This window comes from Nasonia vitripennis, chromosome 1 (assembly GCF_009193385.2).
Source record: "Nasonia vitripennis strain AsymCx chromosome 1, Nvit_psr_1.1, whole genome shotgun sequence".
NCBI lineage: Eukaryota > Metazoa > Arthropoda > Insecta > Hymenoptera > Pteromalidae > Nasonia > Nasonia vitripennis.
In genome coordinates this window covers 36600437-36731034 of record NC_045757.1, presented here as the reverse complement: position 1 = coordinate 36731034, position 130598 = coordinate 36600437, and the positions used below count along the sequence as shown (strand labels likewise).

Below are 130598 nucleotides of genomic sequence, written 5' to 3'. Positions count from 1 at the left end.
GAGTATATCTATATCGAGTGTGGGGAGACTTTAACGTTGAAACGTAGATGTCTACTTTATCTGTGATATGTTAATGCCAGTTTCTGCTTTATCGATCTTAGGCAATAAGCCAAGATGTTTTTAAATTGTAAATGTTAAATAACTTGCATTATATAATAATGACAAAGTTTATGTCTAAATCTTTAATACTAACACCTAGTTCAAAGTTAAAATAGTATAGAGAAGTTCTGACAATCACTGTATATGTACCATCTACTGCTCGATACATTTGTCATAAGAGCAGTTCCCGCACTCTCTTTCAGGTAGCAGCACCATGTAGTACCGGCAGCCAAAAATGTAATGTTCCTTTCGCTTGCAATCAATGTGTCTAATACGTTTCAAACGATGAAAATATCTAGTAGTTGTGCATTTATAAAGTTAAATAATGTACATAATAATGAAAACCAAATTCCAAAATGCAGAAGTAGTATCGTGAGAAATTCGTATAATCTGCTTGCTATCATAATATACTTTTTGCCTTTAAGACATCACTGTGCATGTGCCGAGCATCTCGAAATCTTGCATGTGTTTAAATGTCATTTTCATAATTTCACGTTTGTCTATAGATATATTTTATTCATCTTTTCTAAGCCTAACGCAATTTCGCTATCATCCATGTCGTGAGGCTTCCCTAGTGAGAATCTAAAGAGGAAAGTATTTAACTTTCACACCTTGCTATAATAAGCTACATACACTCCTACACGTTTCGAAGCTGTCACATGTCAATCGGGTACACGAAATCGTCTGTACGTAATTCTACCTCGTATCGTCACCCTCAGCACGAGCTGAGAACAAGAGAGTCCATATGTGTGTTGTTTCTCACAAGGACCTTGCAAGAGTGAACCTCGTAAGCAACTCTTCCTGTGAACACATATATATGTAGGTTTTTACAGCGTGCCTTGAATCTAATTTCTGCTGTGTCAAAGGTCGCCAAAGAGTTTGCGTGTGAAATCGCTGTAGCCGCGATGCTCGATAAAGTGTAACGTATGTGCCCGTATCCGTATCGTGCATTACACAATTTAAGCAGTCATAATACACTTGGTTTTGAAGTGATCGGACAATGATGTCATTTTTTTCTAGGCGTACTCTGAATGATATAATATCAAATCGATGAATCTACGTGTATAGTGATTAATTAATCGTCCGATTGTCTAGATATTTTACGTAAGCTTTTTTTTGTGTTGCAGTATACTTTTTATTGAAATCAGATATGGATGTATGAGACTATTGACGCGTTTTCATTTTTTAAATTTGCAGTTTGTTTTATTATAATGTTTGCATTATGAATTTATTAGAGATTCAACACCAACTATAGCGCTTGATAACAGAGATATATGTACTTCTACGACCGGAATGGATACGAAATCAACTCGCCTCGCTTTTTCAGTACAAAAAGAAATGACAACATTATGTCGCAGCTGTGACATGCTTGTTATTCAGCTCTTGAGTACTTTTTCGTGCGGAGCGCGAGCAAGAAAAATCCAAGTGTGGCTCTGGAATCCAGAAATCGAGAAAAGCGTTTGACTGCTTACGGGAGAGCTAGTGCAGTAAAAGAATATACACAGCAGGCAAACGCGTTTTTCTTTTCCTGTGATGACGAAAAACTCCAAGAAAATCTCAGCGAGAAATATGCAGCTCGATACAGTATAAAGTTCTAGTCTTAAGCAGAATTTTTTTTAAAATATTTTCAAATGAATTTTAATGATAATGCTTTATGTTTATCAATCGACAGAAAAATAAAATAGTTTATTATCTTAACAAACTGTTGATTAAATATTTGCATATCGCTGGTATACTCTCTTGATAAAAATAATTTTTCTTTGTTTTCAAAAATTTATTTTTACTAAAAGCATTTTCAACTGTTGAAATAAGTGCAAAAATTGAAACTAAACATACCCATGTTATCTTTTGTCGAAAAGCCCGAGAAATTAATTGCATCTCTGGCATTGTCTGTCCGCAAAAATACTATAATGAAACGGCTAGTTGATAACAATAATGAAGTCAACGGATTGGCGTGAACCGCCTTGATATTTTCATCTGCGACAGTTGCATGCATGCTTCTATCTTTTTGTAATACAAGATTAGCGCAGTGAGCACTTATGTACACGCGTATGAAATCATGAATTATTTATAAGAGCTGCGACTGGATAGCTGCCGTTGCTGAAGTAAGGCGGAATTCGACATGAGAGAGCAAAAGATCGAAATTTAAATAGGTTAATGATATTAATACTATAAGTGGGATATCAAAATATTTCGCGAAAATAGAAGTACTACAACAATAAAAATAGAAAACTAATCCGACTCGCGAATTTCCTTATTCGCTCCCGCGCTACACTCCATCAAGCCGTAAATCTCCTCAGATGATGATTCGCTACGAGAAAATATGTCGCTTGGCGGCTCGGCTCAGACGTGACATTCCAGCCTCCGCAACTGAATCTAACAACCAGGAAATTGAAGTATACCCCAGTGCAGTGAAAAAGATCCGCGAGACGATACTCCAGAATTAGATTGTGCAATTTGTAGGTGTGCACGTAACGGAGTAATTCACCGCGGGTAGTGCTCTCGGGTCGCGTATACTCTATCGAGGGGGGGTTTCACTTTCAAAGCGCTTATTGTTGTTATCTCGGGATATCGTATCGAGGAGCTGAGCTGCATTGAATATTACTCCAGAGAGGATGGTGGAGATGGCTTCGGGATGATACTGCGGAGAGGCAGTTTTCACGTGCTTTTATGAACTTTCCTAGATCGATACGTTACGGTTGATTAAAGAGAGGAGCTGGGGTTTCGTAGAATCTCAGTTGGCTTGGTTATTCAGGATTAATAAAAGTCTTATAGGCATTACAAAATGCGCATTGTGAGCACAGAATTTGAAACGTTCTCAAATAGTATTTGATCTTATAGCCTTTAACGTAATTATTATAGAGCCTGTAATACTTTGAATAATTCGTTACACATAACTTACTGATAAATCAATGTGATAAAATTTAACGATCGCAACGCGCGTATCCTCCCAAAGTAAAAATCACTTATAGAGCGACATTCCAACAGTTTGAAATTATTGAATTCTTGCGATGAATCTTCCATGAAACGAGCCTCAATAAAATACAATATAACGCCTTAATGATCCTTCGAAAAGAGTATAACTCCATCAGATGATCTCCAGCCTTATCATTTTCCACTTTTTCGCCAACTGGTAGCTTTTCTTTGCGACTTATCGCCAACAGCAAAAACCGTACCGCCCCAGAGGGGTAACGATCGACAACCGCTTCTCGTCCGATCATTACCCGAGACCGATCAGATCGTTATACGCGTATTATGTCGTTAATTTGACGGGCGGTGTTGTCCCCACCTCTCGAGCAACGACTCACTCGTCGAGTTTTCAGATTTCCGCCATATCGTATACAGTTCTTTTTGTGTGCGATATTCCCGTGAGGGATTGCTCACTTATTAATCAATCGCGGTTTTGTTTCTTTCTGACGGGTCTTTTTGCGCTTTGTCGACTGGACGATAGAGCGTTTAGTTTTTTCGTTGGCGGCTTACGTAAGGAGAATGTTCGTCATGAAGGAAATGATCCGAGGAATAATTAAGTGTAATCGAATGTATCGATAAATGAATTTGTCGGTTATGCTCATACGTACACCTACTCCTCTAACGCGATTATCTGCGTCACTCCGAATTCACATCGAAGCTCGCAGTTAATAAATTCGTTGATTATTGGCGTTAGAAAACCATAACAAATAAAACATCGACTCTATCGATCGCACAGCCATTAATCGCCTCGTTCAAAAGCCACTTTTCAGCCTCATCATTCCCATACACAAAGCGCACCCATTCGAGTGCGCCTTTTCCCTCACGTTTCATCCCATATTCCATCGTATATTACAATCGCACATGCAAGAAAATACCGCCGGTGACGTACGACGTACTGAACTTCAAAAACCGAGAGAATGCATCGCTGGAATTTCGCAATTATGCAAGCATAGCGCGGGTGACTGTACTGCGAGAAGGCCGTAAACAAAGATCGGCGTCTTTCTCAGGATACACACACTCGCGAACACGCTGATAACTGTACGGCCTCCTTTTTTAGGTACAAGATGAGATCTTGGCAACTCAACTATCGTCAAGAATGGTACATTAAGCGAACGTCTCGCGACTCGCGGTTATAATATTTCCATACACTCCACACGTGCTGCAGTGTGTACTAACGAAGTCGTTCCGTCACCGCGCGCGAGATGAGATTTTCTCTCGACTTGCGGCGTTTAAATATAGCAGCAGAACAATGTTTCACTTGAAAATCGGGTGCCTCGTAAATTTAGCGCTCCGATGTTAGCAGGATTTTGCAATTAGCGAGAGCTCGATCGTAAGTTTTTTTCCTCCTGCGAAATACTGCATCTGGTATATTATCAAGATCCAAGAGGCATACGTATACACGCGAAATGAAGATATTAATTTAGAAATAACATACCGGAGGCTCTGAGAAACTCTCTGGCGAACAATCGCGTGCCTCGGAATCCTCTTCAGAATTTCGCTCAATTAATTTCGATCAGACCAGTGCCTTGGTATATATTATTAAAATTGCGCAATGACACGCGTTACTTTTTATCCTCTTTGACAGAGACGACCCCCTTCTCATTAATCACTCCGCGGAGAGAAGCTCGCAAAGTAACCGTTAATTGCCGGAGAAACGTAAAAGCGCATAAACAAACGACAGCCGTTTAAATAATTGGAAATCCTCGTTGGAATAAAGCTCTTCGCTATAAAGAGTAGAGGCTCGTCGTTGTATACTGTATCGGCGACGTTTAGGATGCGGCAATCGGAGAGTAGAATGCAAGGTCTTACTCGCGCCTCGCGTGTACCTAGAATCGTACGTGTACTTTCTCGCGGTATAACTCTTCTCTCTTTCTTTCGGACGTTCACCATGGGTACTTCGGTTTTCGACATCTTTTGTTCGACGAGAGAGACGACAGTGCGTCGAAGGTTGTGGGAGGAAGTCGAGTGGACATCGATGATTGCTGCATGGATTATGTTTGTTTATTTTTTTGACGGATTGAGACGTACACAACGTGACATGTTGTGTATCAGCGATTGTTCTACTGTACAGCTCAAGGAGGTCGAGGATCGTCTAATGTATAGTACGCGACAAGGTCGGGATTCGGTTTCATAATCGTATCATGACCCTTCACAGCTTGGACCGACACGGAACAATTCCAATTTTTTTTATGAATAGCGATGTTTCGAACAATGCAGTGTTTGCTGCTTCAGTGTACACATCAAAACTACCGATCCATCTAAACACGTCCAGCATCGTTAATCATCTATCAAGCATTTAAGCGCAAACGATCGCAGTAAAAAACTAACTAACATGATTGACATGCAGTCTCAAGCCAAACAACAATAACCGAAGCCCACAAAGCCGACGGAGTCTCTCAACATTGCGCAATAGCTCTTCGTACACAGCAGAAGAGTCCATTGCCTCCGAAGCACGCGCTGGTAGTATGGCACAGCGGCAACCATAATTATTCCCATCCGTGGGTCGCGACCCGCGAAGAAAGGCTCATGCGCGTGTGTAGAAGCTCGCGTGCGGTAGCCAAACGCACGTGAGCCCGTGTACTTATTGTCTCTCTGGTGGAAATGGAGATGCGAGGAGGCAGGTATACGAGTATCAATTATGCGTCGCGTCGGTTGCGGCAATATTTTCTCTCGTTTGCATGGGGTTTGATGTGTCATTGGCTTTTGCTTGTGAAGAAATGCACTTCGTTGGGAAAGCCTTGTGTTGTTGTTGAGCCTGTGTGAAATGTGCGTATCCTATTTTAGATTTCGATTATTTACGAAACTATATTACGAATAGATGCACCATTTCCCACCCATTTTACCTCTATAAAGTAAGAGGAACGGTCATTGGTGTATTTTACCAGATCCTGGTTCGGTTCTCCGAGATCGGTTGGAAAATATATTTAGAAAAATGGAACAGTGAAACTGCCTATGAGTTAAGAAAAATTTGTTGCATTAACAAGGTGGTTTGTGTAGTACAAATCAGCGACGTAACAAAGCATCAAGTTTATCATTTTTGTGTAAAAAGTGGCTATTCCAACTTTAGTGCCTATTTACTTTGCGCTATGGTGCGTAAAAATCAATCGAATTATCCTGCTAATTACATATTCGTTTATGACTCGACTAATTTCACCGACTTTAAATTACAATATTTAATAGTTCCTCCTAAATAAAAATACACTCTCGCGAATTTACTTCCCTCCAGCCCAATTACTTCGATCAGCAAAAATATCGGATCGCAACCTAAACAACGCTTTTCGCCACCATTAATAACATAATCACTCACATCATTTCTCCCAGTCGCCTAGTTTACGTTTGTAATTTATTTTCAATTACATCTCGAATTATGATCGGATCGGAAAAAGTGCATAACTGCCGATCAATGACATAACGCATTGACAAAAAATTAATAATAGGTATTATGTCACCAGACGTAGGTAGGGGCGTTGCGCTGCCGCCGCCGCGAGAAAGTGATAATCCGTGCCGTTAATTGAAAGGTCCGCCTCGCGACTTGTCATTGGTGCACAGCAGCGGCCGTTTATATACTGGTATCGATATACCGGAGCATCGATCCGTCGCATTACGTGATAGCATAAGAAATTAATTTCTTGATTAATCAGATCTCTGGTATGTTTCAGAGAAGCCGTAAAATTCGTGGCCTGTCGTGTATCATGGGATGACAATATTTCACGAGGTTTGCGTCAACAGTTGCACGAAAGCGTTTTCACGGCTTCTGAGTTCGCTGATTGTTGCGCCGATGTATATGCGTTGTAAGAAAAAGGGAAATTACCGTTGTGAGGATAATTATAAAGATAACAGCTTTTCTTCTTGCCACGTATAATTCTTTTATTTTTCTAAAAGTGCATCAAAAAGAAACATCAGGAGCTGAGCATGCGTGGAAACGCAAATTTTATTAATTGCGAACCTATCGTAAATTTATCAGCGCTAGATAACACGCGCTTACCTCGATCGTATAATTAATGAAACTCCAATGCGCGCTGCATACATCAAAGCGAGGCCTGGTAGCAAAACTCTACATTCACACTCTTTCCAAGCCTATCTTGCAGGTAACCAACAATGTATACAAGTTGTAAGTCACACGCGCACACTCGAAATGCTTAGGCTTAACGTATAATCTCGACGAGCCGCGAGTTTGGATCTCACGGCTCAAAAAAGAGAATGATATCCAGGTGTTTGCTCGATGTTATTGCGCAAGCTCCCGCGGCAATGTTTCTTTCGACTGGTTCACGCGAGCCATACATCAGCGCGTCTGATTCATCCCGATTTCCCTCGCAGCAGGAGTGACAATGCAGGTATGCAGAATTTACGCGATTGTAACCCGATTGAGTTGTTGCTTTATGTTTAATCGATCGATTCGAGTTTATGAGATTATATGCTCGCATAACCACTGACGTAGCTTTTGAGAGCCAATTATGCTAAACGCTTTCTTTTTTTACTGCAGAAAAACGAGCGCTTGGAAACCAGATCGCCCGGCGTCCTTTAATGAGCGCGATATTTAAAAAAGGCAAATGAAAGTTCGTTTCCTCCTCCTTTTCCCCGCCGAGTATGGAGAAAATCTGCCGACGACGGAAAACCTGTATACGCGTAGCTTCCTTGTATTACAAATCTACATTCGAGTAAATCAATTTAAATGCTTAAACGTAGGATCTAATTCAAAAGCTTTCTCCGTGCGACTATTGTGTGCAAATAAGCTTCTGACTAATAACCGCAACTAAACTTCGCAAAATTATTCTATTGCCGCAGTGAAATATAATTATACATTTTCTGGTACGTGCACAATCCACACGACTGCCCCCAAACTGTCCGCCGTAAATAATTCGGACAAAGTGGGGCCGTTATGATTTCAAATAATATACCGTTTAGTAATGCACTTCTCATAACAAAAAAGCTCCATGACATAATATAGTAGACTGATCGTTCTTATTTCACGTCAAATCTGGCTTATCGCGACGATAATTTATTCGCCATGTGTAACAATGTAAGAGACAAAATTTATCAGTCCAGCAGCGTCCAACAAGTCACGTAAGCTCAGTGCATCGATTCGTGCTGGTTGTCAACATCCATAGTTCATATTCTTTCTTTCAATGCGATCGTAAAGGCCGGCTTCTCCGATGCTGTCTTTGTCAACACTGGTTTGAATCTATTCGAAATGTTCACGAAAAGTTACGGGATGCACCTCTTTTCGAAAGTACGCGAGACAGCCCGTCATAACTTTGCATACAATAGGCATTCATTCTCCTAACACGGCAAACTAATTCAACCGACATAAAACCTACATGTTGGAAAAATCAGAAGTGTGAATAACTTAACACTCGACTTTTTCCACTGAACCAAGCGTTATTGCGAAAAAAAAATTCAAAAGCAATTCCCACAGTAATTAAACTATGATATTTACATATCTCAAATAATACCGCATCTTTGTTTCAGCAGGGAAAGATGATAACTCGCAGGAGAAGCGCCTACAGGGATCTCTGGCTGGGATCTTCGCACGTCGCGATGCACAGGCGAGTCGCTAGGCTTCTATACCGTTGAGCAAGAGCTTGAATGGGGCGATTACTGCGATTATGCGGTGCCACCGTTGTTGCCAGATCGTCTAGCTCACGCCGCGATCGCATGACTGTATCCAAAGGATTCCGGGCTAGAAAATCCAATCCAACGTGATTTTATTGAAGCACTAACTCGTCGCGTAAATAACGTGCAAATTAATTACCCTCTACGTTCGATATTTCCTACTGAGAATTAATCGAACCATAAAGCTCTAAGGTAATCGAATATGCCAATAACTACTAGCCTCGGGCTCGCAGACAAAAAAGAAACGTGAAGTATCAACACACGAACCAAAAAAAGTCGTCCACAGTCGATGATTTAATTAAGATACACATTTTTTCGCTGCACCCGCCTAGTCTTTTTCCTCCTACCAGCTTAACGACTCATCGTAAAATTCCCTCACAACGCGCAAAACTTTACGAGCGCTTCATTAATATGCGCGCTATTCAAAAGTTACGGCGCGCAGTCGGCTTTTATGTCAACAAGCCGTTGCTATAGCGCATGCTTAGATCATATTTTCACCGCATGCTCGCTGTACCTTTTTTCCGACTTTCTCTTTGTGTCGGTTATAAGCGCTCGCGAGAACGTTAACTCTAGCGCTCACTGTACTTACGCGTTATTGTAGCAAGTGATGACGCCCTTTGTGGCGCTCGATGGGACTCGAGGTTGAGCGGAATTTTACAGCTGATGATTAGACGAGAAAAACTCCTTTCCGTATGTGAACGTCAAGCCCTTTTAGGAGTAATAGATAGTGGGACTGTCGGTAATTGTATGAAAGGATTGTTTTTAGAGTTTATAACCTAGTTTTATGGGTAAACGCATAAGATACACCGCTGCAACGTCCAACCACGGTGTCGATTTCCATTGGACTGGCATTTTATTTCTTATAGTGTGTAGGTGGAGCGGCGGCCGCGACTCAAGGTTAAAATATGCTGCGCGGTCAGCCGCTTGACGACGCAGTTCTATATTACTCCGTTTTGCTTTTACTCTCTAGACTCTAAAGAGTAATAGTTGAAATTTAAGAGACGATAAGCTCACACACGGATAGGATTGTAAACTGAAACTTCGCACTTCTTCAAAAAAATTATTTCAGTTTTTCGAATGACTTTTATTAGCTACTTCGTTATTTATATTCAGGAAATTAGGAAGGACATTTTATTGATAATCTTTCATAACAGATAGTAATTTTTTGTAAACGACATTTTTTGCATTCATACCCCATACAAAGTCGAAATGACTAAAATTGGGATCTGGCACTTTGTATGCTAATATTTTATACGGCATCAATTTATAAAAATCTCTTGCATCCTAAAAATATAAATCCTATATAATTAAAGAACACGATTTTTATTGCTCCAAACCTATAATTTATATTAAATTTAACCTCCGGAGTTGCGAGAAAATCATTATCAGAGTAAAATATTCCAATAGGAACTTTTATTTTGGTCACCTCATATTCTGGTACTGCAGAACTGTTATACATTATCCGATTGCCTTTTTTACCATAATCAAAATATCTGAATTTCTTCGATAATGCATTTTGAGCAAAATGGACAAACGTTTTACCTGAGCTTCCTGATGAAAAATGATTCAGATAAAGCGGTATTTGAGTCTGAAAAAAACTTCTAATTTATTTGTGAAACATGGCGGAGAATACACTAGCAAGTAGCAACTTTCAAGACAATTGCTATTCCTCGATTTAATGAGCTTTTCGAGAATTCATTACTTATTGCATATACTTATAAACCGAAATTAATTGATACAAACGAGCTAAGGTGTAGCAATTAATAAAACAAGGTAAAAAAAAGTATAAAAGAAGTACATGCTGCACGAAAAGAATGATGAAATCTTTTGCTTATAATATACCAAAATCACCCAATAAGTCAAGTCCAAAATTACGCGATTTACAAGGTTATAACGAGCCGACACTTCGATCCTTAGCATCGAAGATCTAGTTCACGTACTTTACCGTGATTTTTTGTCCACTTTCAGCCTGTATAGGCTAGATTTACGAGAAAACGTGTCAAGGCACCGACATCGCCCAATAAGTGAACCCAAGAAATATGCGATTTTCAGGGTTGGGTACGAAGCGATTGTTCGGCCCTTAGCAGTAACTGGCGGTAGTAGAGACCTACCTAGATTTGCGTATTTTTTTGTCCTCTCTAAGCCTACGCTCTCTAACTCCAGAAATACGCGATTTTCGAGGTCGGATCCGAGGCGGTACTTCGTCCCTTAACAGTAACTGCCCAAATTTCTAGCCTACCTATTTTTACGTATTTTTCCGTCTTCTTCAAGCCTACATAGGTTAGAATAACGAGAAAACGTGTCAAGGCACCGACATCGCCCAATAAGTGAACCCAAGAAATATGCGATTTTCAGGGTTGGGTACGAAGCGATTGTTCGGCCCTTAGCAGTAACTGGCGGTAGTAGAGACCTACCTAGATTTGCGTATAGGTTACAATAACGAAAAAACGTGCAAAAATACCGAGAACGCCCAATAAGTGATTTCCAGAAAATCACGATTTCCGAGATTGTTTACGAGACCGTACTTCGACCCATATTCTTTTAGCAGAAAGCAACATATTGTCATAAATAGTAGAAAAGTTCAAAGGAATGCTTACATAATTTAGTTGAGGAGCGTTGAATCCACCAATAATAAATATTATATCAGCACAAATCTCTTTTATAAAAGAAAATGTGCAAACCCATTGAATTAATAAGTGTTGAATCGAGGTTGGAGAAAATACTGCACCTGAGGTGAATGTTTGAGATAAAATCTTTAAAGAAATCAAACGAGTTAGAATATGATCACGTGAAAAACATATTCAAGACTCTGTATCATCAAAGTATATTAGCATTTTTTTGCAATATATTCATACTTACATTAAAAAAGGAGGCCAATGGAACTAAGATCGCTGTAACACCTTTGATATGATTAACAAATGCTACTGGGGCAAGACCAAACATAGCTTTGATTTTTGATGCAATATCTGGTCTTTCAATGGCCATGACATAAAACGTTGTTGTTCCCATGGAATGACCTACATATACTATATCATCATTTTTCATGTCTGTGATGTATTTTATCTGGGCTGGCAAATCGTATATCCCCATCTCGTGAAAACTATATAATAACACAAATGTATAAATTGCAGCTGTAATTTAGTATTTGAAAAATCTTTGAAACTACCTAAAATTCCAAAAACGATTATCTGTTGTCAGATATTTAATATGACATCTTGAGTAAATATTTCCTCGAAGATTTCCCATCCAAACGTCGTAACCTTTGTCAGCCAGGAAAAATGCTTAAGAAATAATGATTATTGTGAAAAAAACGTTACATTTTATTCTTGGTTTTTATTTATTCTTAGATTTAATCGGATAATATACCAAGTGCTTCATCTTTTCCATTAGCAGTGTAATCAAAAGAGCTTAACAATAAGCCATGCTCTAAGAGAACTATAGGAGAACCAGTAGAACCTGGTATACGGTGCAAGGTCAGTAAGTATCCGTCTTCTGTTAGTATCAGATGCTCCTCTGCGATATAGCCTTGCTTTCTTATCATTTCTGTCTTTAAAAATGCTTTTAAATACCTGTTTATTAATAATATTATAAAAACAAAAATGCTTACTGTTGTAATTTCAAATTCAGAATTTGATATTTTTGGACCGTTAATGCATTCTGAAACTGTTTTATTTCCCGCAATGGTTCCATTGTACGAAACGGAGTTCGCAGCTTTGAAATACAATAAAATTGATAAAATAATAGTTCGACATGATACTACCATTCTATATATTTCAAGCCTAACAGATTAAATGTGCTTTCTTCATACGATGATTTGTAAAAAATATTTAATACAGAATAGTTTTGAGAAATAAAAGATAAAGCATTTTATTACAATATTTTTTAAGAACGTTCAATAATAAACTACTTAGCTGTTAAAATATTTATAGAGTGTGTGTTTTTTCTCACAAGGCTCGCGGTCTCATTGATTGCGAAGATCTGGCTAGCAGTCTCTTTGCGTCGTTTTCGCGACTTGGAGGAGGAGGGCAGCAAGACGAACACATGGTTTCTTTAGCGCTCTCAATCGTCTAAAACGTCAGTGGAATACCCTTTGACAGCTAGTTCGCTATAAGACATTATTATTGACTTTCAAATCCTCTAGCACTCTCTTTAGCATATTACTATGTCAATTTAACACTGCATTGTAATATATTGCGTCCTATGTAATTTTGATCTCATTGGTATAGTTTTAGTTTGACTTTCTCTTTTTATATTTTTAAATAGAGTAAGCTATCGTAAGTACACATTATCTTAAGAATATAAATTAATGTATTTTATAAAAAGGTAGAATACGTATTATTTTTGCAAGTGCTGAAGCTTCTTATCGCTTGCTTATCACTTATAATATAAAAAACTTAATGAATTCAAACATATAAAAAAATAACTTATTGCAGACGAGTTTTAGAAGGAACAAATGCTCAAATCTTTGAAGTCTATAATACAAGTCAATATATCAACATTGGCTGAGTAAGGTATTATAAAGCGTGCGCACCTCGGGTAATCTACCTACAGGCGTACGCTAAGATATCGATGCTATTTTATTCTGAAGTAAAATATTTATTTTACCATTCCATTAATAGTTACAGTAATATTAAAATAACAAAATGCGATTATTACTAAATATGCATTTCTAAACTAGCATCTTTTTTTTTTCATCGAACATCGAACACAACTAGACTAACGACCTCGCCGTTACCCGTTTCCATGCCTCGAGGTCTCGCTCAGCGTTTAGCTCGTGATTTCGCGAAGGGATTCAAATGCCAGAACAGAGGCGCAGTGTAATTGGCCTGCAGCCAGGTCGCAATTACACTCGTGATGTGATGTCTCGCGGTTAGAGGTTATGCGCTCGACTACCACTGCTGCATTGTACCCGAGAAGATACTTTGCGTAATATCAGTCTCGGAATTTATCTCGCGCATCTCGTGGCTCGTTTGCACCCGCAGAGCTGGAGACACACCTCTGTGCGCAGGTCTGTAGATAGTTCTACACTGAAAGTCGAGAGCAAAAGGCTGATGCGGCACTTTTTCCAAGTATTATTATTATATGCATGTCGGATTCTCGAGTCGAAGCATTGTTTCGGGAGAATGTTAGAAGCAGCGAGTGCAGGGATGGGCTTGGAGCGATTGTAATTTTTCAAGAGAGGCGTTTCTATTGAATTTATTCGTATAGTTTATATAATTTAGAAAGCTCATTATTTGCATAATATCAGAGTGTTTAAAATTATAATGCCAGCTTGACTTTCCATCCTCAAATCTTCAAGCAACAAGATAACGGCATTTCTTTCGAGAAAGTGAACTTATTTCTTTTTTGTTTTTAAGTAGACTTTATACCCGTATCTCTCTAAATCTCAGGAGAAAAACTAAAACCAGATCGAACAACCATTGCACGAGATTTCGCCTTTAAGACATCGTTCGCCGCTTCACAGTTACTTCTCGTATGCACACAGCGCATGCCGCTCACGACAAAGTGTGGCTATACCTATAGATTCCCGGTGCGCCGTGAAAGGATGAATCCGCTGCTGCTCTCCTGGATTAAACGTGCGCTACTCGTGCACTGCATTGAGTGCGAGGAGTGATTGGGATTTTTCTCAGTGGGTGTGCACGTGAGTGTACGTGTGTGTTGATACAAAATCGTGATCTCATGACTAAACGAGGCTTCGTATGGGAAGGAGTCGTGTGTACAGCTGCGGGAGTTATGGTGTGCGGACAAATAGAGAAAGAAAGGGAGATTCATTGTGGTTGTGGGATTTGGTAAAAAGGTGAGATGGGACTCGGGGAGAAGGGAGCTGAAGCGTTTAGAATGGATTTTCAAGGTTACGGGGGTATTCTAAAAATCTCTGTACTAAGGTATAACATTAGATTTGTATTAACAATAGATATATGTTTTTTCAAAGGGAGAAGGAATCGTGTTACGGGTGAATTTTTATGTTCGATACTCAGAGTAATACGATAACTACAAGACTTTAAACAATAGCATGTACGTGAGTTTCTAGCCGATAAACAAATGGCTTTACGGTTCTTTTCATTTTCAGACGTCAAAACTGAACTCTTAAAGATACAAATGTTTAACTTCTTTTAGAGCGTACATTCTTTGTCCTGAAAACGTGTCAGTAGTAACAGCCGATCATGACCGCACAACCGCGTGTGTTAGCTAGATTTCCATTGAACTTTATAAATCCCAAGCTCACGCTCTTGTAACACAACGGAAATAAAGAAACTTGTATATTTTTATGCTTCACAGATACTTGAATTATAACAGAGTGTTTTACTACTGTATAAGCTCACCGGAAGATAATAATATTTTCAGCGCGGCTTTACGCACAATTCAGACTGTGTTATAGCAGGGACGATCGAGTCCTCGGTACACAATCCGCCGAGCAGAGCTTCCTCGTAACGCCTTTCGCGGTAGCGTTTAATATCGGCAATTTTATATTTTCAAGACTATAAGAGTTATGGCTGCCCGTCGCTTCCTCGTCCGCACTTTCTACGCTATTTTCTGCGCCGTGGAAAAAACAATTATTCTATAGGAAGTTTGAGGAGATCGAGTCGCCGCATATAATAACGTATAACAATTAATCGACGAATTTCATCGTTGACATTTGTCGCGTTACATAAATTCGCGATTATGCGGCACTTCTTGCCTTTCGAGGCTCAAAGACACCATCATTCTTACTTAGGAGACCAAACAATGACGCGGACGAACAATCTTTCACTTTTACCGTATCTTCTTTCTTCCCCGATACGCGCATCGTCTCAGGCCAAAAAGGGAAAGCGGCGATACTTCTAACGCTGTGCATAAATAACGAAAACGTACATTTATGCGAATCGCGCACTTTCGCACGGTACAAAAAAGCACGCAGTCCTTTTCCCGAAGAATCGCACTTCGAGTTGCGGAAACCACACTCCTTTGTGTTCCGCATACGCAGGAATAACGTATGGACTTTTTCACTCGCTCACACTCGCTTCGAGACACCTTCGATAATGGATGATTAATGGGTGAAGGGTAATGATCGATCATGCTAGGATAAATCCAGGGAATGCATTATGCACTACCGGTCGCCTTTGAAATAACGACGAGGATAATACGCGAAGATGTGGGTACAATGCATAAGCCGTGCATACGTGTCTATATCGGAGATCGATAACGAGGGATAAGCCGCGAACGAGATATCGCGTCCCCGTTGCACACATAATATGAGTGGGTGCCAGAAGGTGTCCCAGTGCTTGCTAGAGCTTTATCGAACGAAGGATACAACAGTAGTAGGTAGTACTAGTGGTAGCGACGGGTGCGAAGATCTGTAACAGGATATCAGAAGGCATGGGATCATAAATGCCGGTGTACATTGCTTTTCGCACGTTTGTTTTTCTCGATTCTATTCTATTGTCTTTTTTTTCACGAGACTTACGAGGTGTTGGTAATTATCGATACAATTTTATGGTAATGAAATAATTATTTCTTACGTTCAACTGTGTATTATGGTAGTGGAGCGTGACTCATCCGCAGAAGAATAAGTCTACATTTTTACGTCAAATTGAGGTGTGAATCAATTAAGAAATTGTCTCATTAGTCCCGTGTCTCTGCTACACAACGACAAATACGTCGGTAGTTCCTATCACCAATTATTTAATTGAGGTCAAGAACGATTTGCCAATTTCTCGATTGACACCAACTTCACATTTACTTCGAGAGACTCGTACGACCAAAATGAATAAATCGTAATAAAAATACTCGCGACAAATTTACAGCAATTTAAAAATCTGCGTTCTTCGCTCTTGCATACCTATATATGGTTGGAGTGTGTATACAAACACCACTCGATAATACTAGTAATTACCACAACGCTAATTTTTCATATCCCCACAGCTTGCTCCACATACTGCACAAAGATCAATGCCTCGAAGCCGCAGGAGCTTTGAGCGGCACCGCTGCGACACTCACCTCTATTTATTCTCTTATTAAATTTCACGCTCGTTGACTATGCGCCGTGTAAGATCACCTCTGGGTGGACGTCCAAGGCGGCTTTGGATTTAAAAAGAGGATATCGTTGCCTCTCGCTTTTTTCTCTGTAATACGGGCAGCTGATTGATGTACGAGCACGAGAGGTAAGAGCAATTACTCATTGATATAGTTTCTGCATTCAATTATGAGTGTGTTGTGCGATCTGTATCGATTTATTTATTCTGCGCTGATAGTATGGTGTAATAAATTGGCAGGGCGTTTTTCCACATATAGTGCGGTTGACATTCTAGCTCTGCTAATTGGTCTTTGTGAGAGGTGCGGATTTTTAAACGAACAGAGCATTGTATATTGCGAAAAATTAATAAGACTGATAACAGTAAAATTATGGCGTTGGTAATTGTGATCGGTTAATCACGCTGTATTTATAAACGTTTATAAGGAATTGTTCATACGATTGCATTACACGCTGTAAATAGATTGCCGTCATAAGTTACTGTAAAGCAGAACGAAACGATTCGATTATTCCACAATAACCGTAACTTTTCACTTGTTAGCTGGAAGTGCTCGAAAAAAATACAAGACATTTATACGCCGAGGAGGGAAGAAAAAAGCCATCAGCTATAACAGAAACGATCGGGGCAAAAAAAAATGATAGGTACAATATACTCATACGCATAATTACACCAGCCGCGCACTACTCGCGTCAGTCAGAGTCACGCTGTTGTACTTACCTCAGAATCCTCGATTCCAGGAGATTTTCCTTTCGGAATATCGCGAGCGAGGACGTCCGTCTTTCCGATTATGAAATCAATACGAGCTCGCACGATTCGCCGTAATAACGCTCGCTCTATACATACACTCGCATGAGAAAGCTAAACGAGGGCCGCGCTCAAATGGAAGATTTTCCAGCGAACGCGCGTTGCACACGCGGTTAATTGGCGCGAGTGAACTCACTCGCGCTTTATGTGTGTTCGACAATCTCTTATGATAATGCAAGGGCACAATCGGGAGCAAAAGACTCGAAGCTGCTCTACGTGAGAATCGACGATTCGGTGGCTCGCCTTTGAAATCCTTATTTGATGAACGTTTGAGAAATTCATCGGTGATATATGGACTCGAATGAAAATGCGTTCGGTGCGAGCGAGCGAGAGCACTGCTGCTGCTGCGAGTGCGGTTGATGATCGTCGGTATATAGGTTGTAACGAGGTATGCAAAGCGAGTAGCATTGGGAAAAGACGGCTGATCTCGATGATGTGGAATATAATGACGCGCGATGAATGAGCTTTATACAGCCGGAGTTGTAGGTCAGCGCGTTATTCAATCTCGTAATTTTTCTCGATTCATGTTAATTTCGTAACGCGCAACGATTAGCAAAGGCTATCAAACCTTAGAATAGAAAAATTCAAACATGCGCGTCCGATCCAATAACTCAGAGCACCATACCGCAACCGGTTCATAATCACAACCTCCCGCAGCAGTAGTTAACAGCTACTTAATCCCGACCCCCATTCCAGCGAAGCATCGTCCAGATAGTATACGAGCGCGAATCCTCCTCGAGGCGGAATAATTGATTCGCTCGTCTAGCCGTGTGTGTATATTACGGCCATGTCATCGGGCTTTTACAACGCAAGACGAATGTTCCTCCTTAATTGCTCTCGAGGCGCATCGGAGCCGTACACTGCGCACACACGTGCTGAACTGCAACCAGGACGAGAGAACGGAGGTATCGTCATCCTTGAATGCGTGGAGAAGCCAAGCGGAGGCTTCGATCTATCCGGTCGGATATGTATCGCGAGACGAGTCGCTGTTGCGAGATGTATGGCTTTCGCTTTTCCATGTGGGTTTTAGTTGAGCAGCTTCTTCGTCCGCTGATGAATTTTGCAGTATACGCGACATGTTTCCACGGGACGTCAATTTCATTCAATTTGTTGAAAAATAACGCGGTGTGGTAACTCGAACGAGCCTGGGACCTAGTACAAATTTAAAATCCCCGCGAATAAAATACCGATAGCTGATATATACACTGCTCGATCGCCGTGTCGTAATTTCCAAGTCTATTCAAACTCGCGCGCCAACCATTTTGGCGATCGCCTCTCGTGTTTTGCAACGACGTTCACTTGAACTTCTTGGATGTTAAACTCAAAGTGTATGCGCAAACAAGAAGCACTACAGCGATTTCCCAACGAAATTAAGCCATAACCCACTAAAAACGCTGCGCGCACGAGCCTAATTAAAATACAATGACGCGCTCTTTAGGGCTCTTCTCTCTCCGATCGCTCCACCGATGCGCCGGATTATAAAGTACACATGCGTCTGGAGTATTTGGACTGGTATGTTTGCTCTTATTTCATCTTCCGCTCTCTTTGCTCGCAGCGCGGTTGGGATTGCTTGCGCAATTCTGATAAATGCCGCTCTTGCGGATAAGTGATTATTTAATTGATCGCTCTCAGCGTTTTATGCTGTACTTTGAGAAGAATTAAAATAGTTCTGCGGCACTGTTGCTCAGCGTGTGATTGCCGAGTTTAATGGCTTTTTGATTTGATATTTTCTGGATTGTATCATTTCTTATCGTAAGTGGATCTTTTCACCTCTTATTGACTGCACGCTCTGAAACAATTAATCTATAGTATTGCCTATTAATGATATAGATCCTATTCGTTTATGATTTTGTATCGGTAGATTCAATAGTCGAATAATATTAGTCAACATTTATCATTGCTTTAATAATTTTCCAAGTGTAGAGTGTAATTGACTGCGATTCTTATAAAACGCTCTCTCGCACCAGCGTTCTTCCTCTTGATTGCTCGTTACAAAGTCTTATAATCACGAGCCACATTGTTCGCCCTTTGCGTCGTGTCACTGACTATACCACCTTAAGCTTCGGATTTATTCTCTCCCTGAATACTGACTACTATATAGGCACTGAAATTGTAGGTTGATAAATTAATAAGGTGATCAATCCGCGACGTGTGAGCTGATTTTTCATGAATGGCGTAGTTTTCCGCTCGAGATCGCGTATTAGAATTTTTCAGGATACGATATGTGGGTCATGGACGATTTTGTGCAAAGCAGCTGTGTGGAAAATGTAGTAGCGAGTTTCCTTCGGATAACCGTATGTACATATGTGGATTTGATTTAGTGGTCACGTGATTGTACGATCTGCAATATGGTGAATGCATTTTACTTGCGTGATTAGCTTTAAGTTCTATGTATACACATTTCAGTATTTTTAGCCCTAGTCGTTGTACGAGGGTCTCAGATAGTTATAGCATGAGCAGCCGATAAGCGGACCTGCAAAAGATATTTTCGGCTCGAGTGACAAACCCCTTCATATGCACTGAGATCGAAGATAGCGATGTGGAAAATTGAAAACCGCCTATGCGCCACCTACATTCGTTGACCGTAGACTGGCAGATTTTAGGCGGTGGTCTGATTCCAAACTGCTTTGTTTCGATGTAAATATGAATTTTTAAATTTAAATTATTATTCAAACATCCAATCACGTGGGCTCGGAATGCCCCATTAATTCCCTCGTAACGACAAATCATTCCTCCCAAGGAGTACCTACATGTCTGGCTTGTCTGAAAAACCCCGGGACCGCGATAAATATCGCCCAAAATCAATCGAACCGGTCAGTTTTAATTTTAACAACCTAAACATGCAAATCGCTCTTCCGCTCATCTCCATACGCTCGCCGATCGCTTCCAAACACGGAGAAAAGAGGAGCCATTTCACGAGTCATTAACCGGCCGCAATAATAATTGTCCGCGACAAAAGAAAGAGAAAAAATAGGAACGCGAATTTACATAATGGCCAGCGGGAGACGAGGAATGCGGCGACGCACACCTACACCCGCTGGAATTTCGCGGCGTCTCGACTGCTTTATAAGAGTCGTTGTTTAGGCGCCGAGTGCGAGTCGTGGTCGAGCTCCTTAATTGAGCATTTTTGTGGATAAACGGGTGAGGTATACAGTTGCATCTGACGTCGCGATGATGGCAGTGAATAGCTAAGAAATGATCGTATGCTGCTGATTCAGACGATACTTTTGTTTTAAATTTTTTCATACAGATATTATTTGAAATAGTTTCACATTCTCGACGCTCATTGAACTAATCGATCTGCAGAAAATATCGAAGCGCATGTTATTAATGAATCAGTTCTGCTCAACTGTCGCACTCAGTCCTACAGCTGACAACTACTCGCAAACACGAAATTCATCAAAAACTCGTTTCCCTCAAGTCTCAACTTGTGAAACAGCTTCTAATTCGTGTACCTCCTCGCATTATACAATCTCGGATCAACTGCACCTTCAGCAGCTCATTTTAAACTCAAAGTTCGATTCTGCTACTGCTGCTTATTAGCATCGCGCATGATGCCGTCCGCCTATCGTTTTCAGCGATCAGGAGGAATCCGCACGTGGGTTTTAGAAAAACGCCGCGACGACGCTGTGAGAATATACGTCTCTCGCGTGTACTTATCGATTCGCGGCGGACGTAAGCGCGGCGCGAAAAGATCTACGTCGTGTAGCAGCAGCGCCGGACGAAAATTGTGCAAACTTGGAGAGATGTATGGCGCAGACTCGTGCGATCGAACGTTATTAAAATTGACGATGCTACTCGCGCTGCAGTGTATCTTATGCAGGTTTTTGAAATATACCAAGGAAGTCTAAGGCTTCTGTGAAATAATAGCGTTTCTTGTAAGCTGAGAAAGTAGTGATAAAATTAAAGCTTGATATTGAAGGAAGATTACTTTCTTTATGGTACTTGCACGACAAAAGGTACGAATTACGCAAAGGAGCATGAGAATCATTTATTTTACAAGCTCCTATTACCTCTCCTCATCTCAGAGATGGAAAAAATAGACAACGAGGTCAGCCGATGATACGCCTACATTAATTTTTATCGCTACGTCGCTCTCGGCTGATGTCACGAGATTCGCGCTTCGAGTTATACAAACGGATCGACTATCGAACAATGTCACCTGTCGTCTTGCATAAATCTTAATTAGCGGTAGGGGTAACTACGTATGTAGCGATACGACGTTGCGTCAACGTCGATTGATGAAAATTCCGAGCGAGCACTCGAGACGCTTCGACAATGCTCACTGGTCAGTGAGAGCATTTGTCCACAGCTGGTCGGTGTCGATCAAGCGATCGATCGAACGAAGAAATGTGTTTTTTTTCCATAGGGCTGTGTTTAGCTGTCGGTGAATAATTTATTAGTTCTGAGTACGTCGATCTATGTACATAATATAATTAATTCGAATGGGTTTCCAGCCCGATTATATATTTGAAATAACATTATGAATGCGAAAATTAGAGATTCGAATTTCGGACCACCCACGCGCAGGAGTTCCAATACTCTGCCACTACCCACGAAAATCGAGTCCCAGAAAAACACGTCGATGCGTTAATTATTGGCCGGGTGAAAATCCTTATACAGCTTTTACGCGAGCAAAGTATGTTGAATTATTAATAAGACAATGCTGTATCGTTGAGAATATCTGCAAAATCTCGACGTCAAAATTCAAAGCTAATCTTGTACACGTGTTATCTATAATGGTTTGACAAATCGATTTAAATCTATGCAGAGATCGTTAACGCTGCTTTATAAACTTTGATCGGACTATCTCGTTATTTATTCTTCGCGATAAAATTAACTTTTAGTACGACTACTTTTTTCACACGAATATTCATACAAAAAAGTTCAAGAAACCGATCAATTGCGAGTTACCTACTAAATATTTTTGTAACTCTTGATTACATTTTTCATGGTGAAACTCGTGTACAACGGTTATAAACACGTATGTTTGATTACACAAGTTATTTCTCTGGATTGTCATTTACCGTCGATTTAGTTTATCGAGACCGACTGTATAAATTTCACATCTTGTTAAATTACATTTTTAATAATACATGCAAACACGAAAAATAAATTATAATTCAGTCCGGCAATAATGAGAACAACAATTCTCTTACATACGACAGCGTAGAGGCGTAAGCAGTAGACAAGGATCTAGAGCTGCCTCGCTTTTCAGCCACCCGCTGTGAGCAGATGCTTTTGTTAATGCGACTTTTGTTATTTATAACTCGACTGCTTTTACGTAAGTCCCACAAACTCGACTACAATGCATCCTGTTGTGAAACGTAATTTGTACGATATACAATAAAACGCCATGATTTTGTTTATTTTCTATTAAAATTGTCCGTGGTATAAGAGTATCAAATAAACTCGAAACGTCATTTTTAGCCTACGGATAAATAAGTTCAGGGTTAAGTGTGCCTCGAGAGCCGAAGCCGCGGTTGCAAAATATCCTCGTTAATGATCTTACGGCTCAAGACTAACGTAAAAGTACGAAATAAATATGGGAGCTAGTTCAAATATCGAAGTCCACAGATTTCGACACTTCCGCTGGAGCCGTGGAGCAATTATTATTAATAATTATTTGTCAAGATCATTGGAGTGACTTTTATTAGATCAACTAAATTTCTATGTTTATTCAAATGTACTTTTGAAAAAAACATTGTTGTAATGACAACGTGGATAATAATCACATCGGAAAGCCTTATTTAGGGTTGTGCTAATGCCACGTAGCCAGGGATAATAGAGACCTTGAGATGTATGTTGAAAAGCTTCCAAGAACGCGTATCGATTGAAAATTCAGTTATTTAGAGATAACTGGCTGGAGAATAATGAACTACATATTTCATGAGTTGTAGTTGAATAATATTTTCTAAAATATATCGGGGTTTTATAATGAATACATACAATAAAGTGCTCACATCGTCATGGCCGTTATACCGTCGTCAAACTGTTCCTATGAATTACCATCCACGTGCGGCTGGTTTATGAGACGAGTTTGGACTTCCTTGCTGCCTCTCGCGTTTTTTCCAAAACCAAAAAAAAAAGGTTTCACAAATTTCATGAAAAAATTCGCGTCGTACTATCTTTTTCACGAGACAACACAAAGAGCCCGTTGCGATTCAGCTCACGATCCGTTCAGAGACCGCAAGACCGCAAAAATCCAGCAAATTTGCCCAATCTCTCGCTCGATTTCCGTCATCACACCGAGGCGCATAAAGGACCATTCACTACGCCGATCCATCCGTCCGTTTGCCCAACTGTATTCTCCGCGGCTCTAAGTACTCTCTCCCTCTGCTTTGCGCGATGCATATTATAAATGAACCAATTACACGCGACGGCAATTATACGGTTCGCACGCGCCAACAAAATTACACAACGATTGCGCGCGGCTGCTCCTGTTTACTCGCGTGTGCAAGGAAAATCAAAATTCCAGGACATTCGTCATGAGGATCGTTTGTTGGAGGGCCAATGCGGCTTTACGGAGCACTAATTGATCTAATACCAGAGGACTTTCATAGGTCATTGATTTGATTATGGCTTCGTGCTGTTTTAGATATTTTTCTCATTGGGTATGACCTTTGCGGTGTTAATATTAATAGTGGAAATCAATTTCGACTGATTGAGTTTTAATTGAGAGGATTGAATGTGATACAATTTATTCTAAGATAAGGCTCTTAATGAAATAAAAGATTGGATTATCGCTTGCTTATTCGGTCTTGATCCGTATTTTATTGTTGCTAGAAGACATTGTGGACACTGCTGTGTTCACTCGACGTGACATGTCCACTCGCGAAACAATGGAAAAACCCTGTGTGTAGCCCATAAATAATATCTAGCTCTGCTTAGAAAAAAAACCGTCGCGACACGACGAAGAATTCGTCGGAAGAATTTTTGCGCTCGCGATTCATGGGGGCACTTGTAAGTCGTTAAACGCCTCAGCTACGGGCCATTAATACGCGAGCGCGCTGTCATTAGCTCGACACGAGGTGTTTTCCACTGCTGACTCTCTGCTGACCTATATATCGCTATACTTTTCTTTCGGAGATATCTGTTAAAAAATACGTGTAACTAGCGCAATAAGCTGTTCTTTTTTAGCTCGGATGTAGGATGTACATAATATTGGAGATTTATGGTGACGATTTGACGAGAGATTACTTGGCGCGTAGTAATAAAAGCAATACGATGTTTTGAAAATTAATTGCGGAATTTTCCTCGCCGTGTATACGAGCGGCTTGGCGATTTCTTGAATTCGCAATGGGCTGGATGTGAAAAATTGATGGTTTTTGAGCAATAACGCGCGCGATCGACTTTTTTCTTGGGATCTTGGAGCGAAATGCGTGAGGTAAATTACCAAAAAAGTGTGACGATAATTATATATATCTATAGAGCTGTTTTATGTAAGGTATTTAACATTTTCAAATAAAAAAAAGGAAAGAAATGGATCGAAATCGTTATGACAATCGTTTCATCTCTCCGTCGTCACTGGATCAATCGGAATTCAAAGAACCCATTCGTTACCAAACGTGGCCGTATCAATGACATATTATCTCACCATTACATAAAGCAGTTCAGCCTTATTGGATAGGCCTCTCAGCGTATTAATGGAGCGTCAAAAGTCCGTCATTAATGCGCCTGATGCGCCTTGTATCATCCCGTTTGATTCGATGCTCCGCGCAACCAATCTCTTTTCGACTTTAATGCGCGCATGATGAGCGCATTGCCTCAGCGATTATCAGCGCTACGGCGAGAAAATAACGTAGCCCACCGAGACATTAAGTATCGATATTCCACGTAGAAAAATATCGCACGCTTATAACATAGAAAACACAAAATCCTTTTGATTCGATCTCGAAACAGCCAGAATGAATTTAAAGCACAATATGTATACAGCGTTCGTATATATAAACCCAGAGTTGGGCAACGCCATCAGCTGCACAAAAGGCGCCACAATACACAGCCATGCCTTTCGAAAGCCCAGCAGGAGGAATCGGAGCGATGATCGCGGCGCGCGATTATGCGCTGCGCACAGTACATCATGAATATTTCCATGCAATTAACCGAAAGTTCGCTCGGAAGCGATTTGATTGAGCGATTTTCGAATACAATGCAGCAGGAACGCGGAAGATCGCAAGCCGCAAGGCGTTACCGCCGGCCGCCTGCTACAATGATTAGTGCTTTCAAAAGCGAAGTATATACTTTTTTATTCTCTCATCACTGCAGTTTCGACACACGAGGAGCGAGTATAATAATGTTTCGAGCTAGCTCTTCTATTGTCGACTTTCGCGATACGGAATTTTGAAATTCCGATAAGCATTTTATTTTCCAGCGACACGCGAACTGGTGAAAGCGCATAACACTGGCCCCCGTGACAATTTTTCGTGGCCGCCGCGTGCGAGCTCGCCATAATTCACGGCTAATCCGGGACTCGGATCGACTGGCTGCACTAGAGCGATGATGTCGTTCTGCACGAAATCGAGAGAGTCGGTAAAAATTCGGCTTGGTTTTCTTTTTGGATCGGCCCTGGTTATGCAAGCCGGTGGGATAATAGTAAATTTTTCGTTAATGGGACTGTGCAACGCAAGGAAGTGTGAAAATAACGTTCTCGTTTCTATCACTCGAGGAGCACGCTATTAATCATTCGATTTGAAAGACGATGACGGACAGCTCCGGCTGATAAATTTATGCGACACGTACTGAAAAGACACATCGAGTTTTATAAAGAAAAGAAGAAACCGGACAACCGACGTTTCTCTGATTCACGACTACTCGTTCCTCCAAATCACGTACGCGAGTGAGCTCCGTGTTTTCAGCGCGGAATCACCATACACACGCTTATAAGCATAAAATTGCAACAGAAGCTACCACACGTGTATACGTACACACAGCGCGCGACAAGGCACACGGGGACCAGTCCTTTTTCACATCGCAGCCGATCTTACCCAAGAAGAAAATCTGTCAAGTGCGCGCGTGGCCGCGCGAACAATGCGGTTTTCGCCATAAACAGAGAGCCGTCGTTTCCTGACCAGCCTGCAGCGCGCACTCGCACGTCGTACGTCATATTCTCGGCCGTCGAAGACGTACTCGCTCGACGCGATAAATCAGCCGCGATCAACGCATAGTATCGAGGAATGCCGTTTCGTTCGTATGGCACGAGCGCGATTTTGGGATTTAGCGAATGCGAGGAAAATTTGATCGCTATTCGATTAATCCAGAGGCCACTCGTAGATTAACTCGTTGATGCTTATTGGCTTTTTTTTGTTCGTCGATTTAATCACTGAGCATTGACATAAAACTCGGCGCTAATAAATAACCGTCTCATTATCATTTCGAGAAACGATAACAAAGCATAACTCAGTTGTTCGTTCATTAATAAACATCAATGCTGGGAAAAAATCGCATAATTCACGGTTTGACAGTTATTTAGAAAGCATATTTTCCCATTTAGCATACATCGTACTTTCAGAAATCGCTTTCAGTACGACTTACTCATGAAGCCATGCAAATTACGGACGAAAGCGCAGGGAAAAAACAGAAACGAAGTATCGTTCGTTAAAACGTACAAAAACTCGGAATCGGGTCATATACAAGCCCGTAGCACCGAATTCCAGACGCCTCATCCTCCACCCACAATCTCTCCTCCACCGGCTGATCAGCAGGAGACCCTTCATACGCTCCTTATACCAGCGGCTCTCCCCACCTGTAGCTGCTCTGCGGCAGAGGCGCTGCACGCGGTATAAAACCAGTGAAAGTGCCTGCCGGCCCTCCAGACTGGCGCAGCACAGTCTGTCAGCGACAGCAGCCTCGACTACACGCGCTAGCTCGCTACTCCGTTCTCTCTCTCCGCATCTCTATCCCTTCTCCGCACATATACCTTGCCGGTGTTTTACGTTCGTGTGCGCACCAAGTGATCGTGTTTTTTATTTTTTGTTGCGTGAGGACAGTGAGAAAGTTGAGGATATTTTTTGGTTTGGTTCTTCTGCGGTGGTAGACGTACACACACACACGCGCACGCATAGTGATCATGAAGATGATGGTGGTGCAGTTGATGGCGGTGGCGCTGGTTCTGGCGGTGCAAGTGGCCGGTTATCCGCAGGATCGACTCATGCCAGGTGAGTCTCTACGAGTTGTTGTTGTTTTTGTTTGTGTTTGTTTGGATGATCGCGGAGTGTGTGGTTTGTGGGTTGAGGTGAGTTTTTTTATTTCTTAATGAAAGTTTGTTATGACTTTGTTAACTGTCTGAGGTATTGATTTATTTAACGTTGGGTGGATGAACGATAAATTTACAAATGTGGAACGCTACGATTAAAAAGTTAACTGTGTATTTTACGGCTTGATTCATTTTTATAATAAAAAGCGTTCTCGTTATTTGCTACCACGTTGCAAATTGAAAAGTAGAAGGATAGAGTTGATAATTTCGATTCAATCGCAAAATCATTAACCTAATTTCATTGATGAGTTACCTCATCAAAATTATTTTATAAGGATTTTATGGATTATAATTGCAGACGCGATGCTCAGAAAAAAAGGAAAAACTCATTATCGACGGACAAAGTTCTGATCTCTATAGTTATAATTAAATTTTTCCAGCGCAGCTAACGCTATTAAAAATCCTAATACGGACAATTTTCTACAAATAAGCTTAATAAAAACCCGTGGTGAACTCCACTAACACACATTAGATTCACAGCGCTTTAATGAATTATTCTAAGTTAACCTTCAAAAATTGTTTGAAGAAAAAGGTTATTGATTAAAAAAATATTCAAATACGTAGCGTAATAAATAAAATAATCTGATTAACGATCGCGCATTACTCCTATCTCACAAACGTTATCGAACTCATTCCAATCGATACAATTATTAATGCCTTCATTTTAACCTCTGCTTCATCACTTGAATAACGACACCGAGTATTCACCCCCGCCACCACGGTCCAATCATTATAAAACAATAACCCATAACCAAATTACGATCCAAACCCAATGCTTCCCGATGCCAATCACACGATTAACATCGATCAAGAATTAATTTCATCCCGACAAAAGAAATTTCCGTTGCGTAAAAAAATGTTAGCCCAACGGAGACTGAGAAAATTCAGTTTGCTGCTCGGCGATGACTTACAAAGTTCACGGCTCCGCGGCTTGCACAACGCGCGCGGCGCTTATCCTAGATCGAACGCGGAATAATAAGATGCAGCGGCACGGAAAAAAGGCCGAGCCCTTCGCGCATGAGTTTCCTGTGCTCTCGGCCGTTACGTAAACAATGAGACTACTCGCGTGCACGTCAATTTTCAATTATTATACATGGTACGATTCTGGGCGTGGGTGGGTTGCTTATAGCTATCGGCGAAATATTTTGATTGGTTTAATGATAGTGATTTCAGATTGAAAAAAATGTTGTGTTGAAATGCTCCTAGTTTAGAGAGTCGGATTGATAAATTAAGCAAATTGGGCGACGTTAGCGCAAAATATCTCTGCTAATTTAAGATAAATACTTGTAATTTATCAAGAGGGTTCTCGGCGGCAACGGTTTACTGAGATTTCTAATTTAATGCCACATTCACGATCAACCGTAATCGTCGGTAAAACAATTTGTGCCTAAAAATCGTCGCACTCCCGATAAATTACGAGCTATAAAGACACATCGAGCAAAAACTCAAGAGATCGACCCTCCCGAAAGAAAAAAATCGCGATTAGAAAACTAGATCGATCGCACCGGCCGATACGCTGCGTTTCTTTCGAGCGATTATACACGTGTCGCGCGCACGGTCGTCGCATTCACGCGGAAACACCTTCATTCGCCGCGAAAGTGGTACACTTTCTTTCGCGCAGATGCTGAGGCTGATAAAGCTCTCTTGCTCTTTTCACGGTGAGAGTGAAACATCTCCGCGACCACCTATCCCCATACGGTCTCGTAGAGTAGGTGCAACTTTATGGATTTTTGAGGGACGACACGAAGCATCGTAACACCGGGTAATTTGGCCGTAAGCTCGCTCGGCTAATTAAGTTCGCGATTTATCACGAGGGAATCGTGCGAATGTGCGGCTGCTTGAAGAAAGTTGTATATCGCCGGTTATAGCCTGTGGAAGCGATATATCTTCTGCTGGTAATGATGGTTTTTTCGCGCTCCGATGGGTTTCTAGAAAAGCGCGCGAAATTTTGTATTCGACATAGAAACTTTCTGCTTAATTGCTTAATACGTTTAGTTCGTAATAAAAATTTGCGCTGATGGTGTGCACTTTTTGGTTTGAAAATCTAGATTTAAACTTCTGAAATGGATGCTCGTAATGGTATAATACTTGAAGCTGCAGGCTCGAGTCGCTTTATTAACACGGAATTATAGCCGCTTTCGAGTTTATGCTTAGCATCTTTATGCGGCCTCTAAATTAGACCGTTAGCCAGAAAATTTCGGTCCAATTTACGCAATTAAGAATATATTCCATAAACAGTTATAACTTTACGAGACTATCACCTCTATACAGGCTTTACTTCTAACGGCCAACCCTTCACTTCGAAGACAAGAGTCTCGTAACCCAGTTGCTGCGATCGTCGCACACATCTGAATCACACGCGACAGCATCGTGTCGCAAAACTCATATGCCTCTCCCTAGCGCAATCATTTTTCCAGCGCTGAAAAAAAGTGCTCGGCTCGACACGAAACGGTGCCAATTCCTCATTAAGACTTCCACAGCTCGCAAGAGCTTAACGAGACTGTCTCGCGCCGTCTAATTGCTCCAGCGAGAGAAGCGATTGACGAACGTCGAAGGTTAATCGCCGGATCGAGAGCGCCGATGATCGCGCGATGCCGACGGCTTCTTTCTGTGAGAGGAGAGAGACATACCTTTAGGCGGTTTTATAGCCGCAGTTATTAACGCGCTCGGCCATTATCACAGTTGGGAGATGGCTTCTGGAGAATCGGTATTTAATTGTTGCTATTGTGGAATAGCGAATGTCAAAGCTCCAATTGCTACCGTGCATATTTACCTAAGGTTGCGTCCGTTTACATGCGTGTCTGAAAATATTGGTTGCTAATAGCCGGTTTAACTAATAAATAACAGAAATTACACCGAGACTGCGCCGGGTATTGCCAGTGCCGCTGCAAGACTGTATTTCTGCATTAACGACTCGATCGACAGCGGCAATAACATGCGTTTCCTCGGCTAATTGCAAGTGTTGGAAACGTCATGTTTACTAATCAAAAAAATATCCCCAGATATAAGAAAAAAACCTCTCGGCGTCGATCGACAAGCAATAACCACACCACATTTTTTCGTGGTTTCTTCATCGGCACAGAGGGAAAAAAACTAGCCGCGGCCCTTTTATTGAGCTATCACAGCCCGACTAATCGTCAGCGACTCTCGTTATACGTCGTGCGAATTTCTTCGCCGGATAATTGCGCGCCGGTCTCTACATACGTATACCCAGTGGAAAAGGGAAGGCATCGATAACTGGAACTTTATTTTATCTCCGCGCTAACTAATCAATCGTGGCGCTGTGCTTTCATTAATTTCAGAGAGTGTCGTGGGATCCTTTATGTAAGTCGCTCGATTGTTCGTATGTAAGGCGCGGAAATTGATTCTGAGCCAAATAGCATAATGTATGTGTCTATGTCTATGTCGCTTTTTTAACTTTGGAACCATCGCTGTACATTCCGCGAGACTTCTGAATATATATCCGAGCTATAGATGGTGTAATAACGAACGGCTTTCAATATCGAGCGCTGCAATCGTTATAGTCGATCTTTATGAGCAAGAGCGAGCTGTTATCGCGGGCGTACACGAAAAAAAAACGCTAATGTAGATCGCGGCTGAGATATCGTTTAGCAGAACGATTGAATGACAGTTCGGCGAATTTGGCAGTAGGGTTTTCAAGGCATTTTTAGGGACTTGGTGTGTATATAATGCAAGTAATACCGATTTTTTGAAGTCTGGGTATAGATATGTCGTGATTTATAGTGGGATATCATTGTTAGGATTTCCTGTTGGCTATTGGTCATTAATCGTCTTATCGCAACGATTATACAAGTTTCGGATCGGTTTAACGGTTATGATCCCATTTTCTAATATCGTTAGTACTATTAATTTCCTTTTTAACTTACTGAGTATCCAAAAATGCATCGAATTCCGACGATCAAAATCATTATGGAGCTCGTGCGAGTGACGAAACCTACTATACCTTGCGAAATATAATTCAGCGAGAAATTGTCTGCGCCCGCGAGAAATAGGCATATCTGAGCACGAGTATCAATACAAATCATGGATACGTGCACTCCACACATGAAATCGGCAAATCGTTACAAACGCGCACACATGTCTGCGTATCTGATCCGTGGAAACATCCAATTAGTCCTTTATTATAGAAGACAATAAATATTTTCACGAAGCAGACCTACACACCCTTACTTCTACGATGTGAATCGACAATAAAGAAGAAAATCTTTCAGATATTCATAGTATAGCTAGAGGCTTTTAATCAGGATAAAAGTCGAGGTAATTTTCGACTCGTAAATAACTCGATCGATCTCAAATATACCTACTCATACCGAGTTCGAATTCCACTCGTTCTCCAGATCGCAAAAGAAATTGGAAGTTTTCCGAGGAGATCGTCGATATCTTGAGCACATACGTATACGCGCGAGATGAATTTCGAAATCGCAAGCACGTCTCGCGCATTTATGTTCGCCTGCAAGCGTACCATTATACTACTGGTCAGTACGGGATTGAGATAGGATTTACCGAAAAGCTGCGCGGCTAATCTGATTAGGGACTTGGTTTTGTTTCTGCCGCAGTGTTTCGAAACGTCTTTGACAATGTATCGAAGATTTATGCGAAATATTAAGACCGTTAGATTACCTGACAGATATGCATCATGTTCAAACATAAACATTGCGAAATCCAGAAACATAAAGGCACAAATATTTACACCGTGCGTCAACGCCTACGAGATGAAACTGAAAGGCGAGAGTCTTCCATCATCGCTCGACGCATCGCTTAGCCGCGCGTCGAGCTCACCTCTTGATGCAGAAGCCGGTTCGGCGACGCGTCGGCTTGTCAATTAGTCGCGACTCGCCGCTCATCTCTCGTGCCTTGTTGTCGCCGCGTATAGCTGCTGTAATCATCGACATTGACATTCGTTAAGCTTTTAGCTTTTTGTTGGGTTTCCCGATGGAGTTTACAACTTTCTTGTTCGAGCGCTGCGCAGCGTGAAATGAATTATTATTACGGTATGTGTTCGTGGGATTTTTATTATGGATTTTTGTAAACAAATGATTTATCATCAATTTAAACAATTCGCATGGTTTTCAGAATATTGGGCTGTCTAAACACAGTCGTAATTTTGGACTGGCCTTTCTTTACCGCTTAAACAGGCTCTTTAGTACATGTGGTAAGGATAGGTGGCGCATAGCAACTCTATAGAGAGCATATTTTTATGTTGCTCCATTTAAAAATCCTATTGTGAAAACATGCGTGTTGGATGCCATTGACATTGATTGGTCGTACTCTCTGAGATCGAGCGAACTTTGCGTTCGAGCCTCTTAATACACGTCAATTAACTTTTTCCGCGTATCTCTCTCCCACTACAGTAATTGCGCCAGTCTCTACTCGAGCGTGAGAATTTGAGCGCGTATATGTCGCGCTCGGCGCAGTTTTGATTATTAAGTTCGCATTTTGAAATCGCCGGCTGTCTAATGTGGCTCGCTTTTTCGTTTGGGAAGCGTATTTTTCGACTTACGTGAATTTTATTTCATCGCGTAAATTTGGAAACCAGAGGTATCTGCCGTAACGGAGAAGAATTAAGCAACTAAAACGTTATTATGATCGATAGCGATCGCGTGTGTAGGGAAAGTTGAGTGTGTGTGTGTGTGGGTAATGAATTACCAATTTAACCAATTTGTAGGAGGATTTTTCATGCATCAGAAAAATGATAATCTCAAAGAGCGAATTTTTAATCCGGAGCTTTTGAAATTCACCAGTAATTAATGGCGCTCAGATAACAAGGAAAATCTGTTAGTAAAGCGAAGCATAAGAAAGTACGTTTTTTGCGATGGTTACTTTGATTTTTTCCAAACGGCCAAGATCCGAACTTTTTCAGTGCAAAAATACACGCAATAATCAAAAAAAGGCAATCCCAAAAAAAGACTCCGACTTTCACGTTATAAAACTGTACCCATACGTCCTATAGCAGTTTCCTAATCGCATCAAACAACCCACTCACTCAGAATCAGCAAAAGTCTGCTCACATACGAGCTAAAATAGAGTGAGAGAGAGAGGCATCGTTGAGCAAAAGCACATCTGGCGTCATTGACACTGATACGCTTCCCTCACGACGGGCGAATCAATAATCGTCTCGATTGCAATGCGCGCACGCTTTTAACCCTGATACAGCCCGAGGCTTTTGATCAGTCGCATTGTGCGCCGAGGAATTCGCTGCAACTGCTGTCGCAATAAACATAATGAGATTTTGTGCGCTACGTACGTGTAAGCGCGTGCGCGAGCTCGAACAAAAGTGTGAAAAGAGAGGCTCGACTTGACTTTTCGTGAGAAAATCGCGCGAGCATTGCGATGATGTATTATTTTGAAAGTGAGAGAGGCTTCGGGATTGTGTTTTTAAAAGATGCTCGTCGTGTCGTTAGTGAATAATTAATTGGCTATATAAGATTCGAGAGATCATTTGTTGTGGGGTTTGAATTTGAATATAATGAGCTGTGTATAAATTAGCTTGGGTTATTGGGAGCGTTAGCAATACTGATACGTAAAAAGTGTGGTGTATTATTGTCGGTGATTTTTTAGTACACAACAAATATTTAACAATAATCGAGCTACCTTTATTTAATTTAAATACCGAAGGCTTTCGTTCATTCATCAACAAAAAACTCGATAATACCTGATTCCGACTAATCTCTACAATCAGTTTATAGATATAATGGTAGAAATATCACGGCACTGTAGTCAGTCCCAAATTTAATTTCACGCGTAAACAGATACTTAATTATCGAAGAGAGGAAAATACAGATCGTATTCTCTTATTGCAGTTCCGTGAAGGCGTATACAAATTGATAAAAAATCTGTAATTAATAATAGCTCACTATTCATGTTTACATTTGCAAATTGACATATCACTGTTTAACATTTTTTTAATTCTTGCTTTTATTAACATCGAGTGTAATAGAAACCGCTCTTATCACTGCAGATAAGAGAAACTTTTTACATTTGCTTGTTTTTACCACAGTATACAACACTAATGCTTCATAGGTATGCAGGACTTTTTAAATTCCGAGAGAAAAATAGTAATAGACCTCGTGCAGCTTAATGATTAATGACATAACCGCATAATAAATATGACAATGATATTATCATTACACGGTTTAACAAGCCTCTTTTATGCTATAAATGCAGCACATGCAGATAACGAAAACCATTGTCAAAGGGAAAAACAGAGAATAAAAAAACTCTTTCAGCCGCTACTTTTCCGTAAAAAAACGAATCTCCTCTTCGAACCCACAACCTTGCAGGTCAAAGGCTACACGTACAACCAGCGCCGTTCTCTAGTCTCAATCCCGCTCTCCTCTTACTCGTGACGCTGTGTACAGAAACGCGATCGCGGTTTGGTTTCCATTTCACGTGCCTCAGCGCGAATTCGATTAACGACTCGTACATGCCCATAAAGCTGCGCGGAAAGCCTCTTTCTCCCGGGAGTAGTCGCGATGCGGCACGCGTGTGCTTACGCGCGAGAGTAGGTACTTATGCAAGTCTTGGCAACAGGTACACGGGACTACCAGGCGCATGTCATTAGCTGCGGCGCTTTGTGCAGGAGAGGCTTTGCCGGTAGCGCGACTTTTTTATCAAGTCAACCCCCGGAGAGGCTGTGAGGTGTGTATGTTGTGTAGACAGTGAAAGTGTAATAATGCGAGTCATTGTAGTAGTGGGTCGATGCTTTGTGGGTTAGAGGTGAGGCGGGTGTGTGCAGTGTGTATTATATATTGAGAGATTCAGGCCGGAGATTGGGTATTGAAAGCTAGCTTTGAGTGACGGCTGTAAAAGTTGCGCCGGGTGATAATTGTTTGATTGGCTTTTCGGATCTTTCTTCGAGGCGTCGGGATGTGAATTTAATTTATGGCAATACAGACATACCGACCTGACAGACAATGACGCTTGATACGCTTGTGTCCATTATTGTACATTACTCATAACCTACTACCTTAAAGTTTGGATCGTAAAATTATTAACATAGAATAATTTGCGAAAAGAATATGTGAATGCGTGCAATGCCCCAATCATTAACCAAATAGCCAGCTTAAACGACGTCAGCGTTTCCTTTTTTTCTCTTCCAAAGTGTCTTTCATCGTTAAAATCCGTACCGTCGTAAATCCATCACACTCCGATCTTATGACTACTTTGTTCTGAAAACTTTTAAATTCCCGCGTCCAAATTAGACCCAATTAAGAGAACAGCAAGCATAAAAATCCGTTCAGCCTAATAATTCATAGCTGAAAACAAAATTCAATAATGATCCAGAGAGCGGGAGGAGGTGATAAAAGTTTCTAACAACGCGCGCACAGCCCCGTCTATCCATATACACACGTATTATGTATTATGCACAAATCATTATCGAAACGGCCGACTAAACGACTACCGGCTTTTTTCGCGCGCTCCCGCGCCTAATATATACGCGGCCGCGGCTAAATCATAAATCCATCATATCGCGATGTCATAACGAGAGCCGGGAGTTTTTTGGTCTGCGCGGCGCGTGTCCACGTGATTTTACAAGTAGCCAGGCTAAACTGGATATAACAAATTAACAATAATGAGCGAGCGCTGAACCGTGTTTGGTGTGATTTTTTTCTTTGTTTATTTGGATTAGGGTTGTTTGCTTTGTGTCTGCGGGAGAAATTGGATGTGTTAATTAATATAGTACTCGACGGCTTACATGATTTTATTCGCTGTGTACGGAAATTGAATAAAACACAGATTATAAAATACTTTTCTGCATGATTTTCTGTCAGTGAAAAGACTCTTTTACGCGATCGATTAAAACTCAAGTGTAATACTCTACCAAATCGTAAATGGATTATAAATCGCGTCTGGGTGACAAGCTCAAGCTGCGCGAGATCCATATTTATAAAGCCACAAGGCGATTGTATTTCCTCATGTATGTAGCACCTATACGATTTTGAGAACAATTCATGTCAAGTAGCTGGCGAATTTCTAAAAATTATAAATATATAGTTTGATAATAAAACTACCAGTTGCAAGATAAAATATCGTACAACAAACACTAGCTTTCCCGCGGAGTGCTTACGTCCACTACGAGTTTTCACCAATGAAAGCAGCGTGAGTCAACGGGAGCTTCTCCCTAGGTGGTAGCTACTCTCTCGATCGACTTATTCTGTCATCTTTATGTGATTTCCAGCACTGTGTTTAGGTTAGAGTGCTTATGGAAAAAGCTGCGGGACTAAGTTTGGCTAACGGGAATTAAATTGCCTAGAATTATTCCATGCTCTTTTTGGAATTTTAATTAATAAATTAAAACATTATTTCGTTAATCAATAATCTGTCGTTATACGCACGCTTATCTTAAGCGAAAACAAGCACTTTTCCAGAAAACACTCGTCTGAACACGCTCGTCTGTTTCCACTGTTTTATATCCAACTCATTTAAATATCCAATATTCAACGAGCTAATAGATTCGCACGATTTTCACTTACAACCACATCGGCACAGCAGCAACGTAACCCGTGGAATGTTTTCATTAAAAGCGTCAATCGCCTTTTCCCAAACGTCCCCCCGTTGAAAACCGCCAACATATTAACTCTCTCGATCGCAGTTTCGGGCTTTCAGAGAGCTGACCGGCCCGTGCGCAAGATTTTCAGCGCAATCAACATTGTCGAGTACACACACCGACATGATTTATCGTGCCTTTTAGGGCACTTCTCACCGGTTCCTATGTACACGCGTTTCTTTCGTCGCCCGACATTCTTTGGCGGCAGACCCAATTATTCGTCTATCCTCGGGCTATTTTTCTCTATATTCTTTCCGTGTGTTTGGCAATGCGTCTCGTGCATTTTTTTCGGGAGGCTCGAGTTTGGTATTATTGCTTACTTATAGCTCGTTTCCGCGTTTTGGAGGAATTAATTGGCCTAGGGATATGAAGTTCATTAAGGGGTGAACCAGTCAAGAGGTTATACATGGAAATATACGGCGAGTTTTTTTCTCTCGCCAAAGATGGCGAAGGGTTTGCACAATCCGAAAAACTACGAAGCAGTGTAATTGAGAGAGAGCGAAATTGCGGTGCGTTTAGGCGCGGGCAATTTCGTACTGAAATTTTACGGCGTAATTTATGAACTACTAAAGTGCTTCGGTTTTACGCGGGCCGCACAAAGGCTTTTAAGAATAATTTACGAGTTCGGGTAATTATATTCGCAAAATTTCAGCAATATGAGACGCAAATTTCAGATGTCTTATATCTCCCCGCGTGGTTTCGCTCTATGTTGCTGTTGTTGCCGCGATCGTATCCGTCGGCTTTGTTCGCGCGAACAACATGTACGTAATTTTTTAACACAACGGCGTAAGAATGTCTGTAAATTTGCATCACAAATGAGCCGTATTGCGGTACTGACACATTTTCCAATAAATCAGGAAGATAAAGATAAGTGTCGATCAAAGTAAGTCGTCCAGTTCGATAAACAACGTTCCGATACGTTTTCAATAAAGGCTGCGATTCCTAAAGTGTAAATGATTCGGATTTTCAATAAAACCTACGTTGTTTTAGACGTTTGCATATGTATACCACGTGAACCGTTAATCGAGATAAGATTTTTCCTTGCTTTTCCACACGTGCGTGTACCGATACCTCGTTTCCGCATTTCTACAATAATTAACTGCGATAGCTCGATTGTAGAATGAATTCATTAAGGCTAAACGGCCTGTATAACTATACTATCGCGCGAAGAAAATATTCCACGAGTTTGCCACTAGATTTATAACTGGATGTCTCTTTATAACTTTTTTCGACTGGCCACATTTGCGCAATAAAAAAATCGCGATAATTGTATTTTCTTTTGTAACTATTAGAAGTATCTGAAGTTTACCTTGAAATTCCAAAAAAATTCTTTTTTTTTCAGTGGCGCCATCGCCCATTATCAACGCTCATTAACGCCGACGACGACCTCGTTACGCCTGTTGTTTACTCCCCATCAGAATAGAACAGACGCCAGCCCTTACTTTTTGTCATACCCGTAACGAAGCAGTCAATTAACTTGTCGTCACCGACCAGACGCCATATCATAACGGCGGGCGGTTATTTACAGCCTAATGTCGCGCGTAAATTACGCTATATCACGAGCATTTAGATTCGGTACGATCCTATCCAAGACACGATCATAGGCTCGATTATGAGTATAGGTGATGTTTACGGGGGTCCATACGTGGGTGCATTTGCATCTCTGGCGCTACCGTATAGGGACACTTATTTTTCCTCTAATTGTGCGGAGGATTGCGCAATTTTCCTGTGAAATGTCGTCATGGTCCCGATAAACTTGTAGCCTGTCCACGCGATTATTTATATGCCGATTTTTCAATGTCCACTGAACCTGTCGATGTTCACCCTGTCGATCGGCGTACCGATCATTTGTACAATTTTGTCGCCGACTTGGTTCTACATCGACTACAACATATGCAAAACCTCTATGGGCAAGTGCTTATAGACCGATGCGGAGATACTTTCTTGCGCACCGGCACTCCTTTGGTGAAGGTAGCACGTGACCGCCATGCAGACACACACGCTTTTGATCGATTTCAAAACGCCGCCTGCTACACTTTAGCCAGGGGTATAATAAGAGAGTATGAGGGGGGGGGGGGGGTTTAGATGTGAGAATTTATCTCCGTGTGTAGCGAGGCTTGATTAAAGTCTGGGTGTAAATGCGGGGATGTGAGGGTTTGCAACACTGCGAGATAATTATTGGGATGTATGATTAGGAACTAATATTCGATATCTGTGATTGCAGTAACAGTAACGAGCATTTTATTTTCTCTCTGTTCCAGGTAAGCTACTGAGGATCGTTAGATCAGTCGAGCAGTTTCTGCGAGAGTAAGCGTGAATTGAGCAATTTTGGCTGTACTCTTCAGAAGCGCCGTAATTAATGAATTTTTAACACTACGGTGATTGATGCTGCGTTCCGCCGATCTTGACCAATTTCATTACACGGCTTAATTAATTCGGCGCTAAAACTTTTACGCGAGTATTTAATATTAAAGGAAGAAACTAATTTGCGCCTACTGATGGATTGCGAATATCAATTAAAGTGATTAATAGCGCGCATTTATTCCGGCCGTTATAACCTTGCATCACCACTTAACAGCTCTGTAAAAAGCTCGGCGCAATTTCATCGGGTCAGCGTCGTGGATTAAAACCGTGTGTACTGCCTAAAAATCGGTGATTAAAATTCCACCCATGCGCTGATTTGTACACCCTAAAACAATCGGAAAACTGTCCCCCGGATACACACACACACACTTACAAATACACATAGCATCCGCTTCGAAACCACTGGCTACCATTATCCCTATTATCCGACTAATTAGGAATCGGACTCATACATACGCCTCGAAATTGCAGCTACTGTTACCCCCGGTTTTTTTCGCCGCCGCCGGGGCCACTACACTTTTTAACGAACCCGCAACAATTCGCGCTTTTATTTCAGAACTGCGCGCATGGCCGCGAGTTTTACTTTTACTCGGCGAGCGCCGATGCGGTCCTTTAATTTAGCTCTGAGCGAGGTGAACTCGTGGAGGTTTGGACTTTGAAAATTATACGTATCGCTATGCGCAGACTGGCCCAAGGATCTTTGTGCTAAGTGCGCGTTGCGCCGAGGGTGTTTTGAAACGGAAAAGTGGAAAGGATATTTTTAAAGGAACGAGTTTTTTTCGTTCAGCGTTTAGTTGCAGCCTAATCCGCGCATTGTGCTAATGCAATTATGGTATTTTAATTTTGAATAATTAAGTCGATTCGATGAAAGGCACAGGCTACTTATAGGTATCGTATGTTAATGCTTGTGCAGGTCTGTATCTGTGTCGATGCGATAACGTCATTCTCATTTTATCGAGCGACGTCCGCAGCGGCTTGCCACTGAAACTCGACACCTCGTCAACCGTGATGCATTCAAATTTCTGCTCTTAGTTGACTCAATTATGGCAATGATTTGTATAGAAGTGTTATTCAAAAGTGATATTTTTGTTCCAATCAAGTCGATCTTGCCAAATCGGCGCAACGTAAGAGAGTGTACAAACTCCGAGCTGACTACAACAATCAATTTTTCGTTCCAGCTACAGAGGAAATAGATCTAATGGACATTTCTCATGAAAACGAAAATTATTGCATACCTGTGCACGATTCGATTGGCCTTGTAGGGCTCCGTAACGATTTCGCTCGTATGCGTAGGAACAAATCGCCTCGACGCTATGCGATAGACTTTGATCTAACGATTTACGGGCAGATAATAATGACAAAAGTTTATGTGCATGACTCTAGTTTTCATTTTGCAGAGGCTGAGGTAAAAATTCAAGTTCTCCGTTAAGAAACATTCTCTGCTAATGCCGTGAGCTTAAGTGTCGAGTCATTAACGCTTGCGTGCAGAGTTTATAAATTGTATCCTAATGAGAGAATTTCAATTGGCAAGTGCTTTTCTACGGATTGGGGAATAAATTTCAATTCTAACATTGTTTATCATAATAAAGTTGCGTTTATTTACTAACATTCCTAAACATCTCTAGAACTGAAACTCTCGCAAAAATATTCCTCATACGCTTACGATAGCCAAATCGATTTCTCTCAATTTGTCATCACAATACATTCTACGCACCAGCGTACTGTCAATCCTCGACCTAAAAACTCCGGCTAAAAGATCCGGTGATAAGGATCAAACTATCAGTCGCTCAAACCTAAAAATTCCTCCGTATCTCTCTCCCGCAATCTCCGCCGCGTTTCACAATAGCTCTCAAACGCGACAGCGTCAAACAAAACACACCCTTATCCATCAACAGACTCACACACGCATATAGCATACACACACACACACACAGAGTTTCATCATCGCGCGAGATGAGAGAAAGAAACGTGGCGGTCGATAAATAATTTTGACATGGAAAAAACTTTTCCCTCAGCGCACGCCAATATACAACGCAATTAGCCGCGACCCATAAACAATGCGCCACTGCATGCATACGTGTGCACAGACTGCGTACACGTGCACACGTGCTCACATGAACTTGCGCCCGCGCGCGTGTGCGAAAGGCGAGACGTATGAGGTGGGGGGCTTTTATATCGCGTGCTGAGATTGAATTTTCCGCGGTTTGTTGCGACGACGCTTTTGGGGGCTCGTATTGTAATCGTTTAGCGGTTGTTGGTTAATTTCGAAGGTGTTGATCCGATTGAGACAATGGATATGGGCATTCCTGAGTTTCTGAAAGGATTTCGTGTTGTATGTGGATTACCTTCGCTAGGGAAATGCTTTGGAGGAAATTTTAAGTATGCAGCAAACCATATAGGAGGCTAGAAATTCTTAAGCCGCTGTAAAAATTCATTATTAAGTTATTATAAGGTAAGGTGTTTTAAAATTCTTTTACGACACATCGAGAACTTCGGAGTCTATTAAACATTGTTTCATATATAAGTCATTATGTATTGCATAGTTATGTCGAGCGGACTGCATTATAAAAATTCCTCTTTTCACCACGAGTTACTATACGCACTCGTGCTCTCCAATATGGCATTTTCACCATAAATATTGCAAAACCTCTCGAACGCTCTTACATAATTATTATTATACGACCAACTAAATCCTGCGAGGAGTGAACGAAAATTTTACGCTGAAAAGAATCGAGGAAGCCTTATTTTTTCAATAATTATCATATCGTACTCGCGGAGTTCACTGACACGCTCCAGCCTCGCAGTCGAGAACGTTGTAAACAATGTGTGTTTGCGCTCTCGGCGCACAGCAGCGCAGCACGTGAACGAAAAGAAAGGCAGACGGAGGGAGAAGGAGTCGCTCTCGATATTACAATTCACGTGCTCGCAAGCGTGTGCAGGACTCGGCCGGTTGTCCTGCACGTGACGCGGCTCACGTGTATCCGGGGCCTCCGGTTTGTAGGTAAAACGCACGAGACGAGAGCGACTGTATTTAGAGCAAAGGTGTGCGTGGGTATAAGCGATCGCACAGCTGGATTCTAACGAGATCTGTCGCTTTGGGATCGACCGCTGTGATCAGGTGTGGGAAGGACATTTTCGGATTTGAGATGTTGCTTTGAATAGGGGTAACTATGAATTGATTTGTTTCGATTTATACTGTGCATAGCTATATGTTGAACGTCCTTGTATCTCTTCATGAGCTCGTTTCGAAAACAAAGTATAATGGCGCATTCATTTCAATTCAATCCACACTTTTGGTGTAGCAAATTAAGTTTTTTCAGTGCAAAAATTTTCCATCCAAATGCGTGCGCACCTTTCACATGATTCATGCTGCGATTTCGCACGCGTATCAGTTACCCTTTCTGCTTTATTATATTATATTTCCTTTTGCTCGTTACGAATTTTGCACGGTCCTTGCGAAACGCATCGGATGTGTGGTTCACGTATGTTTTAGTAATCTAGTTATTTTGAAACCTTTCATTTTGAAACCAGATTAGAAAAAAAGGTTAGCGGAGAAACACAATGTGCCAGTTATCACAGTGAGAATAAAAATTTGGAAATCGTGCCAACATTTATTAATCGCGTCTTACCACATTCACCTCTTTATACTTACAACTAATATTCTTTCTTTAACTGTCTATCCATCTAACTGGTTTTCTTTAACGTTTTAACCAGAATTGAAAATGTATGCCTTCCCATTGTCCTACAATAACATCACCCCATAGAAAACCATCGTATATCCCCATAAATCCGCGCAAAGCACCGCGAGGTGTAAAGCAGATACCGAAAACCGCTGCCGTCACGTGCCGCAGACTCAAAGTTATCTGGGTCGCATAAACATTTCACTCTCTTTCACTCGGCCGCTGCACCGACGCGACAAGATACAAGCCGCAGTTGCCTTCGCGGTACATCGGCTTGTGTAGAGATTTTTAGCAGCCCACCGTCTGACATTGAGGCGAGGCTGAACTTTTCACGAGATGTCTTAGAGAAGGTTGTAGGTTGCGAGGGGTTTCATACAATGGCTTGTTTGATGTCATCGTATTTTTGAAATAACACTGGAAATTAGAATCGTAGTATTTGAATACAAGAACGTGTACATAATTATGGAAGCTGTTGTTTTCCTTGAGATATTTCGGTTATTAACATACAATGGCTGCTTTGATTTCTGATCAAACGTGATTAACCAGCATGAGTAAATCATTTTGTTACGTTTGCGGTATTATTAGCCTGCACGCATGTCTCGATGATGGCAATGAAACATCCGAAGCAGCTACTGTTTTGAATTCTTAACTTCTAGTTAACGAGACGAGCTTTTATTGATATGAATCATTCACATGCTCGTTAAGTGTATGCATATGTATTTTCCTATATTCGCACAAAAGTACGGTGACTATTCGCTATGCTTCGAAGCTTTCATCGACTGCGTTTCAATAATTAATTTAATCTCATTACTTATCTGTCAGCTGGCAAATCACTTAAACTCGCCGAGTCGTACCGCCCGCAGATCTCTCACTCGAAAACCAGATTCGTCTAATCGTTGTATTTTTCAACGTCAGCCGTGGAATGAATTCCCGCGTAGGCACACCTGTTGCTAATGTTTATTTATCCGTATTTAGAATCGCGTTTGTCGCCGCGCGAAAATCACCATAGCCGGCCTAATCAATCTCACGCATTCCGTCCAATTATTCCTACCTGGCTTATCGGGCCAACTTTGATAAGACCCCATTTCGCGCCTGGAAAGTGCGAGCTTGTAAACACGGGAGAGATAAGGAGCGACTTCCGCGCTGATGTCCGCTCGGCCCTGCAAAGTTGCTTATCTCTTTCGCTGTGCTGTTTTATCGAGAAAAAAGCGAGTGGGTGATTTACCTGGAGGGTTAACGGAAAAAAACGGGATCGAGATCGACTTTCCTATAGAGAAAGTGAGCTCGGGGTGCTTTATGCTCACGATAGTACACAGTGAAACGTGTATCGCTGATTGTTTTTGTTGTCCGAATTTTCGGATATTTTTAAGAAACAAACAACATGTTAGATAACTACTTTTCAATTTCATCTTCACTGCCACTGTCAAATCGTTTCACGGCCTATCGAATAATCGCTGGCGCGTGCCTCGATATTGTCCACGGCTTTAGATAGCGAAACCGCGAGTTGGCTACTGTGATAATCGATGAGTGAAATCGTAAAACAATCGGGCGGGCCTAAATCGATTTTAATTGCAAATAAATCGAATTTCACTTTTAAGAAAGTGCGTGCAACCTATAAACACTGCACCTGCTTCGCTTCGACTCTCATTAGATTGTCTGCTTGAACGAGCGCCCAGTCTCAAGAATACAGTATCACACAGGTGGTATAGTTTAGGCAAGTCGTTATTTTTGCGGGAGGACGGGAGCCAATTAAAATATTCGCTCGGCTATTTTCCCCGTATAATATGAGGAATTTAAAATCAAGGTATAGCTCATTGTTCGCGAGTCTGTACATACAACCAGCTCGGGTACTTTCGCCCAATGCAAACTTATTTACGCTCTGCTCGATAAATATTTATCTCTACTCTAAAATCCAACGTTTCGAAAAAACGGCCGCGCACTGCTTCATAAACCGCATCGTTATTCACACCCAGTAGGAGAGCTCGCTCTCTGTAGCCTCAAGAAAATAATAGATTCATTGCAAGCAGCAGCAGCGGGTAGCAGCACAGCATAACGTTCTCCGGCGTGAATTTGGCGTTTACAGCCTCTCGGCCGACAATGTTATTACACTATACACCGCGCATAGAGTCGATAAATAATTTCGCCGTATCAACTGTAAAGCCAGCACTCCAATGTCGCAAGCTTGTTTTAATGCCGGCTTTATACACTCGCGGTTAATGAGCGCACGCATCGCGGATTTTCGAGAGAACAGCTCGATGCGGTGAGTAAGAAGGGGTTATTTCTCACGCTTGAGTTGAGCGGTTGCCGTAACAATGGGGCCGGTATGCGACAACAATATCGTAACGCGATGTGGCGCTGATTTAGAGCGCGGGTAATTGGGACGGTTTGTAATTTAAATGTCGAGCGCGAGGATTTTCGTAATGGAATGTTTAGTAGAGTTCGACATCTTGCTCGCAACGTCGGGGGGAATTTTGAGTGATTTTCATGGAGCCGTTTATCCCTAATCGAGCGTCATTACCGCGTTAATCCGTTAGGGCCTCTCGACGTTTTCGCAAACAATCTATCGATCAAAGTCTTGGAAGCACACCCATTAGGATCGAAGCCGCGTCTCACGAAACACAACCCGCTCACTCTCTGGATGTTGCGCAACGGTGAAATATCTAGATGACTCCGCGCGAGCACGAAAGAGCCGCACACGCAGAAGACACAAATCATCATCCTTCGAAAAATGGATATTTTGCAAGCCTATACTCCACACGGCAGATCGTGTATCGCTCGTCTCGCCTATGCGATACGCCGCACGGCACACTGGGTCATGCAGCAGCATCTCGAGAACAAAAGACAATAGCGGCATCCAACGAATTCGCACCTTCTCTCCCGCTCTCGTCGACTGCAGCATCGCTAATGCGATAAAAGCCTGAGCGGACTAGGACTTTCCATTGTTTCGTCGTGTCGAGTTAGTGCGCGGGGGAGCTATTGCAAAATTTTGTTGTTGGAACCAATAATGATAAAACTGGTTGCTCGACTTTATCTTTGTTTATCGGCTCTTTAAAGAATAATCCTCTTAGGGCATCATTGAATTTCTTATCATTAGAAGCAGAGCCAAAGGAAGTGGAGTGAGAAAATCGGCAGCAGCCAATCGCAGGATCAATATACAATGGAAATATGAGCTTATGAAAAACCAGTAATTCAAGTACCCTACACGGCGCAATAATGGGCCGCTACGGCAATCAGATCCGAACTTTGCCAAACGTCGCCGTGGCGAAAAACAGGTTTTCCACGGCGCGATAGCGCTACAATCCGATTTTCACGAAATCCATCGTTGGCCGAAGCAAAAACCCGATCGGTATATCGTTGACTCCACACGCGGAAACAAGTTCGCCATGCGCGGCGAATTTCCAAGTGGAAGTTAACCCTGATTGGGCTGAAATTGATTGGCGCTCTTTTCGCGAGCTCCAGAAAAGCCAAAGAGATAAATGATGCTTATCAAAGCCGTGTAACAGTCCAATTTTATTTAGTAAGTGGCGCGTTTCCGTTCGTCTCGACGCTGAGAGAAGTTGCTGCTGGCTTTCTCGTCGTTCAATAATGCATGATTTCCCCGATGGGAAAAAAGTAATTCTATTAGTTGGAAATTTCATGAATTAATAAAATCTGCACTTTTATTGCTTAGCTTTGATGGTTGTTGTATAAATATTTTATAATTTTAGACTTTCGAAGAGAACGCAGATGAAAAAAAAAAACACATGTGAGAATGCGCAAAGCGGTTGGCAAATCCCTTGCACGAATGCAACTATATTAATAGCCCACGACAAAAAGCATGGGAACTCGACACCTCTCGGCAATTTGTAAAGTCATTTCCTATCGGACTTTAATTAACGAAAACTATTCAAAATAATGGCTCAGACCTTCGCCATTCGCTAAAAGCGTGGAAAATTGCTCAATTCGACACTTGGCTCTCGCGAAAAAACGCGAATTCCCATATTCCGTACTCTAATCCCTTGCAGCATCCAAAGCGAAAGGCTCGCGGACGAAATGAAAAAAAGCGCCGATTATTCTGGCACTTGACAAAAAACTCATCTGCGCATTCCGGCGTCGAAAAAACCGTCCCGAGCCGTCGAAGCTCTTAATAAACGAGTAATTAGTCATTAGACGCTGTGTGTCGGGTGCGCCGCGCGCTTTTTCAAGAATGCGCACCATAAACCTCGCGCCGGCGCGACTTTAATGGGCCTCGATTTTTTCCGGACTCCAATTTGGCCGTTGTACTGCTGCTGCTATACATTCACGGGGTCATGCTGTGAGCGAACGAGCTAGTGTTAAGAAGTGTATGCGCTAAGGAGAGAGATTTACGAAGGTGCTCGCAACGAGGCGTTGTAGGTGTTATGCAGCGTCGTTTTGAAAGAATTAACGGCAATTAAGTTTGAATTACGATTTCTTTTGCTTATCCTTTGCTTTATATCGCTCCGGTATGAGCATAGCTTTGTTGTGGTGGATCAAGAGTGTTTCGACATGCGCCGTTGTCATTCACAAAAATACAGAAAATACGTACACTTTCTTCAGTTTTTGCCGACTATTTCTTCCCGCCGATTTCCCAAGCTACGTGCTTACACCGAAAACTATGCCATGAATGAGGAAAACGTCAAGGCGTCGAATGACAGGTGATGACGAGAAAAGTCGCTTTTCACCGAGTCAGGGAGCGTATCTAAACAATACACACGATAATGCACTCCCACCTTCGAGGCCGTGCTTTTTTGTCCGGTCGAATGACTGTCAGGCTACAATCGAGTTTACACGCTTTTCACTTTTCTTCAAAGGTCGACAAATACGATGCTTGAGAGTCATCGTGCGGGTAAAAAGCCTCGCGTTATTTATACCTACTGGAGGTGTAAATAAATAACAAAAATAAAACTTCAGCGAATTTTGTTGAATTTCTTCAACTACTATAGCTATAGTGTACAGTTGCAGGCGGAATTTCTGCATTTGGAGAAATATCGAATTGACCAACTTCCTACTCGCACTAATTGCAAAACATTTACAAGGATCCACAACAGCCCACTCATCTCTCCCTCTCGAAAAGACGGAAACTTGCGCACTTCACTCTAGACTAACTTTTCCCCTGGACTATATAGCTCACTTTCGATTTTTAAATAGTGTAGCTCTACGCACGCGGTCGGGCGCTAAAAATTGCGCCATCGATTCGAGTTCGCGCGCGCGCGCATTCACCGAGCATATGACAGGTCATTGTTTCCATTTCACGCGCCGTTGTTTCAAGAAAGCGGCGAGTACAGAGCCGATCTTTATTCACGTTGCTCAGGCGCGCGCGCTCTCTCAGCTCGCCGGTAACTAGCCCTTGCGTAGAGCGGCTATACGATGAAATTCATTTTATATACATGCATATTTTTTTGCTTATACTAAATTTTAGCTAGTGCTTCATCGACTGTTTTGGCGTGTACAAAACGTGTACAAAATTAGCTCAGAAGGTTCTTATTCGCTCTTGAAGTCTTACGATGATGGACAAGGCGCTTTCGGAACTGTGCTGTTTCCCATCTGTCAGTGAACACGCGCACGTATTTTTTAAGAATTTAATGTTTGTTTCGACTCGCGGGATATTTTATACACGAAGCTAGAGCCGAATTCTTCGTATCAAATGTACCTTTAAGATCTGTGCCGACTTCTCAGTTGTAAAATGAATTCGATATTCGGTCGAGATCATTCTTTAGAAGTCGACTAAATAACAATCATCGATAACTCTCTGTTATAGCAACTTTTAACTTCCTAAGAATTATCTACCGCAAAGCTAAACATCCCCGTAGATAACGTATGGATACTTAAGGATCCCCATACAATGGAGGGGCCCAGTCACTCTGTAGCTCTGATCGAGAGCACGTCATTCTTCCAACTTTAAAACGCCAATAAAGATACATTTTTAAACCACATTTCATATACTCATTTTTTACATATAACGTAATATTTTACATCGGATTAGTTTTCGTTGTAAAGCACCTTTAAGTCGGTGCAGTCAGTTATAGCATGAGCATCCAAGCAGGCTCAGCGAAAAGCAATTCAGGCATAGGTGACATACCACTATATATGAATCTGGTACAAAGATCAAGATTGAGGAAAATAGAAAAGTGCCTGTGCGCCACCTATCTTCATCGGTTGGACCAATGAAATTCATTTGCATAAATCATCACACAGCGTCAAATCTTGGAACTAAAACTAATCACCATCCATCACAACATAGCCGTCTCGCTCTTGTGCTTCCAAAAATTTCTCACCACTACCGTAATACACCCGAACCACAGCACAACTCGCGCACACCGAGACAATTCGGTCTTTTCGGTCGCTATCCCAGTAGCACCGTTTCAAAACCTCCCAATTAAATTAGCATAATCGCGGCCTAGCCCGGCCTTGCACAATGCGGCCACCATATACCTTTCGAATGCCGGCGTCGTGTCTTTTTTATCTCGCCCCTGGCGACGGCAATTACGATTTTTACATGCGGCCTTTTTTTTTGCCCGAGCCGTACCTACGAATTTGTCGCCGTAGTATTTGCACTGCTCGCGCTCATCTGGACTGCTGCGCATACGCTGCTTTTTTCACACTGGGGGCAAGGCGTATAATTGAGCTGTGCATGTGGAAAAGAATTCGGAATTTTTAGGGTCGGTCTGCTGTAGTGTAGCGTGTGGTTATAGTTCGTTGCTCCGCTACTGTTTTTTGTCTTTTTGCACAGACCGCGGCCGATTCGTGTGTATATGTATGAGGGCATTGCACGAGTTTTATTGTCTTGAGTAACTCGCGCTGCCATAGCGTTTCACTGGGATTTGAAAACCCCGGCTTGTATATTGGGGCCGGTATTGCGAAATTGTTTTATTACGCAGCGTTTGTGCGCGCAGAGTTTGTGCAATTTCGGGACAATTGGTGTATGAGCCACTCGAAATTTTATTGCCGTTTTAATCGTTAGCCGCTCTGCGCGTAATGCGATATATTCGCACGAAAAATCGGTCTCCCCATCGTAGAGAAAATCTCCCATCTCTCATCGTAAAACATAATGGGATAGACATCAATTAACGTAGTCGTCCGCGCGAAATCTCATTACCCAATGACTCGCACCTAAGCGCGCCCATTCCAATTGGACTTCTAATTGCAGTTGCCGACTCGATAAGACCGATCGAGATAAAGTCTTTCCGTATCATCGCGCATCCGGTGCCTCTGCGCGAGAGTTTCTTTTGATGAAATTTCTCCCGCGCGTGGCGCAATGGCGACGACTCGCGCTTTTATTGCTCTATGCGCACTGCCGACTGAATTAAAACAGAAAATATTGTTCCACAATGCGGTTGATGCGGTAATTTTCATTTTTTACACTCTGCCAGCTTCGACGCCGTGGTAATTAACTCTATCAAAAGCCCATCGAAAACAATTGCACCGTTTTGAAAGCGTCGCTCGAAAAATCGAGAAATATCCCGCTAAAACCCGCAATTTCTCGTCATCTCGCCGAAACGATCTTCTAAATCATCGCTATCACGCAATCATAATTAAGCCCCTGCGACTACTCCTTATTCGCGAGCAGAGAGAATGCGAAATTATCTCGTTCGGAGGACAAAAAGCGCGCATAAGCGAGCACACGTATACACGGCTTTTAATGAAAACGCAACAACCAGATTCCCTTGATCTTGCTGATTACGAGCGGCACCTAATCCCTCTCGTGCGTACACGTGCGCGACTCGCGTGCTCGCGCATTATGCACCTGACCGCTACTCTGCAATCAGCCGTGTATAGCAATCCGGTCGGCCGATATAGCTCGACACACGCTGTGCGCGGATAATTTCAGTCACCCACTCGTTTTATTATTATTATATGGACCTGGCGTAGGATTTCGGTGCGTGTGTGTTTGTTGTTCCGCTCGTTCTTTCGGTCGCGAGGAATTCGATATTGGTGAGCGATAATTCTTTCGGACAGATGTCCGTTTGTAATTTGTTATCTGGACGAACGTTGCGTCATTGTTTTGAGAATTGCGGTGGAGAAAAATTGTAAAAGTAGGTAAAAATGTTTTATGCATGCACCTGCAGCGCCTATTATATTTTACCCGTGTAGATCTGCAGGTAATTGCGGATTTTTTGTGCCGGTTTATCTGCTAATGTTCGTTTGTTATGAAATTACCACCGACGCACGTGTCGGCGAATTTTTCCGCTGGGCAAGGATTTCAGGACAGTTTTCGTAATTGCTTAATTCGAAAATTGGCTAGATCGACAGATATCCTGACTGCCTGAATAACAGGAAGTATTTAAGCATCGAAGTGCGGCCGAGGCTAATTTATGGGTTAATTGGTATATTGAGTATCAAGAAAAAAATGATCCCCAAGACGCGAAACTGGTATATAATCGAACTAGACGTCGTTATTATTCGCTTAAAAACCTCGTAAAATGTTAAAGCGAAAATTGATTCTGCGCTTATAAATCTCGGCTATCAAATTATGATTAACGCCGATCTAACGATAAATCCGCCAAGGTGTTCGAAAAAAGGAAATACACGCTTTGCACCCCTGATTACATAAACGTAAAATGTAGGTCAGCCAGTTAGCAGATCATCGCAAGCAGTCGCAACATTTACGACTAATAACGCTGTTCGAGACACCTGCGCATGCTCAGTTGCTGAAGACGGTAAAAAAATGCCCATGCAAATGTCAATATATCGTCAGTCTATGTTGACGTGAAAAAATGATCACGTGCCGTTTCGCCTTCGCGTACACATAATTACCAGCGCTACCTACTAAATCACCTCGCGGACAACACCGACCGAAATCCATACGCGCGTGTAAGGTTCATTCAGTCGCCATAGGAATGGTATACGCGGATGGATTTTTATGGTAGTCGGAGTGCACTGGTTGAGTTAATTTATCGGCAATATTGTCCCTTGGTCCGTTCGATCAAGCGATCACTTGTGATATATATCGAGCGTGGCTATGTGGTCAGAAGTATACGTGGGAGACTCATTCTAATTGGGCGGCTGTGTGTATATTTTCTGTCGCATGTCACATTCTTGCGGTCATTGTTTACAAACGAAACTTGCTTAAAATATAACACGATTTAAAATAAAATCAATTATTTGTCACGCAAACCGTCGGTCAAGAGGTCAAAAATTCGATCGATCCGCCCGCGGCCAATCGGCTAATTAGTTCTTACCCCGGATCGCATTCCTCCCGATAAACCTCTCCTGAAATCGTCGTAGCGGCAGTTGGAACAGCCAAGAAACAAGTATCGTTACACCCGTTCGAATGCGCACACGTGGGCAGCAATTAGTTCACCGCTTTGTCCCTACCTACACGCTATATCCCTTTACCGATTTTTCAGCGCGGCTCCCGCGGCGGTAATTAAACGCAGCGGCTAACGAGTATTGGCGCGATTAAACGCGGCTTTATTAAGTCGAAGGTTCTTATAACGAAGTTAGCTCCGAACCGAAAAAAGGGGACCGTTGAAATTCGCAGTAGTTAAGCGGTACCGAGAAGTTGAAGCTATGCGCGTGAGATCAGTAAAGTTCGTAAAAGTTCTCGTCAGTCAAAGATGCAGGTTTTTTCGTCGCGCAGCTGACCAGTGCACTTGATCGTAAATTATATCAGCGGATAGCGATCGCGGGCAGGAAGGATTCCAAGACAAATAGTGAAAATCCAATATAAAGTGATTTATCCTTCATCGAACACTTCAGTAGGTCACGGCTCTGCGAGGCGTTATTAAAACCCGTAAAGCCCGTAATTATACAGCCGATTTTTTACCATCGTTCCGCGAAAAAATCAAATGAAGCCATAGCTGCGATTCCGTAAATCACACACTCGCTGACTAATCCCCGGAAAATTTGTCTTTCTCATTACTCTCAACCAGGATACGACGATAACCCTTCGATACACAATTGGCTTCTCCCCCCACTTCGGGATATATAAACACAAGTCCGATCGCAATCCGCGCGAGAGCGTTTCTCAATGGTATAATAACGGAACACGCGCCAAGCTGACCTTGCCGTAGTTTCGCATTACAGAGCCATTGTGAGACTTTTGCCCCGATTCGCGCACTTCTTTTTCAATTACAGCTCCGCCGGCTTTGTGTCCGGCCGTTAACGTTTACGAAATTTAAAATTGCGCAACGAAATTCGCACTGTAGGTCGTGTTCATTAAACAAAACGACTATTTGCGCCGGACAATGCAAATCTCGAAAAGGTGACGGCGTTGCTAAACTTCAAGATTCGGTGCGAAAAAATCGTCTCACTTCGCACCAGGCGATTTAACGACTCGTTAATGGCTCCAGGGAATCTCGTAAATCTCGCCTCGAGAACGATAATTTTTGTATGCGCGGAAATTACTTCCGACCGGTGTACAGTGGATTTCATCGGATTAAGAAATTTTGTGGAGTGAGGGTGCAATCGGAGTAATGACTCCAGATTCTTTCGAAGATATTTTCATTCTAGCAATTCACTAAGTCAACTTTCCGCAGCACAAATTTTATTTCAGTAGTTCAGCACCTTATCTATTCAACACGCATTCACAAACGATTACCGTTATATCGACTCCACCTAACGCGCCTCGACGCACAATTGATCGGTACTATCAGTTATTGATAAATTAATCTAAGATCCCGAAGTGCCGCTGACACGTTCGCGACCTCGCCCAGCGCGTGTAATAAACTCTTACACGGTAGAACTGTCCAGCCGCGTTCAGTCAAACAACCGAATAAATTGATCACCGCAGCACTTTTATCTCGTTCAAAATCCAACTCCGCAGTAGCGGCTATCGATAATTTTCCTCCGGCGCGGGCGCACTCAGATAACGCGAAAATTTCACCTTACTCACAGACGCAAACTCAGCGCTTTATATCGGTCGTACGCACTATATGTATACATCGCACACGACAACGGTGGCGGCGAGATTCCGGAGACACAAAAAGACACGGCGAGTCGCGCGCAGCATTTCACACCCGTTGCACAATATAATCTCCTTTTCCGCCGTTTCCCAATGCGCGCCGAGCTCGCGAGTGTAAAATTTACTTTCTACGCGCGCGCGCACGCTTTTTCGTGAATTATCGCACGCCGCCGTCATCGTGTAATAATAATACGATAAATCCGCGCTTTTCCGAAATCGGCACGGAGCATATCGCGAGGATGGATCGCCGGCTTTGGTGCCGGTCTCTGCGAGTCCCCCTCTCTCGGGCGCGAAAATTTATAAGTACTGCTGCTGTATAAAGCGGCGGCTGCAAGAGGTGACGCGAAAGAGAGAAAGAGACGCTGTATAAGTATACGCCGCGAGGTGAGGCTGTGAGAAAATTTCGAAGCAGCATTAAATTACAGCTGAGCGCGTAACGCGTGCTTGTAAGGCTCAGCGCGATGATGTTTAAATTATCCGGAGACGACGTTAAAGAGTGCTTAATACACGTATCATTCGAATTCAAGCGCGCATCGATCTCGCGCTGATTTAAAATTATCGGCTTTCGCAATGTACGCGCGTGTGTGTAAGGAAAAGTGTTGACCAACGCTCGAGGATATCTCGCAGCGAAAGCACTCGATCATTCGTTCCACACCGAAGAGGCATCAGCTTCTGCTTAGCATACAAAGCCGCGCGCACCATCTCTTCCCGAAAAACTTGAAGCGCGTCGAATCGTGAAATTCCCTCGAAACGTTAACGGCTCCTCAAACCTTGAGAGTCGAGCCTCTGGAATGCACGCGCGCCTCTTTCTCTCTTTCTTTCTACATTGTACTCGTGACTCGCGCGCGGGAGTATGTATGTACAGCAACGCGAGAGTCGAGTCGAAAATCTCAAGAGGATTTATGTTATAGGTTGGTGAGTATGGTATATAACGTCGCGGGGTTTGAGTAACGAGCTTGGGTTACTTTGCGCAAACGACGATCGGGTATAGTTTTTTCAAGAAGATTCCTAGTGCTTAGGCGATTCGCGAAACCCTTTGAACCCCTTTACTTGATTTTTCAATCATTGTTTTGTAATAATTTTCTTTTTTTCTGTTGCAGGTATGCACTTAAACATTTTAAGGAGGAAGCTATATTCACAGGGGTGAGGTATACTAAATTTCGCAGACTTTCATTAGCATTCAGTACCAATCGTTTCTGTTAATTTACCCTAACACGTAATGCTGACACAACTCATCAGAATCCACCTCAAAAACGTCTCGTAATTGATTACCCTCAGATTGCACTTCCATACTAATCCAACAACCCATCCATATTAGCAAAAAAAAAACCGAACCCACACAACGTTGCACATCACTCCACATTGATTACCTCAATTAGAGCTTAATAAAGAAGAATAATGAGCTGGAGATACCGTGCGCGAGAATCCTGCCGGCATTAATTGAAATTTATTCATGCGCGTCACGCACGCGTCGACGTAATACCGTGCAGAAATCAAAGTGATCGAGGTATAGACACGTCGTGGGAGAACGTGGATCTGCCGTTGTAATTCATGCCGGAGCCTAAAATTCCCCTGAATTTACGTGACAAATACTGAAGACCTTTCTAATGTGCCGCGAGAGACAATAGATCAAGCGCGAGATGAATAATGCGCCGCTCGAGTGAATTCAGATCGTGTGCGTGATTCAACCGAAGTGTTGTTGTCTGAATTTATTGGATCTCGCCATTTTTGAAGAGGGCGAACGGGTTGCGAACACTAGAAAAATGATTTTCTTTTCTAAGTTCACTTTCTACGTACCTACGATTAATTTTGCGGTAATTAGAACGGGATATTCTACGTGTCACTTTCTGCAATTATTCAGAAGGATGGCAGTCAAATTTGCGGTGCGAGGATCTTATCTGCTGTTTCATTTGTAAGTGAAAGCATGCGGTAACATGCAAAAATGAAAACTGGTACGGGTAATCAGAATTTCTTTGACTTATGGAGTGAGCTTCTATCTTAAGCTCGAAATAAGATGATTTCGTTTTGAGGTTTTATTCTAATGCGACGAGAAGCTAATAATGATAATGGACGCAAAAATAATTGGTGCGTGTAATTCAGTATTTTTGTCACCCAACAAAACTACATAAATTCAGTGAGAGTATTTTTCAGGAAAGCTAATCTAAATTATCTGTTACACAGATTTATACTTGACCAGTATCTAAGTGGAGCGAAAAATCAGATAGCACGCGACTTTCTACGCGGTTCATTTACAAAGTAGTAGCTGATAAATGTTATACTTATAAAATACAGCTGAAACTCTCATAGACCCATTGAATTCACCCATTTGAGCGAATGCTTACTTTAATGAATGCAAATATATCGTCTCGCGTTTATATCACAACATTGCCACCGAAATGTGCCCCAATTCGATTATATTTCCTACTCTAAATTGTAATGACGAATTGCACAATAACTCTCGATAAATTGCCCTAAACCAAGTGGTCACGCCTCTGATGCAATTAGACAAACAGATTTCGCGACCGGGTTGTTCGCACACGAGCCGAATGTTATTCCTAATAAAATCCTATTAAAATTATTTAACGCCACCGCGCATGTAATACTCAGCCCGTTTCATTAAAATGGCGCGAAAAGAAAGCAGCACGTTTAGCTGCATTGACAAAGTGTTAATAGGCAAAACATTTGAGCGAGAAATATAAAAGAACGACGCTGATTATGCTGGTCGTCTGGCTCTGCTTACGAAATTTTATTGCTCTATGGGTGATTTTAAATTTGGAATCGATTATATTGCCACAATTTTTTATTACTATTGAATTATTTTATCATAGATCTTTTCTAAACATTTCATTGTAATCCTAATCACCGCTACAATAGCCGCATTATCCACATCCAACCAAAAACCGCGTATTGCAATATCCGCCAGCAAAACCAATCTCCAGCTCTCACAAAAAGAAAGGGTCGCATACCTCCGTCACGTTCGGCTTTTCTCTCACCAGACCAGCTACATATCAACTCGAGCCATTAATAGGCAAATCGTTAAAAAGACACCTCAAAACCCCCGAGAAAACAGGTGGACCTCTTGCGGCATACAGGTGCAGACCGGCGAAATAATCGCACTATTCCGTCCGCTTCCATAAATTCCGCCAGCGGCACCTCGTGCGCGGCACTCTTTTTTTTCTCTCTCTCTCTCTCTCCGCATTGCCAGCGGTGCCGACGTTTTTTCGCGAGGCGGCGCGAACGTTTCTGAAACACGAGACCGCAGGCGCTTGAGAAAACTTCGTAGACCGGAATTTCCTTAAGCGTGAATCATACTGTGTGTGTGTGTGTTTCAGCGGGGAAACGATGCATTAGAGAGGAAAGTGATTGACCGTGACCGTTAATATCCTTTACGGGCAGATGAGGTTTTTTTCATATTCAAATGTATAGGAAAGACGAATGAAGTAATGGGAATCTCTCTCGCCGCGACCTATTTCTGCTCTAAAGCATGGTCAATGTTTACGGAAACTTCGAGCTAATTGAAACATCGGACTCAGGCCTATAAGCACGCATTATCGATTAATCTCATCGCGAGGTAGACCACGAGGTATGCACTCTTGAGAGATGTAAAAATAACGGGGAGAAAAATTCAAACGCGCGCGCCTACCCAATCAGCATTCTTAATTGCTATCCTACATATTTCAATCAAGCGATTGTCAATAACCCACTACTGAAACCAACCACACCAAACCCGCAACAATGCCTTCGCATTCAGCCAACCTGCCATTCCGATAACTCTGTCTGCCCAGCTCTCGAAACGAAAAAAATGTCGCCGCGGCGACGCATTCCGAATTAAGTCGTCATCGATAACCACGCACTGCACAAGACACACATAATGTAGGTACCTGGTATAATATAATAATAAAGCGGCAGCCGCGAGACCGCGGAATCGTCGACCCACGTGGCGTTGAGTATAGCACGTGTGACACGTGAAGCGTATGTGTATGGCTGGTGGAGGGTCCCTGTATAGTGTCCGTGTGTTGTGTTGTGGCGCGTTGCATGAATGTACTTATGCAGATGTGGGTTATAGCCGAGCACGGTGCATTGTACTTATGCACGTGCTTAGCGGGTGCGGCTGTCTTTCACCTCGCGCAGTCGTGGGCACTGAACACGCGAGAAGAGAAGAAAGGATTTGCGCGAGTTTTTTTCCCTCTCGATATTGGTGATTGAATTATTTATTTACGCGGATAATAGAACGCGTAAAAATTCAGCGAAACGAAAGTGTAGCACATGCAAAAATCGAGGTCACGCGAGGTGCATTGGATTCAAGGTTGTATACACGCAAAAACGTTGCGCGCACGTCTCTTCCTTCGCTCTCGTTCTTTCATTTTCGTCTTTACGCGGGCACGGCATATTTCAATGCAGCGCACCTGTCGATCGGGCTGCCCAGGCTAGCGTGTAATCGTCGTGGAAAATCGCGTGCGTGAATTGCATATCGTAATGAGAGCCAGTAGGACGAGAAATACCAGTTTTGGCTCTTTGATTCGCAGGCCAATAATGGCCGATAAAGGAAGATTTACACAGAACAAATGAATGCTTTTATGGTTCTACAATCGGCTGAAATGACATAGGAAACGTTTGCCTTAACGAGAATCGTAAAAAGTCAAATGATATGTCCCGCACACACTTTTCAATCAAAACGTGACTCTGGATTCAAAGAAAAACTTAAGCTTCTACAGCTGTAAACATATCGCAAAATCAATCAAAACGTCTCCGGCTCCGAGGATAATTACATCTCAATCACACGCAAACACCCGGAAGAAAGTGTGCACACCATCAGCGCTAACATCACTCTAATCCCTCTTTCTCAAGATTCGCGCGCTTTCGCGTCGTCTCCGGATCCGAAGCCACATTCATTTCCACGTGAGAGCGAGAACGTCTTTGAATTATGTTGGCCGTGACTGGGTTTTCGCTTTCGCTTGACCCGTATCAAGAAGTCGACGAACCGATGTATCGACTTGCGCAACTCTACGGACGGCTCTTCCTTTGGATTTTCCGAGTAAAAACAAAATGAAGACGCGGTGTGGTATTTATGACGTCCGGTGAAATGGGAGGCATTTGCATATTCGAGGCGAGGAAAGTTCGCTGGATCGACTTGTTTTTATTTATCGATGCTGTTGCTGCGCTTGCGTTGCACAAATTTGAGGAAGCTCATTGTTACAGATACAGCTCGCTTCTTGCGTTACTTCACGAGGTACCAGTGAGAATTTAAAAAGTAATAAATCTTTATCACAACCATCCAGCATTTAGTAGATACCTACATTGTAACGAAAAGCGTTGCACTCGTTAATGAATTCATGCTTCGTTCAAGACACAATGAGGCATAAACCGAGCAGCCAATAAAAAAAGTCATCTTTACGATCCATTTTCTCACCTCTGCAATTTTTTGCCTCTCCGAAATTCTATCTCCAGCACGCATCGAACACGGAAAGACTCATATTCTCGCGCGAATGAAGGAACCGTGCGTAAGTACGCAACACGTTGCGCAACTCCGTTTTGTTCCTTCCTTGAGATGACGACGATTAGAGAAAAAGCTCTTTCTCTCAAGACGACGCCGTTGTATTGTTGCATCGCCGAAGAAACGTTACGAGATCTTAAGTGTCCAGATTTGGCGGTAAGAAGTGGGTATTTTTGGAATTAAATGCTTCGTTCGGCTTTTAATAGAGTGGTTTGGTCATTAGGATCTATGAGCCGAGAGTGAGGGTTACGAGGACAAAGAGGAAATTCTGCGGTGGTTCAGCGCGGAGTTTTACGGTGGGAATAAAGTTTTTTACGATTACGGAAGTTGATGCCTTTGGGATGTATTTCGTAATCAAAACAAAGACTTAACGGATTCCTGCGGGTTACGCAATTGCGTTCAATGCTTTTGAATTTAAGGACTGCCGCGGTTGTGTTTACGATTACAAGCAGTGCTCGACAACCTTTGCTTTGATAGTGCGCACTTATCTCGTATTATCACCGCATGCCTTATTACGTACAGCACACAATGTACCGGGCTCGTTCACATAAGTCCGGTTTAAAGGTCAAGCGATAACCGTGAATATGCACGGCATTAACTTCCTTCCGAAAAACGATAACCGGAGCGGAGAGATAAGTCGGGTCGCTTTGTCTCGAAGCCATAATGGAGCTTTCTTTAGATACCGTATCTAGGTATACACGTGAAAAATACGTGTAGCTTCATTTTTCACGTTTTAATGTCGACCGATAAGAGCGAAAGCGATGATAACCCTGCATAACGAACTTGACTTTCCCATCCGATTGTCTCACTGCGGAATCGAGCGTAACATTGTTCCACAGCATGTTATAAAAAACGCTTATCTAACCATACAAAAGCTCTTTGCCTTCGACATTTTACTACAGCTCCAAACGCGTAGACATAACCACGAGCAAACGCAACTAATTACCTCCCGTTTAGCTAAAAAGCCATCCAGGCTCGAAACCGGAAAACCCTCCTTCCTTCCGCAAACTTCTGCACCTGCTTCAGGCCACCAAAAGCGGGACTTACGCCTCTTAAGCTGACTAAAGATCGGTTACTCCTTAGCCTAAACGGCGGCATTATGACACCGCTGTTCATTAGATAACGCGTGTCGGTGTCCGAAGGGGTCATTAGCCATAACAGCGCCCGAGCGGTTCTTTTTTGTTGCGGCCGCAACTCTTCCCGATCACCTTTACGACTTTATCGGTCGAGGGACTCGAGCTGCACTTCCACGAATCCCGTCGAGGCAGATGTGAACATTGCAGGCGTATGTGTAGAAATCGAGAGTGTAATTGCTGGCACGTTTTATTGGGCTTTCTCGTTCGGCTCACAATGGCTGAAAATGGTTTTCGCACGGCTTTGGTAATACCGGATAGTTTCTTGCTAAACAAATTACGTCTGTGTGCTTTTTGCGAATGAAAAGCGATACACTTGTAAGATTGATTTCTAATGGACATTGATGGGTGCACGAACGCTTTGGGATGATACTAAAATGCATGCAGCACGGAGATTTACAACGCAATGAATACCTCGAAGAAAGTTATTGCTATTTGGCCGGGTAAAAAACGATAAATCACGTCAGAGACACGCGCGCATCATGCACTTTCACGCGGCGCGAATTTTAATATATTCGAAAGCGCGAGCATCAAAGACATCGTGTTTCATTTCGCCCGATTCATCTTCATCAGCGTCCGTATACAACACCTTGACGTTTCGCGCGCGCGCACAAAGTCAGCGACTTCCGTCAAGGCACGACGCGCGAAAAATGCAGCATCACGACGAGCGAAATCTCATCCCGTCGCTCTTGTGTGTACACGGAGAGTAACACTTCCCGTTCTCGCGGGTACGATGCAATTAAAGATCTATTTGTCAGGCGCGAGACGTGTGCGAGCCACGCGCGGAATATTGCTGGTATTTTTTCCGTGGATCTGGAACTCCAAAGAGAGACGTTGAGTCGTAACTCGCGTAATTGCTTCAATTGCACTTTGGAGGAAAGAACTAGTAGTGAGCACGAGTCAGCCGAGGGACGGTTCACTCGAAATTCTCCGCTGATACAGCAGCCGTTTATGATGAAGCCGTTAGGTGATAGAAAGTCGCTTAATTTGGATAATTTCGAAAGTCGAGGCGTCAACTGTGTAGATTTGATTCGCGAGTGTTATACACTGGTGCTGTTTCGCTTATCTTTATAGATGAACGTTATCCAGTGCGGATGTTGAACTGTGACTTTATGACGTCCGGAATGCTGCTTTAGCGAAGTTGTATTTTAAATTCGCGACTCCGAGACACGTACAAACGTAATACACGATCGCTCCGCGAGATTCAAATCGGTACGGCGCGATAATTGGCTATATTCGCGCGCACACGCTATATGTGCTAGGATTGTTTTAAAATCGCGCTTTGGTTTACGGAGTAACGAGATTTTTCAGGAAGGGTAAGGTGTCGCTTTGAGAAATTTTGTCGCTTGTACTAATCTGCATGCACGAAATGGAAATCGCACGTTTAATTCACTGGTAAATTCACGTGAGCATGAACGATATTATTCAAAGATTTAAAATAGAAACCAAGTGAATAGATACGCAATGCTCACGATGTAGGTGATAGCTGTTATTACGAACAGATCTAACGTTTACAAAACCTTTTTAATCCAGATACAACGAGACAGCTTTATTTACAGCTCGTAGCGTAACATTGTACTAACGTAAATTAATCTTTTATAATAACAAGTTTCCAGCAGTTGCTTTTTTGCCGAGATTCAGTTAGAAAACAAAGAAAAATTGAAAAGAAGTTCAAGCATAAATTTAAGTTATCTAACCAAAAGTACGTTTTCATATCGTGCAATTATAACTATGGACATAAAACAGCTCCGCCAATCAGATGCAAAATTATATTCTAACGTAAACACAACATCACCTTTTTACGAGGGGGAGCATATACTATTATTAAATGCTGTGACTCGGGAGAATCATTGATTGTGATTGAATAACATCTCGATTATTGTTTTCGGGGAATTTAACGAGTAAAAGTGCGACTATTTTTTGTCGGCAGAAAAAGAATTTCGTTAAAAGCTGCCCGGAAATTGTCCGTCAAAACAAGCGAGAGTTCATTATGTATCCCACACGAATCTTTGGGGCAACAAACTTGATTTAACGTTTAACTCTGTATTAATGTGCATTTTTAGATACGCATATAACGTAAGAGACGTAATAAGAAACGCATAGTTCGGGCGGCGTTATGGCGTTCTTTCCAATTATGTTTTTACCTCCTTAAATAGTTCAGCATTATTCCGTGAATTTCAGAGCGTAAATCCAGCAATAATATTAAAGTTTGTTGTGCTATGGAGACAGTACAACGTTTATCACCCTTGATAAACAGTTTAATGGCGCTCATACGTATGCAAAAGTTATGCCTTGAAAAGAGAACAGCTTAGAACAGGAGAATTTCACAAGTTTGTTTACGATTTTATCACAACAATGTCTGGTGCAATGTTGAAACTGCCGTTAGAAAACCAAACATCTCGGGCAAATATTCCGAGCTTCTATGAAAGATCGTGTTTTTGATAATTAACTTTCTAGCGTAGTATTAATTCAGCAATGAAACGGAATCCGGTTTCTTTTCACAATAAAGTTCTGACAAAAAAAGGGCAAAAATAAAATAGTCATAAACAGGATAATGTTATCTCTACAACGCATACATAGTCCCAGTCATATCAACTAGTTCGTTATCTGTCTTCAATAAACCAATAAAATGAAATTAACATTCATAATGATCCTGTAAATCCTTGAAGATAAGCCTTTCCTGCTGCATCGACGAATAGCAAGTTTATTCGGTCAAACTTCTTAATGCTTGTCTTACTTTATTACACTGCAAAAAGCTGCATTTTCCTTTGCCTTCTTTAACTTTCTATACCGGGTCGATTCGCGATTCGAGCACACGGTTATAAATTTCTTTTGTCCGCGCATACACTGATTACAAAGTTTAGAAAAAGTCATTTAAGTTTTCAATTATAAAAGTTCCTATCGCATAGAACTCGCACTAAATCACATTAGTGAACCCTGCCATTATTCATTCACGCTCAGGCAAATATTTCAAACATTTCAACAAACAGCTACAAGAAGCCAAACGGCGGGAATTCCTCAAAACTGACAGTCTCGTTATAAAGCACTTTCCTTTCAACGCGTCAAGAACCACCTCTCTGTGCTTCGAAGCAAAAGGCCTGATTAGAATTCGCCGGTGCGCGCAGGTATCCAGCTGCGCGCGTCGCGCCCAAAGCGCCCCGACGAAAGCACCGTCCCATATTCGGGCCGATTGAGACACGCGCGCCTTTTAATTCAATTTGCGAGTGTGCGGTGTGCATAGCTCGTTTGATTTCCATTTCCATTTATTAGTTCATACAGAGCGTTTTTGTTTTGGGCTTTTCGGTTACGGGTGTGTTTTGCAAGACCGCCGATTAGACTAGGCTCGCGGTGATTGATTTTTGCATTGAATCGCCGGGGGGTTGAATCGGTATTGCGAATTTTTAAAGTGTTCTCTTTTATATGCAGCTTTCGTCGAGCAATTAAAAATAATCAATTATGCACGCCCGAATTCTCGATACGGGAACGTAATCTTACGAAGTACAGATCCGTGGGGTATACGTAGGTATACATAAAGGAGAGCAAATGAAGAAAGGCTGCTTTTGCAACCGAGCACGCTATTAAAATTCGATTTATCGGGGGGAGGCCATAGTAGACGTCATCCGCGCGCGACGACGCTTGAATGGCTTTTTCGCAACGATAATTCGCCGTTAAGCGAGCAGCCGCGGCAGACAACTAAAATTAAGATGAAATTCGGTTACATGATATTTATGTACTCTATCGAGGAGTTATGCTTTTTGCTAAAGCTCGTATAGTTCGATTTCGTCGAACCGATCTTTCCTATTATCGCGCAGTTTCATTATATCACGGCATTATAAAATTACGTTTACGTAATGTTAATTCTATTGCGATAGTTTTTCGGGGCATTCTTGTACAATGTGTGTGCTTTTAGTTTTCAGTACACTGGTGAAAAATATTTATACACTTTTTAGCATTCTTCGTGCCGTATGAACTTGAAGGATATTGCGAAAGCATTAATCATGAATGCGTTGCATGAAATGTTAATAGGCAGCGAAGAATTAATTATAGTAATCAAGCTGCATTGCGAGTTGATAATATTTATTGTAATTCCAAATCATTACTATGATTGATGAAATTGTTTAATTTTTAAGAACATTTAACTTAGATAAAATTCACGAACATTTTTGCCAAGCTGTATATTAGTAGCCTTCACATTCACAGAAATGTTTCTAAAATCATTCACCTTCTCCGAAAGGTCATCAATCACTTACCCCATATTACTCACATTGTTAACCTCACTCTCAAATTGCTCGTTTCAATCATCTCGTTTTTTCTACAACCATGAAATTTTATATCAGTCCTTTGACTTTTCCCTGCACTTGGCGGCGAATAGCCGTTCTCTTTTGATATTGAAAAGGAACACAATTACTTTCGCGCTGGGGATTTTTAAATTTTCAAGTATACCGTGCGAATAACGAGTTCGTTAGTCGGTGCGATTCATTAACAAAGGCTTAATCTCAGCCGCATCGATATATCGATACACATACTGCAACTAACTTCTACACCATCAAGAAAATTCAGCGATCGCGCCTTTCGTCTCTTCCACACCATACAGGCCGATCCAATCACGCGGCAGGATCGCATGCATAAACCGCAGTTCGCCGCGCGATCGATCTTGAAGCATCCGCCACGATCAGCTGATCGTCTCCTCTTCCGCGATGCGCTCGCGAGAGAGTTAGTTTCTGGAAAGTGCGCAAAGTCGAAACTTTCTCCCCGTGCAAAGAAGAAGATGACGCCGATAGCGTCGTTGTTTTCTTTCCCCCCCGGTTGTGTTGTTGTGCCGCCGCCGCTGTATATTCGTGGACTTTTCACGGGTGTCAGTAGCCGCGGGTGTTACGTCGCGGCTGACGTAAGCGGTAGCGCGGGCGTTTTTCTGTCTCTCTCTCTCTCTCTCTTGAGCGAGCGAGAGAGAGAGTATTTTTCTTTTTTTCTGGAGGGATTGCGATCGCACGGGTTTCTCGCATTGCGAGAAGGTGCGCGAGAGTTGTGGGTATGTAGATCGGGTTGACTGGAATTTGGTGATTTACAGGATTAAGACTGGAGGATCGTATTGATTTTCGGGCGGTTGCGTAAGACGGTGAGTGAGATTTTTTTTTTTACGTAAATGGATTTGTTCTTAATACGATTTTTACCGTTTGCTTATACTGCTCGTTGGATTTTACTTATCGTATATATCATTAGTCGAAAGCTACACGGGAATTTATCAGATTTATGATTTATAGCCATATGGTCGAGGTTCACTCGTAATTACACGTACGAATACACAATAATTCGTCACACTGATGCTGTCCGCACATCGCACGTGCTACGTGAAAGTGGAATAGACGCATATATTGAATGAAATTTTAGAAATCAAGCGCGTGTTATTTCCCATAATCGATGTAATAATTTAGTATTCGATATCTTCATTCGCCGCCAAAACAGCTTATACATATTATTGACTTCAAAAGCTATAATTAATTAGTTTTTTACGACTTGATGATCACAACCAAATTGAATCGTTGTCTCTTCAAAGAGCGTTTTCCAATCAATTATTCATAGTCTAAATAGAGCAAATCGCAAGAATAGCACGAATTCCCAGAAAAATTCCCGCTCGGTGTAAAATGCTAACACCCGCGAATTCTCTCTCGCAGTAATGAAAAAATCACCGTCACCTCATACATTTTTTCGCAACACCGCGGGCATCGACAACAACGACACTCGTCTCCATCTCGATGAATTCTGCGCGAGGAAAAAAGTCTCCAATCTTCCACTATCCGCAAGCCGACGCGAGAGTACATCAATAATCGGTCCTCGTCTCGCGTCGCGGGGGGAAAAGAGAGTCTCGCTGACTGCAGGCATCAGAGCGTCAACGACCGGCACACGACTATTCGGTGCGCGCGCCGTGAGATTAAGGAGCGATTGCACGTAATAATTCAGTGAGTCTGCGGCTGAGCTGCAGCTTTCGTCAGACGCGCCGGTCGCCTGTCATTCCGTTGTGAAATTTTTCGTCGCCGCGGAGTCTCTGACGAATGACCAAGCTGGATTAATTTTGCGGTAGTTTTTTGTTCTCCCGGGGAAGGAACTTGTTTCGGTCGATTTTTCTTTTTTTTGGATTGGTAATTTTTTATTGTCGATTTTGGTGAACGCTGTGACATTTGGGGACTGCCATATAAAAACATTTGTCAAATTATTCTATCGAAAAATCTTGGGAGTTATTATGAACGTTATTGAGATAGGCCAAATCTTCATCCAAAGAGATGGAAAGCTGGACGATTTTCAAATATTCGTCGAATGGACAGAATTCGTTGCAATTTCCTATTCTTATGGTCATGAAGTTTTCGCTAAGTCCGTCCCAAGCAAGCATCTAAAATTGACACTAATATTTAATCGTGTCTTTCAAAAGCTATGATTGTCAAGAATTAGTACAACTGAAACATTTACTAACCCTCACATATTCTGACTTATCAGAGTCTTTGTACTTCTCCATTATCAGAGCGCTGCTGCTCGGAGGTAAATGAAATGCGTCGAAATATTGAGCTTTCGAAAATCCATAAAGATTCACATCATGAGCGCAGTACAGGTAAATTTTTTTTGGCAAAGCAGCTTCGCGATTTTCGTTTATATTTTCAATGAATCTTCTGACCAATATTCCGCCTGACAGCCTTTTTAGTTTTGGTGTCCAAGACATGCCATTCCAGGCTAGTATCAATATTTCGTCCAAAGTTGCGTAGATCGAGTCATCGGTGTACCATTTTGGAAGTGGTAGATTCATTTCCTTCTGCAAATATCGAATTGCCATGTGTACTATTTCTACGATTGCATTCATAAAAGTATTACCCATTAGAGAACATTCAATTTTTATTGAAAACTAAAAAGACAATGATACTTGCGTGGTATTTTATTGCATTATATGTCCATGCCACATGGTGTAAATAGCGTTTTCTGAAGGGGAATTCTGTCTTATTCTCCATTCTTTCAAGAAACTCCGTATATTTTGCTAACTTACTTTGGAATTCGCTCGAATTTGCCATAGTTTCGTAGTATAAATTAATATATCTTGAATATTCGTACATGAAAAAATCATTTGATCATCACGTTAATTACATTTTTGCGCGTTTTTAATTATCAATACATACTTTTTACCTGCAAAGGGCACCAAAATAATATCCGACGCTGCTGAGTTTCGTTGAAAAGGCAAAGGTCTCCAATGTATTTTATCGTTCCACGAATCTTTTGGCGAAGGAGGAAAAAGACCAGCAAGAGCCATTTGCAAAGACATAACTGTGCGGCTAGCGCCAGTAGTCATAGCCTGATATTTTCTCGGATCGTATTCTCCTAAAAATTCGTCATATCTTTTACGCAGCAAAGTGCCTAATTTATAAGCTTGTCTTTTTCCTTCCTGAGTTCAAGTCATGTACAACGAATAGATAAATTATTCTACATAATTATGCAGTCGTATATTAAAAGTGAACATTTCACCTACTTTTGTTAGTTGATAGTAACCTTCCGGCTTATAAGCCGCTGAATCTGTGAAATTAAGGTGAAGAGCTTCGTTCAGACTTGGTCTACGAGCTCCATGTCTAAATAACTTGGTTAAACAATACAATTACAGTATAATCCATAAATATATATTTTTGCACTGTTTTCTCTCACTTACAACTTGAATGAGGTCTAATTTTAAATCGCAAATCGTTGCACTGCATAGGTGAAAGCTTAAAAAACAAAAAGTAATACACCTCAACAATATTATCTGTTGCATTTTGATGAAACTCTGCGACTGAATAATTGGAGCACTCGCGATCGACTCGTTAGCAACGATAGCCGGGCAATGAATGCCTATGGTTATTTCGGTCGACAGATGCAATGAAACATCGATCATACATCAAAATCATCAATCTCATACAGATACTTTTCCAAAGCATAGTATAAGTATGATAAGCTAGACGGCGTCAGTTAAGATAAGCCTATTACACACAAACATCTGGCGTTACTCACTTTTTTACGCAAATTATCATCTCCTGCAAGGTCACATTTTCATATTTTTTACAAAATCTATCTCCGAAACCAAATAGTTTTTAGCAGCGCATTATAGGTTTACAGATCGCGTCTGGCTCGTCCGAGCACTACGATTTCTAAGCGACCATTTCCTAGTGTGACGACATCCGCGGCTTTTTTCTCGTTCTCTGAAAACCCGTGGCGTGCATGTTCAAGCCGCTCACGTTTCGAGAGCAACGAAAGCGCGCAGTGAATTAGACTGCTCTATCGAGAGTGCACAGCTGCTCGCTTTTAATTGTGTCGAGCAACCGAACTTTTTCCTCTTCCTCGTGAACTCACGCGATGATCAAGCAACTCATCCGCTGAGCTCGTGATTAACGAGCATAATTACCACTGCCGCGGATGATTTAGTAGTTCGTGACGATTCGGATGTGGGGAAGTTTTTCAAGATGTTTTATTTATTAATTTAATAGCGTAGAAGGACTTTGAAAGCGCAATCGATTTTTTTCTAACTCGAAAAAGCAAAGATTGAGGTGTTTCCTGCCAAGATCGTAATTCCACGTTGATCAAAAAGGCTACAATTTTTTGGATAATAAAAAGCTACTGAACTTAATTCCGTATATTTTGAAATGATAATTGATCACGCCTCCTAAAGTACCGCGAAAAAACTACCTAATTGAAAGGTGCTTTTTCCCGCCGCAGTTTAATAAGTGCGTTTTATTATTTGGAATGACATTTATTAGATAAACGCCGCGTGCAGTTATTTTAATGGTCTCTCGCCCGTGCGTATTCATTGAAACGTTCTTATTTCTGAAATTGCTCTAATTTGCATTAGCGCCACTGTATACCACACAGTGGTCGCAGCGAACTTTTCTCACGATATGTCACGCAGCCGTCAATATCGAATTTCACGTGCCATAAACACGCGTAATTGTCGTCGTAGCTCTACTCGCATAAAACACAATGATTTATTCTCCCGCACTTATGCAGTTTCTTATCTCTGCACATTTGCTTCAATAAGGTCATCTCGCTGCGCAGCGACGCATCGAAAACAATGTCAATGTTACAAGGCGTAAGGCAATCAGAACGATTTGAATTTTTTTTCGTGCGATAACCGTGCAATAATTCATTTTGCTGCTGTATAATTAATGAGTCGCTGCTGGGTTGGCTCGCGTTAGACGAACTGCGCGCAAGTGCATACCACAGTGGATCAGGTATGCGCGAATGGTAACCTTACACTTTCGCGATATTAATGACGCGACGTTAAAAGGTGAGTCTCATAATTAGTTAAGACTCGCAATCTTAAGAGGATGATTTAGCGATAAACAAGGCGGGAGCGTACACCGGTGTCTCGAGTATCCATAATAACGCAACTCGCGCATTCCTGCATGAAAGCGCATGAAAAGACATTAGCTTCGTCGTAGTGATAAGGCTTTAATGGTACCACACGAGACTGTAAAATAAGAAAATTCTTCTCCTACGGGTATCAATGCATATCTCGCTGTACAGCGCAAAGCGATCAAAGTGCACATAGGAATATACTCACGTTTTCCCGCTCGCGCCTACGTAACGTACCGGTGTAATTAGACACGGCAATTAGAAAAATGGGGAATCTCGTATGCGCGATGATTTTAAACGAAGCGCCGACGTTTTCTCACTAAGGAACTCCTCAATTAGAAACTTACACGTGTTTGGATGCTACGGCGTGTTTATGTGCGTGTACACGCAAAATCCAGTCCCATTTACTTTCTAGCGTGCTATTTGCGATAATAATGTTTTCATTCTTGGAGAGTCTTTTCTTCGTTCCATTGTTACGTCGTTGAGACGTGGTGTTTTTTGTGTGGATTGTTGTCAGGTTGAAAATACGTTCAAGTCTTCGTTTTCCTCCGTAAACTTGACTTTCACTTTGAACCATTTAATCTAAATTAAGTTAGATAGCGGATTATATGGACGTTGATAATGTATTCACGAACGATTAAATAATCTCGACGATTCGATACGAATCATAAGTCAAATTAATCTGAATAATTTCGCGGATAACAATTTGTACTTTTCTTACACTATAGTATACAACTCGAGAAACCTCTTCAGCGAGAATTTTGCATAATCTATCAGCGCCGTGAAGTGTAGAAACTTCAAGTTCAAGCAAACATCGTAAATTTTCAAACTCGCGTACGCGTCAATTATGAATGGCTTCGCGATTATTGATTACTAGAAAAGCACTCGCTCGAATTTCTTGCGAAACCTCGATCCGCCAGAGTGCGGGAGAAGAAGTAAAACACTCGCAAAAATACGTCCTGTTTGTTTAGGGATAAGCGAGTAGCTCTGAAAGTATCACTCGAGAACGACCGAAAGTAAAAGTAAGTGGGTTAGATATGCGGATTAATATTTTTGGCCATGAGTGTCGGTTCTAGCTCTTATTTCCGCAGTCTTATCCAAATCTGGTGAGAAAAGGCTCGCTCGAGATCGGTATCTGCAGATATTTGTAATAATTTAGAATCATGCCGCTAATAACACCACGCTTCTACGTTGTAAATATTTACTGTGCTCGACTTCATAATCCTCGTGAAATTAATGAGTTTTGACAAGTGTGTACGCAGTCATAGCCAAGTGTCCCGGGATGCTGATTTACCCCACAGGCAGATTGTCGCAATTTTCACTCTCATTAAAGTGAAATCAGATTCTCGAGAGTGTACGTAGAAAGTATACGTGCATTTTCCATCGTTAAAAATCCGATAACTTTCCAAAGTCACCGCGGATGAAATTTGCATCTTGCACTGGGAATCGATTAGCTTTTGCGCATCGGAATCCCATAGACATACCTTTGCTAGTATTTTTTCTCAAACCCATAAAAACCCACAACTATTCTATACTTGGACTTTCGATTACCACCGAAACATTCTCAGATCCTCAACGCCATTATCGAGAAGAGAAAAAAACGCGAACGTAATTACTCGACACGACAAACTTCTCACCACTTTACATACCCGTCGAGTCTTGGCATCCCATAACCGCGACAACTGCACCGGCATTAACTCGACACACGCTCGACTTACATCACTCGGCGGTTCACAGAGCGAGAATCACGTATTCAGAAGAAGACCGAGCGTCGATCAGCGGTGTTCAGTGGTCCCCTCGTTTTGTTTGCGCAGCCCCTGCTATTAGCGGTTACGATGCAGAAACCGAAAGGACTAAGCGCGCGGCTTAAGTAATGCTTCTGGGTAGTAGGTTCAAGTGAAGAGAGGCTTAAGTAACCGGAATCGCGGTGCGTATGTGCGACGACGACGGTCGAGAGAGTCGTTGGTATTCCAAGCGGTGGCTGTTACTGCAGTGTTCCTTTTTTCTTGGCATTTGCATGTGAGTTTTCTGGAGTAACTACGAAGAGGGTTATATAACGAATAGATGCTACTTTGGATACTGGCTTGGTATAGTAATATCGTTTAAACAATTTGCTACGGTAATAAGCGAGTTTTTAAGTTTCCAATTATTCTGACGGAAAGACAAGCGTGGTTGAAAATAATTAAAAACTCGAAGATTGTGGGAATGAATAAGTAGCGTCGACTCTCTTCCAATTATAAATAAAGACCAAAACGAAAAATGATGATTTGTGTCGGTAAAAACGTTCCTGCTCTACACTGAACCTGCGAACTCTATTTCACTCCTCAACACCCCATCGCACAACAACATTACATCAGTTACATAACTTGTATCAACACTTTCTGCATACAAAAATTATATGTAGCTAACGACAATAGGTGGCGCTCGGTACATTTGTCACTCCCCTTATCAATATCTGCACGCAGAATGTATTTGTAGCGATCGCGATTCAATTTCACTTATACACTTTCCCATCCCAATACTGTCTTGTTTGACCTGCTGCTTGGACCATTCATGCTATAACTGCGTGTGTATTTTTCTGAAGAGTAGTATTTCCAGTTGGTTTGAATTTTCAATAGCTCAAACCATTTTTCGTAAAACCGACTATCTGTTCACAGCAGCAATATCTGCGTGTCCCTTCGATAAATATCTCGGTAACTCGAGTAAAAGGTTGTGGATGAATCATGTCGGGGCGTTCGAGAGGCCGTAAAGCGCGTAGGTGAGAGATTTCCTCACGCGAGAGCGCAAATAACGCTCCTGTTTCAGGCTTTTAATAATATCGCTCACATACGCGCGAGAGTTTTCCACTCAGACGATTTAATTATACGAGCTGCAAGTGTACCGAGAGACACTTGCGAAACTCTCGTGTGTTTCGGTCCGTCGAGTTACGTATCGTACACGCGCGTGCTCATAGGGGTGGCGACGAGTCAAGTTCGACACGTAATTTAGATGTAACTCTTAATGGGAAACAGGAGCCGCTGTGCAATAATACACACTGCTACCATTATACTTTTTTCCTGCTGTTCTCTCGAGGTGTGTATGTGTGTTGTTGCTGCACACCTTCTAATGCATGAGCCGCCGTACTGACAGTTGTTACATAAATAACGGCGCGTTAGCTCATTTGTTTGTCGCGGAAAAAAATGGGTTAATGGATCTGACGTGTGTCAGTGCTGGCTTTGATGTTGTGAACTTCTTTTAATTGCTTATATAGTTGTAACATGAGAACGTACGTCGCGTTCGATGCGATCGTTGAGATATTTTTTTTCTCTCCGGAGTCTAGGGTAATCAGATTTTGCTATCTTCATCCTTGATGGAGAACAAGTTGTGATTCACACTGCTGGAATGCGCGTTACAAAATACAAAGTGATTTCACTTTTATTATTTACAAGCCATTGAACCTCGTGTTTTTCACTATAAAATTTTATAGTTGTATTACAGAGAGGTATCAAACCCTCATCATTAGATGCGTAATTTCCGATAACCACCTTTATTTGCAGCGTTCGTTACTCCAATAAAATGTAATGCATAATAACTGAATAATTACGCTTTTATGGCATGTGTAAAAATCGACACGAATCGATGAATGTCTTACCGATCGTCAACGAAAATCCGAATTGAAATTCATAGCATTACTCATTCATTCCTCTCATCACCATCGTCATCATCGCCAGTCTACCGAGTCTGGATATACGCATGTTTGTTTTGAAAACATTACGAAAATTAATAGCCACTTTAGCGTTCGACTCTAATTCGAACTACCCGCCGATCACATTCAAACGGTCGGTGCATAGAATCGTACATGCAAATCGGTTCGATCGATCTCCCGCTCGATCCGCGTTTACGAGCTTCATCCAGTTTTTCCGTCCTCCCTTTTTTCCGCATAAAATTTGGTTTTATACTCGCCGATAAAGTTTTGTTTTAACGAGTCTTTATAATCGTCAAAGTGTATCGCTCGAGTTTTACGCTCGCGCGAGCGAGGATAGCGTTTCGCAATGCACTTACGCACCAGACACTCGCGCGGGCTTACAAAAGTTTATTACCTAATACAAATATTATAAGAAAGGCCTTTTTATACTTTGGTGGTTTATTTTCACTCATTTACTTTTTCTTCCCTCCTCTGTTGCAGGTAAGAAATTTCTCAGGGGAGTAGCTATAAAGGCACACACAATTGTACAAAATCGTTCTCTATAAATCCAGTGAGTGCGCGCGCTGTGGCGCAAGTAAGTGAGTAAGAAAGATAATAAATTATTCTCTGCTTATGTCGTTATTAAGATGTGCGAAAAAGTGCGACGAGATAGTAACAATTTCATTCTAAACGCAAAGCGATACGCGTGCGAGTAATTGCCCGTCTCGTGGTGAGAATTTTTTTCCAACAAACGAGCCGAGATCTCGCTTGAAAATTCAATAGATAGAACCGAATTAATGTCTTGTCACATAACCGCGTACAGTAGGTGCGATAGTTCAGCAGCGGCGCGTGAAAGAAAAACTTCGAGAATCGCATGACAAAATGCCCAACTGCAGCCGCGGCATACATCCTCCCATAGATGCACAATGCAATAATACAACTCTGTAACCGATGTGCAACGAGCGATTAATAACTGACATTTTCCCAAACGGCAATCCCCTCATCACTCACCAGCGACAATAGAGAGACAGCAGCAGGAGTTATTTGGCAACGAATAAATGCCTATAATAATATCAATCCCCTGCACAGCTTTCTCACGTTTCCCTCGCGTCTCACTTCCTACTATGTCGCCATCCCGCGCTCAGCTCAAAAATAGATCCATCAGGAGTGAGTCTGTGCACCTTACGCGGGGGAAAATTCGCCACACGCGTGCAGAGTCCATTTCGCAATGAGAGACGAGCTACTCGCGATGATTGCGCGAAAAGGCACACGCGCTGATGCATGAATTATGCATGAACTGCACCGGAATTCGATTTCAATTAGTTCCACGCGGGAATTACGCGGGCACTGCACGTATGATCATCGCCGGAGAGAGAAAGAGGCTTATCGCGCGGAGAGTTTCGAGTTTACGTGAATCGCGGAAAAGCTGCGCTTATAGCCGAGTGCAGTGCTACGATGTTTATATCGGGGAGTAATATCGCGTTATGGGGTGATTGCTGGAGAGAGATTGGAAAATGCGTGGCTCTGGAACGTGAGAAGCGTGAGGCGGTCTGTTATGAAATAAGCTTGACGATACGGAAGCTTATTACCGCTGTCTTTATTGGTTTGGAAGATTTTTTTAGACCTCGACTGTTGGTACTTCCTTTTGAGGATTGATGCTTCTCGGCTGGCGCTGATAAGCTAAGTTGGAAGATTGATCGTCTGCAGATTTCATATCGATTACCTCAAGAGCTGCGATGAGTGCTGACTAATTAGAAAATGAATCTATAACGATAAATTCGGTTTCCTTCTCATGCGCGATAAACCGACTCAGCGGCAGTCGAAAAAACGATCCACCTCAACCCATCCTTAACTTTCGTGCATCAATAACACTTTCTTCCACGACGCGATAGAGAAAGTGCATCGTATACCTCGGCTCATCAATCTTATCAAACTTGTTTGTACATCCAGTGGCGGTACAGTGCATGAGTGTCTTCCACGTGTAATAGCCAGTCTCGTTCGCTGATCTGAAACGGAATCGACAAGAGGCAATCGAAGAATGACGTGGTTAATCAAGCTGCCCGTCAGTGAAAATCGCTTTCTTGAAAATTTCGATTATGCAAAATCATTTAGAAGTAAGATCTAATCGTTTGTTTGCTCAACTAACACACTTAAAACTTGCATGTAACGCGCTCAATACACCAGCTCACAAATGACGCAGCTTTGCGCCGATTCAAAAGTAAGTTAAACGTGAACAGGCAAGGTGACGGCAGAGGTGTGACTCGGACGCAATAAACGACGTATTGTTTTGAAAAAGAATCGGTGATTTTTGTAGGGAAGTGATTTCTCCCAGCTTTCGAACGGCCGGGTGTAATCGATATTGAAATGGATCGCTTCGAGGTTATCAGAGTGAGACGTCGTGCGCTGTTTAAGCTTCAATTTCACTAATGGCATGGAGTTTGACATTTTCTGGTTGGGAGCTCGGCGCATGAATGTACCGTGACGCCTGTAGTGGGTGATTGCTTATGACGGGAGCTGGACTAATTTGAGCAGTGCGCACAAAGACAAACGTTTATTTTGTCCTGTTCTACTTACCGTTTTGCATGTAACTCTCGTTACGGGCTTTTAAGACGATAAATACCATCATAGCCAAGGGCTGAAACTGCATGTTTTATCGTTTAGAAAGTAGCCGTTTTAAAAATGGCCAAAATCGCATGGTAATAATGCACATTAATGCGCATTAACTCCGCGAAACCTTCGTAACTCGCTTCGTACACAGTCACCTGTAAAGGACGTGTAAAAAACTAATTTCTCCGAAGCGTGCATTGTTCCATACATCCGCGTTTTATAGTGCATTCATTCATCGCCCGTTAACTCTGAGCACACACCTTAATTTAGGCATCTGTTCTCGCATAAACGAGCTTTCCAATTCATCCGAAATAGGGAAGGGAATTCATAATACGCCACGAATTCACTCTCGCTTACGTTACAAGATAAAATGTACAATTAAACGCACTGAAAATAATCCTTCCTCCTCCTCCTGGTCAGTAGTCCGCCGCGATAATCGCCAGCGGAGCCTGTTGGGAGCGGAAGCATCGAAGCGTGGCAGACGCTCGCATAGAAAGTGCATCCGTCTCTCTTTCTCTCGCATTCAAACGAAGCATCGAGCTCTATATTTTCCGTTCCAGATCAGGAGTCAGAGACGCGTGCCGGGCATATTCCCTAACGAGAGTCGCTGCTGCATCAGCGCAGGTATCGTCGTAAAACAACGAGTCGAAGACAGGGGAATCCCCTGGGCTTGATTTATTGCCGCGGCCATGCTAATGCCGATGATTTATAGGCGCTAGAAGAGGAAGGTTGAGAACGGGAGTATATCTTGCACGGCTCTCGGTGTAATTGACGTTTCTGTAATTGCCGCTTGAGTTGCAGAGGATATCCTGCGCGAATGTGAAACGATCTCCGTATCGAGTTAAATACTTGATAAGACTACGTTTTTTGTTTCTGTTTATGCCGATTACATTCGAAGATTGTTGTACATGCGTTGCGAACGCATGGTGATGAAACGATAGAAAATAGTTTACACCAGCGAGTTTCTAATTGTTGAACCGAAAAAGTAACCGTATAGTTGGGATTACTACGAAACGCGGAGTTGCGTGATGATGTTATACTTTTTCCATTAATAAAATTTTTTTCCCTCCTCGATTATATAATTTTCTCGCCATCCTGTATATCGCATTACGAACTTTCATCAAGGATAATTACGTTGTGCACGGCGCACATTGTGGCAATACTCTAATTCTTCGAAGCTTTGCTAATGTATTTTATAAGCGATGAAAAAACTTCTCGCATGACTTACAAATCAAAAGAGTCGCGGCTAACTAACTGAAAAAATTAATAGCCGCTTCCTGCTTCCACTTTTTCTAGGCTCACATAATAATCATTAAGCACACGAAAATTTTAATATGCTCCATATCTTTCACTATATGCTCCGCGAGGCTATGAAAAGAAAGTCCACGTAACAGCCGCCGACAATAAAATATCGCTCTAATTTTTTAATGAAATGAATGATAACACAATATGATGCTTAGCTCGAGGAAAAAGTAGACGATATTTTTTTCACAGAATCGCCCGGTTTCACGTGTTGCACCGCGAACCTTCTCTTTCGGCGCTAAGAACGTTTTTACCCGCACTTTCCCCCAATTAATTAGTCCGAGAAAAAAGGAAGCCAATGGAAAACGGATGGTTACATGTGCAACGCTCTTGAATAACCAATTTCCAACCCATTTCTAACGGAATACAAGCGTCGCTGTGGACTTTATGCCCCCGACATAATTGAGACATTCTCCCATACCGATGAATTACTTTTTGCATGCTTAAATGCGAATTTGAATATTGATGGCGTTACCGTTACGCTGCATAGTAGGAATAACAATCGCTTCCGCCAAACGAAATGTTTTATGCATTATCAAAATAATTATATTATCCCAGCGGAGATAATGTTTTATTTATTGCAGTAGACGCTTACATAATTCCTGGCAACTCATTTTAATCACCGCACAGTCCGTACAATAATAAAGTATACCCCAAAATATCCATCCTGCGATCCCAACCATCATGACTACCTACGCACAGCAATCACAACTCGCTTAGAAAAACACGGTGTTTAGATCGGATTCACCTTGGCACGATTGCTTATCCGGGCGTTTTTCGCGATCGTCGTTTAACGACGTTTTTTGCGCAAGATATCCCCCGCCTAGCATCGCAACGACGCAGTCTCGCATTATCCTTATCGACTTACGAGATGCCGTTGCAGTCGTGGATGATTTACTCGCGCAGCTTGTAATTGAACGTCACGTGACATTCGCAGGATGCGAGCGATAAATATTCAGCGCGAGAAATCGCTGGCGTAAAAATCGATGCTAAGGAGAACGAGGCTATGCGTTAGAAAATTGTGAGACGTACGACGCGTCGACGATGCGCGTTGTTGCTACACTGTTTGTGGTGTTTTTAATGATGGGTATAAATCTCGCGAGGTTTTTTTAACGCGAATATTACTTTAATGTATTGGATGGATTGGTGTAGCGTGAGTCATTATCGAGGTACTTCTCCAAGGCGTCTGATTGGCGAAATTTTTTTTCTAAGCGAGATTATGATGGTTATCAATTTTCTGGATTACTACAAGAGAGTCGTAAGTGGAATGAGTCGGTTATGACAAGACACGTGTTTTTGTTAGGATTGCGCCGTATGGCTGATCTTCTTTAGGAAGATGATGCAATCATTTATTTATTGTAAATAGGTGTATGAAAATGACTTTTATAGCGATAATCAAACAATGTGATGCAACAGTCGTAAATATTAAGCGCATTCCGTTGCGATGATTAACTTTAATGAATTTCATAAACGAAAACTAGTACGTTCAAAGTTGATTTTGCGACGAAAACGCGACACAGGTAGATGTACAACTTTAGTCGCATCAATGCAATTCAATCGATATAACAATTCCATCATCTCGCATACCATGACACTTTTCGAGCTCGAGTCAACGTTATAAAATAATCGTTACAAGCCTCAGTGACACTCGCCCCTTATCAGATCGGACTATTTTATCGCTCGTATAACTCAACTTGCCACTATCTGGTCCCTCGGAAAAATCATAGTCGACGTAAATGTATTTACGGCGAGTCGATTCTATTCCCAATATACCGTGTAATCTTCGCTTGCCGATCGTCCCCGCGCTTATCGAGAACTCGTATTTCTAGTTTATACGCGTGCTGCAGTGCCTTGACAGAGAAACGCTTTTCACAGGTACGTCTTAAAGATCGGTAATCAGCGTGGAGAGATCGACGCTGGAACGACGTGTTGACGATCAAAGATGTACACTGACGCGTGAAACAGTCGCGTTTAATAAGAGAACAGGTTTTATTGTGAGAACGCATGAGTAGATTATGTCTCAATCTTAGCACCTATGAGTAGCAATTATTTATTTCCTACAACCGATTTATACGGACCACAAGACGTGCGTTCATCATCATCATAACCGTAAAAGGCTATACGGGCGGAATTGACTTCGCAGCTGACTCTCCTGTTTCACGGACTGAGTTAAATCCCTGAACTTGAAATTCTCTCAAGCCTCGGGCAACTAATAAGGCGCCAGACTCTCGTTATAACATCCAAAACCGGCAACGATGGCGCCTTTCGGATCTATGAAAGTTGGTGCCGACGTTTCGCGAGTGTGATTTCTCGCTTGATTATGCGAGCTTCCTCGATAGGCATATCTGACCTTTTGCAGGAAAAATCATTTACTAGGAGAAATTTCTCGCAAGTTTTATTATTGATGGGGGACATTAGTTCAGAATTTTATTGTGGACAAGAAATCAAATGAAAATCCAATCTGCGAAACGTCGCATCTGCTTACAAAGGAACATTCCACGAAAATTGGACGCAGACTTTCTAGCAATATTGGCGTGTCAAATAAATTGTTTGGTTAAAATTATTGTAATAGGTGATACGTGGACTCTTACGTAAATTTCAGACGTAAACAACGACCGTAAAATCCGAAAAGGCTGCTCAAGTTTTCCGCAATTTTCACAAGTCGAGCATAATAAATCAATGAGAACAATAAGCAAACGAAAACATTTACACTTTTTCCTCTTGGTTTTAAAACCTTCTGCGTTGTTCCCTTTCTTTTTCTCGTCGAGCGCAGTCTATCTCTCGACGCATATAAATCGTCATGAAGTAGCGGGTGTATCACCCGTAAGAAAAAGCTCCAGCACATTCGTATCACGTCTACAGACACTTGTGGATTTTGCAAAGTGTTCGGGAATTTTACAACTGGTCTTTGTGGTGAAGTAAAATTGTGAACAATAATTGATTAAACGAAACTATGGACAATCAATCGAGTGTGAAGGTGTTTTTTTTGGACCATTGAATCCTCCTGCTTTTTATCGACGATTTTATGGTTTGTGGAAATAAACATATTTCCCATTTACGAAAGCCACAGATTTACGACGAGTGAGTCGATGATTTCCTTCACGGGATTTTTGCAAAATCATTACATCGTATTTTATTATTCACAAATTATTGCTTGGGAACACTCCCAATTAGAATGTGCATTCTTTTCTGCCATAAGTGAATCATATCCCGAGATAAAATTACACAATGCCTACCTCTCCGAGAATGAAACTTTATCCTGTAAAATTTCTTGCTCCTGCAGCGACGAACAATGATTGATCATTCAAAAATATTGGAGATCGCGTTACACACACGCAACGATCACCTAGATGATGTATAGGCCCCAACTGCAGTGCGAACGAAACTGAAAAAAATTCAAATTCTTTTGCTCTGACTGTTTTGATTAACAGCAGTGCACTATTACGATGACGTTGAGTGTGATGTAGACGTAATAATGTGGAGCAGGTATGTCGAGGTGGGCGTATTCGCTCTGCTTGTCGGATCAAAGTCAGCAATATCACTTAGAGAAATAATTCAAAACAAATAACGCACCGTGATTAACCGAGAGAGCTGCATGTACGCAGATCAGTGCCACTGTGTTATCCTTTAGCCTACGCGGTTGGCGATTTTTCGTGTTGCAACGAGTATGACTGTACTAGGTTTGATTTAGCTCACTTTATTAAATCCTGCGTGGAAAAGTGCTATTAGCTGGATTTTATAATAAATTTTGATCGATTTTTACTACTTCCCTTTGCTGTGCATTCACAGAAGGAAATTCATTAAACCGATTTCTCTTCTGCTTACACTGATTTATGCACCTTTTTAGAAGCGTAAATTTTAATTAAACGATTAAAACAAAATTAAATAAAATCCGATCGTAAATAATTATCTCAAACGAGTTTGCATCCGTCGAATCACACTTGATGATAGATTCTATCACCACATTTTGTCCGCCGCAAAGTTAATTATTTCAGTCAATTTTAAAACTCTCTAAACTTCCAGATAATATCACTCGGCGAAAAAGTGTGAAAGTACTATTATTGCTCCTCGTTATAATCTTTTTAACTGCTTCGTTATATTTTTCTAAGAAGAAGCCGCTTTTGTTGTTTTTATGATTGTTTAAGAGTGGTGAACATACATTGAGTTCTAGATGTATACAGTGGATATTCGTAATCTAAATTTTAATATTCTCAAAAATCTTAACCAGTTTATCCAGGGAAACGTGCTTTCATCTCGTTAAACTGGGGAACCTCCGAAAAGAAAAGCTTTCACCTTTGCTCCAGAAGCGCAATTACGTTGTCAGTCGCAACAACCTCCTTTGGCTTTCGGCTCACGCGCGTCTGGCTATTCGCGAGCCATCCTATATAATCTCCATCGCAATCGCGTTAAAATTCTTGGGTAAATTAGATTGGGCGAAGCCGAGTTCTTTAATAGAGCAAAAGTCGAAGATTGGACCGGTGGCTGGTTTTCAGCAGGCTATATATCTGATTAAGAAATGAAGTTACACTTGGCGGTGAGATAATTTTTCGATCGACGCGCAGGAAGAATTCGCCTTAAGAGACCGGCAATTAACGGACTGAGTTTATTAGCTTAGCTTTCCTTGGTCGGAATGCGCGACGTTTTGGCGCTGCTGGTATGGATATTGCGCGAGGCAGTGGGCTCTACGGATACGTGGAGAAAAAGTGGAAGATAGTGTTGGATTAAATTGTTATTGGAGTAGGCGAAACCTGTTGGTCTAACACGCATTTGTAGATTTTAACGAGGCTTCGGCAATTAATTCCGAGTCGAAGTACGAAATAAGAGCACCACTAACAATTACATTTTATATCTCATCTATCGAGTTTCATCTGTAACATCATCAAATGAATTCGGCATTATACTTTCAACACCAGTAGTTAACACCGTGTACAATTAAAAAACAATCTTTTCCTCGACACTTTGCCCATAGTCTAACAGAATACTCCCGACGACTGAACTGAACCGCCTAAGACGTTAGAGACTAGTTCTCGCTTATATCAGCTCTGTTCTCGGCCTTACGTGGATCCCGTTACACATTGGTACCGGCCCGATTTGGCAAAGCCGGGAGACGTGCTCCCTTTTTTCTCCTCACCGCTTCTCTCGACACACGTCGCGGCGCCGATTTGTAACGATCACGATTTTAACAAACTCCCCCGCTCGCTTTTGAAGGTGTCGGTTCGATAATTGGGACGCATGCTGGAATTCGGTGGTGAGCGGTCTCTTTGCGACTGTTTGCAGCTTAGGTGAAAGAAAACTTAATTAGGTTTAACGAATTCTGCGAGCGAGTTGGCGTGGAGAACGTGATGACAGGTCAGCCGATTGATCGGAGCCGATTTTCGAGTAGTTTGTTCGTGTAACATGTTAATGAGATCGTATAAGTGAGTGTAATTTGAGATTGTAACATGTGTTTTATTTCGTGAAGGTGTAGTTCTACGGAGGTATTTAGTAGGACTTAACTGTTTCTGTGTTTAAATTACTATGAATATTCCGTAGCTTCTCAACTTACGAAGATAGTGTCATCTTCAGCCACGTGTGCCAGATTGCACAAAAAAATCAGCTAAACGCTCGCGAGCGATTAAATTTAATAAGATGACCTCCCACAGCAATTACATACTATTTTTTGGATGACGGAACACTTCCGTCCATCTGTCCAAGGCAGTCCAACTCGAGTCATTAATTTTTTTTTAATTACGAAACGAGTGGATGACTCTGTGCAAACACGTGTAATACACCTTAGCAGCGACTTTGGGTAATTGCGCCAAAACGTCCACTCTCGAGACTGACACTCATTCAAATCTCTTCTCCGTCCGCAACTTCCACAAAAAATGTGCTCCTCGCTTTCAGCTCGACATTACAATACCTTCTAGCAAAGACTCATCCATCAAACTATCGTGATTACAAAACGACCTTTATGACCGTCGCTGTCGCGAGGCAACATCGGAAAATGTTGTACAGCCTCACATACGCTCCAGTCGATTCCTAATCGATCGGTGTCTCGATACGTCCGTCCGTCACGGCTCAATTTGTCGTCCGATACCTTGCGAAATCTGAGATTCGCACGACAGACGAAGCGACGCGCAGACTCTCGGTAATCTATACCGAGGCTGTGACCGACTGATTGAGAAATTTCGGGTCGAGGTGAGAACGATATGTTTGTTTTGCTGATGAGGAAGTTTGATGCGTTATTTCTCTTATTCATCCTCTCGATTCGGCTCCGAGTGTATATAAGGCGTCACGGGCAAAAATTCACACCTTTGTCGCGGATATAAATCAGTTCACGCTGAGATTTTTATCGTCGAAATTTATGTCCCCTGATACACAACTTTCTTTTTGAAAGGTTCCGCGATGCAAAAATTCTTCTCGAATTAAATAATAATGTTTATACAGCGCGATAAAATCTATAAGCAAACGGTTATCAGTGGTAACAGCCTGGTACACCGAGACTGCCAGCACCGGTTAATAACTCCGCCCAAATTATGTTTCTCCGATTCCCGAAAAAACACGTCCACACTTCGTCGGTCGACCAATTAAATCGGTAACAGCGTGAAAAAAACCGCATTTAGGAAACGGCCCGGCTCATTATACAGAAAACATATCCAGCGGGAGAAAGTAAGTAGTCCAGCAGCCGCAAGTATCGTGCAATTGATAACGCGTTGCTCATTATGCGCCGGAGAACGATCGGAAGATACATCACGCGCGCTCAGAGTAAAGCTCTTATTTCCTCTAACGAGCTTTCCTTTCCGCTTTCGCGGCAAGACGTGTCTCTCGAGCGGGTATAGGTGTCCCTCGGGAAACTTTTAGTGATTTCAAGGAGCCGTTGACTGTGTGTTTATTTACAGCGTATGTGGACGATTGCTAGAGGAGATAGAGAAGATGGAAATTGTATTAACAGCGGACTTTCTTTCAGTGACGAATGCCACGGCTCCTTTATCAGGTAGGTTTCGTATATGGTAATGAGGTGCAATTAGAAAATTAGGATGTTATATATTAAAGAGTTTTATTCGCGATTAGGGGACTGTGATAAATCTGTTGAATGGGATAATGCTCGCTTGTAAATGGTTTTTTAAATTCTTGAGAAAAACATCAAGAATCATAAACAGCGCCTATTGAATCGAGATCAAAGTTGTTGACGTTTTCCGATAAGGAAAGTGAAAGCATTAACGTTACATTTACACGACAAGCCAAAGGTACATCTTCTCCATAAATTTCCAAACTAAGCAAACTGAACTTTGGCCCCTGACACCAGAAACAGCTCGAGCAGCCGTTAAGGCTGATCAGGAAGTCCGCGATAAAACTCGTCGCATTAGAATTTCATGCGGGCATCAATTAACATCATTTACATTTTCGCTATCCCGCCAAACTTTCTCGCACACCTAGAATGCGCCCATACCAGACCTTCCTTTACGAGCGTCGTATATAGCGTTAAATGCGCCTAATGCAACGGTTAATAAATTAACGATGACAAACCCAGACTTCTTCTCTGGAATTCGACTCCTCTTCCGCGGTGCTTTCTTTTCTATTGAGAAATCGCCGTTACACGCATCGAACTCTCTCATTATGCGGCGCCTGAGACAAATTGCCTGCCGGACCGCCATTGTTTGGAAAAAAAAACAACGGTGCAGTGAGAAAATTAAAAGAGGTAACCGATATTGTTATTTCGTGCAGATAACGGATCTGAAGATCAGAAGAGATTGCCCGGCATGAAATATGGAAGATGACGGGTTTTGGAGATTGGCTTTTTTGTTGCCTGGGCCATCTTTTGTGCGGAGAAATTCTGAGGAAATAATATGTGCATTGCTGTGTTGCAACGTCGTATTGTATTTCACGTGTCGTTGTCTTTTTATTTTTGTTTCATAACACGTCGGAACGTTATTTCGATATTCGAACGATTGTCCAATGAATGAACTTATAAAATGCGTGAAATGTCGTACCACTTTCGTTCGATCCATCACTTTTGACGTAGCATTATCTCATCCACGAAAAGAATGCTGTGTTTGATTTGTGCCAAATTATACGTATCCACTACACCGTTCGCAAATACTCGCCGATCTTTTACTTCGAAAAAAAATCCTTCTGAAACTCCTAATTCAATTTAGAATCGGTATGTATCGCTACCGCTCGACACAAAACACCGTGACTCATCACAGTTTCATCTGAGTCACTGATCTCCGCAAAAAATACCCACAGACACACTCTCCGTTTCGTTTTGCTCAACGCGATCGCTATCTCTCCCTCCCAAAAAAACCCCGGCAAAGTACGTATCATCATCGTGCGCGCAAAACCGATCGGCACAATCGCGCATTAGGCCGCTTCCATATACACCGCTGTCGCAACGGCTCCATTTTGCGGCGCGCGCTAGAGCGAGAGATCCGCGCTCGAGATAACCCCATTATCGAAAGCGAAACCCCGCGGGCTGGCGCAACGAAGCGCGCGCTTTCGTTTGCACATCGTCTTGTTAGCGAGCGTGCTTATATTCATCGAGGATAAAAAATGTTCGCGATGTTTGCTTTTTTTTCTCTCTCTCTCTCTGTCTGCGGCGAAAGATCGATCGCAATGCTGCGTAATTTTGCAGAAGACTGTTATTTATTCGAGATCGGCTGGGGTATCGGTATGAGATCGGCGGGTGATAATTGAGGGGCTATTTGTTAGATCGTTCAATGAGACGGCGAATTCGAGCGCTGATTGTAATTAAGGCCTGTGAGTGACAACATTAGCTGTGACCGTTAGATATACGAGATTGGAATTTTGTCACGCTGAAAGATTTTGTCCGCGAAAGTGCGAAATTGCTCTCGGGTTATCAACCTTCGCTTGTTTTTATCTTCCGACGAACGAAAATATCGCTAAACTATCCATCACTGCGAGAATGCTATACTCGAAATTTAGCCTCGTCTGACTCTACGCAAACATCCAGAAAAAATTCTAACGAGTGAAACCGATCGTCTCGCAAAAACGCTTCCGCTCACGACTAACAAACGGCGGGCATAGCGTCTATCCTCTCGGCACCTCTACTCGACGTAAGAAAGCAAACGAGCCTAGTGTGCGGATGAGTAAAACTTTTTACGCGAGGCTCGAGCGCGAGTGAAAGAATATACATACACACATACGTGTATACACCTATGCATAAACGAACGTTCGCCGCGCGCGATCCGGTTCGGAGAAAGTGACCGCGTTCGCGAGTCTTTATACGAACGGTTGATGCTCATCCGCTGCTGGTTATCGATTATTATCGCTGTTGGCTTATTAGCGAGGTAAATGATTTATACTGCTTGGATTTTTTTCGGGAATGAAGCAGGCTGACCTGGAATCTTTGTTGGCAGTGTTTACTTCGCGGATTTTTAATTTGCTTTGTCGGTTGTGCTCGATTGATTTGCAACTTTATTATTCGGGCATGCATCGATGATTAAGTGCTGGACGTAAAAATTGCACGTAACGAATCTTTAATTAAAATACTGTTATGTGCGGATTTGAGGGGAAGAAGGCAGCTCAAAAAAGATGCTGACGACAGGATTGCAAACCGAATGCATCTTAGCCCGCTGACATTATCGATGTCATATCCAAAAATGGATATAACTCATTCGATTCTTTGCAACGCCTGAAATAGAGTAGCAGGCGTCATTAGTCTCTCTGTTGTGTATAATATGTGCAGGACGTCCGTAGAGAGTACCTTAGATTCATGACAGAGCCCATCAGACTGTATACAGTTGCCAGTCGAAATATAGAGCTCGCGCAGTAAACACTATTGTCTATACTTACTTCTTAGTATATCTGTATCATAGTATCTGTTAACTAAATGTAACGGGCTCTGTTCAACGTTCAAAACGTGTATGAAAGAGGCAGTAACTTAATTGTGGTTTTAGACAAAACGATCTGTACGTCGTATTATATTCGAGAAAGTATGTATGTGCATGCGTAAACACCAAACAACAACGTTTAAGTTATCAATGATGATTTTAATTTTTCAGATGTGACATAGCTAATCAGTTTATTAGTTAGATTAAGACACGTGAAACATAATTGTCACGTCGATTTTGAAGAGAAAACTAATTTTAATAACAATGGAGGAAATTCATTATGATCTTATCAATCTAAAACGACAACCACAATATATTACGTGGCACGATGTGGCTTGTACTTACACAATGGCTATAAAGTTTTCTTCTAACAATTCAGGGAAAGGATTAGAAGAGCAGTTATTAGATATATTTGATACTTTTATTAAAGCAGATCATGCTGCTACAGATTCTATGAAAATAAGTGCTTCGAGTGATGTAACGACTTTAGAATCTGTCAGTGAATTCTTCAAACCAGTTTCTGAATACACATATAATGAATTTATAGATTTCATAAGTACCATTAGAAAAAAGTATCCAAATTTCTTCTTGATGGACGGAATTAAAATTTCAGTAACTTGCATATTTGGACGAGAAATTGAAAAACCTGATATTGTTGAAGTTGCAAGGAAAATGATATACTCCTGTGATGTGTGTGGAACGAAGATAGTATATCCATCCTCTTACGAAAGCCATTTGTGCTATATGCCTACTGTTGATGATAAAAAGAGTAACTGTTATGTATTCTACGATTTCCTATCTATGCAAGAAAGCGTTAATAAATTGGGGGAAAAAAATTATAGAACCCATAAAGTTAATGTATGCGTGGCTCATCAGGTTTGCGATGAATGTAACAAACTTCGTATATCAGATATTCCGAAAATATGCGAATCTTGTCATGGAGGAGATTTACAAATATTTAAAAATCACGCAATTGAAGCCTTCATAGATTTTCTTTTAAAAATAAAACTATCGAATAATATGAATACGATCACATGCATTGCCCATAAGTCGCAGGAGTTTCATGCGCAATTTATTTTCAAGCATTTGATTGACAAAGGATGCTTTCCAAAATTTATCGCTTTTAATGATACAAAAATTATGTACATAGAATTGTCTAAGGGCCATCAAATCAGATTCATAGACAGCTTCAACTATATCAATCATAATCTTTCAGATTTTCCAAAGACTTTCGGATTTCAAGATGTTATTAAAAAGTGGAGATTTCCTCACTTATTCAACAGCTCTGAAAATCAAAACTATCATGGGGCGATTCCTGACGTGAGATTTTATTCCCCTGAAATAATGTCAAATAAGAAGCGAGACAAATTTATAGCCTGGCATACACGATTATATCGAACCAATTATCGATTCGATTTTCAAGAAGAAATCGTTGAATATTGCAAGAACAACGTAGAAATATTAAGACGCGGGTGTTACGAATTTAGACAAAAATTTATCGAATTAACAACAGTAGATCCTTTTATCGGAAAAGGCATCATTACAATTGCCGGCGCTTGTCATGAATTTTACAGAAAGAAAATTTTGCAGCACTGTCTCAATGTCCTATGGGGAAAATTCGGCCAAAAAGTTCGAGATACTACTAATTTTGGCAATAGCGGAAATGAACTGATTGAAATCGCTACAAGCCAATATCGAGAGTTGACAAACGTGGTTGCGCTCAACGACTATGATTACTATTACCAATGGCGTTACAAAGAAAAATACCGTAAGCCTTCGGAAAAGACAAGTGTACCGATAGCTGTATATACAACTGCTTATGGTCGCTTGGAATTGTATAAATATTTGGAAAAATTAGGCGAACGAGTATTGTATTGCGACACCGATTCGGTATTCTATGTGCAACCAACAAATGAGGAAGAAATCATCAAAACTGGAAAGTTTTTAGGCGAGATGATTAATGAATTGAATCGGTACGGCAAAGGTAGCTACATTAGAGAATTTGTATCCAGTGGTCCTAAGTTTTATTCTTACATCGTTGTAAAGCCCGATAAATCTGAAGAAACCGTAACAAAAGTTGGATCCGTAAAGCTGAACTCCTACAATAATGATATTTTTAGTCACGAAAACATGAAAAAACTAGCCCAAGGTTTACTGAATAGTATTGAATATGAGTCTAAAGAAACTTACCCTACGGAGAAGCACGATGTTATTTCAAGAATCGTTCCAAAAAGAGTGGTGAAGCAGTCTTCCAAACGTTTTCATGCCGATATAGACAAATCATATCCGCTCGGTTATAAGCTTTCTTTGTTGAGTATATTTAAAGAATATTGTTTTGTTTAAAAGTTAATGTTTTATTTGAATATTAAAAATATAATTATGCTCGTTTCAATGTTTGAGATGTTGATGTTTTGGTCAAATACTGTACAATTAATACGAATAAAATAACTTAATCCTAATAATATGAGAAGACCTTTGTTTGATTGCTTTCATTTCATTACTCGTACAAAAATTGTTGGATAATCGATGGCATTAATTAAAAATTTTCCGATAACTAGTAAACACCTTCTAGTTCTTCGACAAATAATAGACTAAGGCCACGAGTCAATCTGGAAGTAATTATACCAATACCGTAAACTCTTCAATCAATTGTATACATTCGCACTTGATAATACTACAGAGTGTCTGTCAAATTACTTCAACCAAATCAATTCATCGCTTATACAGGAAGTAAACAAAGCTCTCCGCACAATTTAAAAATTATTTCCCAAACCAAACTCCTTGGAGCTTCGTATTATGCATCCGCAATATCCTCAAGTGCACACTCACCCATGACCATATCGAATACTCCCTGCCGGCTTCTGCTCTCCTGTTACAGCGCTACAACGCGTAGAAGCGCGCGCACGCGCGCGGAAGCAACGGCCTCCCGCAGACACTTAGCCTCGATCATATACACACACCACAACTCTGCAGTGTCACTGCGCCGTGAGAATGCGCTCGTATTTACGATCGCAGAGATGCATAAGCCGATCAGCGCCAGATAAGCCAGTCGATGTTATGAGAGCAGCGATGAATAAGTGTATGGCTAGAGATTACGCGTGAAACGCGCGTGTAATCGATGACGAATGGTCGATGTTTCCGGTGTGAATTATAGATTTTATTGCTTGCTAGTTCGAGGTTCAGGATTTTTACGTGGTCGAGCCTTTCGGAAAGCACTGCGATGTTTTTCGAAAAGAGAAAACGTTTAACATTATTACTTTTTGCGTAAAAATACGATTTTTTTATTCTTGCTCGTATACCCCTATAAACATTACCGTGCGCGTTGCGTTTATCCCTCGTAAACATGTAAACGGTTGAAAATTATATAAAAAAGGCAGTACACCGAGTTTAATTAAATTGACTTTCTGAAGGAGGGCACATATGCGTTTCGCAGGATATCGAAAGAGAAAGGACTGACGATCCGTTGGCATCTCCACTTATGCGCGCCAATTTTCCAGAATAATATGCCTCAGAGAGTCTCGTGTTGAAATTCGCACGCGAGCCTCCTGGCTGTATAGAAGTTTTGAGTCAAGTTTTGAGTCAGGCAGAGCGAATTTACAATTCATATGCAACAAAGACCTCGATGAAGCTTTTCCGAGCGAAGAATTAAAATATAAATCAAGCAACATCGGATGATTGAGGTATGCGTGACTTTATATATAATAACGAGCGTGATTACAAATAAGCAGTATATGAATGCATTCATGCTATATAATTGAAGGTAATCAAAAAAAGCGGAGGCGTGCCTTAGGCGTGGATCTCGATGAGGCCGGTTGGAAGAAGATTTTATAGCCTTCTCATATGCTTGCTGATATGCGAGAAATGCTGCATAAAAATAAAACGCTTGTCAAAATCTGAAAAAGCGATTATATATTGGAATCTGCGGCTCGGAGATTGTATTACCGCTCTCATTATCGTTGTTATGCCATTCCTACGACCGGAAATATTTATTTCCTACTTTATGAACTGCACACTGTTAATTACATTTGAATATACATATTAAGCCTTGTAATTATCTATTAATTTCTAATTTTTACTCCTACGAAGCTCCCGCTTTCACTGTCTAAAACGTTCTTAATGATTTGTCACTCCTTTCCATTTGGAATATACCGTAACGCTTGTTTTTATATCTAAAGCGCGAGATTCGAACAAGCAGAAATTAAGCTTTTATCCTCCCCCTTATTTATCACCAGCTGCAGACAAGAGCCTCTGTAAATAGAATTGCCGCCGTTTGTATCGCCGTCACGAAACACAGCTTTCGCGGCCTGGCACATAAATTTTGGAATTCCAGCGGTGAAAATAAAAGTGCCGAACACGAAATGCGCCGATGACGCGCACCGCACGTCGTGAAAGTGCGATTCGGGAGCATGGACCTCAAGCGGCCGGAGAGAAAAAATACGCGAGAGACATTTTCGACGGTGATGATAGTGGAAATTTTAGGATAAGCAACGTGTTCGCGGTCGTTTGAATAATATACGAGCTTCATCGGGTGTGGAAACAATTATACTTTCGATTCGATCCAGCATAACGAGCGTACGCATATAGGATATTCATTGGACAGGTGTCGTGAAGAGATAATTGCGACTAGTTTTCCAACAAAAAGTGTTAATGGTTATTTACGTCCCAGTGAGAAAAAAACCATCGCGGACTTGTGTTATTTATACCTTATAATTAGAATGCGTGAATGTTTGCTTACTATAAATAAAGCAGTAACTATAAAAGCTTAATTAATGCTGTGATTATACCTCTTTATAATCGTAAACTATGCATTTTCAAAAAATTGTCCAGAAAAAGGCGTCTTAATGAAAATTTACATAAGTTTTCTACTTTTCCTAGTCGTAACCGTAACATAAACTGACCAACGCATTCCACGACGGAGCGGGAAAAAGAGCAGAAAACAAAACATTGACGACATCGGGTTTCTCGTTCATACCCAATAGTGTACGAAGAAACTCGTATCCCAAATAAAGTCGACTTGACGCACGAGATTCAATAAAGAAGGAGAGTTAAGGTTTCGCGAGTGGCCGAAGGTGTGCAAACGTCCTGAAATATGATTACAAGTCGTTTACTCGAGCTTCATTGTTGAGTAAGGCGGACAGTTCAATACACCTCCAGTTGCCACGAGTTCGAGCAATAAAGAAGATTCGCGAGAGTAACGCGTTTAAGCCAGCCGTAATCTGGATTATATACGGGATTTGAAAGTATTTTGCACGTAATGAACTAATTTAAAAAAAAAACTCGCAATTTCTCGACGCTCTGCAGCTTTCTGCAAACGACTTCGAACTGTTTATACGTCTGCCTCTCGTAAAAAGTCACGATCTCTCATTACAGCCAAAATCCCTTTTTCAATCCTCCACACGTAACAAAAAAATTCGATTTCATTGCGTGATCGCGTGCCTTTATATTTCTTTCTTCTCCGCTGATTATACCAGGCGAAATCCGATACGCGCGTCCTAATCGCACCTAATTAATAATCTCGCATCGCCGCACATTAGAGCCAATAAATCGTAATTTCACGCGCTCGAAAAATCGGCATCCTTATCGGGAGTATAATCGGCAGACAAAACCAGTCCCCGGCGCCTCCGGCGATACACGAACGGAAAAGGCTGTACGCAGAATCAGCCCGAGGGACTGTTCCGCGTGTGTATACGCGCATTCGTTTATCGGAAATGCACATCGCGTGCATCGAATATATAGTACTAGACGGCTGCATAGGTGCTAATGAGAGGTGATCGGTATCGGCAAAGAAAGCCCTTTCACGGGATGTTGTGCGATTTGTTACACAACGGGAATCGGAGTGTTAGGAAGTGGTTGAGGAGAAACGGAGCTTAACGGACATGCGATAGCTGGAGAAACCATTGTTAATTTAAGTCGCGCGATTCTTTCATTCGCTGGTGTTTGTCTTCTGAACTTCTGTTGTATAACATTGATCCTGACTGCTTTGGGAGGAAACAAGTCATGTGAGCAACGCCATTGTCTGGGGTAAGCAGCTGGACAAGCTGTGTTTCCTTGTTTCGATTGAAATTTGAGAAAATTCTAAATGTGCGTAGATTAAGTAGAACGAGTCTTGTGCGGTAAGATCGCGGGCGTTACTTAACCAGCTTCAAACCGAGCGCTTTCCTGAAAACTTTTCCCCGCACAGTTGACCATTTTTCTGAAAAATCTCGTATGAACCGTAAATAATGCCAAGAGTCTGACGTAACGCTTACAGCACCGGGTCTTGAAATTCAATACCCCACCCGCGGGATGACCATAATCCGTCAAAGTCGTAAACCGATAAACTGCCAGATAAATCACAATTAGATCGAGCACAACCGCCTCCTAATCGAACTATCTCCAAATTGCACCCTAATAAGCAGCAAAACCAACAGGACTTTTCTCCGGACCGCAATTTTTGCTCTCTAACCGATCATCCCGCTTTCTCTGTTCATCTATCCACCTTCGAGCTACTATACGTACTCCATCGATCTCTCTGAGGTCGACCGATCGCTTCGCGGAGATTAGACCGACTCGTTCGATTGTCGAAGCCCGCGAGCTTTTCTCGGAACTTTTTTTTCGCCGAACGGCTTGTTGTTGCTACTCTTCCGCAGCTGCTTTCCTGTTCCTGCTTTTTGCAAGCAGCTTTCTAGATGCGGCGCCGAGTTATGCATGCGATCGGTTTTGCCACGCGAGGTGATTAAAAATGCACGATTAGGCGATTGTTTCCCGACTTTCTTCTCGCCGAGCGGGAAAGCTTTCTTCTTCGAGGTCTCGATTGAGTGATGTAAGCTGCGCGAGACATGTTGTAAGATTTTTGCTTCGGGTAATAGAGGACTTCCGGAAAATTGGGTGTAGTTATACGTGGATACGAGGAATGTGTGTGGCTGTTATTATTTGGACTAATTGGTGATTGAGGAAAAAAGCTATGATTGAAGTTTTAATTTAATATCGATGATAATTTGCGGGATGTGACTAAGGTTCTAGCGCTGATCTGCGACGAAACTTTTTTCAGACGACTTTATGTAAGCTGATATTGATCGGTTTCTTACCCTCGGGTCTTTAATAAGTTACCCGCTCGTATAGCGCTTGAAATCACTATCATTTAGCTTAGAGTAATTTCTGGCGGTAATAAAGTAACGTGCACTCTTGTGTACAATCTGTGTGATCTTTGGATACGAAATCAACAAATAAACGCAAACGACCCAACGAATCTCCCACTGAATATCCAGCCTTTTGAAGTCGAACCGATGACCATTAATTGAGAAAACTCAGACAGTATATTTAGCATTCAATACGCAAAGTCCCTATCCACAACAAACTCGCTTGCTTTCTCCACCAAAAAGAAACGGTATCAATAGCTAGAATCTAGCAGGATACACACAAAGGTAAACGTCCATGTGATTTTTTCAATTAGCGCAAAAAACCGAACGGACTGCAAGGCCATTATCGTCCGCTGCATATCCGCCCATAGGAAATGAGCTGCACAACTGCACTGGAAGCGCAAAAATACCGAAATACAAATTGCTCACTTGGAAAAAAAGTCGCTTCCTTACGGCTCAGCGAATTATATATCGACACGCGTCAGAGGCTCCGAGAAGCCGTGGCGCTCCATCACTGTCTGCTTCAAGAGGAAATGCAATTCAAGCGCTCGCTAGTGTCTGGAAGTGCTTGTCTCCTGCTTCGGTCTGTCAAATGCCAGACACGAGTGAAATACGCGTTGTTTGCATTTTAAAGAGGGCGTTTGCGATTGTGAAACGTTAATTGCAAACTCAGAGAGTCGAGCGACAAAATTTATACGAAAATTTATGTAACTCTGATTACCGTAGCCGCCATGATAGTCATTTCGAAAACTCGAGTATGTTGTCAGGAGGATAAAGGATTATACGTTGCGCACATTGATTTGCGAAACTCGAAATGGAAAGTACTCCGAAAAATATCGCACTCGTGGGTGCTGTTATTTGCTTATGCGATTGAAATCGAGAAGATCCGATGACTGCTGGCGAAAGAATGCCGGCACGAGACTGCAATGTTGATATGACCCTCCTTACGTAATTTTCTTTTATTGTTATTCCTCACGCGTTTCTCTTTTTTTCGACTTTTTCAGGCTCGTACTTCAGATTTTAATGGATCGCGTAAAGCTGCACGCTTAATTAATAAAAGTCTAGTAATTAGATGCTAATAGACCCGAGGTGAGCGATAAAAAAACGAAAGTACCGTATGACTGCAATTTTCATAAATACGCGTAAGTAAATAGTTCGTACGAGTTTTTAAAGCAGCCGGTAAATTCATAAATTTCCAGATTAATGTTAAATAAGACCACGTTGACGTATCTGAAATTATAATTCGAAGGTTACGTGAGATTTCGAGAGATAGCGTGAGTCATATACAAAACAATGAAAAATCGATAGATCGAATTAGAATTTCCTCGACCTCTCGCGATAATAACCGAACATACCCCCCCAGAAAACGGGAAAAAATTGACCGACTTATACCGGGAATTATGAGCTGTATCCCTCCTCGAAAAAATAAAAAACATCTCCAGACACACGGCGCGGACATGGAAAAATGTCCAATTACGGGGAAAATTCTGCTCGGCAAATCGCAATTTCGCCAGCTAATTCGGAGGTAGCCACCGCGACATTTTCCCCATAGGAAAACGCCCTGGGAGTTCGCGCGCATAAAATACGCCAACTGTCAAACGGTCACATCCTTAAATGCTTTCACCTTGCCATTCACCGCGCGATTAGTTGCTGCGATAATGTAGCCGATCGAAGCCTCGCATATATGCTTTAATTGAAAGAAAGTCAGAGAGATCCGCGACGATGTCTAAGGAAAAATTGCTGGATTTATTCGATTGCGCAAGTCATCGTCACGGACTGTCATCGAGCGCTATTGAGCCTGTGCAAAGAGAGCGTTGAATGAACGGTATATGGTATCGGTTTGCATACGCGTGAAAAGGGTAAAAATTTATAGAGATCTGTAGAAAGTCGATTTTTTCCGTGAACATTGCGACGGTGATTAGCTCCGAGTCGAATGTGCATGTTTGATTCTGGGTGTATGTTCGGAAAAAGTGAGATCGCAGAGATAATGATATTGATGTAAAGTGTACCGGTCGGGAGTTTCAGTGCAGTTAGAGACGGAGCAGTCGATAATTTTCAAGTGCGATTCAGAGATATGCTTGATGTTGCTTTACACGCCGCTCCATTGTAAATTCGCCAGAGGTACTAATTGTATACGAACTTTCTCGAGCTGCTGCTAATTAATTCTCGTAGTTTCCCGCGGTGAAAAATTCGTCAAAAAAGTGCGATTGATCGCGAGCTGCTATGCACCAGCTAACGCACATTTTCCAATCACGGGAATAAATTATCTGCGTCAATCCAACCGATAACTCCCTCTCAAAAACACAATAAATCGCTCAATCGCTGCTGAAAAAAAATCATCCATTCAATTATTCCGCGTACTCGATATAATAAAATACATCGCGTATAAATTACGCCGACCCCCTCTACGGCGAGGAAAAATAAAAAAATCCAAAAATCGCTCGTCGACTGCATGCATCGTAAACAAAGCCCGAGCCGTTCACCCGCAGCTAATCCGCATTGTCGCGTGGGCGCGTCGATGAGAGTCTAATGATCTATGGAAATCGCGCGGGTGGAATGCTACCGGCGCTGTATGCGTGCCAAGGATCACGAGTCATGCGGAATCGGAGTGCATAGATAGGGGGTGTTCGCTCATTGTTGGCCTGGAGTCCGATAAGATCATTGTAGAATTTTATGGGCTAGAAATTCGAAGCGAAAAAGGCCGGAGAATTTTAGTTCTACTCAAAATGAGACCAGGTAATATATCTTGCTGTGGACGGTGTCACTCGATCCCTGCGGAGACTTTGTTCGTCCACCCATGAGTAGTTTGAAGGAATGAAAACTTTTTCGCGGGGCTATACGCTCGCGGACATCTGAAAAGCGTTATTGTATGAATACTCATACGGCAATCGCAAACGGAAAATTTACAACGATGAAGTGACTAATGCGAGGTTCACTGAACTTTGCGTGCAATTATTTATTTTTCTTCTCGCGAAGGCGTGAGTCATTAATCCGCAGCTTCTTGGAAAAAGCTCCTGAAATTATTGCATTCCATGACCTCCAAAACACTCGAACGTCAGCGGAATTAATATCCTAAGCAATCGACTCTTTTGGATTTCAATAACGCTCGCGCCTCATTGTGCGCAAGAGCAAGCATCGCGGCACGCTTCATTTGTTCGATCCGCTCTAAACGTCGACTATGGAGAACCGATAGTCATTCGACGCGGCCGTCGACTCGCGTCACACGTCCCTTGACGTCGGCTCACTTGAAAAGAGACCCGCGGGGGAATTATGATCTCTGTCTTTCTCTCTCGCACGACTACCATGACGAGTTGGCGCAAGATGTGATTTCTTTGTTCGCTGCGAGTGTGTACACGCGTCGATGGCCGCTGGATGTGTGTCAAACCTCAGACGTGAATCGTTAATTTTGCCCACGAGCTTGAGCGATCAATGAAATCGATTTTTTTCGCCAGCGACGATTTATTTTAATTATGTAGTTGCGACGCGTAATATATTCTCATCGCGAAAAAAGGTCTAGAGAACAAAAGCATTCCAGGCTGGTGTAGATACAAAAAGATCCCATCAAAGGACGCAGCAGCAGATCTCAAAAAAGCCTCCGCAGCTACACGCTGCAAAAAGCGCCTTGTTCACACAGTCGTCGCTACCGTTTTCTCCGCTGAACTTACAACGGCGATTATATGCGCTTTTCCCGCGACCTCGAGACGCTCGCACCTACGCCTTCACGTGAGCGCGATTATCTTCGAGCGTTGTGGAGGAAAATCTCGGTGCTGCTCGGCTCTGCGTCGATCTAATCGATTCGATTTATATCGAAAGATCTCTGAGCTACTGCGTTGTCGCTATACTCACTCGGGCGTTGTCCGTTAATTAAGCAAACGTATTCGCCTTATCCACGTATCGTTTTCATTTATCTCGAGATTTCATTCGAGCCTAGTGTAGCTTCGAGATTACTCGTGCTATTTACGTATAATTGTTCGGTATTTATCGGTTATTAATTTGCATACGTGGTTGCATTGCTCATTTCAGACCATTTCGACTGGTGTAATGAAACAATTTCGCAGCTATAGCTCTTCTTATCTTAAGCGCCAGTATTATCAAATTCAAATGAAGTCTAATCTAAATTGCAAAGCACGAAAATTGTTCTCTCCAATATAAATTACAAACATAATAGCGCCACTCGCGACGTCCTTGCACCCGCGGCAGCGCAGCTTCTTTCGACACAGCGCAGCAGCTGCAGCTGTCGACGGAAGAAAACGGTAACAAGGATGCCACGTCCTTGTCCCACGCATTCTTTCACTCGCTACTTATAGCGCTTTCCCAAGCGCCGATGAACTTTTTGCGCGCCTCGGTGACGCGAGGGTATCCGGTCTACATCGGGAAGAGGAGAATGAGGTTGAGACCTCGACCTACGCCGTTTTCCGCCACGAGCTCGACGGTCTTTTTTCTCTCATCTCCCCTTTTCTCCGGGATGCGAGATGCTGAAACGATTTTAACGATGCTGCCGTTAGATCGGTAAGAGGATCAGCGCGTGCCGTTAGCGCGGGAATTGCGAGCGTGTGTGCGCTATTGGGAAATCGTAGTGTAAAAATGAAGTGAGGTGTTTCTTCTTTGTTACGCGCGCAATTGCGAAGGTTTAATTATCGGCACATTCGATTTTGTAAAAAGCGCTCTTATGTTTTGCGTTAACGCTCATTACGCTTATACTCGATCTATCGCTAATAGCGTATTGTAGAAAAGGTTATCTCTTACGCGGAGAAAAAGCCGAGTATAAAGAGGTTAAAATTGCAACCTGCGAGTTGACTTACATTTTTCTCATGATCTCGGAGAATATAGTGCCCGTTTTTTTCTCTCGCGTTTTTTTATCGCGAACGCAGTTAATAGAATGAAAAACGAGGCGTTTAACGATGTTTACAGGCTGACCGTTAGCAGCGTCACCCGCAAGAAGTGTCTGCGCTTATTAAAATTGCTCCATTTCTAAATGGAAAGACCTCGGACGCGCGTTTATGCAAATTTTTATTTCAATAGCGCTTTGAAATCCTCGGCTAGGAATAGCCCGACGATCGCCGCGGACGCGTTTTCCACGTCGTAAAATTTTTCCCACAAGCGGTTAAATCCTCCGCGGCACACGTTGTTTTCCAAGAAGCCCATAACTTGGCGAGGAAAATGACTATTTATTATACAGCGATTATTGAGTATTAACGTGATGCTAGCGCGTCTTCGGTATACGCACAGCGAACGAGCTATTCAATTCAGTCGGATCTCCAGCGTAATTGATCGATCAGTCACTCAGCTCCGAATCGAAGCCAGCATCGAAAGCAGTCGCAGCAAATAAAGCGATGAAAATGACTTGGCAAATGCATCGAGGCCAGATAGACCAACTCCACTGCGGAAAAGAAAAGTCATTACGCGAAAATCAAACACGGGCATTTCTTCCCATACACCGGTGCCCGACGAAAACCGCAAATTGCCAGCGTACGCGCGCGCGCAATTGCGCCGGCGGCTATAGTGTATACTGTACACACGAGCAAACAAACATTCAAATTCAGCGTATATCCGCGCGCGCGCGCCAATGGATGTAATTTCGCCGTACTTGGAAAAGTTAATACGCGGCTGCCGCCGCCTTCCGGTATACTCGCCTCTAGGATAATTGGCGCTGCTACCGAGTTCTTTGCTCTCTTTCGTGAGTACTGCGGCTGTTCATTTTTTTTCCTTTCTTCTTTTATCCTCTAGCGCGGTCTATTAGCGACGTCTGCCCACACGCGAAATCGTGGCTAATGGACAGCAGCAGTGCACTACTATATACCCCCCAAGGGCATGTGCGTTGACGAGTGTCGTTGCGATTTCCGCATCTCGGTGAAATTATGTCGGGCGCGTTTAAAGCACTGATTGCGGCGGAGGCGTGTAATTGATGAAATTGTCGAGCGTAAGCTATTAATTTACAAGATTTGGATTGAATGTTTTTGAGTTCCTTATTGCGCTCTGAATGATATTCTTTATGTAATTTTGTTGCTAGTTATTAATGACTATCCCCATTTTTCTGTTGCAGGTTAGTTGAAAAGCGTCCGATTTACACCTTGCTGCGCACTTAGTAAGTTATTGATAATTTTAATACAAAGACAAAATGAAATTTTTAAACAATGGCATGGACTGCAAGTCTGATAAGACAGAAATCGAAGCGAGAGAGCCATAAACGCGTAACAGAGTATAAACTCGTAATCCAGTTGTACGAGATACGCGCGGGCGTATTGCGATGGGAAAAGAGCTTCGAGAGATACATTTATATAAACAGAAGTTCGAATTTCTTGAAATCAAATAAACTCGGGCATTTCATTCAGCATAAATCAATTTTTCTCGCTGCCTCGCTTCCCAGCTTCGGGTGCGAACAGAGAAAAAAACCATTCCACTTTCACATCCTCTCGAGCAAAGTTCAGACAGACATTGCTGCTGCTCATGAAACGTTGCCTTTTTTATTTCTGCCGATTTACTCTGGTAAAAGATTGCTGGATAGCGATAAAAGTAATTTTCTTACAATAATATTAAAAAACATTCACAAAATAAAAAGCAAAGTTCGGAGAGTATTCGCAATTAAACGACAAAAACAATGCGCAGCTGCAGCTGAAGCCCGTTTTACGTAACTCAAAACTCGCTATAAATCTCCGGATTTTTCAACGCCAGCGCTATAGCATACAGAGTACCCCATACATATTCCACCCGGAAATCATTCTCTTTCGCGCTCGCGTCACGGCGACGACGACGACAGCGACGACACCTCCTCGTCGGAGAAAGCAGCCCATACGTGCGCCTCTCGCGGGAATAAGTATCGCCGTCTTCTCACATCCTCGCCGTGTAAGCTCCTGGCATCGTCGTCCGCAGCAGCAGCAACGATCGAACAATATAATCGATCGCGGTGAAACGCGGAAATCGCAGATAAATTCGCGGTAACTCGAGTCAGTTGGTAAAGGGGAGCAACGCTAGCGTTGCTTCATTTCCAGAGTTGCGGAGAAACGTTTACCTCTGGCTGGGCTTTTTAGATGGAGTCGAGGATTGAGGAAACGGAGAACCGCGAGTGATAAAAGATGATCATTAGGAGCGACGGGATGGGGTTAGGTTTAATTTGATGGATCGTTTGGGTAACGTACGAGCTTGGCTGGACGTTCGTTACTCCGGTAATGCTGTTTACGCTCGGAGTGTAAACATCGAAATTTGTGATACGCCACATTGCGCCGGTAAGTTTCTGGAATTTTTAGGGTCTCGTAAAGTAAATTGTAAAACTGGCTGATCGTAATCTCAAACGTGAACTGCTACATTTGTACGGGAGTTGGACTTTGCTAAGGATCATCTTGCGCCTGCGCGTAAACTTTGCGAGTGAATAAGGAAACTCAATAAACGACAGTGGAGGAAAAACACGTTCTTTCCTTATTCAAATTTATGCATCGCGTTAGTTGGGCTGTAGCTAAATAAGCGCGATATAATAAAATATTTAAAAAAAAAGAAGTTTGGAATATAACTAATTTTCCATAACTCAGTTACCGATACGTTAGCATCTTGATGTACTCTATAACGCGTTTCCTCATCCAGAGCTTACACTATATACTCGCGTTATCATTGCTCAAACTGCGAACGCACTACAAACTTTCTAAAGTACACAATTTTCGTAATTCTTTCGAAGCATAATAAATAACGGCGCAATTTATATCCAAATCCTTTTAGGAATCGCGCCGCTATTTCCCAGAAAACACGTGGAATCGAAGTGATCAACATATGAATTACCGATATGACCAGCGCGGTTGCAAAATCGGTCTAAATATTTAGACGCACGTATCCGTAAAACTTCCCTATACGCGGATGTCTAGGACAGCGCACCGGCTGTTGTAACCGATCGCATCATAACTGTCAATTAAAACCGGCCGCTCGTGATTAAATCCGCGCCACTGCGCTAGAACTAAAGACTGCGCCCGCAATCGAAACTTGTATATTAATCAAAGCAATAACTTACTCTTGAAAAGCCAGTGGACAAGTCTAACTGGAACGCGAACCGTTACGCCTTTATCATCGAAGGACGATCGGTAGCCACCTTTACCGATATCGATTAATTAACGCCGTTTCTAATACATGAGTAGTATCATACTTCCCGGAGGGTGTAAGCCCAATTGCACGCATCGCTAAGATGAGTGGGCTTGCGAAATTCGCGACATTGATCAGAAATCTTACGCGCACGATTTTTCCAAAATCGGCAGGCTCGTAAATCAGCCCGCAATTATAGCATTTCTGACAAAACCGTAATTCATGTTTCGTTCTGCGTTTGCGTGTAGCTGTAGGTTTATCGAAACGGCGCTGGTGTACGTGTGATTGCCAGCGCGAATGTGTCTGTATTTTCAGTGTTTTTTTCTATGTCGATGCTCAGAACACGTGGGATTTTTCAGCCGCCGGTAGATTTACTCAATAGTGTAACGCCGATTTTCGCGCAGCGGTAGCTGTTTTCTGTAATCGTAATTTTTTTCCAAGCTATTTTATGACAGTGTAAATTCCGTTTCGCAAGTGTTTATTACATTTCCTCTGGAATTAACTTTAATTCCATTTTTTTTCTATTAAATATCACATTTAAGCGCCTTGTTGAAACGTTTAGCTGCAATTAGAATTGCCTGTTAAAAGTGTATAGAAATTGCGTCTAATCCTTGTGCGGAGCGTTTCAAAACAACAAATCCGCACTCAACAATATCCACACCGTTTCACCTTCGCACACATGCGCGCATCGAGTACACGAGCGCAAAAACAGGTTTCGCCTCGACGAAGACGCTTCGAAGAGGCATCGTGAAAGTGCCATCGAACCCGAGAACGCGTCGCCAGTGCCGCTGCGTTTTTCAACTCTCACTGTCTTTCTCCCGCGGCCGATATTATAGTGGCCCCGCGCGACTGACTGTCAAGGCCAGTGTGTGCATGCGTATAGTCGCGGAAAGCCGGCCTGGCCCCTGGGCAGTCAGAGAAGCGAGTGGAAAAGGTTCGTTCGCTGCTGCTATACTGACTCGGCGAGTTTCGTGCGCGGATGGCCGAGAGACGGGAGAAAATTTGCGATGTGTCTTTCTCTATTTTCAAAGCTGTTAGTGTCTTCAATAGCGATGTCGGATATCAATTTTTTGTACAAGGCAAGATGCCGAGATGCGAAAGTAAATGTAGATATTTGTCGAGCACTAGAAATATTGACCCCTCGAATGCAGCATCCTTTCCATAAACAATCCCGTCGCCCGATTTGCATAAGAGAAACGCGCCACGTTTTATGTCATATTTGTAACGCACGTACAATACAAAGTGCGCAGGCATAAGAGAACGCATACGAAACAAACGACCGAAACATTCGAATGCGAAGTGGTCACCGTATGGAAATACGAGAGGTGTATACCACACTGAGACTTCCGTATATCCCAAGACTCTTAACAAACGACGCATATAATTTTTTCAAATGACGCGTGGGAATCGATCAGAATAGACTTTCACGCTTTCTCTGCGTGGTCTTTTAAAAATACCGCTTCTATGCAAAAAATTAATGGCAAAAGAGCACGATTACGCGCAAATTTGCATTTCTATGGATCGACGATTTCTATTCCAGTTTACAGATGTTGCGAGTATAGCCATTTCACTTTTTAGTACTTCCCATCTTGACCTTGAGGATTACTGCGCGGAGGAATCCTCGTCGCGTCAACGATGCCAACAGACGCGTTCGTCCTTGCACGGTATCTAAAAATAACAAAGACTTATCGCGAGGTTAAGAACCTCGAAAGAAGACTTTTGCTGATAAAACCTGAACCATACAATCCCACGGCAGATTTCCTTCGGTCATTTACAATCATTAACATCGACTTGAAGAAATTTGTCTCCCTTATACGCTCCCATAATGCTATAAAGCTCATGGCACTACCGATCGCCATCGCACCTATCTCTGAATCTCGCTCTTTCCCACAACCTCGTACTCTTATACACACTGGACATAATAAATCCCGCCCATTTCAGGAAAAGTGCATACAAAAGTTCGTCAACCACTATCCTACAGCTCGGCTTATAACTCAGACTCGCAAAAGCCGATTAATTAGAGCCACTGGACATGTGAATGCGACATCCACTTAGGCTAATTTCAGCTCGTTATATTCGACGACTCTGCCTCCCTCTATTTCCCCTTGACACCCGGAAAAATTCTCCAACTCTTGCATATAATGCGCGTGTATTATTAGCATCCGAAGTCTCGAAGGCAGATATTTTCGGTGATATCGTAAATCCGGCGCTCGCTATTAATCCGTCTTCATTTCTAATCCCGATTCTTTCTTTTGCCTCTGCTATGCACACGCCAATGATTCAACGTTCGGCGGCTGTAAATACTGCCGGGCGAGCCGCTTGCATAACCGACGAAACCCGTATAATAACCCCCGCGACAGCAGCAAATATACAATAACGTCGGCCATAACCGTTAATTGATTTTAAGTAGCGCACAATGAGCCATAAATTTATTAATTTCGAATGTACCGCACGCGCGCGCAGTGCACCATGTATTGTCCGCAAGGTTTGAGGCTTTATTGTCAAATCAATCAGCGGCAAGTGGGTATCTCGGCAAAATGAGAAATGCTTCGGGGCTTGAAAAAAATCGCACTCAGTGCACTGCTTAGGCGCGTAATTGGATCGAAGGCGTATTGGTTCCTCCCTTTGCGGAGAAAGTGCTCTGATTGGTTCTCCCCCCCTCTCTCTCTCTCTCTCTCTCTCTCTCTCTCTCTCTCTACTTCTGCTCCCGTGTAGCACTGTAAATTAGACACGAAAGTGCACGTGTACGCGAGGACGTGTGTGGTCGTAAATGGCGGGTGATTATATTATGAGCCTGTATATGCAAAGTTCGAGACCGCGCGCGAGGAAGAGCGGACTCGCCGGAGCTTTCACCCGTGCTCTTAATTTGGAGCGCTTATTTTTTTGCATTTCGCCGTCTTTATCCTGGCTTTTACTTTCTTTATACTTTTTCGGCGATGGGAAGATCGCGGACTTGTTGTATCGGTACGTTCTGTGGGGTATTTCTAAAAAAAGAGTATAACATCCGCACTGGATGTATTGCATCTACGGAAAATTCTATAAATCTTTGGGATCTAATACAGATCTACTACCTCAGCCGTAATCGCGCATAATTAAGACATAACTTTCGCGATCTCGATGCTTAACGCCACTTTTATTCCCATATCTTTAATGCAATTTTAAGTACACTTAAGATATAAATTGTATCTACCGGACTCATTAAGCACACATTGAAAGGAATATATATAGCTTCTTAGTATGCAGCCTTTCACGACTTACATAAATATCAAAACATTTTTAAGGAAAAAACCTTTTCTCTGTCGAACCGCTCAATACATTTTCAAGTAGAAAGTGCAGAGTACAACCAGATTCTAAATACGGGTATAATTTTCTTGCACAATCGCTTCATCAACTTCGCACTTTTTAATTGTTCTCAAAAGGCCGAGAGACCGAACAACCATAGGAGTGGCTCTGACACAAAGATGACAAAGAGACTCCCACGATCCGTTCTATCGTCGTTCTCGTGGTTTTCATACACCGTCGCTATTATTATTAGGCTGCGCTGTCGTCCTCCTTTTCATCGATGCAATGTACGCGCGCCTACAGCGAATCGTGATCCGCTGACGAGCTATGTTGCGTTGCGCGTTTTTGAGATACGTGTGTATCGCAATCGAGCATCGTTCGATCGACCGAGACAATGATGGTTGTCTAGAGAAACATTTGCAACATGTGACTGCAAGACGTATGTGAAGTTTGGTTCTTTTGAGCTTGGGAATTTTTGCAAAAGATAGTTGACGCGGATGAATGCGGATCTAATTGGAAAGCATTAACGGTGATTAAATTTGTTGTTAAAGTGACACCAGCATAGCTTATATCATTTACATCCGCATCGTTAAACATGTTACGATATTTGTTTAATATCTTTTCCGCTAGTAAAATGATATTTCAGAAAGCTTTACGAACGATTTTAGAATTTCCAGTCTGCATTAGAGTGTGTAAAAGTATCAGAACAACAAAACCTCGATCTTTGCAACTTGCTCGAAACCATCATTTTCACATGCATAAACAGCGCACGTCGTTAAATTTTAATGGAAACACTCTGCTTTTCCTTTTTCATCGTCAAATCACACCAGCTATTCAGTTTCATATCGTTCACCTCGTCTTCATCATCAAACTTCACAGCTGTGCAAACTAGACCCGAGCGTTCCATGCAAATAGAGCGATAACCACGTTTATAAAAGCTTCTTACGCTGCTCCAAGCCACTTTTACGACCATCTAGAAACCGTCGGCTAGCCAACCGATCACACCGGTATTCTCTCTATGTACATCGGATGAAAACGTATATCCAGGCGTCTTTTCATATAAATTTGCCAGCGCGCGTTTGAATTCTTTTACGTACGTTCGACGGTTTTTTTAAGCCGCAAAAAGGAGACCGGGCGCTGCTCGTAGGTATTTATTGGAGCGATCGGATGCGTGAGCGAGCTTTAAGAGCCGGGATGAAGTGTGTACGTAATAAAATCGCCTGTCCCATTAATCGGTCGTAAAATTTGTCTCCTCTATGCGGTAGTTGCGCCGAGGCAGTGCGGGAGAAACGTGACGGCGCGCGAGCTGCTCCCTGTTACGAGGTTGCATAGACGCGTGTACAGTTTGTTCGAAGAATTTTGCAAGAGTTGAATTTTTCTTGAAATGTCACCTGTGAAAAAACGTTAGATGTTTGAATTCTGCGTTATTAGTTTAATCTACGCACTTCATAACAATCTCTTAGATTCAATTTAAATGGAATTAATCACCGGTTTGTCTTATTGTTTTTCTACACCGGTCATTTATATAAATTATGATGGTAATCGGTATTTTTAATGGGTTTTCTCAGTTTATTTAGCGTTAATTCGAGTTTACGAGTAGAGATGATGCGATTCTCGTAATGCGTAACATGATAGCCTGAAACTAAAATTGATTCAAATCTGCATTAGCACTGAGATCCCAGAGATTTATGAATCGGCATTTCATATTTGATGTCGTGCTCATATCGTAAATCAAGCGAGAATTTAGATACTATTAGCTCTAAACTCGACGTCATTCACAAATCTTCATTCAGAAATATCCAGCATAAGTAGAAATTACCGAGCACGGCCAGACTCTCGACTGTTTTACCATAAACAACTTTCAACCAGACTGTACCGCCCCATTACCATCACCTAAGTTTAATTACCGGAGAAGATGTACGTGCGACCTAACGTTATATACCTTTCCCGACAAAAACACCTCATTCGAATTTATCGATCCACGTTGCTAGCATTTTTCCGCGAAAGGACGACGACTAGTCGTGCCATGGAGAAATCGCCTCGACGATTCGTCTTGCGATCGGCAAGCCTAATGACGATCTCTACTACTCCTCTTCGCTCTCATTAGCGATGTATTGACAAGACGCTTCCTGGATCGATTCTGTCGTTTTTTTTTGCACGCGCCGCGCGAAAAAACTCCGTTTGTAACGGAGATGTACGTAATGATGCAACGCACTCGAGTGTTGCAATTATCGAATCTAATGCGGTGTAGAAAAGCTTGCGATATGCTGGGATGTGTATGAGAGGAAATTGTTTGACGTTTATTGCGAAGCTAAGTTACGACAAGCTCCTATCGACATCGTTTGATTATCGCTTGGCCTTATTCTTCATTATACGTTACGCGCGCATCTCTCCACAGCGAGGATTATCTTTTTCGTTGTCAATTACGGATAATCAGTGATATTATTTATCGAACTGTCTGACTTATATGATGGACCTACTGTTCAGCAGAATAAAGTTATATGTAGGTAACAAAAATTATTTACTTTCCAATAAAACTTTTTGTCACCCGCCGACTTTCATCACGGGGCCATAAATTTCTATACGTCTCAGAAACCAAGAGAAAAACTCGGGGAGTTCAGCATCCTGCATCGTACATTAAAAGCTTATGAAAAGAAAGGCCAAAAATTGTAGTTTACGCGAGATTAAAATTATTCTTAACTACACCCCGTTACATAAAGTCCCGCGTGGCGCACTTTTCTTGCCGCCGACACAAAGCAAAGAGTAAAGCCAGCGTAAGTCGCACGTATTATATACAGGTCTGAGCCGCAGTTTTTCGGCATCGTGAAAACGCCCGTAAAATTAAGCGCTTTCTCGAAGGAACTTCCCCGTGCTTTACGACCATAAACACGTAATAAACTGCGCGTGTCCCGAGTGTTTTCCGCACGATTTTATACCGCGCGTACGCGGCTAATTTCGAATTTTTTGCCCGCTCCAATATCAAGAAAGTATATCCATCACTTTTACGACGCTTCGGATATCATTTCGAAAAGCAACGGTATCGAATTTTTCCTGCACTGTGTGTACTAATGACACAGTCCGCGTTGAATTACTCCCTCAAAAAATGTTACGCCAGTCATCGATGTAAATCACTTCCTCATCGGTATATATACCTACGCAGTGCGTGCGCGCGTCTGATTTGCGATTTGATTATGTCGTTTCTCCGCCTTCAAAGCCTGCCGACGTCAGCAATGCGTTTTCCTGAAAAGGCCGGCTTTTTCCGAGCCCCACCCGCCTTTTTCATCGTGGTTTTGTTGAGACGAGCTTTTTTCACCCCGTTGGTCTCACGGTGAAAGCATTTTATGGGATTCGGCTGATTGACCCGCGGAAAATTTATGCAGCTGGGAAGCGACGGCCGACGGGTAAGTTTTACAAACGTGCGCGACAAAGTTATACGTTGAAAATTTAGAAAGCGCGCTTTCCGTAAATCAAGCTACTCCGAACAATCGATTTTTGACGATACGGGGATAAAAATCGAGAGGTTTCACGGCGGCGTTTTAAGTTGAGGTGATTCGGTGTAAAAGTTTATGGGGATCGGGCCAATTTTCGCGGATAGTTTAGGATAATTTTTACGAGGGAGTGCAGTGTGTAGCGCGCGGATACGAATTTATGGAGATTGAGCATCGACGTGGTAAAGTTGCGAATTTACTGTGGAGGTATTGTTTTTTCGACTAATTCAATCATGGGAAAAGCGAGTCGGGCGACTTTTGTTGTTGAGAAATAGAAACTTTTTTCTGACATATTGTGTATCGTAAATTCGTCGATATAGACACTTTTGTAATCAAGTACGTTAGAGTAAATAAATATACGAGCATCGGACCATTGTGTTTGATGCAGAGTCGAAAAAAGGCGAAATTCAGATAAATAACGTTGCGCCTTTGACAGAGTTAATTAATTTTCGAAAGTTATTGACTTACAAATCAATTGCTCAAACTTTGTAGAATATTGCATTCCATTCATGCATTGTGTGCTCAATAATGAATTATCGGTAAAAGTGTGTACACTAATGCCAAATTGCGACGATGAAGTTGATGTATTATAATAATATAATAAAGTATATTAAAATATGCGTTTATCGAACTCTGTTAATAATTTCAATCTTCTTTATGTTGCAGGTGAGATACCGAAGTCACTAGTCCGGTCACGTGAGTCTCTAAAGCACCTACTCGAAGACGCAAATTACACGATTATTCACATAAACACAGCTCATTCAAAATTTTCTGTTTCTCAACAAGCATCGTTCCATCAATGCCAACTCCCATTACCCCAACTCCCGCTAAAACGTCTTAATGAGCGTCTGAAACAAAAACATCGTGTGCTTCATACACTCGTCGTTGAAAAACGAGGTCACTAAGCACGCTCATCATATACCATTGCGTCGCGTGTCGTGCATATCTAACCGCATCAACCACACTCGATAATAACGAATCGTACAAACTCGACTGCCAAAGCGAGATGACACGCCGCCGCATAGTGTGGGATCCTTGCAATCCCGCGAAAATATCGCCGCTCGTTGAATGAATAATGCAAACTCATCCGCGGTGTGGCATTGTGCGCGCGCGATTGCGGCATTGTCACTTTCGTAATAATAATTTACGCGTCGCTGGATCGACGGGGCCTTCGCGCGCGCGCACACGTCGATTTGCATATTATACGCGAGATCCTCGGAAAATCAACGCTTTCGAGGATGAAACGCGAGGAATACGAGCTGGAAAATTTCGCCTTGGAGGAGAACAATCGCTCTTTGATTTATTAGTGGGATGATTGATATGAATTCTTGTTCAGTTTTTGGTTGAGAATTCGTTCGTTATGAAAGCGATTGATGCTAAATCCTCTAATCCGATGTAACGATGCAGTACAGCTAGAAAAACGTTAATTAGGAACGATTGATACAAAAGCAATGCATAACTTTCTATGAAAATCCGGATGGGAATGGATTGTACTAATGGTGAAAAAACCAATAGGTGATTGTTTCTCCTTAAACAGAGCTGATTCAATTAGCGGCTACGTAAGCAGAAGAATCTTTAGTGATTTACGACTAAATGGCATGAAAATTCAATAACGCGAACGACCGCATTGTAAGGCACTTCCTACTAAATTTTCGCCTTCAAAGGCCAAGCCGGAAGCGTCTCTCGATGAGTAATTGTAAATTACGTGGATTTTTCAACACGACGACGAGACGGGTATAATTACGTTTCTAAAATACACGACGCGCGTATAAATCTAAAATAAAACTAAACAATCATTACGCTGATGGGATGTTTGCACCGGTCACCAGATTTCCATCACAACTTTTTACCCACTTATTAACGATGCTTTTCCATCAAAACATCTATCCACGACAATCAATCAATTAGCGCTATATAATACACATCCAACGTCGATTTTACTCTTTGTCGGAAGTAGTAGTCTTTCAATAAACTCGCTTTTTCTAACTCTTCTAAACCGGGACTGCAACAACTTCGCGACGCGCGGAAACGCGACTTTTAAGGTCTCGCCATTCAGGAAACGACCCGATCGCCTTTTTGCCACGCGGCTTTTCTATACTTCCGATATTACAGTGTATCCCAAGCTTGCACAAACGAAGCCGTTTTTATTCATACACGCGCGCTTTTACAACCATCGATAAATATGAAAAGGACGCAGAGAAAGTTTAATAGCGATTCTGTGTAGACGCAAAAAGGAAATCGTTTTGCAGATATCCTACTCACTTCAGCGAGAATCGGCGCATTACGCTGATAAATAATCAAACGTTTCTTTTGTTCCAGATGGAGCTCCCGTTCCTGAGCAGGACAAAACCGGTTACGAGGTACGCATAAACACATTTTACCCGCTAGAGAAAAGTGCAAATGGGAAATCCACGATATCATTCTGTGGCGAACGTGACGTTCGAAGATTTCGTCCGAGGCCTCAATTACGCGCCGAGAGAACAATGCACACGTGTATGTGCGCTGATATTGGGATACGTGTATTATAAAAGGATCGATCGATAAAATCGTAAAGTTCAATATCCCACGAGTGCAATGTGTATGGAAGGATGAGAATCGCGATCGTTCGATGCACAAAGGAACTTATCTCTATCGGGACAAGATTTTCTAACCGATTAGGGCGCTGACGACGGTTGCCCCGAGATGCAAAACGTGTCTGACACAAATGGAGCTATTTTTTATTTCGTACCGAAAGCTTTGCAGTTCTAATGGACGCTTGTATCGCGTAATTACGGATTCGGAGCATTGTCCTGAAATGCAAATGCCTCTTATTGTGTGCAAAAATGTAGGGCTGGATTTATTAAATTTTCGCTTTTAAAAAATTGCAGTGATAAACTTATCATCCCGAGGACAGCCTGTTATTATATCGTCAAGGAAATAATATACAATCATGTTTTAATGGCACGGCACTTTCTACGCGAAATCTTCTGAAAACTGCGAGATTACAAAGTCTCCGCGCTGAAAATTGCGAGCGATCAAAAGTGAATTAAGCCACCGCTCTCACATATGCTGCATGAGCTGAGCCCGAGCTTGCTCAATATAGACATCTTCAACCCGATCCCGGAAGAGGCTCGCGATCTCTTTATACAGGTACACACATATACGCATTTATTGCCGATTCATCGTTGCAGTTACATGTATGAACTCTTACGCGTCAAAGCTGAGCGATTGCTCGATACGTTTGCCCTCCGTACAACGTTTGATTGACCTTAATTTGTATATAATTTGAGTTTCTACGCTCACCTATCGATTCCAGGCTCACTACCGGTAACAGGATTCTGTTGCATGGAGATACACTTTTGCAATTTATGAATCGTTTTCGAATCTTCAATGTATACGATTCAATTCGATTTTTCATCGTGCGATGTCAACACTTTCGTTTTACTATAACATTATACTATATTACGCAACAGGCCTAAATAAACTGAAAGTGCACTTCCATGCCTCAATTAATATCACAACCCTACATCACACACAAGTATAACGTCTCCTTCACTGCGCCACGATCAATCTCTTTCTCTCATTCTCCTTTTCCCCTCGCAATTGCTCAGCGATCGACTCGCGCGGCAAAGTAATAATCATTTGTCCCAGTGACGCTGTCAATATTGAAAAGCGGCCTGTAGTTTCCGATAAGAGTACACGGCTTTTTGCCATTGAAAGTTCCATTAGAGACTGTGCGGCTACCGGCGGCGTTTTCTAAAATAAGAGCATCGACTCCGAAGGTGAAATCTCACGGGGATACGGAATATTAGAAGGCCATGAATAATTCCCGTTCGCCGATTTTTACGGCGTGTCTACAACTCGCAGCTTTTTCCGATACACGCCGATGTAATGAGATAACGGATCTTTTGGAAAGATCTGCAGTTGTCGAGTCGGCAGCGATAATTCCGTAATAATGGTGTGAGAAATTATTTGTTATTGCCGCTGCGGCACTTATGAAGCTGCGTGAGCAAAGTAGTTAGATCGGACGGTATCGACGGTTTTATCGGATACGGCGACCGTTTGATCGGATAATCTGCGAATGGCATGCAAAGAAAGTTCTGTGAGACGGTGCATTAAAATCTCGGTATTTTTCAAAAGCTCTATTACAATTTATATCTCGGAATGGCCATAATAAGGACTAGTAGCAGCGATAATTTCTCAAACTATCACATTTAGCTTTACCTGGTTTTCACGAGTTTATAGAGAAATCATGTTCCTTCCATCAATCGAGACTGAAATCTTTGTTAACTCTGCAGAAAACAAATGAAGTGATACCATACGTGCCGCCGCGAAAGCCCCAAAGGCTCGAAACAATTTGCGCTGTAAGAGAAAATTTCCATAACGAGCCTAGTCCCAACGAGCCAATCTATCCGATCCTCGGAGCGCAGAAAGCGGCTCATCTACCGAAAAGGGCAGCCAATTCTCCTGTACAGCACCGTCCTCTAGAAAGGCATCGTGCGCCACTTATTTCGCAACCTCCATATGCATGTACACCTACTGCGATTTGAATATACCGCATATTACCGAGAGGCTGCGGAGCCGCTGTCACTGATCTGGCATATTCGTAACAATGCTAGGTGTGTCTCCCCTCTTTCGTCGTATCGCAACCGATCTCCTCTGAATGCGCTTCGTGCGCAAGCTGATTATGTGCATATACAGGAAAAAAAATCAGTATGATTTTTTAGGTGTGCAGGTGCAGAAGATATTGCCTAAGAAATAAATAAATAATTATTTGCACTTTTCTTTGGTTATTTTTAATCGATTGCCCACATCAAAAATCGCAAAATATTCCATAACTGAAACCAACCATCTTTCAGGATTCCGAAGCTGCGGCATCGGAGACAGGCGGCGCCGAGGAAGCCTACGACGACGGCGACGACTCGGACATGTACATGGAACCGGACGGTGCCGAGAGTACCCAAACGGCAGCCCGACACGAAACCCAACACCACACCGAGACTACCTCGTCCCACCAATCAGAGGAGCCTCACGATCAACCAGCTGCGAACCCTCACGTGACCATCGTAGCAGTCCGCCCCGTACAGACCTCCATCCAGGTGACCTCCAGCGAGTCAACGGAGTCATCCTCCGTCTCCAGATCGATCGACTACAAGCAGGAACCCGAGGAGAAGAGCCTCGAGACCGACAGCCAGAACTTCTTCCCGTCCTTCGCTGAGCTCTTCGGAAACCACCGTCTACCCTTCACCGAACACCAGCAGCAGCGCTACCGGCCCAGTCGCTTCCTTGGCTACTTCCAGCGCGACAGGCCCTACGCCGTGGCGGCCTCCTCCAACAAGGAACCGGCTCTCCTCGGCTCCGGTAACTTCGGCGTCATCAGAGGCGGAACCTACTACCCGGAGGACAAGGAGCAGGACGAGTACAGCATCGACGAGACGGCCTACAGTCCTTTCTACCACGGAACCGGTCGCGGCCGATCCAACTACTACAAGAACCCTAAGCCGCAACCGGTCAGAGGCGGTGACTTCTTCGCCAACTTCCGTGACTTTGCCGACATCACAGCCCCACCGAAATCCAGCTTCTCGCACCTCTCGGTGGTCTACGCCGCCAAGAACGGAAGCAGCGCCGGTCGAGCTCCCGAACAGCCCAGGAACATCATCGAGACCCTGAGGATGCTCGAGGAGGAGGAGGACGTGCCGATGGCCAAGACGACAACGACGGAGGTGCCCGTGAAGAAGCTCAGCCAGGGCAAGAGGAAACTCATCAAGATCAAGAAGTACCAGGAGGAGAAGGCCCGGAAGTCGCGCATGACCGTCGAACCTCTTCTCGCTCTCAGTTGAACGTGAAATTGGCGCAGGAGATCGAAACGACTTAATATATTTTTTTTTTACCGATGGAAGGAGGAACGCACGCGCGCGCACTGCTAGCTTTTTTTACGCGTTACGGTAATCCGGCCATGGAAAAGTCTGAAAAACGTGCGGGAGTTTATCGATGATTCCTTTTTTTACGTTATAAGGTTGTACGCACGCGCGCGCGCTCGTGCTCGGAAGGATCGATGTCTGATGGGGGAAGCTGAATTTCGAGAGTAAAATCGATTTTCGAATTTCTCGTACGGAGCGATTGATTTTTATCACTTACTTATACGTATACTATCGTAGTATTGTAACTTAATGCATTGTCATTTTATCATTCAGCAGGATTCATTATTACGGGCGTTCGATAAGCTTAGTTTTTAAGTTCGCGGGTGTTTGAAGAGTGGAATCGGTTCGCGAGGACTTCGGCAAAATACAATACAGCAATAGAAATTTGATCACGAATAAATTATGAATTAATTTTGTGCTCTTTGAAATAAGAGCACGAAAATAATTCGATTCTCTAACATTTAACGAAAAAATGCAAGACTGATTCATTCTTCAAACGTAAAAAAGCACACTTTCGTTAAAAAAGCTCGTTGACAGGCGTAACTCCCTTGGAAAAAAAAACGAACCACCCATCAGTGCGTCCCATCACTCCGCTTCGCGTCAACAGCTCTCGACACTACACAAGGCAAGCTCACTGACTCGCGCGATGATGATCTACAAACGTGTCTGACCTAAAACGATTACGCGAGTGCTATACACCCGCGCCCTTTTCGCGTTCCGCTCGAGCGAGCATATAAAGTAAGCGGCACGCGACGACGACTTTCGCATTCTCGCCGCGATTTTCCATTCTCCGCGAGAGTCAGATGTGTGCTCGAGAGATAAGAGAGCCGTGTGTGATGTCGGTGCTTCAATATGGTCATTTTCAACGGGGTGCGGTAGACTTGCTATTCGGGAGTAACGATTATCGTCGTCGTGCCGAGGATCGAGAGATCGTATCTTCCGCGCAAAGAGCAATGTTTCGGATGACGGAACGTGTGAACTTTCGAGAAGACGAAAAAAATCACAAATCGCGCACAATCTTGCCTAGAATCGAGCTGACCACTCACGAATGACTCGCTCGCATTATGCACTTATCAGTGAGAGGGTATCAACCTCGTCGACAAGAAGAAGAAAAAAATAAGGAACAAAAGAGAACCGCGAATCGCCGGTCGTCATTAGGATTTAAGGCCAACGAAACTCGTCTCGCGTTTTCATCCAATTTTCGTGTACACATCATTATAATAATATAATTATAATAATATTAAAAAAAAGCACGCAGGCATGGTGGTGTGGATAAAAAAGGAAAAAAAAAGATTGACACACGTGGAAAAAAAGAAACGTATAAGGAGGAGCGATAAGAAACAGGACGACTAGTGATGGAACTCCAGGCGCGGGATCGGCTGCCCTTGGAATTCCATCGCTACGAGACTGACCTTCGTGTCGCGGGAGACAAGATCTTACGGCGAGGCGAATACTGGAGCAGGGTAACTCGGAAAAACTCTCTCGTGCGAATGCTAAGGCTCTGAGAGAGATGCTGTCTGGATCATGAGAAAGTCGAATTTTTCGATCTAATGTACGGAGCCTTGGCTGTCAAAATTTATGATTCGCAAGATTTTCGGATGATCGATTTTTATTCGAACACATTGTAATTCGCAGAACACCGACACTTTACCGTAGATCTTGTGTGTATTGTTATCTCATTTGTTGTTGACTATTGTAGCGATAGACGTAGACTTTATTCGAGGATTGGAAAACCAGTGGAAACGTATGCAGAACAAAGGAGTGAGAAATTATATTACGTACTCGAAAAAAAAGTTAAAATAAACGAGTCGCCTCCCGTAGAGGCGGAGCCGAGACAAAAAATCGAATAAATAACGTATTACACGTAGACATATATTTCTTTTGTAAAACTACTATCCTCTTCGAGTGATTTTCCATTCCTGAAATCCGAAGGAAAAACCCAGCTTTCAGAAATAAATTCACCTGCATTCTCGCCCTTTTTCGGAAGCTTGGATGATCGATCGAATCGCAATACTTTTACAATTTTTTTAAAACAAACGATCGTTCAAGTCTAACGAAAAAGTCTCCAAACAAACGAATCCAACATACCTCTACTTGATGCACTTCCTCATCTGGGCTATCATTTTCCCGATACCCTCGTGTATGTCAGCGTAGCTCGCCTGCGTGTCCATCCAGGCCGGGGTGCTGTACGCGTTGTACTGCTTGCAGTGCGTCACGCCCTTGACGTCCTTCAGCTCGACCTTGGCGCCCATCTGCTTGACCTTCTCGATCGCGTCCGAGTAGACCCACTGCTCCTTCGGACCTGTGCGCACGTATATGGAGGGAAGAGATGGGTCGTTGTTTTGTACGACCGGGATGTAGAGAGGTGGAAAATCACGAGAATACACTGTGTACTTTAATTTTTAAATGGTAATTTTTGTAAATAAAATACTTATAAATAATTGCTGGCTGCGTGATGTGTTTCTTCTGCTAACCCTCCCCTATCCTTATTCTACGCGATGATAATGATTAATTAAACTAATTGGATTCATAAATTACAGTCTTTTCCTAGCGTCACTTTCGCTCCGTTAAGGACCTTTGCCAGTATCGCCGAAGCTATGCATATGCTGCCGATCGGCTTGGAGGCGCAATTAAATTCTTTAATGACTCTCTCTAGTTCCGGCAGCACGACACAATTGCAGCCTTTCGAAGCAAAATCGCTCCTGTACATTTCAAAGATATTCAAGCATTCGAGTCAATTTGAACATTCGGTTTTTTAAAAATAAAAATAAGATCGTACAGAGTTCTGGCAGCACCCCATCCACCGGGTATGACCAGCCCCGCGTTGTCGCAAGCTCTGCATTCGCAAAGTGGCTTGATAGCTGCTCGGGCTAATCTAGCGCCCTCCACCAGTGCGTTTCTCGGCGGGTCGCAGTTGTCAGGATCCTTAGTCAAATGATTGACGGTCCCGCAGATGTTCACGTCAGGCGCGTAGAAGTGAGGCTCTATATTTTTGCTGCTCAGGTGGATGGCCACAGAGACGGCCTCGGAGATTTCGGTACCGTCGAGCGCACCGCATCCACAGAGCACCTGAAAAATTATCGAGATCGCTAAGAATTTTCTTAAGAACTGAGAACTACTTGCATAAGAAATTCCCACAACCTCCTTATTATTTCAGCAGCTCAATTTTATTAATTTCCTCTCGCCTCTCCAATTCGACCGCCACACACGCACCCATATAACCCGGCGCAAAAAGCAAAGCCCACATCAGCACTATCCGCGTTATAATTCACTTTAACGAGCCGCGCGAGAGAACCTCTCTCGGGAGGAAACGCGAAAATAACGACAATAGCCGCGAAGCCAAAGAAAAGAATTTCACGGGAATAGAAATCAAGCGTACGCGCGCACGCGTGTGTGTATCCAGAGCCAATATAATCGATCGCAGACCCGTAATTTCCCTCTCGTCGAATCGGCCCGGCATAATAAAAATCCGATCTCGCAGTGGCAATAAACGGGCGATTTCGCAACTGCATTGTGCGCAATTGCACTATGGGCGTGTGTCGGTTCTCTCGAGGGATTGCGTCTGTGCAGTGCCGTTGGACGATAGCAAGCGCGTGCGTGAGAGCATCTAATTTGTCGGTGTGCAGATAGTGAGAGATATTATCGCGGCGATGGCATAATGGAGACGCGGAGGTGCGTTTTGGAGATTAGAGGCGTGTGAATATTGAGATGATTTGGATAATTGAGATAGGTGTGGAAAACGTACCACGGCCACTTTGGGAGGTCCGCAGCAGCTCCTTTTCTTGTGGCAGATTTGGCTCGTGTGGAGGAGGTTAGTGGACGACAGCAGGCCGAGCTTCGGGATGTCTTTTAACAGCTTGACGGATTTGATGCACTGAAGCATTTTGAGAAATTCGTACGAGGAGATTTTGAATTTTGATTTTAAAGTGCACGGCACCGAGAGAACTTAGAGATTTTGGAATATCACACAGACATTGAATTTTGAAACGTGCGACTCGCGCGTGTCTGGTACGGTCTGAATATGACTGCTATAAAAAAAGCGCTTCGATATTTTCTTTCGAATCTAGTAGCGCAGAACGTTGTTTTTCAGAATTTTAATTTTAAGAAAATTAAAGATCCATTTTCCGAAAGTAAAAATCTTTGACCAGCGGCTAAATAAGTATAACCGTGCGCTGTAAGAGGGCGTCACTAGCCAATCCCAGAATCTCCACAGCCTCGATCTGCCACACCATCAGCCCGCACAATCCTACCGCTCTATAATACGACCCATCGGTAATCTCAACTATCCGCGCTCGCTTACTTACCGACATCCAGATCCTCGGTATCCCTTACCATTACCACTACACTATAGTCTCAACGCTAGAGCAACGATGGCAGCACCAACGAATACCGACTTTCCCAAGTCTCCGCCGACATCGGGAACACCTTCTGTACGTAAGAAAGTTCCGCGGGGCTTAAATAAACATCGGGGCGGCGTTCGACTTGCTACTTTACGGCTCGCATAAAGCTTTATTGTGGCTGTAGGAGCAATTTTTGCTCGGGCTATGAATACCAAATGCATAATTCGCCCTGCCGAGATTTAACAACTATGCAGCCCGGATTTATACACACAGCCGCGCGGCGAGGAATAAATTTTCGAGGGCGCGTAAAGAACCAGGAGGAGATACGGAGGAGCTCGGTTTTATAGAAGCGACGCAGTGTTTACGACGGGGAAATCATTTTCGATGGGGGTAAGTTGATTCGTTATCGCGGAGCGACGCCAAAGATTAATGGATTTTTATGGAGTGTATGAATTTCAATTTCGATTTCGTTTCACCTGGAAAAAAGAGCGCGAAAATTATTCGCCGACGAGACTCATCCCGCACCGCCCTTATCGAATATGGAAATGCAGCTTCCCTCGACCGTTTCATCGCGCGCGACGTACACCCCGCGCAAGGAAATGAGTTATACACGCGAGATGACGCCGGGCTTTATTCTAATTATCAGCTCAAGACGAGGGTACCCAGGAGAGCCCTGAACTCGCTCTCTCCCTTCCACGTTGTCACTTTCTTCAATCCCTTTCGCGCGGCGTCGCATAATCTTATGTAAATCTCGAGCGCCGCCCTTATGCTCACACGCTCTCTTATCGCGCGTCTCGTCTTCTACCTCACACTATACCAAAAAACGACACCAGCTGATCACTCGGCTCCTCGGCCAAAGTATACACAGACTGATACGTCGAGGCTCTGCAACTGCACCGAATGACGCTGAGCGGGAGCAGTAGTCTTCGCCGTGGTGTTATAGATAGAGGCGGAGGCAGAAGGCTTGCGAAGGGCTAGCTTCGCCGCCAGAAACTGCGCCGGTGGAATTACTCGGGCCGGGGGTCGCTGTTCCCACGGGGCCGAACTTGTCCTCGACAATTTCAAACTTATTTTAACATTCATATAAGCCTCCCTCCCTCTCGCTCGCTCGCGAGCGCAAGAGAGCGAGAGAGCGAGAGAGGCTGCGTTACCTTTTTATCTTCTACTCGGGCGATGTCTATTTTACACTTTTTCCGCGCGGGCTTTTCTTTGCCTCTGGTTGTTTTTACCTTTTTTTTCGTTGTTTTCTTTGGGGAGTGTGGAGTATTTTCCTCGGCTCTGTTTTTCCTCCGCGTTCCGTTTTAAATTGTTTAGTATTGATATCGGAATAAAGCGAGCTTACGTGACAAAACGGCATAACTTATTAAAGGATCCCAACGTCGTTACGTCCGCCGAACTATTAATCAGCCTCCGTCCTCTGGAACACATGTCAATTTCCCGTTATACACGCGCATTTAAAAGTTTGATGAGGCGGCGCCTCGAACGTGAAAAACGGAGTTTCGCGGAATACATAAACCCATACGCTCCAAGACACCCCCGAAGAAGAAAAAAACAACAAACAAGCTACAAGCCTGGTATACTCGGCAATCAACGCGGCTCAAAGCGCCGTGATAAACGACTTGCACGAATCGGAGCATTTATGCTTCGCGACGATGGATTATTAATGACTAGACGTGCGCCGCAACCCTCGGAGCGCGCGCGTGTCACTCGCGTAATAATTTCGCGCGCGATAGTCTAGCGTAATAGGCATCGATGCGGGCGCTCTGTACCGGGCTGTATACGAATGAGATTACGGGAGCGAAGAATAAATCATCCGTGTATGTGGGCATGTGTCAGTCGGGAGTTGTCTTCCTTCATTTTTCACGTTTAATTGGGACCCGAAAATCCAACGCGCGACTCGCTAATGAAACAGTCTCAATAAAAACACACTCGTACCGGGCCTGCAATACACACCTCCGCGACACGTCTCCCGAAGATACAGAGCACGTCGGCAGCGGCACGAGCGACAAATCGTTCGCTGCTAATTCTGACGTGTGACACGCGCTGCCGCGGCGGCAATACAGCATACCGGCGTCCTGAGAGACGACGCTTCATTCAATTAGCCACTCAGTTACTCGCATCACATCGCATTTGCGCCGGCTGGCAAATGTGTCTCTCGCGTCACGCAGACGTCATATTCGCAACGGTGGCCCCAGCGCGGCGACGATGTAACGTGTCTCGTGATTTTCGCTGCTGCTGCTGCCCCTGATATACGCTGTTGGGTCTATACGTATAAAGCTGGAGAAAAAGCTGCCGGTGGATTTGAAGGTGGCTGTCTTCGCAGACGCGGAAGTTTGGATGGCGCTGAGAGAAGTTGACGTGTGGCTGGGAAGTTTGCTCGCAGTGAGAGAGAGAGAGAGAGAGAGAGAGAGAGAGAGAGAGAGAGAGAGAGAGAGAGAGAGAGAGAGAGAGACATTGGCTGGAGAGGAGATATTTTGTTGAAGCCTCTGAACTTTTAGCAACTCGTTGTTGGACGCAAATTGCACGAGTTTTTCAAAAAAATAAGCTAAGAGCGCGTCAACGCGCGCATCGATAATTTACGCTCGAACATTAGAATTCCTCGCGGCAGCTTCGCACCATAACCGTCAGCGAAGCTCGGGCGAAAGCGATTTCTTCCGAGAAGTATCCCGCGATATCGTTTCAGCGTCCCAGGATTATCAGCATCTATGATTCAAAGCCCCTCAAACCCCGGGCTCCGTTATTTTCATACAGCGAAATTCCGAAGCTCCGGTCTTAGCGGTTATATACGTATATATGCAGTAGCATAGTCGGCTGCGGTTGCTTCGGCCTCAATCTGTGATCGCGCGGGAAACATTTATGACGACGTAACTCGTTTAAGCCTCTGGGGTTCAAAAGCCAAGTGTATGTGTGTGTATGTGCTGACCTCGTGGGGGGTGAGCCAGGTGTCCCCCGAGTCGACAGGATTTCATCTTATCAATGGACGTGCAATAGTGATGAGCGGCGCCGATCTGTATGATTAATAAATTAATATTTATCGAGCGAGCGAGCGTTATGAGATTGCCAGTCGGAAAATCAGGGTTATCTAATTGCCCGGCTTGTACACGCGAAATCATTCAATATTTTAACGGTGTGCTCCGCGTTGACATGTTTATAATTCCAGTTCGATCATTTTTGGATGGCTAGCACCAATAGCGATAACCGTTAGTGAAATATGAATTAACCACCTATCGCCCGTAGAAAACGCACGATTCGAATCTTTCATAAATCGTCGAAATTCTTTCGTCTATCAAACCACTCGACTCACCCCCGCAAACTTTTTTCCCCTTCGCCGCGTCACACTGCAGAGATCCGGCGGCAATCGGCGCAGAGAGACACACGCGCAGAGCCTACACTACTTACAAATTCCTGGCGCGCAGGCAATCGCGCACGCCTTGGCAGGTCCGCGCGCCCGATACAGAGTGGAGAGAGAGAGAGAGAGAGAACAATTACTGCGCCGTCAGCGCGAGGTGAATCAAAACTAGGATAGCTGCAGCCTCAGACACGTCTCGGGCCGTTCAGCCGGAACCCACGTGCCTCCCACGAGGCTCGACCGAATTCGCTGCTGCTGTCCGTCCGTGTGCTCGATGTATGTGCTGCTGCTGCTGCTGATCGGTAAGTACAGGAGAGATATGGCGGCCGGCGAGAGGCTGGCTTCGATTTCGCGCATCCGCCGATGCGATGGTTTAGCTGTGATTAAACTCACGGGACACGCGGGAGAGGGATGTACATCGGGCTGATTATTTATGCGCCGCGGTAGACTCCCGTTGGGCATTTCGAGCTTGATTGCAATGGGTTTTTGTTTTTCGGCGGTTTTGTCGAATCTTTAAACTTGCTTTAAGTAAATCTGCTCAACAACCCTTCCACGCATAAAGGTACACCTCTCGTGAAACATTACACGATTAACTCACAACAGCCAAACCTCCATCCTCCCGTATATAATACACCACATCCGAATCGAGCAAAAGTCGCGCGGCAGCGCAGCCGACGAGCTCCGAAATGGCAGGGAGATGATTTTTCCCGTGAGCGGCGAGGCAGCGGAAAAAAGCGAGCGTCTCCCCCAGGGAATATCGCGATCCCTCTCTCTCTTCTTCGTTATCGCTCGTCGCGCTCTGCGCCGACCGCGGATCGCTTCTCTAATTTTCAGCGCGATCAAACGTTATTTTCTGCCTCTCGGCCAACTTGCCAGTAACTGATATTGGAAAGTTTTTCCCCGCCACGCTTGCCGTTGTTCATGGAATTAAACCGCAATTTAAATGCGGGATTACACGCCGAGTTGTCGCGTGTAAGGCTGTAAAGCATCAAACTATTAAAATCCGTATGAATTTTAAGCCCGGAGAGAGAGAGAGAGAGAGAGAGAGAGAGAGAGAGAGAGAGAGAGAGACGTAACAAGTGAATAAGTAAGCGGCAAAGTTTGCGGTGTGCCGACGAGCGCACGGCGACGCTTCACGCTCGAGAGCGTAAAACGAGGATATAAAGCGCTTTATGCTACTGCCACTCAAAAATTAAAGCACTTGATCTCTCGCACGCTGCACACCGCGCGACGTGCGTCTATTCGAATCTTCCTCTATTCGCGCGCGAGAAAAAAGTCGCGTTAAATAATTCATGCGCCTCGATAAAAATAACCGCTCGAAGATGCGATGTAAATTTGTTTCACTACTCCTCGGATGAAGAATCAGCGAGTCTTGTAAAAATTACGAGAGACGATCTGCATCTGATTTTTCTTAACTCTTTCGCTGCTGCTTATTATGAACTTTCTTGCGCGAGCCCGTTAGTCCGGCTCATTTGAAATTTAAAGCGGCGACGACTGCGTGGAAAATAAAGGAACGGATCGGACGGCCGAAGGCAAAAATTAACAATCGGAGAAAGTCGCCCGTACATAGTACACTCGCAGTTTTCTTCTCTCTCTCTCTCTCTCTCTCTCTCTCTCTCTCTCTCTCTCTCTCTCTCTCTTTTACTCTGTCTCGCTGCGGAACTTTTATTGTATTTTTTTCATTAACAAGTCCGGGGCACAGGGGCGCGTCCCCAGGAGGCGGCGAAGTTGGCGAGTTTTAGCGAGACTTTTGTTAATGTTCGGAATTAACGGAGTAAGGAGACTTTAAGTCATAAGGCCTCTCGGGAGTCCAAGCCCGACTGGCGTTGGTTCGACGCCAACTTTCGCGATTCTTTATTTCTTTATCAACTCTCCGGCTATCCTTGCCCCGGCTTATGTATACACACTACTTTCCCGCGCTTCAGCTCGGGACTCTGGCAGTATTTCGCCGGTGACTGCTCTCCTACTGCAGGGGTGAGGTTCTCGCTCTTTTCCGTTGATTAAATTGCGGCTCCTCGAATTTTCGATTCCATGCAACGATTTAAATTCGTTGAGCGGGAGAGCTAGGCAATCTCCGTAACGAAAATCGAGTCGCGAAACCGATCCAGCGGGAAGCAAGGGGTGACGCTCGCGGAAATCAAATGAGAAAATCAGCGAGCGTGTCCCGGTAATGAGGCAAAAATCGGGACAGGTTTATTAAGCCGAGAGAAGTTTCTCCGCTCCTCTGGCTTTTCTCTTCCTGGTCCTCCGGATTAAGTTAGAACACGGCCTGCGGGAACGGGACCCCTTGCCGGGCTAGCGAGTCACCCTCTACTTCGCCGCTAATTTTATTTATTACGCAATTTAAAAATCGATATACGAGGCATAGAATCTCGGTGATTTTCTGCTATTCGCGTAGCCGTAACGATTAACGAAGCGTGCGCGACTTCTCGATTGGCTAAGCAGCCGAATAAGTAATTTCGCCTATCGGCTCGTTACGCGATGTTTTAAATGTATACGGGAACTCGTCAAAGCCAGCTGAAATTTTAAATCTCTGTGTCACGAATTCAAAGCAATTTTCATCCCTGATGATAAGCCGGCAGTAGCCAAAGCAGGAACAACATCGAAAAGTCATAGTTCGAGCTCATCATCCGCATCGACTGACGAGCGGCATCAGCGGCACCAATTTACCTATTTATGCGGCTGCACCTGATTCCGCGTGTATATAACAAGTCGCTAACTGGCAGAGCATAACAGCAGGCGGTGGCGGGACGCACGAAGCTCCAGCTTCCGAGAGCGGCAGCATGCGCTAACCGAGTTAATCTAACCCGATTAACCGAAGACTGAGGGCTGACTTGGCACGAGGGGTAACTATATACAGTACGTACGCCGTCAGCGTGCGCGCCTCTTCATTTTTAATTAATTAACGGTCAATTTGCCCGGGCGCATACCGAGGCAAATTTTCAACGCAATCTCGCGTGCCTCGCGCAATAATCGTTTGCGCGCGAAACGAGCACTGGAATTATGTATCAACGAATGCGACTATATACACGTTGTGCAGGGTAGCAACTGGTGCTGGGTTGCCAGACTGGATTCGGTTCGCGTGTGTTGTTGAGAAATTTTGGCGTTTAATTTTGTACTACTCGAATTCGTATACATCTTCTATGAGAGATACGTGTGCTCGATTCGTATATCGAGGAAAAACTCCCCATCGCATCCGCCGCGTCGAAATCACGTCAGGACGAATCTTCCCTGGGCTGCGTGCGCGACGAGCATCGGAGGAGAGAAGATTGGATCCGCCATGCTTTAGTGAGCAATTAGTACGTAGTGCGAGTCTAGATTACAAAATTAGTCGTGCTCCGCTCTCTCTCTCTCTCTCTCTCTCTCTCTCTCTCTCTCTCTCTCTCTCTCTCTCTCTACCTCCACGTCATCTCCCACACGCGGAGCATGCGAGGACGTCGTCTGCGATCTCGGCAAGACGCTTTATTGGCTGGTTAGTCCGCGATCGAATTTGCGGAGTGGTTCGTACGATTTTTGAATAAATCTCCGCGGGAAGAGTTAAAGCCTGCGGCGAAAAAGAAAAATCGCAAAACTAGGCCAGTTAAGCGCGGCGTTTAGCGGGCATGCTTCGTCTGCTTCTTCCTTTTTCCCCGCAACACAGCATCGGAGGCGCAATAAAACATTTCGCGTGCGGCACGCGGATATAATTGCCGGGGCGGCCGGACCACTATTGCACTGCGCAGTCGACAGCAGCAGCAGCGAAGATAGAAAAAGAGAGGCAGATATAGTATAGTGCTCGTATAGACGCACAGACGAACGTGTGTGTGTGTGTAGGGGAGAGGTGGTAGCATTGGAGTCTAGGTTTAGGGGCCCCGGGGGGGCAGCGCGCCCCTTTTTCATCCTGTAGTTATTTATCGCCCTGTTTCCCGCGCGTAGTTCGTTCTCTCTCTCTCTCTCTCTCTCTCTGTCTCTCTCTCTCTCTCTCTCTCTCTCTGTCTCTCTCTCTCTCTCTCTCTCTCTCTCTTTCTGTCTCTCTCTCTGTCTCTCTCTCTGTCTCTCTCGCTCTTTTTATCTGCGGCGAGAACTGCGATGCTATATAGTGGCTTTTGTTGCCTGCCGGACTACACTGCCGGATAGTACAGAGAGAGCACCGGCCGATTGCCACCTCGTGCGCGGAGGTATATAGTTCGAGCTGGGGGAGTGCGGACGGGCGTCATTTTTCGGGAGACGTCTCGAGGAACTTCCTCGGTGGAGTAGCGAGTTTGTTTATAACGAAACGAAATAATACTTTGCAGTATCTTACGTCGAATTCGAAAACTCTTCGGTCTCAACCTTCATCCGTCGGAACCTTCGTGAAGCCTGGCTCCGGCTCTCGATCTCCGCTAACCGACGTCCACTTCGCTTCCTGTACTCCCTTTCCTTCTCTCATATCGCTTGCCCGTGTGTGTGTGTCTGTCGCTTCGCCGCCGAACTACTTTTCGCACTCGCGGACACTTGGCTAACTTTAATTCGAGTTTCCCCCGACGTTTCTGAGCTGTGACTCAGGCACTTGGGAGGATGGACTTTTCTATCGCGAGAAAACGATAACTGCGCGCGAAGCCGCGTTGACGCGCTCGATTACGCGAGATCGATTGCCTCGTCGGAAATTTCGAAGTAAAAGCTTCCTCATTTTTTTTTGTTTTTCCGAAAGTATTAATCGTCCGAGCGAGCAGTCCGAATCGTAAATAAATCACGACGCTCGCGCGCGGCGATACTCCTAAAAATTGCAGCGCCGATAACTTCCCACTCAGCCGTCCCATCCATTGAACCCCTTCTCGTGCGCGCGAGATAAATACGTTTCAGTAAAACGAGCAGCTCCGGCATATACACAGCGACTCGTGTCCCCTTGAAATATTCAAGCTCCTGTCGAAATCCATCGATGAACTCACGCATTAGCCTCCCGCTCTCTCTCTCTCTCTCTCTCTCTCTCTCTCTCTCTCTCTCTCTCTCTCTCTCTCTCTCTCTCTCTCTCTCTCTCTCTGTGTACTCTCTCGAGCGCGGCAAACGCAGATCCGGTAAAACGCGCTAAAACAAAGCGCACCCAGAGGCCCGATGAAAAATACACGCACGTATCCAGTGCCCGAATCTCAGTGTAGCTGCTCACGCGTCATGTCTCAATTATCGCAAGTCGCGTGTCCGTCTCTTCCTCCGCGCTGCTGCATCCATTAGCGATTGGCTGTCAGGTCGCGTAGTCCCGGTCAAGCAGCGGCGGCGGAAATTATGCCGTAGACGATGCGCACCGGGGGAGTGCACGCGAAACGTAAGTGACACATTGACGGGAGCTGACCGCTGCCAGGCAGGAGGTATCCCCTGGGTGGCTAGTTACCGCATGATTGGCCCTCCATTACCATAGAGCGGCGCAGTGAGAGGGAGAGGATGGTTAGCGGCGATGCAAGACGATCGGGGGACAGGTTGTCCTGTGCTCTTTACCCTGTATCTATCGACGGCGAACGCGACAAGTGTCGGCTAAGAGAGAGATTGCGAATGTGGAACGCGGATAAAAGCTCTCAGCAGCAGTAACATCAGCCTCCCTAAAACAGCTCGTTCTCGCAATCATCGTCGCCAGGAAACTGCCACTTCCGAGGCCATCAGCCGAACGTGCTGCCGGGAAAATCGAGCTCCAGAAACTGCTAACGCTCGCTCTCGCGGTAATTTAAGAAAGCGATCGGGAAGGATATAGAGAGGCGCCTGGCAAAAGCGCCGATTCGACGGAAGAATCGAGAGGGTTCACTCCCGCGGGAACTGCAATGCCGCGCGAGCGCGACGAGCTCATCTGCGTCGCACCAGCAGCGAAAGCGGCAGTAGAAACTGCTGGAAGGTGTCGGGCAGAGCGACTGATCGATATTTGGCGCTCGCGTAAGGAGTTTTTCGAAAATTTTCTTCTCGGAAAACGACTATATAACACATATAGGTATATGCTGTGCCGTATACCGACTGGCGGGGAGAGAGAGAGAGAGAGAGAGAGAGAGAGAGAGAGAGAGAGAGAGAGAGAGAGAGAGAGAGAGAGAGAGAGAGAGAGAGACGGATAGACGCGCTGCGAACGTATGTAGACACGTGAGGGCCGGAGAGCGGGGAAGCGGCTGCACTCGCTTAATTACACCCGCGGCCTCATGGGAGCCGAACGCGAGCGTCGACTCTGCTCCGCCGTATATACTGCGCAACAATGTTTTGATGCCGACCCTCTTTCTCTTTTTTTTTATTTTTCTGCTTCTTTCATTTCTCCTGGATGACGCTGCGCGCAGCTCCTTTGCTGCAATCTCTCAAGCTTTATATGCACTGCTTTATGCTTCTTGCCTGCACTTTTTTGTGCTCCTTTTTCTCGCCGCGAAGAGACGAATGTGTGGGTGGATTTTTGCTCTCTTTACTCTCAGCTCTGCCTTTTGTGCGCGACGTCGCGTGTTTCTTCTCGATGCCCTTTCGAATAATAATTAATTAAAAACGCGAGCTATCCCCACCCACACACACCACTGATGCAAGCTGGAACCCTCGTCATCCTCAGGTATTATACGTCTAATCTACTTTGCAAAAGCCAAGTTCGCGAGCCGCTACTCCTGGGCTCCGAGATTTCCGAAGGCCGACGGTCTTGCATCGTCTCCGCAAGTTGTGCGCAGTATATACATGGGTACCGCATCAGCCCGTAGACAGACGTGTATAGCGGAGTAGCATATCGGACGGGGTTGGATCCCGCGGGATATCGTAGCGGCCAGTAGTCGGATGCACTCGTGCACTACTGCGACGGAGAGAAATCCCCCCCTTCCCCCCGGCAGTGTAGCAGTACAGCGTTACTTAAGCTCGGAGTCTGCGTGCGTGGTTTGCCTATCTACGGCGCGCTCGCTCTCGTCTTCTAATTCGCTTGAGTAGAAATGCTGGATAGAGAGGGAGCGAGTGGGTGGTGCAGGTATCTGGGCTCGTGTAGTATAAAGGTAGCTTTGGATAATTCAGGATGCAGGACTTGAGGGTGAGGTGACGCTGCGCTGTTGGTCGGGATGCTAATGCTGGGTATTGTGAGCTTGCGTCGTGCTATGGATTTTCGAGGTTTTCAAGCTTTTTCTCTCATTATGCAAATTTGAAATCATATTGCAAATCTAATGGTCGTCGACGGTTCCGCAGATGTAAATCTTGACTATTCTAGGCAAGCCACAGCGAGGCGCGAAAGCGACGCATTTAAGCTCGATTCTCATCGCATTCATCATTCCACCGCCTGTTAGCGGTTGCCGGCAAACTGCTTCCACCCCCTCCCCTCATCCACCTCCTCTCTAATCTCGAGGCCATAAATAAGATAACAATTTTTCATCTCGCCTCGGGCTGTTCCATACGCGCGCGAAAGGGGCGAGAAAATCTCTCTCTCTCTCTCTCTCGCGCGCGCGGGAAAAAACCGGCCGAGGAAAAGAAG

General features: G+C 43.1%; 5 protein-coding genes across 8 annotated transcripts; 2 read left to right on the top strand and 3 right to left on the bottom strand.

Moving 5' to 3' along the window:
- Positions 1 to 9813: 9813 nt before the first annotated feature.
- On the bottom strand, positions 9814 to 12223 carry LOC116415783 (lipase 3-like). Its single transcript, XM_031920984.1, has 5 exons — positions 12049 to 12223; positions 11849 to 11963; positions 11542 to 11782; positions 10043 to 10183; positions 9814 to 9966 (listed from the first exon to the last, which is right to left on the bottom strand). Exons 1-5 carry the CDS (start codon positions 12221 to 12223, stop codon positions 9814 to 9816), a joined length of 825 nt encoding a protein of 274 aa, XP_031776844.1.
- Positions 12224 to 27306: 15083 nt separating this feature from the next.
- On the top strand, positions 27307 to 117939 carry LOC100679777. The gene is made up of 3 exons (XM_003423949.4): positions 27307 to 27652; positions 111918 to 111958; positions 114437 to 117939. Exons 1-3 carry the CDS (start codon positions 27565 to 27567, stop codon positions 115415 to 115417), a joined length of 1110 nt encoding a protein of 369 aa, XP_003423997.1. The 5' UTR covers positions 27307 to 27564; the 3' UTR covers positions 115418 to 117939.
- LOC100123866 (testicular acid phosphatase homolog) lies at positions 67010 to 69190 on the bottom strand. Of its 2 annotated transcripts, none has more exons than XM_008217387.4 (6): positions 68571 to 69190; positions 68397 to 68501; positions 68050 to 68312; positions 67804 to 67969; positions 67359 to 67691; positions 67010 to 67277 (listed from the first exon to the last, which is right to left on the bottom strand). In XM_008217387.4, the coding sequence occupies exons 1-6, from the start codon at positions 68790 to 68792 to the stop codon at positions 67101 to 67103; spliced, it is 1266 nt and encodes a 421-aa protein (XP_008215609.2). In that variant the 5' UTR covers positions 68793 to 69190; the 3' UTR covers positions 67010 to 67100. The 2 variants fall into 2 exon arrangements, with proteins under 2 accessions (XP_008215609.2, XP_032452025.1); XM_032596134.1 differs by having other exon boundaries at positions 67016 to 67277; positions 68397 to 68440; positions 68571 to 69035.
- LOC103317821 lies at positions 87555 to 90116 on the top strand. 2 transcript variants are annotated; one of them, XM_016981187.2, is made up of 2 exons: positions 87555 to 87727; positions 87821 to 90116. In XM_016981187.2, the coding sequence occupies exon 2, from the start codon at positions 87914 to 87916 to the stop codon at positions 89990 to 89992; it is 2079 nt and encodes a 692-aa protein (XP_016836676.1). In that variant the 5' UTR covers positions 87555 to 87727; positions 87821 to 87913; the 3' UTR covers positions 89993 to 90116. The 2 variants fall into 2 exon arrangements, with proteins under 2 accessions (XP_016836676.1, XP_008215610.1); XM_008217388.3 differs by having other exon boundaries at positions 87555 to 87751.
- On the bottom strand, positions 107248 to 119785 carry LOC100123861 (ES1 protein homolog, mitochondrial-like). Of its 2 annotated transcripts, none has more exons than XM_008217390.3 (5): positions 119244 to 119533; positions 118278 to 118567; positions 118037 to 118200; positions 117587 to 117800; positions 107248 to 107501 (listed from the first exon to the last, which is right to left on the bottom strand). In XM_008217390.3, the coding sequence occupies exons 1-4, from the start codon at positions 119379 to 119381 to the stop codon at positions 117589 to 117591; spliced, it is 804 nt and encodes a 267-aa protein (XP_008215612.1). In that variant the 5' UTR covers positions 119382 to 119533; the 3' UTR covers positions 107248 to 107501; positions 117587 to 117588. The 2 variants fall into 2 exon arrangements, with proteins under 2 accessions (XP_008215612.1, XP_001607623.1); XM_001607573.5 differs by lacking the exon at positions 107248 to 107501 and adding an exon at positions 117090 to 117417 and having other exon boundaries at positions 119244 to 119785.
- Between the last annotated feature and the right edge of the window lie 10813 nt (positions 119786 to 130598).

Bases quoted from the DNA above. Each gene is read 5' to 3' on its own strand.
- LOC100679777 (XM_003423949.4), top strand. From the start codon at position 27,565: ATGAAGATGATGGTGGTGCAGTTGATGGCGGTGGCGCTGGTTCTGGCG. The intron at 27,653-111,917 runs GTGAGTCTCTAC...CTTTTGTTCCAG, and splicing joins GCAGGATCGACTCATGCCAG to ATGGAGCTCCCGTTCCTGAG. The intron at 111,959-114,436 runs GTACGCATAAAC...ACCATCTTTCAG, and splicing joins AGGACAAAACCGGTTACGAG to GATTCCGAAGCTGCGGCATC.
- LOC100123866 (XM_008217387.4), bottom strand. From the start codon at position 68,792: ATGATCGATGTTTCATTGCATCTGTCGACCGAAATAACCATAGGCATT. The intron at 67,970-68,049 runs GTATGTATTGAT...CGAATATTCAAG, and splicing joins GTGCCCTTTGCAGGTAAAAA to ATATATTAATTTATACTACG. The intron at 67,692-67,803 runs GCAAGTATCATT...CGATATTTGCAG, and splicing joins ATAATGCAATAAAATACCAC to AAGGAAATGAATCTACCACT.
- LOC103317821 (XM_016981187.2), top strand. From the start codon at position 87,914: ATGGAGGAAATTCATTATGATCTTATCAATCTAAAACGACAACCACAA.
- LOC100123861 (XM_001607573.5), bottom strand. From the start codon at position 119,381: ATGCTTCAGTGCATCAAATCCGTCAAGCTGTTAAAAGACATCCCGAAG. The intron at 118,568-119,243 runs GTACGTTTTCCA...ATAATTTTTCAG, and splicing joins GACCTCCCAAAGTGGCCGTG to GTGCTCTGTGGATGCGGTGC. The intron at 117,801-118,036 runs GTAATTTATGAA...ACGTGCGCACAG, and splicing joins AGTGACGCTAGGAAAAGACT to GTCCGAAGGAGCAGTGGGTC.
- LOC116415783 (XM_031920984.1), bottom strand. From the start codon at position 12,223: ATGATAAGAAAGCAAGGCTATATCGCAGAGGAGCATCTGATACTAACA. The intron at 10,184-11,541 runs GTAAGTATGAAT...GCATTATCGAAG, and splicing joins CATTGGCCTCCTTTTTTAAT to AAATTCAGATATTTTGATTA. The intron at 9,967-10,042 runs GTTAAATTTAAT...TTATATTTTTAG, and splicing joins ATTTTCTCGCAACTCCGGAG to GATGCAAGAGATTTTTATAA.